Below are 144,179 nucleotides of genomic sequence, written 5' to 3' on the forward strand. Positions count from 1 at the left end.
CTTTTTGATGTGCTGCTGAATCCGGTTTGCCAGTATTTTATTGAGGATTTTTGCATCAATGTTCATCAGGGATATTGGAATATTTTTAAAGATGTGTGTCTTAGAAAGCTCCAAGAGCATTGTGGACAATGGTTCAAAAAAAAGACAGAGGAACCAACTGGAGTTTGCCTAAATTGTGAAGAACAAGTTATCTGGCCCTTTCCGTACTCAATAGTTCAAACAATTAAGATTTGCAAAATTCCCCACACTACAAAATCTGCACTAAGAATATATTTCCCATTCTGTGTGGTCTGTCTGTGCATACTACCTATTCAACAGATACCGTCTTCCGTGTGTTGAACACTGGGAATAAAATGATGAGCAACAACAGATATGGTCCTGCCTTCAAGGAGTTCATAGTTTGATATGGGAGATAACATTAGAAGGAATTTCAAGGAAGGGTGTTGAATAGGGTGTCTGGCAAGTCTCAGGTTAAGACTGCCCTGAAGAAGTAACAATTATCACAAAAATATGGAAAACCAAAAAGAGCATTAATCTATTTTTTACATCTGCCAAAGGAGAGGATTCACAAGTAGTAAAAAGAGTATGGACTTAAAGATCCTGGGTTCAGATTCCATTTGCAATGCCCATAAACTAAATAGTCTTGGGGAATGAATTTAATCTGTTTGACAGGATTCTATCTCCTCACACGGTTGTTGTGAGAACTGTGTGAAAGTACTTAGCATACAGTGCCTGACCAAGAGAAGGTATTCAAACAATGTACATTTAATTTCCCACATTCTTCACCCTTCAAAATATTTATTTTCATGAAAATAAATGATTTTTTCCAGTTGTCCTAAATCAAGTGCCAGGGATCTGGTAAAAGTCTTTGGCAGCTGAAAATCTGGCCTATTCTCACAGAATCCTGGACTAAAAACTTAAAAGTCTAATTTACAAGGGAGATTTTTGAGAACATTTTTCAGTCTTTCCAGAGTACTTCCAACTTCCATTAATTCTGCTGCCAAACAAAAAGGAAAGTATAAATACTTTAAAAAATAGAGAAAAATGCATAAAGCAGAAAATCTAGGTTTTAAAAGGCATCAAATAATATAGAACCATATAACTGGATGGTGTTTCCTTCTCCTAAAGTCCATTAATAGTATGAATTAAACCAGTATGATAGATGCTCTGGAGGACCAAGAATGGAAAATTAAATGGAATCTAAGTTTCATACACAGGCAAACTGATAAAGGGCAACTGGGGCAGGATACCTACTACCCAATAAATTTAGTAATTTTTAGTTATTTAAAATAGCATTAAAGTAGAAAATGTAGATTAGTTTCTGAGGAGGAAAGAAATTAGAATGAGACAAATAATATATGGAATGATACAATTTAATAAGGTTTTCATTCTGTACTCATTTTAATTTTTATTCTTATTTGTATTCTAACAAATGTACTTTTATTTATATATTCATCTGTCTACATTCAGAGCCTGAATATATTTACTTATTGACCAGTAGAATGCATACACTTAAAACTTTAATAATTTTGAAACAAGTCAAATTATATAACTGTAACATACAGATCACCAATTCACAACCATCTCTACCTTAGTTCATCTTTACATAAGTACTTGAATTCCTTTTAATGTCTCTTTAGGAGTTCATAAACTATATCTAGATCTCTGCTATAATTTTCACAATTAATTGAAGTTATACCAGATAGTAACTTAATACAGTATCTTCTCCCAATTTTCTAGAGTAGCTAATCTCCATGACCATTTCAAAACAGCTATTCATAATTCATAAACTATCTTTATTCTTTGGCCCTTCAACTAACTGATTTGTACACACATAATAAATCCAACAGGTAATATTGTAAAGTAATATTGTAAGAAAAAAGTTTTAAGACAATTAAGTAGTTGCTATCCACTGGAAATAAAAGTAGACTTCTAAGGTTTTATTTTTTAAATAAAACTTTATGTAACCTTAAGGTTATATTTTTTAAATAACCTTAAACGCTGACACCAACATTGAGAGGCAGTGTAAAATTCGTGGTTCAATACGAATCATCTTGCATTCTGGCTTGGCTCAGGTGCCTGCTATCCCTATGCCCCTGAGTCGTAGCCCATTTGTGTTGCTAAGGAATACCTGAGGCTGGTAATTTATTGGGGGCGGGGGGGCGGGGGGAAAGAAGTTTATTTGGCTCACAGTTGTGCAGGCTGTACTAGAAGCATGGTGCCAGCCTCTGCTTGGCTTCTGGTGAGGGCCTCAGACCACTCATGGCAGAAAGCAAAGGGGAGATGGTGTGTGCAGAGATCACACAGCAAGAGAGAGGAAGCAAAGAAGAAAGAGAGGGAGGATACCAGGCTCTTTTAAACCATCAGCTTCCAGAGGGGGACAAATAGAGCAAGAACTCATTACTGCAAGGACAACACCAAGACATTCATGAGAGATCCGCTCCATGACCCAAACACCTCCAGCAATGGGGATCAAATTTCAACATGAGATTTGCAGGGGTCAAACAAACCACATATAGCACCATTTCTAAGTCATTTAGGATTTTTAGAAACTCAGCATACTATATTTAATGAAAATCATCATATAATCAGAATATCGCTCCCTTGATGCACACACATCCACATCCAAAGCTATAGCTCTCCTGATACAATTATGTTCTCCATAACAATAGTGACTGTGTGCATCTAATGCATAAAATGAGTTTGTATGAGAAATAGCAACTCTAAAAATAAAAGGCCTAGCTTAACAAGTAGCAAAATTTCCAAACTTGGGTTCCAAGTGGAACGATTCCAATTCAATTAAACAGCTATTTTTATTTAGTGCCCCCAATGTCTATGTGAGTGGGAGCGTATCTCAGGCTGAGGAAAAGCTCAAGAAGGCTGGGAGATGAGAAGACTTTGTATATGCAAAGCACAGAAAACGCTAGTATTGTTACTTTTAAAATGTGTGGTGGGGGAGGTGGCAGTGGCTATAGTTGTGGTGCAGATGCCAGCCATAACTAGGAGCAAAATTACACAGGGCTTTGCAGGCCTTATTAGTAAATTTGGACCTCATTCCAAGAACACTAAAGAGTCATTAAAAGGTCTAAGCAATGGTGTGGCATGATTCATTTTCCGTTTTTTTTGTTTGTTTGTTTTCTGAGATGGAGTTTCACTCCTGTTGCCCAGCCTGGAGTGCAATGGCGCAATCTCTGCTCACTGCAACCTCCGCCTCCTGGGTTCAAGGAATTCTCCTACCTCAGACTCCTGAGTAGCTAGGATTACAGGCATGCACCACCATGCCTGGCTAATTTTGTATTTTTAGTAGAGACGGTGTTTCTCCACGTTGGTCAGGCTGGTCTCAAACTCCTGACCTCAGGTGATCCGCCCACCTCGGCCTCCCAAAGTGCTGGGATTACAGGCTTGAGCCACTGCGCCCGGCCCCTCATTTTCCATTTTTTAAAAACTCAGGCTGCAGCACACAGAACATATAGCAAGTGCACAAGGTGGGAGACAAAGAAACCAGTTAAGAGACAGCTTTGGTGATCTGAAATGATGGAGGCCAAAATTAGAAGGCAGTACAACAGAAATTAAGAGTAAATCCTCTGAAGTCATTTACTTACATTTAAATCCCTGTTTTCCACTTACCAGGTATACAACTTTAAACAAGTTGCTTCCTGCTATGGTTTGAATGCTACAAAAACATGTGTTGAAAACCTATGCTAAACTGTTGCATTGGAAGCTGGAACCTAATGGAGATGTTTAGGTCATGAGGGTGAAGCCCTCATGAATGGATTAATGCTCATTATAAAAGAGCTTGAGGTTGCAACTTCTATCTCTTGCTCATTCTTGCCCTCTCTTACCCTTCTGCCTTCTGGCATGGGATGACAAAGCACAAAGGCCCTCACCAGATGATAGCATCATGCCTTTGGATTTCCCAGCTTCTAGAACTGTGAGTCAAATAAATTTTTCTTCATCATGTTACCCAGTCTGTGGTATTATGTTATAGTAGCTCAAACGGACTTAAATACATATTCTCTCTACAACTCAGCTTTCTCTTCTATATGTCCAAAGATAAAAATCTTCACAGGATTCTTGCCAAAGTACAAATAAAATAATATATATACAGCAGTTAGCATGTTGCCTGGCGCAGAATAAGAATGCAAATGTTTATCATCATTATTAATGCGATGTGAATAGAGAAATGAGAATATAACTAGAAGATGTTTAGGAGACAAAAATTGATAGTTTGAATAAAGGGAAAAGAGATGAGTTTACAGCTTCTGGCTTAGAGAGTAACTATTTGATTAGATGAGAAACATAAATGGTTTGAATGTTCTGAAGGTTTGAAGCAAAGTATAGTATTCATTCTTGAATATATGGATTGTGAGAGACAGGCCAGTAGGCAGGCAAATATATAGCTCTAAAGTAAAGGAAACAGATCAAAGCTGGAGATCTGAGATTCAGAGAGACAGATGGTAAGTCCATTGGTGTTGAGAAGAATGCCTAGAGAAAGGATATGCAGAATGAAGAAATGATGATACTAGGTCAAACTTAAGGAACACCAACACTTAAAGGAGGTTAAGAGCAAGAGGCCAGAGAAATAAAAGAATAGTAGTGTGATATGTGAAAAGCCAAAAGAAAAAAAGCGTCTCAAAGAAAGAGTATTCAACAATGTCAATACTGCCAAGCAGTGAAACAAGAACTGAGAGTTTTCACTGGATTTGGCAACAAAGTATTTATTCACACAATATGCATCAAGCATTGTGCTAGACCCTTGAGATTCAGAGGTGAATAAGAAAAATAAGACCCTTGCACAAACAGACACTATGTTGTGAAAACAGTAAACTAGCAAACAAATCAAATACACATTGTGATAGGGATGGTGAGTAGAGAGTGACATGATAGAGAGTAAAAGGCAGAGGCCAGCTTTAGATGGGGAGTTTGGGAAGGCATCTTTCTGAGGAGGGAAAATTTAAGCTGAAATCTGAGGCAGGAAAGGGCATGGTCAGAGAACTGAAAGGAGTTCCATATGGCCACAGCACAATGATGGAGGGAAGATGGAGAGACAGAAGCTAGACCATGTTTGTAGATCATGCTCAGGACCTAGAAGAGTTTAGATGATGACCCATTGAGCAATTGTAAGCAAGGAAGCTAAGATCACTCTAGCTAATGGTACTTAATAGTTTGGCTTTCCTCATTTATACGTCTTAATAATCAAAATAGGACATTTTACTACTGTTTCAACCATTAACTGTTTATTATTATAATAATGAAAATAAGCTTTTGTGTCTAAAAGGATACTATATGGTTACAAACATGTTACCTATTGCATTAATTTTACTAATCCTCTTTTAACCTTCCTCCATATTTCTTTCAAAGGTATTTGTCATACTATCCGTTTGAGTCTATCAAATTTCTCTGAGGTACTCACTCATTTTCAAGCAATGTATATCAGAATTTGAACGTTTTGTAACAACATGACTAAGCAAGATGTTACTAAACTACATATGGGTAAGTAACATACAAAAAACCTGATGCAATTATTTTTAAAAAGATTATATTCTATAGAGTTTCAATTTCCTATTTCCTTAATCTATGCATTTATACACATACATACAATAAAGAAAAGCTGATGCAAAAAACATTGGCTTGAATCTGAGCAGCTGAATTACATGTTCACATTATTTTTAAATTTCCTTATCTGCAAGAGGAAAAACTTACGGTCCTTGCATATTTTAAAGACGTTAATAAGAACCAACGCCACTATTATCAGGTAGTGTGCTAGGCACATTACATTATTTTTAATTATCCTAATACCTTTCAAAAATAAACATAATTCTTCCCATTTTACAGGTGAAAAAATAATCTCAGTGAGTTTAGGTGACTTGCCCAAGACTACAGACCTGAAATTTAAGCCCAATACAGTAGGCTCAAAAACTCTGGTTACTATACCAAGATGTCCCAGACTGTTAACAGATTGAGTTAAAAAAAAAAAAATTGTCACATATGAGATATTAAATCATAAAAATAGATTTTCAAATGATAAAAATGTTTTGTTCAGTTTTTAATAAACTGTGTGCAACTTAGAAACATTAGCCAGACACACCATTCTTATACAGGTATATTTTTCCCTTCAGCATAACAACTTGATTTCCATTTTTTTTTTAATACTGGAGAAGAGAGATAAAAGGAGGCCATAACAGATAAGCACACTGTATTAAAGGTCCAAGAATTAGCACTGAGATACATTTTTTCCAGTTAATCCTTAATACAAATATTAAATCCAATTAACTACCAGCAACCCACATCCTATTCTCACAAAACTTGTTTCTCAAAGTTAAAAATTACAAATGCCTGGCCTAAGACGTTCCTGAATCAGAAAAACCTAACTTCTGATTAAAACCTCTAAATGTCACTATTTCTCTTAACTAGAAAGGAAACAAGTCTGAATAAAAGTATCATAATTTGCTCTAAGAAGAATCTACAGATTTATTGTATTGTTAGCTATTCCTCCTAAGATTTTTCAGGCAGCCAAGTCACCCACCAAGATACTGTTTGAAGAAGACTAGATATTTAGCAAAATGAAACTGATGCCAGATTATTTTTATTTTCCTTAATAAAATACAAACAAGAGGACAAAATTCACTTATATATCATCATTTTACATGTATAAATAATGTTCGGAATTCAAGTACAGTCAAGTGCAGAAATATTTCCTATATGCTAATGTGTAAATATAAACTAATTATATACATCATGTGCCTTTGGCCCAGTTGTAAAATAAAAGACATCAAAAAGAAACACTGCACTTCACTGTTTCATTGCATTCTCACTGAGAATTCGTACCAGTGCCTATGTAGTTATGGTTCTACCTAACTGTTCCATTGCATTCTTATTGAGAATTCGTACCAGTGCCTATGTAGTAACAATAACAAGTTTCATACCACTTAATGTAAACGCCTAAATAGACATTTCCCCCAGTTGTAAATATCTCAGGAGCTAAAATTCTATCAATTTTTAATAATGAAGTAGTCAAAATCTTAACCAAGTTTCATTCCTTAAAACAAACACAATTAGAGAACTTACTCTTAACCAAAGTTCTTCCTATGTCAAAATGAATATTTACAGGTTATACATACAGAAAACAAGAAGGCAATCATGTTTGTTTACTTTTAGAATGGATAAAAAATATCTAAAACCTGTCTCAATAGCACGGGTCTTTGTACATTCAAAAGGATCTTACTTCACTGATATCACTTGCTTTTAATTTTAATACCCAGTATATATAACTTTGAGATGTTCAAATAGCTAGGCAATCTGAATTCAAATGATACACAAGCATACCCTTAGAGGGGCAAAAAAAGAAAGTGCCACCGAAAAAGCAATAACTGACATCAACAAGACTATAAATATGCAGTTGAAGGCACGTGGAAGCATTTACTACTCTGCCGTCAAAGATTCTCCACTTAGTTCAGGATCAGGAATAGAATCAGCTCCGGGAACTGTGGAGTTGGCTTCAATCACTGAGGCTTCCTCATTCTCAGTCTCTTGTTTCTCCTCTGGTTCCTCTGAGTCAGATGCTTTTTCAGTCCCTTCGTGTGTCTGTTCTGTAGCTGGCATTTTGTCATCTGTCTGCTCTGTACTATTATCAAGAACATCTTGTTCTAAAGATTCTGAAAAGATAAAGATTCAAAACTTTAGGAATACCCGAATGTTAAAACTGCTAAATAAGGCAAGCAAAAAATAAATACACACACACACACACACACACACACTGTACACACACACACACACGCACAGAAACCATACAATTGTCTAACATTATCCTTAAAGTCTTTTAAAATAAGTATATAACTCCCTTTACAGTTAGTATGGTAGAAGAAAAAAAGTAATTCAGAGGAAATAAACCCATAATTATACTTTTTCTAATGTCCCATATTTTCATACAAAATAAGTTACTAAAGACACATCTGAAAGTTGAATGTCCAAAAATCATAGTCCCAACAGAATTATGTGCTATAATACAATAGTCCAGCAAACAATGCAAATGTATTAATGTCCAGATTACATTTCCTGAAGAAACTGTTTCCCTTGTGTCCAGGCAACCCTGTAAGCAATGTGTAAATGTATACTTTGTGGGTGGGTGGGTGTGGGTGGGTGTGGGTGGATGGTGCTTTCCTACACTGATATATATCTCTATTATCCAAAAACCGGGAAGTCAGGTTTCTATCTTTTCCAAAGGCATGGCTAGTCTCTCCTCATCCCTCTGCAAGATAAGTCCTCTGTATTTAACCTCTGGGTCAGAATGTACTATATACCTAGCATGTGAGGGAGAGAAAGAGAAGGGTCTTTTAATCCCATCTCCATAGCAGAAGTAAAGTAAGGGTACTAGTCCCTACTGAAAATGTACTCCTTTTAAACTCTCTTTTTAAGTATTACTTAATTCAAATCCCTTAATAATAATATAACAATTGTATTGAATAAACTGCCTTTAATTCTTTAAAATTTAAAGAACAGGATGGGGGAGGGAATGACTGAAGCAGACAATTATTGGGCTACCCAATTTCTATGTTAAAGATAAAAATTTAGCTTTAAGGTATTTATTTGTTTATGTAAAAAACAGCAATTAACATTTTTGCTAGGAGAAATATGGCTAAACCATATCAGTTCAGGAAAAAAGCAGATATTTCTACTCTTATAGATGATTCCTTAAGATATACTACAAATGTTACTAATTCAAAAACTCTGGAGGGAAGGCCAGCCTTAGCAAAAAGTTCTAATTAAGTTCCTTGTATAATAAAGGTCAGTTTTGCTAAATAAACAGAATTGTTTTGCAAAGAAATTATGTGTTATATGCACACATGTTAATATGGAAGTCTTAGAAATCCATGGTTTTACCATACCAGTTTTAACAAACACAAATTATCTGTAGCTCACATACTCTATGCCAAGACTTTTAAAATACTTAAAAATAATTATTTCTTTAAAGAGATATCTTGGACTCTGGCTTATATAATTAGTTATAACCACCTTCCTCCTTTTGATACGTAGAATAAAGGCCCAAATTCTATAGTTTTACTATATGAAAACTTCCTATGCTCACAAGAAGTAAGGAATGTCCATAAATTAATTTGTGCCAAATTTCATTTTTTAAAATCTTATTTGTATCTTAATATGGAACTTAAAATAGCATTGCTACACACTTGGAATCTTATAAAAATCCAAGTTAGAAAAGCAGTAAGTCACTCGAATTTTGTTATTTCAATGCTCCAGAGCAGAAAGGAAAAGCAGAAAGGGCAAATGAAACTCCAGGCATGTACAAATCATTTCTGCTACAAGGGCAAACAAGTTATCCGTGGAAAACTTCAGGAGTCACCAATCATTTGTAATTCTACCCTCACAGAATGTATCCAAGACAGAATTTTAAGCATCATGGTTTTCCACAACTCTCTAGCCATAGAGCAGTATTTACTTGGCAAGAACTTCACAATTTCTTATAGTTTAGTAAGCCTTCTGAAACAAACCAATAAAGCCACAAGAAATGAAAAAACAAAAAGCTCAGAATCCAGGATGTAACTCACCAATAAACATGTTTAAGTGGAAACAGGCCCACATAGTTTGTCATATTCTATCTGACAGACTGCCTCAATACTGTACTGAAATAGGAGAGGTATCAAAATTCAAGGCTTGTCATATTAAAGTTTTGTGATGTTACTATTTTCAAAAATAGACTTTACTTGTCAAAGCCAATTTAATGTACAAATTCTGGGGCCATAAAGAAGTGGTTAATACAAGGAGGAGAACTACAATACTGAAATTTTTAAATGTCTGCAATACAAGAATTCATAGAAATACCATGTGCTATCATAATCAGAAAACAACAAGATACACAAAGTTTTCCAGTCACTATTGTATTTCAGAGAATATGTGGAAGACTACAAAATTGGTGAAATGTGTGGAAGTTGAAAATAATCAAAGAGCCTATTAATGATTAAGTTTCTTCTCCTGGGTTAATTTGCAGAAAAGCAATTTTTTAACGGCAGTAACACTACAAAAAATTGGTATGTGATATGACACCTACGATGTAGACATCAGGTAGTCTAAATAAGATAGGTAATTGATGTTTGGATGCCAATGCCATTTTGTAAGAAGTCATCAAACAAGATCTAAATAATTAAGTGTAAATGATTAACAGAGAATTACATATAAATTTAATAACCACAGAGCTTTATAAGATTACTTAATGTGTTACAAACATACTTTTTTCATTTTTATGGAAGTTCATCATTTGCCCATTCTAACAAAAACAGCAAATTTCTTCTGTGAATTTGTAGTTTAAAAGAGCTTGGTGGAATAAAATATATTTCAGAAGATGTTAATATTTGGGCATAAAATACTATGAGAGAAACCAGGCTTTGTGTTCACACTAATTAAACAACCCTACTCTTCCCTTTATGGCCCACTCAGATATGAAACAATTACCTGAATGACCTAATTCCATCTGTAAGAAAAATTTTAAACTCAACTCTGGCATCTATAATGCCAAGAAAACAATATACCACAATGTGATAAAACAAAAAATGATCCATGCAATTTCTTTCCCCACTCCTGCCATCAACCCATCGCAACCTCAATGTTCTTGGGAGATTATTATTATTATTATTATTATTATTATTATTTTTACCAAATAGTAACAATTGGCTTCTGGTTGTTTGAACAAAGTCTCAACTCAGCTAGAAAACTGAAACTCATAAAACAGTGTAATTATATAATGAATATCACTGCTTCACCTATAAACTACACACATGCAAAAACATATAAAGAATATCATGTTTACGTTTTTACTCTAGTTCTTGAAAAAATAATTTTTTAAGAAAATTAAATAATAGTCTAGCAAAACAACTTCATATATTTTTGCCTTGCTAACACATCAGTGCCCACTATATATGTAAGCTACAAACTTACCTAAAGGAACTGTGTTAAATTAAAATTGACAACATGTCTTTGAACTCACAAGTTTTAAATAAGGCACTTTTTACAAGATTTTCCTGCCTTAAGGAAAATGGTTAACTTATATTTAAGAAACAAAGGTATAAATTTCACCCCAACTCAACTCAATAACTCAGTAAATAAAATTCAATTAAATTATAACCACTCATAATAGCTAGTATTCATCAACAACCAGAATACCATTTAATTATTTACCACTTCTGAACAAATCAATTAGACAAGTTAAGAGTTTAATTTTTTTTTTTTTTTTTTTTTTTTTTTTTTTTTTTTTTTTTTTTTTTTGAGACAGAGTCTCACTGTGTCGCCCAGGCTAGAGTGCAGTGGCGCAATCTCAGCTCACTGCAACCTCCGCCTCCCGGATTCAGGTGATTCTCCTGCCTCAGCCTCCCATGTAGCTGGGACTACAGGCACGCATCACCACGCCTGGATCATTTTTGTATTTTTCAGTAGAGACAAGGTCTCACAATATTGGCCAAGCTGGTCTCAAACTGACCTCGTGATCCACCCGCCTCGGCCTCCCAAAGTGCTGGGATTACAGGCGTGAGCCACCATGTCTGGCCAAGAGTTTAATTATTAAGCAATGATCTAAAACTAAACTATTAAGTGAAGGTGTTTTAGAAAAGGGAGTGAGAAGGCCAAAAGATCTCTATATCTAAAACAAACATGCAAAAACATACTGCAAGCAAGTTTACATCTTGAGAAGGCTGCACATAAGTATATATAAACAAAGGTATAAAAAGATTATTTAATGGATCTGGTAAATACATGGAATTCAACAAAATTTACATTATCAAATAGTTTAATTTCCTGGAGCATCATAACAAAAATACTAAACTTAGAATTTTCCCTCGTTCAGCGCAACCTAATGGTAACAGTATTTTGCATAAAAGAAAGGGAAGGACTTTTAAAATCGTATTATCAAGTTAAATTTTACCTTATATAAATTTCACTTGCTATTTTTGATAGTATTGATTAGATGCCATGAGTTTTATTATTAGGAAGTTATTTCCAATTGGACAAAAACTATATTCTACTAAAATAATTGCATGATACCTAGACAAACACAACTGGGCAATACAAACACAAATATTAACAGTAACATTTTTTAAACATGCTAGCCAAAAAAATCACTGCATTAGAATACCAACAATGTAGAAACCTAGTACTCTAATGATTATCACATACCATTAAAAGAATGCTTTTTAAAAAAAGGTAAAACTGATAAACCACTGTAATGTAACTTAGCAGAGATTCAAGTGTTACGGTACTATCCACTTAACCATAAAAGAAACTGAGGAGCCTAAAAGCAGTTCATTCCTTGGCATATTTAGTATGCCCTCAAATAAAAAGACAATCTATATCCATAATTTCTTGTATTTCTCTAATAATCTATTAGCAAAGCATCTGGATGTAAAATTCCAGAAAAAAAATACTCTAGGTATTCAGGTGAGAAAATAATGGGAGAAATTTCTTCTAGGTCTCCTCCTTTGTTGAAAACTTTCCAAGATTCTGTATGTTTTTCTAAAGAGTGGTCCAGAAATTTTAACAGCTTTGTGCCTCATCCTAAATGAGAAATCTTCCAAAATCAGAATCCAGGCAAAACTTAACTTCAAAATCCTTACATCACAGATTGAAAAAAATATATTTCTTCTATTAATTCTTGATTGCTCATAAAAATGATTACTGATATTTGTTTAAAGAAAAGTTCGGATGGAAGAAAGTTACCTTTTGGCTCCATCTGTAACTTCAATAACTTCATCTCTACAATTTCTGCTGCTAAGAATGAGCCACTTCAATACTTTTAATAATATAAGAATTAAAGCAGAAAAGTTTTTTTTCAGACCTCAAGTATCTATATCATTTAGAAATCAGAAGTCTAAAACATTGGCTGTTAGCAAAGGGTAGATGATTGAGATGATATGACCTTAATAGTTCAATATAATCATAAGCCACCGGTGTTCAAAACAAATGCAGCTTCATTTGTTCATCAGATATACTTCTAGTTGTTTACTAAAGGAAGCCAGCTGGGAATTGATAACTGTGTGCCACAGTGTTGAGTTAGAAGTCTTGAGAAAAGTTTCAATCTTCTGGAAAGCCAAAGAAAAAGATGCTCATGGTCACTTTGATGAATCCAAAGAGAAGTATGAAAGTTATTATTCTAGAAACTATCTTAACAAAATGGAATTCTTGCTTCAGTTTTTAGCATTATGGAGTTATCAAACTCTGCTTCCAGTTTTGTCTTCATGTAATAACATTACCTTATTGGGGTTGGGTTTGAGCAAGTAAGACTTCTTTCCAGGAATTTCAGACAGAAAATGAGACATCTGGGGTATTGCTCCTCCTAGATTAGATAAGAAGGAAAGGTATAGCTAGGTGTTGTTTGCTAACTATCTTGACTTTAGCAGAAGACAAAAAGCATGGGACTCATTATCAAGATTTTCACTGTGTTGGCTGTTTTTTCTTGTCTTGTCTTTTTTGTTTGTTTTTGTTCCAATAATTAGCTTACAGATATTCACTTTAGCTTCTATAAGCAGGGCTAGTCATGGAAAAGACTTCAATTTTTCCTCTAGGCATCTTCTGTATGCAATCCTTTAATTTTCAGTTCCAAGAGGCTGCAATGGCAAGGCAGATGGTTTGCATGTGACAGCATGCAGGTCAGAGCACAACTTAAGCAAAAGAAAAAAATGGACATTCTGTTTGGAGTTGATGCTGCAGACTTGGAGAAGATGAATGCATTGATTCAGTGTTGGAAGAAACAGGCCTCTATCATAGCTATCTGTATTCAAATTCACTTCCATATTTGTTAGTAAGCCAAAAGCCAAGCCCAATTCAACACACGCATTTTAGGTTCACTCTTCAAAGTTAAAAAAAATATATAGATACTCAAACCCCATACTAAATTTCTGATATCTGAAAATTCACTGCTTCATATAATATTCTCAATTAAAGCAATTTTTACAGTACTCAATGTTTTTATGAAGAAAATATCAAATACATGTAAATGGTAATTCCTAGAAATTAAAATAATTAATCCTGACTGGTAAATAAATGTGAACTAAACTTCTAATATGCATTTTTTCCATATCACACATAGCAACAAAATATTATGGCCTATTTCATAATTTTGGCAATCTTCATAATTCAGAGCTGATTAACAAAGAGCTCCTGGCCAAATATTAACACTGTAGCAAGAAACAGTTGGCAATAGTCTAATCTTCCACCTCATCTTTTCCATTTTTTTTCATGAAACTTCCTCAAGAATTCCTAAAACAGAATTGTAAGATAAATTCCAAAACCCAATAAATTCTGATAAATTCTCTAAAACAAGGTTGATTTTTACATCAAAGGCAATGTTTATCTTCTGAACCTTTATAAATTGTTTCAATGAAATACCAGTCCTATTGATACAGTAATCCAAAAAAAAGGCAAGGATAACTTTATAATTCCAAAGTTTCCTGCTTTCTGGTAATTTCTACCAATTCATGTGGTAGATACAAACCTATTCTATCAACGTTAATCACAAATTTTGTATTTTATCCTTTGAATAGTTGTTTCATAATTTCAATAATCTGTTTCACTCAGATAAATTGAAAAAAATAACCCATGAAAATATTACTAATCAAATCTTCCAACACTTTTTAGAAAAGGTCACTCCATAAACAGTATTTAACTAGCTGATGCTAGATGCTGCTTATCACAATACAATCTGCATGTTAAAAGTAAAACATATCACACTTATCACACAGAAGGCTACAGTAACAGAGCAATAGTTGACATATGCATGCAGCAAAATCTGATAAATTAATCCATCTTTATCTAAAAGCATTATGCTTTTATTATTGCTAAACAACACATGTTATTAAGGGGCAAAACTGTTTAACATATTCATACCTTCAGTAAACTGGTTGTCTGATGAAAGCACACTTCCTGATGGCAAGGGACCAACTGAACTTGAACCTTCCACCATCTGCCTCTTCTCAAAACTAAACTCAGGAAGTCTTGGAGCCTGAGGTCTGGTTTTTCTCGCAGGGTTCAAGAAAAAACAGTAGGCACATCGAAAAGCTGCAGAGAATTTTTTAAAAATAAGCAAAACCACAAACCAAACAAAGTTCAAGGACTAATTAGTTAACTCACTTAAGATTATTTTTGCAGATATTCAAAAGAACCTTTTAAAAGTTACTGTGCATGTTATTTAAATAATAATATGGTAGATGCTCTAAACAGAACTAAAGCATACTTCCCAATTATTAGAATTTTAATTTTTAAAATTAAAGGCAGAAAAGGCATAATAGGTTACATAGCAGGCTAACTATATAATAAGTTACACAGCAGATTGATAGCAGAATAATATTAATGACTTAAAAGAATTTGTGAGATTACATTTCTAGTCACCAGAATCATTAGGTATTTTAAAATCCAGAACCTTGCACATTTACCCATGAAAATGTAGTACATAATCTTTTAGAAGCATTTTCAATTTACCACAGTTTTTAACAGTGGCTACACATGAGAATCATTTGCAGAGCTTTAAAAAATATACTGATGCCTGGACGCCATACTCAGTCCATTAAATGAAACTCTTTGTAAATGGGTCCTGGGTATCATAATTATTTTAAGCTCTTCGGGTGATTGTGATGCACAGTGGGGTTTGAGAACAACTGGCCTAGAGGCTGTACATTACACAGGAAAAAACCTGAATTGTCTTCCCTGCTTTGCTCTATGTACTAAAATAAGGATAATATGCCTAACCCAATGTATACAAAGACAGTATATAAAATAAAATGACACTGCATAGAAAATGGCATAGAATAAAATATTTAAGCGTAAATTATTTAAATCTCATTGCCCAATAATTCTTACCAATGTATTCAAATTCTTCCTTCAAAGCCATGCCATTATGAGAAAAACATTGCTGGCATATAAGTGCATACCTACACCGTAAGGAAAAATGAACAGACCAATTACAAAAGCAGACAAAGCTCATGACAGAGACTAATTTAGCCATCATGACTAATTTATATTTTAACACAGCTAAATATGCCATAACAAATTATATGAGACTTAGTAAACCACAACCAATATTCATTAAACAAAAGTCAAAATTAACCAAAGCCCAAATTTCAAGCATTTAAAAATATAATTTATACATCAAATTTAAAATAAACTAAGCAACAGTTAAATGAATACGTCTTTACTAAGTTAGCAGAAACATATTTGACAACTGAACACTTAAATTTTGGTGTTTTCCAAAGTATAGTGCTGGGGATGAAAGCCTCCAAATCTGTGATAAGGCTGGAAAAGTTGGAACCCTCTTAGAGATTCACAATGAACATTATTAAAACCTGAGAAGTCTTGCAGCAAATAGACATATTTAATTTTGTTTAGTACAACCCAAAGATTAATTTCTATACATGATTCTCATACCTTTCCCAGTTACACTAAACATCTTCCTCATTTTCTATTTATATACTTTCTCAGTTCTCTGTGGATATACTCAACGAATACTTCACTATATCAAATGTCATTCTATTTTGAATAACATACAATTCATTACATAAACATTAAATTCTGATTCCTTTTTCAAAATAATATTAGGAGAGCTGTCAAACATCTACTACCCTATGAATTTTTAAAAAATCTATACTTTGACAATTGCTCTGTACATATCATACGATCTTCCTAGAGTTATTTTAAGAATTGGAAAAGCATTTTGAGAACTGCTAAGTACTAAATACATGCAAATTCCTCTTAACATTAAAAGTACTACTATCACCAAGTCCAGTACTGATACCTATAAAGCTCCATTTCTTAGAACCTATCAGAGTTGCATTATGTTTTTGCTCTTTAAGTTTAAAAGTTTCAATGAAATAATCTAGTTTCTCTAAAAGTTATAGCAGAGTTAATATTTTTTCAAAATGGATTTAACCCAGACTATGTTGTCAAAACTTCTACTGTCAAATAATTGAATATGTACTCTTTTGCAGGGCTATAAAATATTCCATTATGCTATGAAGTCAGAAAATAGGTGCCACAAAACTGTAGAACACCTAGTGTGTGCACACACACACATCCTGTTTTCACTTTCATTTATCTACCACCCCAGTAAATATTACCTGTTTTGTGGACCATCACCAACCAGATATTCAACAATTCTATCCAAAGCACCTCGTTCTCGGGGGAGAATAGGTCTTGCTAAAGGTGGACCTGGAGGATGAAGACCTATTAAATAAATAAATACATACAAAATTTATATACATGAAATATACATAAAGTTTAATTCCATTACCAAGAACTACCCATGCTTGTTAGAACTTTTAAAAGGTTTTAACAAAATAGCAAAATATTAATTCTTATAAATCTCTGAAGAACATTCAAGTTTTCATTAATAATACGGTACTACAAAAATAAATTTAAATATGTGCTATATTAGAACTACCTTTGCTAGTAGATTCTATAGTAGATTCCTACATAACTACTAGCAAATAAAATTATGCTTAGTTCTGTATAAACTGATTTTTTTAAGTGCTCCAACTCTTAAAAGCCTACGTAATAGTAAATCAGGGGACTTCCATTTCAGGCCATAATAGAGTAACAGGAGTCAGATTTAACATCCCACCTAAAACAACTAAAATACTGTGCAAAACATATGAAGTAACAGTTTTAAAGACACTGGATATCAAGCAATGTATGTTATTGTTCCCTGAGAAGAATAAAAACAAAACATGCCCTACAACTGCCCCAGCTTATTGCCTATAGTTTCCACTTGGCAGTGAAAGTAAACCCAGGTGAAGTGTAGCAGGCTCTCATAGTTGAGGAGACAAAGCCAGAATTCTGAGGAGGTCAAGGCATATCGAGTTCACAAGAAAGGGTACCAAGCAGGAGAGAAGGCACAGAGAAACAACAACAAAGATCTGCAGAGGGTCTACTGGAGAATTCAGCAGAGTACTGACTGGTGTATGCACGTGAGAAAACTATCTGAGGATGGAGGAAAAAGACTACTCAAAAAGGTGAAAAGAAACAGCGTTTATACAGGGCCAAGAATATTGCCCATTTCCAATCAGAGTGGACAAACCTCCTAACACACAGGCCATTAGGTAAAGTATTCAGAAGAGTACTGTATAGGAATTTTTAAAACCCAGCATTCAATAAGGTAAAATTCACAATCTCTGGCATCAGATTAAAAATTACTAGACATGCCAATAAGCAGGAAAATATCACCAATAAGAAAAATCAATCAAAATTGACCCAGAAATCATGAAAATGACTGAATTGGTAGACAAATATTAAGACAATTCTTATGACTATATTTCCTATGTTTGAGAATCTAAAGATTCAGTATGCTAAGTAGACATAAAAAAACTTGAAACAAAATTGAACTTCTACAGATAAAAACTACAATGCCTAGTATAAAAAAATCCACAGATTATGTGTACAACAGTTTAGACACTGTACACAAAAAACTTGTGAACTTTAAGACATAGCAATAGAAACCATACAAAATGATACCCAGGTGCAGTGGCTCATGCCTGTAATTCCAGCACTTTGAGAGGTCGAGGTAGACAGATCACTTGAGCTCAGGTGTTCAAGACCAGCCTTTGAGAGGTCGAGGTAGACAGATCACTTGAGCTCAGGTGTTCAAGACCAGTCTGGGCAATATGAGGAAGCCCCATTTCTACAAAAAAAATACAAAAATTAGCTAGGTGTGGTGGCATGCACCTGTAGTCCCAGCTACTCAGGAGGCAGAGGTAGAAGGACTGCTTGAACCCACGAGGTGGAGGCTGCAGTAAGCCATGATCGTACCACTGCACTCCAGCCTGGGTGACAGCAAGACCACAGAACAATCTCAAGCAGCCTAATAAATATATATATATATATAACTGGAGTCCATCAAGAAGAGGAGAGAAATGAAGAAAAAGACAAAACTATTTAAATAATGCATATTTTCCAAATTTGATTAAATCTATAAACCCACAGATGCAAAAATATCAACAAATCCCAAATACAAGAAACATAATTTTGCTCCAACACAGTGCATGAACAAATTGCTTAAAACCAATAATAAAGAGAAAAATCTCGACCGCATACGGTGGTTCATGCCTGTAATCCCAGCACTTTGGGAGGCCGAGGTGGGCAGATCACAAGGTCAAGAGACAGAAACCATCCTGGCCAACATGGTGAAACCCCATCTCTACTAATACAAAAATTAGCTGGGCGTGGTGACACGTGCCTGTAGTCCCAGCTACTCAAGAGGCTGAGGCAGGAGAATTGCTTAAACCTGGGAGGTGGAGGGTGCAGTGGGCTGAGATTGTGCCACTACACTCCAGTCTGGGCAACAGAGCGAGACTCTGTCTCAAAAAAAAAAAAAGAGAGAGAGAGAAAGAGAAAGAAATCTTAAAAACAACCAAAAAAAATACATTCTGTACAGAGAAAAAGATAACAATGACAGCAGACTTCTCATCAGAAAAGACTCAAGTCAGAAAACCTTGAAACAGTATGTGTAAAGTTCTGAAAGAAAAAAAACTGTCAAAAATTCTATATCCAGTATGAACATCTTTTTTAAATGAAGACTTTTTCAGATATACAAAGCTGAAAGAATTCATCACTAGAAGAACAACAATACAAGAAATGTTAAAAAGAAGTCCAGGCAGAAGGAAAGTGATAGCACATGGAAAGCAAGATCTACACAAAGGAATAAAGAATCTAAAACAGTTATCATGTGGGTAAATATATAAGACTTTTTATTATTTAAATCACCTTAAAAGATAACTGACTGCACTCTATTATGCATTATATGTAATCTAGAGATGATTTAAAGTATATGGAAGGTTATGTATAGATTATATGCAAATACCATGCCATTTCTTTTAAGAGATTTGAGCATCCGTGCATTACAGTATCCACTGGGTGATCCTGGGACCAATCGCCCACGAATATATGTTCTTTCAAGTAAATATAAAACATTTACCAATACATGGCATTCTCAGACATAAAACAAGTATCAACACACATAAGAAGATTCAAATAACACAATGTATGCTTTCTAACAATAGAATTAAATTAGAAATCAGCAGCAGATAAACATCTGAAAAATCTCCAAATATTTGGTGACTAAATAACATACATTTGAATAACCCAGGATTCAAAGAAAAAAGGAAAATTAGAAAGTATTTTGAACTGAATGAAAATGGAAAAAAAAATCAAAATTTATGATATGCAGCTAAAGCAATACTGAGAAGAAAATTTATAATATTAAACACCTATATTACAAAAGAAGATAGGACTAAAATCCATAATTTCAGCTTCCATATTAAGAAACTATAAAAGAAGAGCAAATGAAACCCAAAGTACAGAATAAAAGAAATAATAAAGATCAGAGAGGAAATTAATACAATAGAAAATACAAAAATAATAAAGAAAAGCTGGTTCTTTGGAAAGATCAATATAAATGTTAACCTCTAGCCAGACTAATCAGGGAAAAAAAGATACAAACTATTAACATCAGAAATGAGAAAAATAGCATAATTCTGGATTGTAAAAACATTAAAAGAATAATTAGGGAATATTATGAGCAACTTAATGCCAATAAATTCTACAGGTTAGATAAAATGGACAAATTCCTTGAAAGACTACCAAACTACTAAAGTTCACTCAAGAAGATAAAAATAATTATTTGTTAAAATTTTGTTAGGAATTTTTGCATCTATGTTCATGTGTGATATTTGTCATAGTTTTTCTTAAAGAAATTGAATTTTTAGTTTAAAAAAAAAGAAAAAAAACCTTTTTCTCTCAGGAAAAAAACAAAACAAAACAAAACAAAACCGGCCCAGATGCTTCAACTGGTCAAATCTTTAAAATTAAGGAAACATTTAAATTAAGGAAGAAATAATACCAATTCTACACAAATTGTCCAGAAAATTGAATAGGGAATACTTATTCATAATGTTATGAAATGAAACCGACATAACTCTGATACTAAAACCAGAAAAAGATATGACAAGGAAAAAATAAACAAAAAAAACCCACAGACCAATATTCCTAATGAGTACTAATATAAACATTTTTAACAAAATATTAGCAAATCAAAGCCAACAATATGCATATAAGATAATTCATCATGATCAAGTGAGATTTATTCCAGGAAAGCAAGTTAGTTTAACATTTAAAAATCAATGTAATTCACTATATGAACAGGCATTAAAACAAAGAAACAAAGTCCAATAAAAACATCTCAATAGCTGTAGAAACAGCATTTGAAAAAATCCACAATCTATTACTGATTTAAAAGAAAACCTTCAGCTAACTAAGAACAGATGGGCACTTCAAGCTGATAAGGAGTATTTATTAAAACAAAAAACCCTAGAGCTAACATCATGCTAAACTGTGAAAGAGTAATTGCTTTTCCCATAAGATCAACAAAAAGGCAAAGATGTCCACTCCTAGCACGTCTATTAACACTGTACTGAAGGTTATAGCTCATATAATAAGATAAGAAAAATAAATAAAAGAAAACCAGATTGGAAAGGAAGAAGTAGAATTTTCTTTATTCAGACAATGTGGCTATGTAGAAAATACTACATAATCTACAAAAACGTTATACTATCTAGAGCCAATAAATTAGTTTATCAAGGTTATAGGATACAAGAGCAATATACAAAAATCAATTGTATTTCTATATACTAGCAATAACCAATTGGAAATAGTTAATAAAACAATACCATTTACAAATGCATTAAAAATATGAAATAATTAGATGTGAATTTAACCAAAAAATGTGCAAAATCTATACACCAAACAGTACAAAACATTGCTGAAAGAAATTAATGACCTAAATAAGTGAAAAGAAATATACTGTGTTCATGTAATAAATTAGACAATATCATAAGAGACTAATAGTGAGTGGGGAGTGGAGGAATAACACATAAAATTTAGTTAATTTTTATTTTATATAAAAATAATAAAAATAAAGAGTTACACATTCAAACGTTATGAATTGTAACCCTATAACCTCTGAAAACTGAAAGAGAACTATTTGTAGGAGATACTCTGAATTGAAACAACACACAGAAGGCACTGAGAAGAAAGTGACAAAATAAAATGTGATGTTTGCCTTTGTAAAACAAGACGGAATGAACATAATAAGGTGGGCAGCAATGGAGGTTTACATGGAGACTTCATAGAAGACTCTGAAACAAAATGGAACCCTATTGGAAGACGCCCTGCAATATAGGGATACAAAGGTTTCAAAATGGCTGTGACAAAATCTTTCAAGTATTCAAGATGGCTTTAGGATAGCAATACATTATACTAAATTCCTATAATTTAAAGGAATAAAAAGGAAATTTGATTTGTAAATAATCACAAACTTAAAGGCTACTACCATCTATAAAAGGGCAACTGATGTCAAAATTATAGCTATTAGTAAATAAAAGTCAGGTTCCAGACCAAGTTCTTAGTATTAGAAATCAAGTACACTTTTTTTTTTTTTTTTTTTTTTTTTGAGACGGAGTTTCGCTCTGTCGCCCAGGCTGGAGTACAGTGGCATGATCTCAGCTCACTGCAACCTCCACCTCCTGGGTTCCAGCGAGTCTCCTGCCTCAGCCTCCCAAGTAGCTGGGATTACAGGCACCTGCCACAAGGCCTGGATAATTTTTGTATCTTTAGTAGAGATGAGGTTTCACTGTGTTAATCAGGCTGGTCTCGAACTCCTGACCTCAGGTGATCAGCCCGTCTCGGCCTCCCAAAGTGCTGGGATTACAGGCGTGAGCCACTGCACCCGGCTCTCAAATACACTTTCAAGATTCCATCACTGGCAGGGCGCAGTGGCTCACATCTGTAATCCCAGCACTTTGGGAGGCCAAAGTGGGCAGATCACCTGAGGTCAGGAGTTTGAGAACAGCCTGGCCAATACGGCGAAACTCCTACTAAAAATACAAAAATTAGCCAGGCCTGGTGGCGCCCGCCTGTAATCCCAGCTACTCAGCAGGCTGAGGCAGGAGAACTGCTTGAACCCATGAGGCAGAGGTTGCAGTGAGCCAAGATCCACGACACCGCACTCCAGTCTGGACGACAGAACAAGACTCCGTCTCAAAAAAAAAAAAAAAGATTCCATCAGCTAAGTTACTGGTTTACTTGTGCTAACAACATTCAATTATTATCATCAAAAAATAAACTTGAATCCAGACGTGGTCATCCCTCATTATCAAATTTTCAACTTGAATAAGCAAGCCAAATTAGATTTGGAAAGCATTTAAGCCAACTTAACTTTTGCTAGAGTATTTTACTTCTACATATTTAAAGTGAACATATCCACAAAAGAATCTGGATACATGAAATAACAGATTTCATAAAAATGTCTTAAACCTCTTGCACATGCATCTTTATATTCATGCTGTTACAGACAATGGTAATTAATACAAACATCAAAAGCAATCATTGTAGGAATACTGGTCATTTTTACACAGCTTGGCAAATTATCAAGTACCTGCTGGTTATTAATTTTCAAACATATGGGAGCTCTGTGGTAATACACATTAAATTGATTCACTTCCACAAAGATGGCATAAAGAAAAAATTAAATATTAATCTTCTTTATAATAAATTATTTAACTCATTCACATTTTTGGCAATGTACAATTTAAACACAGTCTTTCACACAGAAACTAATTAAAAACTTTAGTAAAACATGTTATATTTACATGATCATAAAATCTAGGCTATTATTCCTTCTATAGCCCTATTCTTACATGTGCAATACAGTTTTTATTACTATATATGTTGCTAAACTTTTTGCTTAAAATAAATTAGATATACAAAGGTATATAATCCATACATTGGCACCCAAAAATGTTATTTCATTAAACAACCAGGAATTTTAATTTACAAATCATGAGTATCTCAAATCAACCAGATAACAACAGAAACATTAATTTTCAATCAATTTAACTTTTCTCAATTGCATAAAATATACGGCTGCCTTAAGTATTGTCATTATATGTCAAATTTAAAAGTATTGTTTTACATAACTATTTTAAAAGTTTTAAGATTTGTATACATTTCATTTATAGTCAGTATTCTTAATTTGTTAATAAATGAAGAGGTTTTTTAGTCTTCTAAAATCTCATGCTGCATTTGTGAAGGAAAACAGGAAAAACATCTACTGTACTACGTAACATTTCCATTTTTTAATGATTTTACTACACAAATACTCTGATTACCTGATATCAGCTACTGCCTAGCCTCAAAATCATTATTAATTATATATTAGTAATTAGTCATGAAATAACAAATTAATCTACATTAGAATTAAATAATTTAAAACAAATAATTTACTATCATATACAACAATATGACATGGAAATCTATGTAAAACAACGTGATCTGTGCTAAAGCAGTGGACTTCCATGCCCCAATCACACTCCAAAAGAAACTGCAGGGTACTATAGTCTATTACACTTCAGAATGGGATCTTCCCCTAGAGATCCACCACAGTGAAAAGAGATAATCTATGAAATAAAATAAAGACAATATGTTCATTTTAGAGCTTTATAAAATATCTATCAGAAAATACTAAGGTTCTATGCCTTAAAAAAAATCTACTAGCCCACATTAACAAAAGTATACCATAATACAGGAGTATTATTCCTGAAATATGTTGTCTTGTTTAAAAATGTATGTATGGAGTTTAGCAAAAAACATCAATACATTCCAAAAGTGTTTTCTTCTATCCCCATTTTATATAAATCTGGAGGCATTCTAAAGTTGAATATAAAAAGATATGCTGTACTGTTGGCTACAGAATAATACAAAGTTTTTATTGCCATTTAAACAAAGAAGCCATAACAGTTAAATGAGCTCGAGAAATAGGTTTCAGTATCGCAAGGTGCCAGCTGTAAAGAGTTATGGCTAATTGAATATGGAACTCCTGCTTAATCAGATAACTGCTCTGCTATTTCCAAATGAAATGCCATTTCCATACCATCTGAAAATGGCCCATTTTATTGGTAACCAGAGAAAACAATATAAACTGTAAATAACATTAAGTGCTCTGTTTACCCATTCCAGGCACTGAAGTAGCAGGGGATCCAAGATGTCTTGGTAACACATTTGATGGGAGGGCTGGAGTAACAGTCCTTTCTGGGGGTCCACCAGGGGCAGAACTGTCCTTTGGTGGTCCAGGAGATACTGGAACTTGTGGAGGAGGGCCCTGGTTAGGGCTTGCTGGTGTTGGAGAAAGGTTTCTTTGAGCTGCAGTTCGCTGACGAATCTCTGAGAAGAGTAAGTACATACTAGACTTAATTTCCAATATACCATATTAGCCAATATCACAAACAATTTATATTTATTAAAATTTTACAGCCCCAAAAGGCATTGTAGTGTCAAAATTACTTATAATAAGAAATCTATAATATGTGACATTGAAAACAAAGTACTCTATTTCTGAACTTACAGTTCAACTGTATGTTTATACAACAAGCCGTGATCTAAGTGTAGCTACTGATACCACTTTTCAAAACAAATTCAGTAAAATAAAATAACCTAATTACGTGTCAAGTCTTTTTACAGTAATCTTCCTAATTATGATAAAGGAAAGAAAGTTTATCAGAATTAGTGAAAACTCCAAATTGCAGATTTGTTTTTCAAGATTTAAAAAACTAAAAACTAAGAGATAAGTGAATAAGTATATTCTGGAATTATCAAAGTAATTAATCTAAGTAGTCACAGAAATGCTGAAAAAGTATTTTTACTATTAGGAGGTACCATTTCCATTCTCCTTTATGGTATTGCTATCCTTTTGGCAAATTTGTTTTGGCCAAAACATTCAACAGATCTACTCCATATAAACAATGTTTCATCATTAATAAATCTTAAGCTTATAGTTACAGAAATTACAAGATTCTCTGTAACAGGGGTCAGCAAACATGCCAAATCCAGGCTGCCGCCTGCTTTTGTAGTTTTATTAGAACACAGGCCAGTTCTTTTGTTTACATACTGTCTATGACTGCTTTAGAAGAGTAGAGTCCTTGCAACAGAGACCACATGGCTCTCAAGGCCATTTAACTATATTTACTATCTGGCTCTTTACAAAAAAAGTTTCATGACTTGTACTCAGTAACATAAAATTAAATTCTACTATTCTCCATTCCCACCAATATTTTACTTGAATGTCAGTGGTAAGATTTCACATAAAGAAGCCTTTATACTTTTTCAATTCTACCTACCACATTAAATTATCACAAATCCTGAATTAGTGAGCTGAAACTAAATGAGTTATTTTTAATTGGTATAAATAGTAAAAATACATACGTCCAGAAGCAAAACACTTGGACTCTACTTGACAGTTAAAGATTTTCATGAAAGTTCATTGCAATTGAAAGTACAGGTCTAGCATCAGATCTTAGTTCATCCCAATCTAGTCTACTAGCTAAGAACCGGGGTCCTGAAGTCAAAAAGATTTGGCTGGAATCCTGCCGCTGGCTACATGACTTCAGATGGGTTACCTAACTTTGACAAACCTGTTATTTTATCTGTAAAATTAGGATAATATTATTAAGTAATATAATTGTTATGAGAATTAAATATGATAATGTATGTAAACTGATAGCTCACATTTAATGAATACTTACTTCAGATGACAGTTTTTGTGCACAACGAAGTATTTTCAAATGATTTTAGCTAAAATTACTGGGACCAACTAATTTTCCATTGGTTCACAATTTAGTCTTTAACCAAGCCATGGCAATAAAAATTATAAGCATAGTATCATTACAAAAATGGAAGCATCTTTATATTTTGCTACTTTCCATGCAAATTATGTAGAAAATTTCAGCTTTCACCTGAACAAATCATATCCTAACATCTGCAAATTAGCTGCTAACTTTATTTTTTACTCACAAGGAACACCTTAATAGGTGGTTGCACATTAGGAAAGCTGTTAAATGCTGCAAAATGTAGTGAGATCAATAAAATCATATTAGGATTTGATAATTTAAACTGCTCATTTGAAAATAAGGTATCAAATACTGTAAATCATTTTTCAGCCAACTTTCAGGTAAAGCATAACTCAAAAAGCGGCATTTTTCTTCCAGATAAATAAAAGTTTAGCATTTATTAGACTATATAAAAGCAGCTGTTATCCTTCCTCTTCATGAAGACTTGAGACTACTTCCTCTAAATGTACATTTACCCAGTGAAAATTACCTGAAATGCTTTTACTGTCACTAGTACACCACTGAAAGGTGACTAGCTAACAAAGGACACCATGTCAAGCATTCCATAAAAGAGACGTCCCTTAATAATTCTAAATCTAAACTTAGGCAAAGGGGGAAAATGTACAGCAGAGTCACAAAAGGGAGAAAATGTAGTTTCATAATTTTCAAAGGAAAAGCAAGTAACAAAAGTTACAATATCTTCAATAGTTTAAAATAACAACAAGGTACCAAATCTATATTTGGCAAAATATTATAAAATATTCTGGTAGTCTCAATTTAAAATACCTCAGATTTATCTCCTTTTAACTACTTGTGATTCACAAAGTTTTGTATTAATTACTCTAAAAAGTTTCCAGTACTCAACAAAATAGTCATATTAGATATATTCCACATTTCCTGCCTCAGTTGTAAGATACAAAGCCCCCAAAGCCCCCAAAAGAGCCACCAAGCATTCCACATGAATCTGGCAAAAAAATCATAAGCAGCATGCCATAAGGTTAATTCTCAACTGGAGTATGTTTTAACACCCTCATCAATGATCAATGACCCAACAAAAATCACACTCATTGAGGATGATGACATGCCTATATTAGGTTTAAATTCAAAATGAAGCAAACAGACCCATTACCAACCTCTTTTCAAAGAGGTTATTTATTAAGAGTTATGAATAAAGTTAGTTTGCTTAGTGGGTACAAAATATAGTTAGATAGGAGGAATAAGAACTAGTGTTTGATAGTACAGTAGGGTGACTACAATTAACAATAATGTGCCATTCAAAATAGCTAGAAGAGAAGAATTGGAATGTTCTCAACATAAGATAAATGCTTGAGGTGATGGATATCCCAATTACCTTGATTTAATCATTATAAATTGTATGCAAGTATGTAACCCCAAAAATATGTACAATTATATATCAATTAAAAATGAAGCAAACAGAATCCAAATGATATATTTTTTAAACTACTATATTAAACAGAAGCTTAAATTAATGATAAAACAGCATAGCTGTGCAAAGCAAAGACTCTGGGATCAAATGGTAGTAATTTTAGCTCCACCCTGTTTATTAGATGTGTATGCCACCTTTTCCAAGTTGATGACATCACTCAGTGCAGCTTTCTCATAATGTGAATACTTACCTCTTATGGTTGTTGTAAAGATTAAATGAGAAAATCAAGACAAAGAACTCAGCCAAAGCACATGCGAAGTACTTAACGGGCAATAACTATTAGCAGAAATAGTGCACATCTAAAGGTTCCAACGATTATAATAAATCAAAAACTAAACAACCTAGAATTTCTAAGGCAATTATTTAAAATATATAGATACTAATTTACACATTAAATGTTTCCCTAAAGTTATCTGTGAAGTCGTTTAAATGTATAAATTCACAATTTATATAAAAACTTAAATGTATAACTCTAGTTTGCTATTAAATAATATTGGGATGTTTTATAATACTCATCCCTTAATTATCAGATTTTTTTAAATACTTTTTTTATGCTGCTAGAAGGTTTTGTCTTTGTTCTATTATCAAGCTGTAGTAGGAAGAACACCATACAATAATTAGGAGGCCTGGATTTTCATCTAGCTAATAGTACCAGTTCCTTTATTATTATTATTTCCATAGGTTATTGAGGAACAGGTGGTTATATGAGTAAGTTCTTTAGTGGTGATTTGTAAGATTTTGGTGCACCCATCACCCAAACAGTATACACTACACCCTACTTGTAGTCTTTTATTCCCATCCCCTTCCCGTTCTTTCCCCTGAGTCCCCAAAGTCCACTGTGTCATTCTTATGCCTTTGCACCCTCATAGCTTAGCTCTCACTTATGAGTGAGAACATACGATGTTTGGTTTTCCATTCCTGAGTTACTTCACTTAGAATAATAGTCTCCAAATCTCATCCAGGTCACTGCGATTGCTGTTAATTCATTCCTTTTTATGGCTGAGTAGTATTCCATCATTCATTCATATATATATGAGAATACAAAAATAAAATATATATGAATACTATATATATACACATACATATATCACAGTTTCTTTACTCATTGGTTGACGGCATTTGGGTTGCTTCCACGTTTTTGTGATTGTAAATTGTGCTACTATAAACATGTGTGTGCTGTATCTTTTTCGTATAATGACTTGTTTTCCTCTGGGTAGAAACCCCGTAGTGGGATTGCTGGATCAAATGGTAGTTCTACTTTTATTTTTTAAGGAAATCTCCATACTGTTTTCCATAATGGTTGTACTAGTTTACATTCCCACCAGCAGTGTAAAAGTGTTCCCTGTTCACCACACCCACACCAACATCTACTATTTTTTAATTTTTTTTTATTATGGCCATTCTTGCAGGAGTGAGGTGGTATTGCATTTTGGTTTTGATTTGGATTTCCCTGATCATTAGTGACGTTGAGTATTTTTTCACGTTTGTTGGCCATTTGTATATTTTCTTTTGAGAATTGTCTATTCATGTTCTTAGCTCACTTTTTGACAGGATTGTTTGTTTTTTTCTGGCTCCTTACGTGAACTAAAACCCCACTATGTTCCAAATTTCCTTAACATGAGAGTGTTGGCAAAACTATAAAGGCAATATTCATATTTTCCCTAGCAGTGGTCAAAGGCTTTCTGAAGTACTGTGTCCAGTTCTAAGACTCACAAGAGAAAATTTCAGAAACTGGATTTTAGTAATGGGGGTGAGGGAATCTTTAAGCCTATTCACATATGCAGATGTGGAAACTCTTAGACTTACGGTGAATTCTGCTTTTTATACTTGTGAAAAAATTATACTATAGTATAATTTTATACTATAGTACTATAGTTAGGGCACAGGGATATACTTTCAGGTAAATTTCTATTGTTTTCAGTTCAGTATTTTTTAATTTATTTGAATGTAATTCCTTTAAATAGTCAAAATAACAAAGACATCTCTTCCTTCTACTTCCAAATTTTTCTGAAGTCCATATTCATTATATCTTCTCTTCACATTCACTCATACTAAGCTGCTCCAAATTCAGTTTCTACTCTATTTCGCTACCAAAATTGTACTCTCAATAGGTCAATGTCTTTTTATTGCTAAAAAATGACTTTATAACCTCTTCCTTCCTATAGAGGCAAAGCTTTTTGAAAAATAAAACAAAAAAAATTCTTCTCTGCATTTCACTTCTTAACCCAACTCAATCTGGTTTTTCTGCTCCTTTTTAGCTACCACAGTATTACCCACTACTGAAAGTATCATTGCTTTGGTCACCAACAATGTTATAATACCACTACTAATGTTGCGTTATCATAGCTACTCTTTATCAAATCCCTATTTTCTGCTAGGAACCATACTAGGCACTATATACGAATTTACTAATTTCATCTACTATTTACATCAATCCTTTGGGGTAACTCCTATCCCCAGTTTTCAAAAGGAGAAACCAAAGTTCAGTGGCTAAGTAACTTGCTAAAATTCTCACAGTAAAATAAGAGAGGGAGCCAGGATTCAAATTCTAGTTTTTATGACAAAAATGCCCATATTATCTTGTGTTATGCAACCTGTCAAATTCAAAGGCCTCATTTCAGTCTTCTGCTTACTACCAGTCTAGCTCTACTTTTGACTCTGATCATTCATTCTTTTTCCTAGGCTCCTTTTTCTTCATCTACCCTTAAATGTCAATGTTCCCTGTAGTTCTGCCTTGGGTGCTCTTACTCTATTTTCTCTCTCTGGGCAATTTCACTCAATCTCGTATTTCCAATAATAATCACCTATGCTTCCCAATTATTTCTAATCTGTATATCCATAATCTTAACCTTTCTCCTGAGCTCCATATGAAATAATCAACTACCTATGAACCTCAGCATCTTGCTATAACTCCATTCAACAGATCCAAAAGTAAATTTATTATCTTCTACAGAAACCAGTATTCCAATTATGTTCTTTATCTGGCATAACATACTAACATCTAAACAGTTGTCTAAACCAAAAACCTAGGTCACATCTTGATTCTTCCTCCCACCCCCAAACCCCGCCCCACTTTCCAAATCTAATTGCCTGTATCAATCTACTCCTGAATTATCTCTTAAATCTCTTCTTTTTCCTCAACACTACTGCTATAACCTTATCTAGTACAGGCCTTTATCTTGTAACTATATTAGATGATATTCCTAATTGATCTCTATGGCTCAGTCATATTCTCTCCAATCCAACCTCCATGTTACCAAAACAAAATGTATTCTTTGTAAAATGCTAACTTGACGTAAAATTTAAAGCCTCCATTTACTTTACATGTTGTGTATAAGATAAAGTCCTGAACTCCAAAACTATACTACATAATGATGCAGACAAAGCCCTTCATAATTTGATCTCACCTTCATATGAATCCTACCTTCCTTTTTCAGGGATATGGCAATATTTGTAGTGCCTCAAGGTGACAAGTTGTTTCTCTCTTCCAGTCCTTGCACATGGAGTAAATCCTTTACCTGAAGAGTACGTTTTCAATTCCATTCTCACAGCAAATTATTATTAAAAGTTATAATGCATTGTAATTCGTGCCTACCTTCATTTTGGTCCTTAGCATACTGTTTATTTACATGTGTATACCCCTTTTAATCAAAAGCTAATAAGCAGAAACTGCATCTCTGCAGACACATGATGTGGGAAAGGTAACTGGTACAGAGTATGAGCTTAATAAACACCTATGAAATGAATCTACTTTCCTCTTGCATTTCAGTGCTAAATTTCCAACTGCCTATAACCCAACTTATTTGCTGTGAAAAACAGGAAAATGGCCTCTCAAAAATGTCCCCATCTTCATGTCCATTCTGTAAATATGTTACATGCAAGGCAGATAAAGATTGCAGATAGAATTAAGATTGCTAGTCAGCCTGATGCATTTAGAATCTCAGCTTAACTTCAAGAGTCCACACAAAAGAGCTATCTTTAAGCAGAAAGCTTGCTATCAATAATAATACATAACACTTGCCAGCCTTTAGATGAGTTTATTCTTTTGTTCTACTTTTCAAATTAAAAATACATTTTGCTTTATAGTTCTTTGTCTTAACATTTACTTTCTTTTATCACCTTAATGATTTATTTTTGATCTGGTCTAACTTCTGGCAATCTGAACATTAAACCACATGAAACTTGCAGTTCACCAACGTCCTATTTGGTAAATTACTATTTTATAATATTTAAACAAAATACAGGAATGCCGCCGGGCGCGGTGGCTCACGTCTGTAATCCCAGTACTTTGGGAGGCCAAGGCAGGTGGATCATGAGGTCAGGAGATCAAGACCATCCTGGCTAACACAGTGAAACCCCATCTCTAGTAAAAACACAAAAAATTAGCTGGGCGTGGTGGCAGGTGCCTGTAGTCCCAGCTACTTGGGAGGCTGAGGCAGGAGAACAGGAGAACGGCGTGAACCCAGGAGGCGGAGCTTGCAGTGAGCCGAGGTCGCACCATTGCACTCCAGCCTGGGTGACAGAGCGAGACTCCATCTCAAAAAAAAAAAAAAAAAATACAGGAATGCCAAAATAAATGTTTACTTTTATTTTCTTCAACTCATTTATTAAGCAACCACTAAGCACAATGAAGCACATTGAAGGGGATGCAGAGTTGCATATAGAGGTAGCAAGCTATCTTTAAGACAAGAAAAACAAACTCACTAAATATTCTAATACAAGCTAAATGCCATATAATGGGAGCCAACAAAGTACTATAGAGTGAAGTGGGGACTTCACAAGAAGTGAGGACTGACAAATTAGTCATCTAGATGGGATGAAGAAAGGGTTTACAGTGATGGTGGCATTTGAGATAAACAATGAAAACTGGATTGGGATAGATATGCCTTTGTTATCCATATTAAAGCACATGTGGCAGTTTTAAAATAAGACTCCAAAATCCTCTGATTCTCCTTTCAACAAACGGGAGCGGAGGGTGTCTGTGTACCCTCTCCTTGAAACTGTACTCTGACTTTGATAAAGAGAACAAAGTTGTGCCGGAATCCAGGACTTTCTGTCTCCTGTGCTCCTTGGTCTTGGAACCTGCCACCAGGGAAGAGTAAGCTCAAGTGACCCCAGAGAGAAGTCCATCTGAAGAGGAACCAACAGCCAGCACCAACTTCCAGCTGCATAAACCACCTTGATAGTAGATCCTCTAGCTCAGTAAAGTACCTCTAACTAATGTGAGACACAGATAAGCTGTCTCCACCAAACCCTAGCCAAATTGCAAATTTCATGAGCGAAAAAAGAATGCTATTTTAAGTCACTAAATTTTAGGATGGTTTGTTATATACTAAATAATTGTAACAGTATAAATTTGATACTTACGTAAAGAACACTCAAATTTCTTATAAGGCAAATTTATTCAGGTGAATTTATTATTTTATAAGGCATTTTCAGATTCTCTTAATCAAACACATCCCCAAAAAACAGCAAAATACAAAGTATTGCTCCATTTGGTATAAAGATTAAAAAAATCTATAATTTCTACTTTAATTTTCAATACATGCTATGGAACACAAGTGAGTAAACTCTAAAACCTACTGAAATAAGAAGTTGTAGTCTATTTCCAAAAACCATTAAATGTCTCTGCAAAAATAATTGATTCTGAATCTAGCTGTGGCAACATACAATTGACTTTTCTTTTGTTACATTTCATTAGTAAAGGTGCAGGGTTGAGGACAAAAGGCAAAAGAAAATGTGTAGGTGGTTTCCCCCTAGAAAACAATAGGAGGGTCAGTTAGGGATTTGTTTTTAGGCTGGGTGTGGTGATTGAGGCCTGTAATCCTAGCACTTTGGGAGGCCGGGGCTGGCGGATCGCTTAAGCCCAGGAGTTCGAGACCAGCCTGGGCAACACAGTGAAACCCCATCTCTACAAAAAGTTAAAAAATTAGCTGGATACAGTGGTACATACTTGTAGTCCCAGCTACTTAGGAGGCTGAGGTGGGAGGAAGGCTGGAGCCCAGGATGAGGTCACAGTAAGCCATGAAGACACCCCTGCACTCCAGCCTGGGTGATAGAGTGAGACCATGTCTTCAAAACAAAAAGACTCATTTTTTAGGGTATACTCCAAAAATGTGATCATTCTCCCTATTTCAATCATTCATTCCTATGGTGATACCTATTCCTGTAACTTTGCAACCAGAAATAACTGATCCCCTCTCAGGTTTAAGCATCCTGTTCTCCAACCACACTAACCTCTCAGTTTACCTCCTCCAACTCCGAGATCTATAACCCATTAATTATTAATTATTAATTATTAACAGGTCAGTGAACATTTTTGGAAAGAGCCACCTAGTAAACATTTTAGGCTTTGCAGATCACACAAGGTCCTGTTACATATTCTTATTCTCTATTTTTTAGAATGCTTTGAAAATGTGAAAACATTCTACGCCAAAGAGCCATAAAACACAGGTCTTGGCCCACATTTGCAGGCTGCAGTTTGTGGATTCCTGTATTAATACTATCAACACCTTTTGACTGTCCATCACTACCACTCATGCCTTTATTTCCCTTACAATCATCTTAAATTCCATAATCCATTGTTATAATGACTCACCTACAAACAACTTCAGCTCCTGGCCCCCTTATCAAATTATCTAACACATTAGGCAAAACCCCAACCCTGGTTAAAACCAACCATTTGCCTACTCCATGCTGGCACCTACACAGGTGACCGTAACTGGAAAAGCATACAGAATCCTCCATTAAATGTATGACTACTCATTTTAAGTAGCCTTTAGAGTCCCCTGGCATTATTCCATATCTTTTCTTCAAGCCTCCAACATTATCTCCCCCAACCTCATCCTCACTAAGAAAATAGAGATACAATCAGAAAATTGGCTGGGCACAGTAGCTCACGCCTGTAATCCCAGAACTTTGGGAGGCTGAGGTGGGCAGATTACTTGAGGTCAAGAGTTTGAGACCAGCCTGGCTGACATGGTGAAACCCCATATCTACTAAAAATACAAAAATTAGCTGAGTGGCATGGCAGGCACCTATAATCCCAGCTACTCAGGAAGCTGAGGCAGGAGAATCACTAGAACCTAGGAGGTGGAGGTTGCAGTGAGCTGAGATCACGCCACTGCACTCCAGCCTGGGTGACACAGTGAGACTTCATCTCAGAAAAAGAAAACAGATAGAACCTGACCACCCACCTATATCTGCCCATGTTCTCAGACTTTCCTCATTGCTAAAGATGAGTTATTACACACTTGTCAAAAGCCAACTTCTCCACTTGTATACTAGATCACATCCCCTCTTGCCTACTCATGGACAGTTCCAAATCAATTCTCCCTACTCTCTCCTCCATCATTAATTATTCCACATCCATACTACTGCAAATCATTCCAAGATGGTCAAATAGGAACAGCTCCAGTCTGCAGCTCCCAGCATGATCAACACAGAGGATGGGTGATTTCTGGATTTCCAACTGAGGTACCTGGTTCATCTGACTGGGACTGGTTGGAAAGTGGGTGCAGCCCACAGAGGATGAGCCGAAGCAGGGTGGGGCATCGCCTCACCTGGGAAGCGCAAGGGGTGGGGAGATTTCCCTTTCCAAGCCAAGGGAAGCCATCATAGACGCTACCTGGAAAATCGGTACACTCTCACCCTAATACTGCGCTTTTCCAACTGTCTTAGCAAACCACACACCAGGAGATTATATCCCGCGCCTGGTTCGGCGGGTTCTAAGCCCACAGACCCTTGCTCATAGCTAGCACAGCAGTCCAAGATCGAACTGCGAGGCAGCAGCCTGGAGTAGGGGAGGGGCGTCCGCCATTGCTGAGGCTTGAGTAGGAAAACGAAGCGGCCAGGAAGCTCCAACTGGGAGGAGCCCACTGCAGCTCAAGGAGGCCTGCCTGCCTCTGTAGACTCCACCTCTGGGGGCGGGGCATAGCTGAACAAAAGGCAACAGAAGCTTCTGCAGACTTAGACATCCCTGTCTGACAACTCTGAAGAGAGCAGTGGTTCTCCCAGCATGGATTTTGAGCTCTGAGAACAGACAGACTGCCTCCTCAAGTGGGTACCTGACCACCGTGAAGCCTAACTGGGAGACACCTGCCAGTAGGGGCCGACTGACACCTCGTACAGCCAGGTGCCCCTCTGAGACGAAGCATCCAGAGAAAGGATCAGGCAGCAATATTTGCTGTTCTGCAGCCTCCACTGGTGATACCCAGGCAAACAGGGTCTGGAGTGGACCTCCAACAAACTGCAGCAGACCTGCAGCTGAAGGTCCTGACCGTTAGAAGGAAAACTAACAAACAGAAAGGAATAGCATCAATACCAACAAAAAGGAAATCCACACCAAAACCCCATTTGTAGGTCACCATCATCAAAGACCAAAGGTAGATAAAACCACAAAGATGGGAAGAAACCAGAGCAGAAAAGCTGAAAATTCTAAAAAGCAGAGCACCTCTTCTCCTCCAAAGGATTGCAGCTCCTCGTCAGCAATGGAACAGAGCTGGATGGAGAATGACTTTGATGAGTTGACAGAAGTAGACTTCAGAAGGTCGTTAATAACAAACTTCTCCAAGCTAAAGGAGGATGTTCGAATCCATTGCAAGGAAGCTGAAAACCTTGAAAAAAGATTAGACAAATGGCTAACTAGAATAAACAGCATAGAGAAGACCTTAAATGACGTGATGGAACTGAAAACCATGGCACAAGAACTACGTGACGCACGCACAAGCTTCAGTAGCTGATTTGATCAAGTAGAAGAAAGGGTATCATTGAAGATCAAATGAATGAAATGAAGCAAGAAGAGAAGTTTAGAGAAAAAAGAGCAAAAAGAAATGGACAAAGCCTCCAAGAAATATGGGACTATGTGAAAAGACCAAATCTACATTTGATTGGTGTACCTGAAAGTGACGGGGAGAATGGAACCAAGTTGGAAAACACTCTTCCGGATATTATCCAGCAGAACTTCCCCAACCTAGCAAGCAGGCCAACATTCAAATTCAGGAAATACAGAGAACATCACAAAGATACTCCTCGACAAAAGGAACCCCAAGACACATAATTGTCAGATTCACCAAGGTTGAAATGAAGGAAAAAATGTTAAGGGCAGCCAGAGAGAAAGGTCGGGTTACCCACAGAGGGAAGCCCATCAGACTAACAGCAGATCTCTCAGCAGAAACTCTGCAAGCCAGAAGAGAGTGGGGGCCAATATTCAACATTCTTAAAGAAAAGAATTTTCAACCCAGAATTTCATATCCAGGGAAACTAAGCTTCATAAGTGAAGGAGAAATAAAATCCTTTACGGACAAGCAAATGCTGAGAGATTTTGTCACCACCAGGCCTGCCTTACAAGAGCTCCTGAAGGAAGCACTAAACATGGAAAGGAACAAACAGTACCAGCCACTGCAAAAACATGCCAAATCGTAAAGACCATTGATGCTAGGAAGAAACTGCATCAACTAACGAGCAAAATAACCAACTAACATCATAATGACAGGATCAAATTCACACATAACAATATTAACCTTAAGTGTAAATGGGTTAAATGTGCCAATTAAAAGATACAGACAGGCAAATTGGATAGAGTCAACACCCATCAGTGTGCTGTATTCAGGAGACCCATCTCACGTGCAGAGGCACTTAGAGGCTCAAAATAAAAGAATGGAGGAAGATCTACCAAGCAAATGGAAAATAAAACAAAACAAAAAAACACCAGGGGTTGCAATTCTAGTCTCTGATAAAACAGACTTTAAACCAACAAAGATCAAAAGAGACAAAGAAGGCCATTACCTAATGGTAAAGGGGTCAATTCAACAAGAAGAGCTAACTATCCTAAATACACATGCACACAATACAGGAGCACCCAGACTCATAAGGCAAGTCCTTGGCGACCTACAAAGAGACTTAGACTCCCACACAATAATGGGAGGCTTTAACACCCCACTGTCAATATTAGATCAACGAGACAGAAGGTTAACAAGGATATCCAGGACTTGAACTCAGCTCTGCACCAAGAGGCCCTAACAGACATCTACAGAACTCTCCACCACAAATCAACAGAATGTACATTCTTCTCAGCACCACATTGCACTTATTCCAAAATGGACCATATAGTTGAAAGTAAAGCACTCCTCATCAAATGTAAAAGAACAGAAATCACAATAAACTGTCTCTCAGACCACAGTGCAATCAAATTAGAACTCAGGATTAAGAAACTCACTCAAAACCACACAACTACATGGAAACTGAACAACCTGCTCCTGAATGACTACTAGGTAAATAACAAAATGAAGGCAGAAATGAAGATGTTCTTTGCAACCACTGAGAACAAAGACACAACATATCAGAATCTCTGGGACACATTTAAAGCAGTGTGTAGAGGAAATTTATAGCATTAAATGCCCACAAGAGACAGCAGGAAAGATCTAAAATCGACACCCTAACATCACAATTAAAAGAACTAGAGAAGCAAGAGTAAACACATTCAAAAGCTAGCAGAAGGCAAGAAATAACTAAGATCAGAGCAGAACTGAAGGAGATAGAGACACAAAAAACCCTTCAAAAATTGATGAATCCAGGAACTAGTTTTTGAAAAGACCAACAAAATAGACAGACCGCTACCAAGACTAATAAAGAAGAAGAGAGAGAAGAATCAAATAAACACAATAAAAAATGATAAAGGGGATATCACCACCGATCCCATAGAAATACAAACCACCATCAGAGAATACTATAAACACCTCTATGCAAATAAACTAGAAAATCTAAAAAAAATGGATAAATTCCTGGACACATACACCCTCCCAGGACTAAACCAGGAAGAAGCTGAGTCCCTAAATAGACCAATAACAGGCTCTGAAATTGAGGCAATAATAGCCTACCAACCAAAAAATGCCCAGGACTAGACGAATTCACAGGCGAATTCTACCAGAGGTACAAAGAGGAGCTGGTACTATTCCTTCTGAAACTATTCCAATCAACAGAAAAAGAGGGAATCCTCCCTAACTCATTTTATGAAGCCAACATCATCCTGATACCAAAGCCTGACAGAGACACAACAAAAAAAGAGAATTTTAGACCAATATCCCTGATGAACATTGATGCAAAAGTCTTCAATAAAATACTGGCAAACCAAATCCAGCAGCACATCAAAAAGCTTATCCACCATGATCAGGTTGGCTTCACCCCTGGGATGCAAGGCTCGTTCAACATACGCAAATCAATAAATGTAATCCATCACATAAGCAGAACCAAAGACAAAAACCACATGATTGTCTCAATAGATGCACAAAAGGCCTTCGACAAAATTCAACAGCCCTTCATGCTAAAAACTCTCAATAAACTAGGTATTGATGGGACATGTCTCAAAATAATAAGAGCTATTTATAACAAACCCACAGCCAATATCATACTGAATGGGCAAAAACTGGAAGCATTCCCTTTGAAAACTAGCACAAGACAGGGATGTCCTCTCTCACCACTCCTATTCGACATAGTGTTGGAAGTTCTGGCCAGGGCAATCAGGCAGGAGAAAGAAATAAAGGGTATTCAATTAGGAAAAGAGGAAGTCAAATTGTCCGTTTGCAGATGACATGATTGTGTATTTCAAAAACCCCATCATCTCAGCCCAAAATCTCCTTAAACTGATAAGCAACTTCAGCAAAGTCTCAGGATACAAAATCAATGTGCAAAAATCACAAGCATTCCTATACAGCATTAACAGACAGAGAGCCAAGTCATGAGTGAACTCCCATTACAATTGCTTCAAAGAGAATAAAATAGGAATCCAACCTACAAGGGATGTGAAGGACCTCTTCAAGGAGAACTACAAACCACTACTCAACGAAATAAAAGAGGGCACAAACAAATAGAACATTCCATGCTCATGAATAGGAAGAATCAATATTGTGAAAATGGCCATACTGCCCAAGGTAATTTATAGATTCAATGCCATCCCCATCAAGCAACCAATGACTTTCTTCACAGAATTGGAAAAAACTATTTTAAAGTTTATATGGAACCAAAAAAGAGCCCGCATTGCCAAGACAATCCTAAGCAAAAAGAACAAAGCTGGAGGCATCATGCTTCCTGACTTCAAACTATACTACAAGGCTACAGTAACCAAAACAGCATGGTACTGGTACCATAACAGATATATAGACCAATGGAACAGAACACAGGCCTCAGAAATAACACCACACATCTACAACCATCTGATCTTTGACAAACCTGACAAGAACAAGAAATGGGGAAAAGATTCCCTATTTAATAAACGGTGCTGGGAAAACTGGCTAGCCATACGAAGGAAGCTGAAACTGCATCCCTTCCTTACACCTTATACAAAAATTAAATCAAGATGGATTAAAGATTTAAATGTTAGACCTAAAACCATAAAAACCCTAGAAGAAAACCTAGGCAATACCATTCAGGACATAGGCATGGGCAAGGACTTCATGACTAAAACACCAAAAACAATGGCAACAAAAGCCACAATAGACAAATGGGATCTAATTAAACTAAAGAGCTGCTGCACAGCAAAAGAAACTACCATCAGAGTGAATAGGCAACCTACAGAATGGGCGAAAATTTTTGCAATCTACCCATCTGACATAGGGCTAATATCCAGAACCTACAAAGAACTTAAACAAATTTACAAGAAAAAAACCAAACAACCCCATCAAAAAGTGGGCAAAGGATATAAACAGATACTTCTCAAAAGAAGACATTTATGCAGCCAACAGACACATGAAAAAATGCTCATCATCACTGACCATCAGAGAAATGCAAATCAAAATCACAATGAGATACCATCTCACACCAGTTAGAATGGTAATCATTAAAACGTCAGGAAACAACAGGTGCTGGAGAGGATGTGGAGAAATAGGAACACTTATACACTGTTGGTGGGACTGTAAAATAGTTCAACCATTGTGGAAGACAGTGTGGCGATTCCTCAAGGATCTAGAACTAGAAATACCATTTGACCCAGCCATCCCATTACTGGGTATATACCCAAAGGACTATAAATCATGCTACTATAAAGACACATGCACATGTATGTTTATTGCGGCACTATTCACAATAGCAAAGACTTGGAACCAACCCAAATGTCCATCAATGACAGACTGGATTAAGAAAATGTGGCACACATACACCATGGAATACTATGCAGCCGTAAAAAAGGATGAGTTCATGTCCTTTGTAGGAACATGAATAAAGCTAGAAACCATCATTCTGAGCAAACTATCACAAGGACAGAAAACCAAACATTGCATGTTCTCACTCATAGGTGGGAATTGAACAATGAGAACACCTGGACACAGGGTGGGGAACATCACACACTGGGGCCTATTGTGGGGTCTGGGGAGAGGGGAAGGATGGCATTAAGAGAAATACCCAATGTAAATGATGAGTTAATGGGTGCAGCACACCAACACAGTACATGTATACATATGCAACAAACCTGCACATTGTGCACATGTACCCTAGAACTTAAAGTATAATAAAATAAATAAAAATTGAATTATAGCAAAAAAAATACTATTGCAGACTAAAGTGATGCACGTCTTCTATTTAATAACTTTACTAAAATCCCAAGAAAATAGAAATTACTTACGCCTGCCCGATGCATTTTCCAATATACATACCATCCCTGCTACAATGGTCAATCAAGCCAGATAGACAAAATGAAACATAAACCCTGATATGGCTTGGCTCTGTGTCCCCACCCAAATCTCAAGTCGAATTGTAATTCCCAATGTTTGGGGAGGGACCTGGTGGGAGGTGACTGGATCATGGGGATGGATTTCCTCCTTGCTGTTCTCATGATGGTGAGTGAGTTCTCATGAGAACTGTTGGTTTAGAAGTGTGTAGCACTTCCCCTTTCGTGCTGTCTCTCCTACTCCTCCATGTAGAACATACTTGCTTCCCCTTCACCCTTACACCATGATTGTAGGTTTCCTGAGGCTTCCCAGCCATGCTCCCTGTACACCCTGCAGAACTGTGAGTCAATTAAACCTCTTTTCTTCATTAAAAAAAAAAAAAATTATTTCACATCTTCCAAAAAGTGTTTCTCTTGCAGTTTCCACCATTTCAGTAAATGGCAACTCCATCTTTCCAGTTACTCAGGCCAAAATCTTTAAGGTCATCCTTGACTACTCCTTCTTTGACTCCATATCCAATGCATCAATAAATCTTTTGGATTCTGTTTTAAAAATATATACAGAATCTGACTATTTCATAAATCACTTTAACCTGGGGTGAAGAGAAAGTAAAAGGAAATTAAGTTTTAAAAAATATAAACAAATCATTTGTTTTTGAGACAGAGTCTTGCTCTGTTGCCCAGGATGGAGTGCAGTGGCACAATCTCGGTTCACTACAAACTCCACCTCCCGGGTTCGAGCGATTCTCCTGCCTCAGCCTCCTGAGTAGCTGGGATTACAAGTAGCCACCACCACGCTTGGCTAATTTTTATATTTTTAGTAGAGACGGGGTTTCACCATGTTGGCCAGGCTGGTCTTGAACTCCTGACCTCAAGTCATACACCCACCGTGGCCTCCCAAAGTGCTGGGATTACAGGCATGAGCCACCATGCCTGGCCTAGTTAATTATTTTTAAAAACCACTTCCAATATTACTATCCAAGGTCTAAACCAAGCTTGTCCAACCCATGGCCCACAGGCTGCTTGTGGCCCAGGATGGCTTTGAATGTAATCAAACACAAATTTGCAAATTTTCTGAAAACACTATGAGATTTATTTTTTTTTAGCATCAGCTATCATTAGTGTTAGTGTATTTTATATGTAGCCCAAGACAATTCTTCCAGTGTAGCCTAGGGATTGGATATCCCTGGTCTAAGCCATCATCAAATGCTTTCCGACATTACTGCGGTAGCTTCCTAATTAATCTTCCTGCTTTCACTTTTGCTCCCTCTGTAGCCTCTTCTCAATACAGTAGACTTCTTTTTAAGACATAATTAAGACCATGTCAATACTCTGCTCAAAACAAAACAAAATTTCTTAGAAAAAAAAAAAAAAAAACCTAATTGAGAACTGAAGTTTTTGCAATGGTCCACATTCTACAAGGCCCTACATGAGATGTTACTTTTACTTGTTACTTTTCTCACTGCCACTCTTCCTAATCTCCCCCTTGCTCAGTCTAGTCCAGTCATACAGGCCTCCCTGCTATTCTACAGCACTCCAGACATGCTCTTCACTCAGGGTCTTTGCACTTACTGATTCCTCTATCTGGAATGTGCTTCCCTCAGATATCTAAAAGGTTCATACTCTCATTTCTTTCATCAAATGTCACCTTATCAATGAGGTGTTCCCTGACAATCCTATTTTAAATTTCAACCTGCCCTCACTCAAGGTACTCCCTATTCACCATCCTTTATTTCCTCCGAACAGTAATTTACTGGCTATCTCCTCACTCCCAACAAAGGGAGAGAAATGTTTTTATCTGTTTTGTTCACTACTGTATCACCAGGGCCTAAAATGTACCTGGCAGATAGCAGACACTCAGTAAACATGCATTGAAAAAAAAAAAAGAAGAAGAATAAATCAGACACTAGTGCATAAAAATGAAATTTAGTTCTGTATACCAACCAAAATCTTAAAGACAAGTTTAATTTTCACCAGCTCCAAATATCTAGATTTCTTTAGAAATCTATAGAAACTATTCAGGAATTCATACTGTGGCAAATTCTATTTTTCATTTACATCCAAACTATTACATTTTAATCTACTAAAGACATTAAGTCTTCCCATCTCCCAGTCTATAATTTCTACAGAACTAAAATACTAAGCATCTAAGCAGAAAATAATGCCATTTAATGTGAATATATACATATATTTACTTTTATGTTTGGTTATTCCTTCATATCAAGTGATGGCCCTGATTTTCTAAGATTAAGCACCCATAGATAAAAATTCCTTATAGAAAAGAGTTGGGGCAAAACTGTCAAAGTCATTAAAAACAAGGAAAGTCTGAGAAATGTCAGAGCCAAAAGAAGCCTAAGAAGACAAGACAACAGAAGGCAATGCTGTATCTGGATGGGATCCTAGAACTAAAAAGACATCAGATAAAAACTAAGGAAATATGAATAAACTATGGACTTTAGTTAACAATAAAGCATCAAACTGTAACAAATGTACCACATGTTAATATAAGAGAAACTCAGCACAAGAGTATGTGGGAGTATTTATATTATCTTTGCTATTTTTGTATACATCTAAAATTATTCTAAAAAATAAAGTCTATTAAGGGGTGAGAGTGGAGGGACTAGGTTAGTTTAGAGCAATTGGTAAACATGATACTCCTTTTAGTGTTAAACCTTAGCAAATCAAAGAATACTATCCTCAAAATTTATAATCAATAATATCCATCATGAACAACTTAATAACAAAAAATAAAAAGAAAGATGCCTAGTACACATGACTCAAAGTTCTGGTTCAGTAATCATGCAGGAGAGTTACTAAGATAAGGATATCACAATCAGATTCATTTTGGAAAGATCTTTTCAAGGGCACATAGGTACATACATGTATCTTTTAGTATTTGTTTTCCACTTTCTATTGTTTAAGTTTAGAAACACGCTAAATTCTAAAAACAATAAGAAAAAGAGAGAACAGTGGTTTGGCAAAAAAAATAAAGACCTGACTTCAAACTCACAGAAATACGGAAATTAAACAAAATTAATGACTAAGTCACCTATAGAAATGATAGGAACTAAGAGATATTCAAAACAAGTAAATTAAACACAAAACTAAAGTACAATTTTCAAAAAGTAGAATAAAGCTGGGATATAATTTAGAATTTTTTTTAAATTAAGAAAAAATTCCAAACAGCAATTAATTACTACATACTTGGAAGAACAATGAACACTACAACAGTGTACACCAGAAGAAGTATTTTTTAAAATAAAATAATTAGGCCATAAGCTTAAGGTCAAAAACCATGTTATTTATTTCTTTATTCCCATATTGTCTGCACATCACAGTTATTCAATATTATACCTAAATGTTAATTCTTCCTAAAAGAATATCGAAAAGCAAAGTCACAGGAATCCAAAGCATGGATTATAGAAAAATGATTGCTAGAGAGATCAGCAATCATTTTTCTATAATTTCAATATGACATCAGAAGGAAAAAAATTATTTGGGTTTCAAACTTTACTAAGAAAAGATAAATACAGATTTTTAAAATAATTATGTTGCCTAAATATAATAAATACTGAAGAATGTTAGTAAAGGGTATCATAATTTTGTTCTTTAATAAGACAGAACATATATTAGTAAAAAGTAATAACAACAGCTTTCTACAAAATATCACATTTTAAAAATACATTCACTAAGGTCATTTTTAAAGTATTTTATACATTGGGAAAAGATTACTATAGTCAAGCTAATTAACAAATCCAAAAACTCAGTTACCTTTATGTGTGTGTGTGTGTGTGTGTGTGTGTGTATGTGTGCTGAGAACACAAGATCTACTTTCTTAGCAAATTTCAAGTATATAACACAGTATTAGTATTCTCACCATGCTGTACTTAAATCTCCTGAACTTATTCACCTAAATAACTGAAATTTTATATCCTTTGACTAACATTTCCCCCATTTCTCCCATCCCTGCTCTCCATCCCTAGAAATAATATTTCTACTCTCTGCTTCTACGAGTTTAACTAAAAAATATTCTTGACTGGACATGGTGGCTCATGCCTGTAATCCCAACACTTTGGGAGGCCAAGGTGGGCAGATCACTTGAAGTCAGGAGTTCAAGACCAACTGAGCCAACGTGGTGAAACCCCATCTCTACTAAAAATACAAACATTAGCTAGGTGTGGTGATGCATGCTTGTAATCCCAGCTACTTGGGAGGCTGAGGTGGAAGGACCGCTTAAACCAGGGAAGCCAAGGTTGCAGTGAACTGACATTGTGCCACTGCACTCCAGCCTAGGGGGCAGAGCGAGACTTTGTCTCTTGATTGATTGATAGATAGATAGATAGATAGATAGATAGATAGATAGATAGATATAGATATTCTTGAAAAATTAGTTCCAGGTATACAAAATGCTTTAGAAATTGTAGAAATCTGCCTTATAGGCCAAAAAATGTTTTTGTATTTACTAGAAAGTATATACATTGTAGAAAACTTTAAACTGGTTATGAAAGTAGGAGTTTCATTGCAAGTATATATGCCTAATTCATTTTAATCATATGTGAACTTCTACTTTTTGCAAAAGTGAAGGCTTCACAACAAAAAAAAATGTTAATATTTCTATGAACCAAAATCCTACTTATGGAAAACGTGGAGGTGGAGGGAATTCTTCCCATATAGCCCTGCCAACTGGAAAACCTAAAATTATTATGACTTATTTAATATCCATGATATTTGTGAATACTTATAAAAAGATTTCCATTCAAAGGTCTAAATGTCATCCTACCTTTACAAAGTAGGTTATAATTCTGGGGGACTGCAAAAATTGAAGTTAAATTTTTAAAAGTAACATTCTATATTGCAACAAAACCCTTACAAACTATATTATTAAAGAAAAGAACAAAGACAAAAGTCATTGCAAACTCAGAATATCTTTTCCCATGCCAGTCTTGGGAATATTTTATGTAACCACTTAATAGAATGACTGTTAAAATTTTATATAACATTTAATGATGTAATAGCAATGACTTCATTAATAATATGGTAATACAACCTCAAAAATAAAGAGTTATAATATAGCGATAATTCAATTTTCATTTTTCTTATTTCTAAATTATTTTATTCTATTCTTAAGTGTTATTTTAGAAGAAACTTAAAATTTCACAGAAATCGTAACATTTTTCAAAAATAAAACATAAAATGTAAGGATTTTCATAACAGATATTCCAAGAGATTATTATTTGAAAGTGGGAAATATTTACGAAATATTGATGAAATTACTTAAATTTTAAAAGATTAAAACCAATCATATATTTAATCTCAACACATATTTGATATCCTAACAACATATTCCCATAAAATCAAAATGAAATAAAATTATTGCTATCCACCCTGAGTCATATCCCAAATTACCAAATATAAATCTACATAGAAGCATTCTACATAAGTTTTTGCACACCTCCAACACACTTTTGAACTCACTTGGGTAAATATGGATCTTTCCAACAGCAGCAGCAGTTTCTACAAAGCTATTTACCTTGTCCAGGTCTTGCAGTTACAGCTGCTCCAGCAGATGGCGGCTCACACTCCTGTCAATTATAATAATGTTATTACAGTGACCTATTACAATATGTAATTTATAATAAAATAGTAGTTATATCACAGTCTTACCTTTGCTTTCTTTGAGTCTGGATCAAACCTTTCAAGTATTAATTTAGCCGTCTTATAAGTTTCTTTTTCCATGACTTCTTCAAGCTACGAACAAAAATTTCCATAAATTGTCACATTTCAAAACACACACTACATATTTTTATAAGTCCTATTCAAAAAGGTTTAAATATCCTTAACATATCCAAATAGAATGAAAGACTTCCTACATTCGAATAATTAAAATCCAGATTTTAAAATGGCTTCTAACCTCTAATGTTACTTGTACTTAACAGCTTTACTGTGAGGAAATACCAAATATTGCTAATTGTTTACATATAATGAGGAGAATAATTACATGCACCAACTTCAATAATGGAATGTGCAAAAATCTATCAGCCATCATTATTGGAAGTTATTAGACATGACAAGCAAATGACAGGCAATTCCTTAGATTTATTTCCTCATAGCACTTAATGCTATTAATTTAAAGAAGGTCGTTAGCCAAGAGCTTTACAAAATAAAATCTCTGTGCCAATTAACTGCTGTCAGCATCGATTTTAGATTATTTATTAGCAGAAGCAATTAGCTTGCTGCAAATGCAGTGAAAACTCACTAACTGGGAGAACAGCCATGGAATTTGTTCAAATGACTTTAAAAGATAACCCTCACCTCTTTTTTACTTAGACTCAAACAACTTTAGAGAAACAACTGAGCACAGAATTTAAGTAAAAATTTTACTGAGTTCTATGTTCACACTAGGGACTATAATTAAATCACTTCATTATTGTAGCATTTTATTTACCATGCACTCAAGTCACTTTATAACTTAATACACAGGTTTAACTTAAAATATAATCGCTAGTAAAGTATCATGAGCAGTTACGGCTAGTTCAACATCAGAAAAAGGTTGAACTTTAGTACAAGACAGTCATAGTTATGACAAATTACCTAATGTGTAGGATAAAATGCTTTTGCAAAAATTGGAAAAGAACCTTTTCTTTCTCAGTGACCACTGATAACCACTTAGATTAAATGTCATATTCATTCCAAAGGACATTTATTTTAAAATGCAACCCAGAGCACATTTACTGAGTTAAAAATATGCTGCCACAATAGCAGTTAACAGATTCCTCATTAAACACTCGATTCAGCATTTAAGAAGTAGGTACTTAGATGAATGATTTATTAGCCTTACCTTGGTTTAATGAAACTAAAATATTTTCCTATTGCAAAATTATGATAAATTCTCAAAATAAGCAAGTTGATTTTTCTGATGTAAAGGAGATGTTTATAGTATCACTTTAGGGTTAGAAAAAAAAGAGAAACTAGGAACGGGGGTAGAAAGAGGGCATAATAAAATACATCCCCAAACCAACATAATCTACATGGAATATCAAAGAAACAAATCCCTGATCACTACACAGTAGACTTTTGATGTTCTAGCAGTGTTGTGCAGTAAAACTTTAGGCAATGACAAAAATGGTCTATGTCAGCATAATAGTAGCCACTAAGCCCTATGTGATAAATGAGCACTTAAAATGTTGCTTGTGCAACAGGGGAACTGAATTTGTACTTTTGTTTTGTTTCGCTTCGTTTTGTCTTAGATGGAGTCTCACTCTGTCACCCAGGCTGGAGTGTAGTGATATGGTTTCGGCTCACTGCAGCCTCCACCTCGCAGGTTCAAGTGATTCTCTGCCTCAGCCTCCCAAGTAGCTAGGATTACAGATGCGTGCCACCACACCTGGCTAATTTTTGTATTTTTAGTAGAGATGAGGTTTCGCCATATTGGCCAGGCTGGTCTCGAACTCTTGGCCTCAAGTGATCCACCTGCCTCAGTCTCCCAAAGTGCTGGGATCACAGGTGTGAGCCACTGCACCCAGCCTGTAGTTTTATTTCATTTTAAATAATGTAAATGTAAACAGCCATACTGATTTGGACAGATAACTCTAAAACTACTACTAGGTTTAAAAAGATTAAACTGTGATCTTTAAAACAACAAACAAAACTCCAAATCAAAATGCTACTTTATCGAATGACTGCATTCCTGGTAGATTATTCAGCAAGTATTCAAGTGTGTCTATGTTTTTATTTATCTTAAATAAAATAATTTTTAAGTACTAAAAGATGCAAATCTATCTCCCATTTTTTACATTTATTTCTAACAAAATATTTTCACATAATAGCTTAATTAACACACATCCATACAACATTTAAGTAATAATATGTTTTAAATACACTGTTCAGTGGAAAGAACATGAACTTGAAACTTCAAAGTGAGAAAAGATCTGGGTTCAATGCACATTTCCATTCTTAGGAAGACTGTTAGCACATCTGTCAGCCTCAGTTTCTCCTCTGCATAGATATTTTAATACTTCATAGCACTACTGTGCAATTTTAAAAATATATAATATAGGAGAAAGAGTCCACAACAGTGCCTAAAATATTAACATAATTTTCAGTGACACCTCAGTTACTCAGAATGGGCCTGAAACAAACTATTTCCAAAAACTCAACATATGAACCTCAAGATTCAGGAAAAAGAAACTAGAATTCTTGAGAATTCTCTAAATCAAGCTTCTCCAACCTTTAGCCACCAGCCACATGTGGCCCAAGACAGCTTTGAACGCAGCCCAACACAAATTCGTAAACTTTAAAACACTATAACATTTTTTTGCAATTTTTTATTTTTGAGCTTATCGGCTATCGTTAGTGTTAGTGTAAAGAATGAATCATTTTTCTGTAATACGGTTGTACTAAAAGTTTTAGGGGCTTTTTTATTTTAAAAGATAGAATAATAAATACATGATTATATTAAGAGTCAACATTGTGATGAGACTGTATATTTCTATGACATGTAAAAATTATTTCTACGGCCGGGCGCGGTGGCTCAAGCCTGTAATCCCAGCACTTTGGGAGGCCGAGACGGGCGGATCACGAGGTCAGGAGTTCGAGACCATCCTGGCTAACACGGTGAAACCCCGTCTCTACTAAAAAATACGAAAAACTAGCCGGGCGAGGTGGCAGGCGCCTGTAGTCCCGGCTACTCGGGAGGCTGAGGCAGGAGAATGGCGTAAAAACCCGGGAGGCGGAGCTTGCAGTGAGCTGAGATCCGGCCACTGCACTCCAGCCTGGGCGACACAGCGAGACTCCGTCTCAAAAAAAAAAAAAAAAAAAAAAAAAAAAAAAAAAAATTATTTCTACTTGATACAACCATTACATTATAGAAAACATTAAAAGATAAAAGGCAACAAGAGCAAAAAAGTGCACAAAACTTATTTTGTGCATACTAGCACAAAAATAAATGTCAAAAAAAATTTTTTAAGTTTTGAAAGATAATTCTACAAATATTTCATACTAAAATTATTCTCGAAACAGAATTTTAAAACACACAAATCATTAATTTCCCTAACCAACATTTATTTGTGAAAAATATTCCAGATGTAAGAAAACTTTCTTTCATTTCTTTCATTTTGCATTGATTTTGCAATTCACAGTATTAAGGAGCATGTTACACCATATAAACTCATCATTTTATCATGCTGAAAATACTGTCTGGTATCCCTGATTTGGGGTTTGCTGTTGAAATTGATGATGTTTTTACTAATTCAGATGTTATATCATTTTCTGCTTTCATATAAGAGTATTCCACAATAATAGTCACATCTTTCTTCTTTGCATTTTTTCTGTTACTGTGTAGCCTAAAGTGAATATTCAAACACTGGGGAAAGCCAGAAAATATTACTGAGTAATATAAAAATGTAACATTTGAAGCCACAATAAGGTTAACAACTCTATAGAGAATAAAAGCTAAATTTGCCAATTTAAGGACTTCTTTTGCTTCCAAAACTTATTTCATGGAATATCATGCATAGGATTTGTACAAAGTATACTTTATATATTTATATAAATTATAGTAGGTATATAAACATTTTTATTTGCAAGAATGACTCACCATTAATAAGAGAGTGCCATAAATGCCCACAAGACTAAATGATTACATTGTACCACTTCTGTATGATTCTGTACTGCTCCCAGAAATGTCAACATTAACCTGTAACTCAGCATGTCAGAATTTCTTGCTCTTGCCTTCAGCTGACATTAGTGAATTCCTTTGAACTAGTAACATCTGTAGTTGATTGTTAAGCTTTAATTCTCAGGGAAGTATAACACTTTTCCTCATGTTCCCAATTTCTCAAGTGATTTTTCTCAGGATTCAGAAAAACACAGATTTCCCAAGGAACGCTAGAAATTACCACATAGGACTACTATTCTGAAAAAAGCACAAAATTTTCATGAAGTCATTTAAAGAGGTAATCTTGACTCATGTATTTTGGTAGAGCTTGATTTCTGAACTGTTTTGAAGGAATGCTCATGGATGCAGAGGGATTATCTGCTTGCACAGATTACTCAGTGATTATTAAAAACTCAAGTTTTGTTAAAGGACCACAAAATACGTGAGTGGTAAAATGCACGCAGATCTAGACTTGGGAATTTTTTAGATAACTAAAGATTACTTCCTAACTTTATATTAATAAGTAAATACATTAAGCTCTTAAAATCTTGTTAAGATGCTTTTTCCTAATTTAACTTTTTAATCAATTGATAATTCATATCTGTCATTACAAATTACAATTTTACAAATTTCAAATTACATTACAAATCTATTCAGATTAAAGGGATGCATCCCCAAGGAAACCACTTTTAATAAAATATCAAGTAGTGACCAGCCTGGCCAACATAGTGAAGCCCTGTCTCTACTAAAAATACAAAATTAGTCAGGTGTGGTGGCGCATGCCTGTAATCCCAGCTACCTGGGAAGCTGAGGCAGGAGAATCACTTGAACCTGGGAGGCAGAGGTTGCAGTGAGCCAAGATTGCACCACTGCACTCCAGCCTGGGCAACAAGAGCAAAATTCTGTCTCAAAAAAAAAAAACCAAAGTGTAAAACTACTCAAACAAAGCAGCTCTGTTAAAGGCTTGAACAGTCAAGACCACAGACTAGTTCCAGTAGCAAACAGTATTATAACCAACAATAATAATCAAGTAAATGCAAATTGTGTTTAATTAATAAAGTGAATTAGAGCCAACTTATTTTTCTTTAGTCATACTGCAAGAGAAACGCCATACTGCATTATTAATACTGATGCCTAATGAACCATTTAAACATACAGAGCTATTGAACTCTGAACTTTTTTAACTGTTGTCAGACTTAAAATGGAACATCTTTTATGTTGTGATTCCTTTAAAGGCTATTTAAAAGTAAATAGTTTGACTTATCCTTTCAAACAATTTTCCAAGTCGGCTCTGTTACTCTACTGAGAGATTTCCCAAATCATATATTCTTCAAGATCCTGTTTTCTGGCCATGTGATGCCAGTGACATTGGGCTGCTTCTCATCACTTAGGATTTTTTTCTTTTCTGCTTTCCTTTGTCTTCCTCTTCATCTTTTCTACTTTAACTAATATTTCTCCATTTTGTTATAAGCAGGACTTGTCTCTGATCACCAGTACCAGCTTTTCTTTTTATCTCATCAGCAAGTCAAACCAATCATATCACAACTTCTAAATCACTGATGCTATCAGTATTTTCTCACTTTGAATTTCTGGCTGTTCCATAATGTTCAGACTAGCAGAAATATAATAATAAGATAATTCTGTGTTTGGCAATTTAGAACCACCAAAATTGTCAATGCAATTTTGATAAATACTTTATAGGACACCTAATAAGAAGCAAACAAATAAAGCGAAGGAATCCTTTCAAAATTAAAGTCCTCTTACTTTTCAGGTACTTAAAGCCCTTAAAACCAGTATCTAATATCATGAATTCACAGGATAATTTTTAACGTTAGTCTTAACCTTCACAATATTGGTTTCTTAATTATTACTTGTTACACACTAGACTAAAATGTATCAAATTGATCATTTGCACCTGATTACATTTTATTAAATACATTTCTATACAACATAATACTATCAGCAGTTACATTTTCACACTTCAAAAATAAACATTAAAAAATTAGTAGCTCTATGTCAAACACCAACTTCAATTCACTTATTACAGACTACTATATTATCAACATTTAGAGCTCCTTCTGTCTTACTCATGGTCCTCTTTCCAACACATCTGAAGGGATGCATCAACTAGCCCCACAATAGATATCATGTGATCAGAGTTACTGACAGAAAGTGGAAAACTCTGAAGAAAACAATTATATATCTCTCTCTCTCCCATCTCTTCTTCAGTACTTTCATGTTGAATTTCTCTTACAACTAATCTTCTTGATTCCCTCTCTTTCTTGGTGTCAAGAAAACCTAGAACTGACATGTGGAGATATTTTGTCCTTTTGTATTTAGCTCTAATAAACAATCTGGGTACCCACCTTTTTACCCTCTCTGCCTCATTTAGGCCTCGAATATGACTCATTTACTTACTTCTCAGCTTCCAACTGATATAGACTCTCAGAATCTCAAAAGTCCTTCTAAACTACTTTTTCCTATCAATCATTTTTAACTAGCAAAAATATTCACAATTTCACTTCATCATTAAAATGCTATCTAAAAGCATATTTCTTCCTTGGAGAGTTATTAACTTCCAACACACAAACATTATTTATTCAAGTTCTTATTAGTTTAATATAAATTAATTTTAAATAAAAGTTAACTTACTATTTTTTTCCTCTGGGATTTTAAATCATCCAATGCTTCATCTAGAAAACAAGATTTCAATAAAAGCTAAATCAAATATTAAGATATTTAGATACAAGAAAACATCATGCCAAATGACACACGGTAGCAAACACAAGAAAACTTTCTCATTTTAGGATGTCTCAAAATTTAACTGATGTGTAGAGACAAAAATTATCTCCATCTTCACCTACATATAGTTCATATTTTTGCCTGTGTTATATATTACAAGCCATTTAGGGGAGAAACTGACTTTACATAGTATAAAGCACCTTTCTAAATTGAAATATATACACACATTTTTTAATGTGTTCAGAAACATTACTTTCTACTATTTCTTTTTCCTTTCAACACCTCACCCACATTAATTTACAAAATTAGTATCAAATCTCTTTTTATACACTGGTAATAAAAATGTTCTCTTTGTTTATAAGGAAATAAGTACATATTTTACTTAGTCAAGCCTGAAGATAGTAAGCATGACTTTTTTTTTTTTTTTTTTTTTTTTTGAGACGGAGTCTCACTCTGTTGCCCAGGCTGGAGTGCTGTGGCCGGATCTCAGCTCACTGCAAGCTCCGCCTCCCGGGTTCCCGCCATTCTCCTGTCTCAGCCTCCCGAGTAGCTGGGACTACAGACGCCCGCCACCTCGCCCGGCTAGTTTTTTGTATTTTTTAGTAGAGACGGGGTTTCACCGTGTTAGCCAGGGTGGTCTCGATCTCCTGACCTCGTGATCCGCCCATCTCGGCCTCCCAAAGTGCTGGGATTACAGGCTTGAGCCACCGCGCCCGGCCGTAAGCATGACTTTTTTAAAAAACCTTGAAAATCTATCTTATTGCATCTGAGAAGGGACATGGAAAAAATGAATAACTTTTCAAAATTAAGCATTTCTAAGATTTGCCTGCTTATATAGGTTGGCATGGTGGAACAGAAAGAATCATCTCAAAGGATACCTTTTATGAATGTCAATGTTGGATTTACAAATGTATTTAAGTTTCTAGTTTTTCTCTAGAAATATTTAATACAGATTGACACACTATTCCATATGGAAAGAAGAACTTATGGCTTAAATGTTATCGAATGAAACGTAAATAACTGTTCTTAATACTTAATTAAATTTATAAATAAAATTATTACTTCTTCACTGAAATTCTAGGTAACAAATACCTGAATACCCAACTCAAAGTACACCATTTATGTAAAGATTCAAAGAAACACAAACATATAAAAAGATGATTTTACTATAAAAAATTTTTTCAAAATAGATTAAGCAGTCTTTAATGTGCTAGCTAACTTATTACTAAAAGGGGGAGAAATCTGCTAACATCTTCAAAGAGAATAGTAATTTTTTGTTAGATAAGACCAAGCCAAACATCTGTACTTTAATCCAAGGGTCAGTAAACTTATTCTGTAAAGGAAAAACTAAGTATTTTGGGCTTTATGGACCAAAAAGCAAAATCAAGTACGTACTTTTTGATTTTTGAGACAGGGTATTGCTCTGTCACCCAGGCTGGAGTGCAGTGGCATGATCTCAGCTCACTGCAGCCTTTGCCTCCAGAGTCCAAGCAATTCTCATGCCTCAGCCTCCCAAGCTGGAATTACAGGTGTGTACCACCACACCAAGCTAATTTTTGTATTTTTAGTACAGACAGGGTTTCTCCATGTTGGCCAGGCTGGTCTTGAATTCCTGAACTCAGGTGATCCACCTGCCTTGGCCTCCCAAAGTGCTGGATTACAGCATGAGCCACTGCACCCAGCCTAAGAAATACGAAAGAAATACAAAATTTCCACAAACTTTATTGACTAAATTCAAATACAGGTTGAGTATCTCTTATCTGAAATGCTTGGTGCTAGATGTGTTTCAGATTTCAATTTTTTTTTTTAGTTTTGGAATATCTGCAGAATACACCCCCGCTGAGCATCCCAAATCCAAAAATCCAAAATCCAAAATGCTCCAAGGACCATTTCGAGTATAATGTTGGCATTCAAAAAATTTTGGATTTAGGAGCATTTCAGATTTTGAATTTTCAGATTTGGGATATTCAACCTATATAATAATTGAGTTCAATTTTTTGTAATATAAGTCTACCAGTGAAAAGAATGGAATACTTTTGGGGGTGGATAACATTTCACTTAATTGAGGTTCAAAGCTAAGTGTTCTCTATCATCAAAACTGATTGCAAATGATAATCCATTAATGCTGATCTGTAATGAGATTTTACATATCTGATTTTTAAAAATATCTTTTCACACAGGTAGTTACTGCCAAATATTGATACCAATCCACAAGCATATGATTTTAATTGAGCATATTCACTAGTTTGGAAGGCATTTACAAAATTCTATTAGATTCTTCTTTTGGCATTTGCCTTTTAGACTATTATTACATTGGAAGTTAATCACCTCCAAAGACTGAAGCTCTTCAATTATACAGTGAAATGGATTTAGAAACATGGAAATTTCCTTTGCACTTGCCTTGAGGTCTGAAAAATTCTACTGGAACTATAATTTCAGCTTGGATAATGCATCTGCTGCAAATTTGTGTGGGAATGGCAATTCTGTTTCTTGTTTTCATTTTTATAGCATCTTTTTAAAAATTACTTGTCATTACAATGTTGTTTTCTAAATGACTTTACCACATTATAGGTTTTGCATATATACATTGTTTTGCTTTGCAATCTTAGGTTGCAATAATTAAGAACCATTATCAAGGCTGTAGCAAAAGCTAATTTCCAAAGCCAGTCAGTATTCAAACACAGTGGCTGAAGTTGGTTCTTCTCATTTGGAAGTATTTCAATCTAGGTTTTGAGCTCAAAATATGACAATAAAACTTTACCACTGCTAAGCCATCAAACTGCTGTGAGGCAAGTCAAGATAGCTTCTATTCATAATTAAAATTCACATAACTAACAATGGTTAAGTCCTTGAGAGCAATGATGTTCCCTTTGGCACTACACAATAACAAATTCAAATATGTTCTGCAAAGTACCTGTTGTTGAATAATACAATGAATAATCATAGAATTTAAACACCTTACAGTTTCAAAAGTTTTGTACAATTTGTACAACTAAGTCTTTTCCTGCTACATACATATTTTTACCACGAGTAGTTACAGTACATCTTAGCAGATTCCACTTCAGGTTGTAGTAAATTGCTGTTTTCTAAACTTCATTGAAAATATTCTCACCTAAAGTTGTTCTGCAAAGACTTTTTATAGAGACTAATTCTTCAGTCACTTCAAGCTCAGCGTTGACAACTCAAACTACAATTGAGTGGTATTGATAGCATCTGTCAACTCAACCACAGCCAAGGAAGATCACCTGAAATAATTTGCCTTGTTCTTTAATTGACTACTCATGTTTGTTTTTCTGAATTTTCTCAATTCTTTAGGCAACTGTTCTTGCTGAAACGTTACTAGTCTTAAGTATATTTTCCCTGAACACATTTTTTCTGCTGCAGCAATCAAACACAATTTAATTAACTCATCATTGGTAAATAGCCTCCCTTTCTTCACAAACAAGCCACTCAGAAACTTTCTTTGGCTGAAGCTCCATTTTTCCCTTTCAGTTTCATGAAGCAATTCTGCAATAATATATTCCATTTTAAATTTTCTAATTTTTATGACCATTGCTTTCTGTGAGTTGGGAATATGATGATGAGTAGTTACTATAATAATGTCAAATACATATTGTACTCTTTTAGCACAGCTATAACATCATTGCATAAAAAATACAATGCTTTGCATTTCGATAACAAAATAGTCCACATTCCATTATGTACTAAAAGTGCAACATTCAAAGTCCACTTTTCTTTTCTGGTTTTTACATGATGGGTATGCATAGGTAATAAAAATAAAATAAAGTTGTCACAGTACAACAACATGACACTTAAAAACTGCCGTCAAGTTATAAATGCATCGGTTGAAAAACAATGTGAAATGATGAAATGATTACTCCTACAACTGCCTGAAGTGATGAGAGCACCACATACAGTCAGTCACAGGTACTCAATTCTGCCATTGTAGGATGAACGCAGTTAAAGACAGCATGACTCTGTTCCAATAAAAACTGAAATTTGAATTTCATATACATTTTACATGTCAAAATATTCATTTTAATATTGTAATAATTTAAAAATATAAAAGCCAATCATGAGCTGTACAAAGCAGTGGGCAGGACTTGGCCTACAGGCTGCAGCCACCAATCCCTGCTTTAATTTATATAGGGTCCAACTTGTAAAACAAAACAACTAAAAATAATCGAGAATAAAAAACAAGGACAGGATCAATAGCTTCAGGCTTAAAAAAATACTATGTGACTGCAAGACAATCTTTTACAAAGTCGATTTTAAACATACATGTAATACCTATTCAAATGAATTAGTATACTTAAAAACAGAAAGAACCTCTGAAATATATTTTAAAGCAAAAAGAAAATCCTTTTAATAATCAAGTCCAGATTTGCCTATTTATTACATAAATTAAAAATATTCATACATTTGATTTCCTTAAAGAAGTGTTCCAAAGGACTCTTGAAAAGGGTTTCTTATATTTCTTTTGCTATCTTGCTATTCCTTGCAGTCAGAAAGCATATTTGCTTTAAACTTCTTCCTATTCTTCCACCATCTGCTATATTACTAAATATCACCAAAAACAATATCAGAAGCTTAAATTTCCTTAATCTGATAAAAAGCATCAACATTTTTAAAACTACAGCAAACATCATACTTAATGGCAAAATATTAAAAGCTTTTCTATTAAAATCAGGAACTAGACAAGGACTCCTGCTATTCCCACTTCAAATGAATACTGTACTGAGTCCTAACTCATTTAAGAAAAATAAAATAAGAATCAGAAAAGAAGAATCAGTGCCATCAGCTCATGTTTACACAACACTTTGCAATTTTTATATGCTTTCATATGTAGTAACATTTACTACTTTTAACTGTCCTATCAAAACAAATACTTCTGTTTTCATTTTATTTTTTTCTGGGTACATAGTTGCCGTATATATTTATGGGGTGCATGAGATGTTTTGATATAGGCATACAATGTGGAATAAGCACATCATGAAGAATGCGGTATCCTTCCCCTCAAGCAGTTATCCACTGAATTGTAAACAATCCAATATACTCTTTATTTTAAAATGTACAGTTATTATTGACTATAGTCACCCTATTGTGCTATTAAATACTAGGTCTTACTCATTTTTTCTGTTCTCATTTTATAAATTAAGAAACTGTAAGGTTCAGCTGGGCACAGTAGCTCATGCCTGTAATCCCAGCACTTTGGGAGGCTGAGGCAGGTGGATCACTTGAGGCCAGAAGTTCGAGACCAACTTGGCCAAAATGGTGAAACCCTGTCTCTACTAAAAATACAAAAAAATTAGCTGGGCATGGTGGCGGGTGCCTGTAATCCCAGCTACTTGGGAGACTAAGGCAGGAGAATTGCTTTAACCCAAGAGATGGAGATTGCAGTGAGCTGAGATCATGCCACTGCACTCCAGCCTGGGAAACGGAGTGAGACTCCGTCTCAAAAAAAAAAAAAAAAAAAGAAAGAAAGAAAGAAACTGTAAGGTTCAGGGAACTTGTTTGTAGTACAAAAAGACGGCCAGTGTGGCTGGAGCAAAAGTGAACAAAGGAGAGTGAAAGATGAGGTTGGAGAAATAGGAATAAGCTAGAAAGTCAGGATATGGATTCAGATTTCATTCTGGTTGCAATGGGAAGCTATTAGAGAATTTTAAGCAAAAGACACACAAGATCTGATTTATACCTTAAAAACAGACTAGTGAAGAAGCAATTGTGCAAGCAAGAGATGATAATGAATTAAAACTGTAGTAGTAAAGAAGGTGAGAACTGGTCAGATTCAAGATCATTTTGGAGGTAACGATTATATGACTTGCTGGTAATGTGAATGAATATGAAAGAAGAATCAAAAATAGCTCCCAGGTTTTTGGTCTCGTGATGGTTAATTCTATCTGTTAACTTGATTAGGTCACACAAGGTATCCAGATAATTGGTCAAATATTATTCTGGGTGTCTGTGAGGTTGCTTTGGGGTAAGATTAGCATTTCAATCAGTAGACTGAGTAAAGCAGATTGCTCTCCCTAATGAAGTGGCCCTCAGCCAATCAGCTGAAGGCCTGAATAAAACAAAAAGTTTACTCCTCCCTCCAGAGAGTGAGAACACCCCATGCCTGACTCCCTGGAGCTAGGACCTCTATCTTTTCCTGCCTTCAGACTCAAACTGAAACATCAGCTCCTTCTGGGTCTTGAACCTGCTAGCTTTCAAACAAGAACTTACACTTACTGGCTCTCTTGGTTCTCAGGCCTTCGGACATAGATTGGAACTAAACCATTAGCCCTCCTGGGTCTCCAGCTTGCTAACTGCAGATCTTGGGACTTCTCAGTCTCCATAATTGCTTGAGCCAATTCCTCATAATATTTCCTATTGGTTCTATTTCTCTGGAGAACCCTAACTAATACAAGTTTTAACTAGTAGTCATATAGGGTAGGCATTTCTGAGATGGAGAAGACAAAGGGAAGAGCAGATATGAACAAGTGGGAATAAAGGGGAGGAGCAATATTAATTCTCTTTTGGCCATGTTACTTATGAGATGCCTACTAAACTCCTAAGTGGAAATATCAATTACACAGTTAAATATACAAGTCTATAGCTGAAGGGAAGAGTATGGACTAAGGACTTAGATTTGGGAATTATTAACAAATAGGCAATATTTAAATCTGTGGAAGTGAATAAAATCACCTAGAGATGTACTGTCCAATGTATAAATAATAGCCAGGAGCCACATGGGGCTATTTAAATTTAAGCTATTTAAAATCCAGTACTTCATTTACACTAGCCTCATTTCAAGTGCTCAACAGTCACAAATGGCTAGCAGTTACCATATAGAACAGTAAATACAGATTATTCTCATCATCATAGAAGGTTCTATCAGACAGCGCAGACTCAAACAAGTTACCGAAAAAAAAGAAAGCCAAAGACAGAATTCTAGTAGAAGAAGTAAGGCAAATAAAACTAAAAAGAAACCACCAGTGAAGTGTTGTCAATGAAGCTTAAAGATAAAAAGTTTTCAGAAAAAGGGTGAATAACTTAATTAATTCAAATACTATTAAGAGATCAAGCTGGATAAGAAAAGGGAGCTGATTACTGGCTTTGACAAGACATAGATAATGAGTGACCTTGAAATGAGCCACTGCAGTAAAAATGGTGGAAACAAAACCTAAACAAATTATGCTGAGAAGGAGTAGGTGGGGGAAAAGAAGAGATACCAACTATAAACAATTTTTTAAAAAATTTTTGTTTTGAACAAGAAAGAGAAATGGGTGGTAGCTTAAAGGAAATGTAGGGTCAGGAGAGGTTTTCCTCCCCCCGAAATAGTCATACTGAGGCAGAATTATATGCCAATAGGAATAATAAAATAGAAAATGATGCAAAAGAGATGATAACTACAGGAGATAACTATAAGAGCAAAGCTCTAGAGATGGCCAGAGTATTTAAAATCCAGAGCTTAAATGACGGTTGGCCATAGATGAGATCAAGGCCAGTCTTACAAAATATAATGAAGGTTGAGACCCTACTGAGTATAGACAGAGCTAACTTTACATACATTCAGCCCTCCATATGGATGAGTTCAGCACTCATGGAATTAAATCAACCATGGATCAAAAATATTCAGAAAAAAATTAAAAATAACAATACAATAAAAATTACAAATTTAAAATACAATATAGCAACTATTTATACAGCATTTACATTGTATTAGAGATTACAAGTAATCTACAAATGATTTAAAGTATGCAGGAGGGCGTGTAAGTTACATCCAAATTCTACACCATTTTTATTCTTGGGGGTATTGGCACCAATCCCTCACAGATACTGAAGGACAACTTCACTTGGTGGTATAGGTAGCTCTCATCTGTTTACATCTATTTTCTGTATAAAGTAAGACTATAGGTTAAGAGTGACCAGGTAGATGTTGCAGGGTTTGTGTGTTTGTGACTTTTGGCTTTTTTATTTGGTCAGTTGGTTGGCTGGTTTCAGTTTGGTTAGATTTGATTGTTGGTTTTTGGTAGGAGGCAGGTATTAGTGATTTGAGGAGAAATACAGTAATAAACATCACGCTGACAGAGAAAAAGGTGAATTTACTGGGGAACTATAATAGGAACATAAGGCAGTTTTAAGTACATATTTGATACCTGCAATCATAGATTTAAAATAAGTTTGGTCAGGTGAGTATGTTGTATGATTTTCCTCTAATAAGTTTAGCTACTTCGATGAGATTAAACCTGTAAATGTATTTAATCAGAATACTGTTTTGCCAGTCATTGATTAGGCATATAATTGTATTTAAAGAGGGTAGGTTTTGACAGATAAGTAGGATGAGAAGGAGGAGCAAAAGGGTCAAGAGCGTCAGCAAGGAAATAGTCATTGGGGTAGATTATAGGACCTAATGTGAGCAGAAGAGAAGAGAGGTTGTGAGTGAGGAGGGCAATTTGAAATTCATACATTAATATTTGTACAAACTTTATTTGGATCCTTAGTCAAACAAAAATTTGTTAAAAGCAAATGATACTTATGAGATAACTGAAAAGTTAATATTTTTATATTTAATATTTTATGATATTAAGAATTCTTTTCTAGGTATGAAAATGGAGAGATACATTTGGGATATACTTCAAAATAATATATGGGGTGAAAAAATGGGTTGAGGTAAAAATGAAACAAGACTCTGTAACAAACTAAGTTTTCCATAAACATTAATTTAACAAATATAAATTCTCTTTATTTAAAAATGTTTGTTTTGGTTGGGCACCGTTGCTCCAGCCTGTAATCCTAGCACTTTGGGAGGCCGAGGCAGGTGGATTGCCTGAGCTCAGGAGTTCGAGACCAGCCTGGGCAACATGGCAAAACCCTGTCTCTATAAAAATACAAAACACTAGCTGGAAGTGGTGGCATACACCTACTCTGGAGGCTGAGGCATGAGAATCGCTTGACCCGGGAGGTGGAGATTGCAATGAGCCGAGATCATGCCATTGCACTCCAGCTTGGGCGACAGGCTCTTCCTATCCCCTTGACTCTGTCTCAAAAAAAAAAAAAAAAAAGTTTGTTTTGTGTAAAAAAAATCTAAATGAACAAGACAGAAATAACACGAATTAAAAACAGAACCATCTTGATCATTTATAACCTTCGTCATGCTTTATAATAAACAACTCTTCAATACTTACCACATTATCATTCCAAGATCATATTTTACAACCTCTCTTACCAGCACACTCTAAGATAGGTATTTTTAAAACATTTATTAAAAATTGGAATTAAACTTACTATTTCTTTCTGTTCTCTTGGAAAAGAAGAAAATAAGTACTGTTCTTATGCTCCAGATGCTAAAGGGGAAGCAAAATTCCAAAACAAAAAACATCATTAGAAAAAGCAAATTAGAAGCCATGTAAAATGAAAACATATATTTCCAATTAGAGTTAGGTACATTGTTTCCCTTTATATATAGAAAACTAAAAAGCATTTAATTTCTGCCAGAGAACATCAGAACCTGTGCTTTCAAAGGAAGAGTTCTCAACCTAAAGTCCACAGACCTTCTGATGATCCCCTCAAATTGCAAAATTACCTCTGTGTGCATAAGTGCATTTCTCTGGAAAGATCATTGCTTTCATCAGTCTGAAAGGAATCTATGCACCCCTCAAAAGATTGAGAATATTAGAATCCCTTACTAAATAAGCATCAATTCCAAAAACTTAATTTGTCTATTCCCACACATTAAGGAAAAATGCTTTTACAAATGTAAGAGCATTACACACATATAAGTTGCTACTCCTTCCCTATTATTTAACAACAGAGGGACAGTCTCTACTCTAAGAGATTAAGCTAGCTGGGGGAAAAATAAACAAAAACCTTACCTTCAAATAAATACTTCATAAGTAAAATTAGCTAAATATCTCCTTCCAAAGATTTTATAAGGATAATTCTTTAGGCCTTGCATTAGTAAGACATCAAATGAATTGAAAGAATTAAAAGAAACTAAATGAATAATCCTCATCACAAACTTGTCAGGGTCATCTCCTAAATTCAATGTAAACGTAGCAAATACCTCTTCTCCATAGAACCTGGCAGAAATAAGTACATAAGGCTGGGCACAGTGGCTCATGCCTATAATCCCAGCACTTTGGGAGGCTGAGGCAGGTGGATCTCCTGAGGTCAGGAGTTTGAGACCAGCCTGGCCAAATGGTGAAAACCCATCTCTACTGAACATACAAAAACTAGCCAGGCGTGATGGCACATGCCTGTAGTTCCAGTTACTTGGGAGGCTGAGGCAGGAGAATCACTTGAACCCAGGAAGCAGAGGTTGCAGTGAGCCAAGATCATGCCACTGCACTCCAGCCTGGGCGGCAGAGCAAGACTGCCTCAAAAAAAAAAGGAAAAAAAAGAAAGAAGTATATAAACATTATTCATCATCTTAAAACATACATTGTATCTCTTGTAAAAAAAAAAAATCGATTGTTTTTAAAAAAAAAATTGTTTTTTAAAAAAAATCGATTTACTGGAAATACCTTCAGAATATAAGTACGAAAATTAGTTCTTCACTCTGAAATACAGATTGCTATTTTGGGGAGTCAACCTGCAAGTAGTCACCAGTGATCCCTGTCCTTTGGTATTCACACCATTATGTAGTCCTCTCTCACCAATGTTGGTCTGTGCGACCAACAGCATGGCAGAAGTGATAGTGTATCACTTCAAGATTAAGTTATAAAGGACTGCAGCTTCCATTTTGGGCCTACTCTTTCACTTGTCTTTCTCTCTCCTGGATTACTTGCTCTGTGAGAAGACAGCTGTCATGATATGAGAACAGTCAAAGAAGTCAAGGAAAAGGTCCATGCAGTGAGGAAGAAAGAGCTGTGGTAAACACTCAGCAAAGAACTGATACCTGCTAATAGCTGCCTGTGTGAATTCAGAAGTAGATTAGGGAAAAATCAGCCAACGTGAGTAAGACCACACCAGATATCTTGGGATTTGAATTCAGAACCCATTTTGGTGATGGCAAGACAATTAGCTTTGGCATGATTTATAAATTCCTGGATTATACAAAGAAAAAGGAAACTAAACATAAGCTTGCCAAAAAATAGCCTATATGGAAAGAAAAAGACCTCAAGGGAAAAGCAAAAGGAACACAAGAACAGAATGAAGAAAGTCAGGGGGATTGAAAATGCCATTGCTGATGATAGCAAAAAGAAATAGCAGTCTATTTCTATGTCTAGCAGTGAGCTGGAGATCTGATAACAGCAGAGGGAGTAAAGATCTGCAATGACTTTATCTACAGTGATTGGGTGGATTTAGTTAAGCCTTGAGATGACTGTGGCCCCTACCAACAGCTTAACTGCAATTTACCTAAGAACAAAAAATCCTGAGACAGAACTACCCAGCTAAACTGCTTTTAACATTCCTGATCCTCAAGAGCTGAGACATAATAAACATTTGTTGTTTTAAGCTACTAAGTTTTCGGGCAATTTGTTACACAGGAATAGATAATACACTTTTTAAAATATTGTGATGACTTATTTTTGTGACATGAAGACACCAAATAACTAGCACCAGATTAATTACCTAAAAGTACAAAAAACACCAGGCTTTGTCCTTACCAAGAGAAGAGAGATAAGAGAATATAGGTTAAGCATAATGCCCATAACCCTCAAGGATCCCACAATAATAGAAAAGTCTCATATCACTTCTCCAGTGCAAACCCACTGAAATAGTAGCAGGCTGGAAGAGAAGACTTTTAAAAAGCATTCAGAGAAAGAAAACAGGTGGAAAAAAGGATGGAATTGCAGAGATAGTGGCTAGAATTCTGTAGGAAATTTTCTTAAATGAGTAGATACTTTTCAAAAAGCATATATAATTGTCAGTGTGAATACTACAAAAATTGAAATATACTGTCTTCAAAATAAAACTCACTAAATCCTCTCTGTGGACAATAAACTCTTCCTCTGGTTTTTATCAGAATTCTTCCTGGATAACATGAGCTATCAAACAACAGACATTTCCATATGTCAAGTCTTCAAGACTTGAAAAGGTAAAACACATAGAATTTATTATTCTTTAGGGCTAAATTAAATGAAGTTCTTCGGTATTTTTTGTTATTTTTGTAGAGACAGGATCTCACCATGTTGCCCAGACTGGTCTTGAACTCCTGGCCTCAAGTGATCCTCCTGCCTCAGCCTCCCAAAGTGCTGGGATTATAGGCATAAAACATCATGCCTAGCCCTTTTCTATTTTTAAATAAAATTTAGAAAAAGAACTAAAGTACTTCAGGACTCTGTTTTAGTTATCCCAACAAAGGTTTTGCTCTCCGAATAATTAAAAATAACTTACTAAAATATAGCAACATACTTTGTGAAGATATTGAAGATATTAAGGATACTATTACTAACCTCTAGTTAGAGAATAGTGGCATAAGCTCCACTTCCCCCTTTTCTTCTTAAAAATAATCCAAACAAGGAGAACAAAAATAAAAATGCAAACTCCTTCTCTGGTAAAACAGAAATATAACTAAAACTCAACCATCAGATTATGTGGAGGCACTCTCAAAAGCAATGGAGATTATTACACAGGGGCTCCAAAAAGTGGAAGCAAAACAAGAAAACTGCCTATTTCACAAAGAGGTAACAAGGTAAACTTTTCCAAGTGTAAAACTTAAAACCCACGTTTGTAACAATGAGAACAAGATGCACAGCTACAGGCAGAAGCTCCTCAGTTTGGTTCCAATAAAAAAAGAGAGAAGGCAGAAATTAAAAAGAAATTATTCAGAAGTGCACTATTTACAAAGAATGTTCTGTTCCTATGGCAAGGGGGTTGGGGGGAAGTTTTGTATTGTGAAAGAAATACAATTGCCTAGCCCCACTGGCTGGGAAAAGATAACAGCTAAACAAATTCACACACAAAATCCTGAATCATAAGGAAAATTCTAGTTAGCCTGGAACACAGGAAGATATGCCTTCATACCAACACAACCTATAAATAACTGACCCAAAGTAAATGTATCACATAGTGAAAGGTTTTAATTAATTATAAAAACCAAAAGCCAAAAAAAAAATAGTTTCAAAACAGACCAACTTCTTTCATATCAACAAATATTAAGTGGGCTAAACTCACTAAGGTAAAAGAAAAACACCTCCACACTGTATCACCAGACAAAACCCAACTCTATAATGTAAATGGATGCATCTAAAACTAAGAGTCTTTTAAGGTTGAAAATAAAACCATAGACAAAGGTATAGCAGGCAAATGCAAACAAAACAAGGGTTGTGATCTTAAAACCCCAATGGTCAAATTTTTTTAAAAAACCTTTAAACTAAAAAAAGGTCACATTATAAAGTTAAAAAAAAAAAAAACATCATTCCTTTCCAAAAAACGTTGCTAGAGCAACTGAGCATATCCACAGGCAAAAACAAAAAACAAAAATTAAACCACCTCGACCTGAACCTTGATTAACTCAAAATGGATTCTGAACTTAAATGTAAAAAAAAAAAAACAAAAAAAACTAAGGCATAGAAAAAAACGTAAGAGAAAACCTTCACAACCTGTAGCAAGGTAAAGTGGTCTCAGAATTGACAAGAAAAACACAATTAACAAAGGGAAAAACTGATAACTTGAACCTCATCAAAATTAAAAACTTTTGCTCTGCAGAAGACCCTGTTGGGAGAATGAGAAGACAATCTAAAGACTAGGGGAAAAAAAGCTGTAAACCATACATATCCAACAAAGAACTCTTTTTTGTTTTTTTGTTTTCTTTTTTTTGTTTTGTTTGAGACGGAGTGTAGCTCTGTTGCCCAGACTGGAGTGCAGTGGTGTGCGATCTCGATTCACTGAAACCTCCGCCTCCTGGGTTCAAGTGATTCTCCTGCCTCAGCCTCCTGAGTGGCTGGGATTACAGGCACGCGCCACTATGCCTGGCTAATTTTTGTATTTTTTGTAGAGATGAGGTTTCATATGTTGGTCAGGCTGGTCTTGAACTCCTGACTTCGTGATCCACCGGCCTCAGCCTCCCAAAGTGCTGGGATGACAGGCGTGAGCCACTGCGCCCAGACAGAACTTTTATCTATAATATATAAAGAATTCTCAAAATTCAAGAGTAACAAAAACGAATAATCCAATTAGAAAATTGGACAAGTCATGAATAAACATTTTGCTGAAAAAGATACATATTAATGGCAAATAAGCACATGAAACATCCTCAGCCATTAGGAAAATAAAAATTAAAACCACAATGAGATATTGCTACATACCTATCAAAACAGTCAAAACAGAAAATAGTGATTAACACCAAATGCTGGCAAGGATGTAGAGAAACTAGATCACTCATACCCACCTAGTGGCAATGTAAAATGGTATATTTACTCTGAAAAAAAGTTTAGCAATTTCTTATAGAACTAACATGTACTCACTATATACTCCAGCATTTGCACCCTTGGGCATACACCCCAGAGAAATGACTTATGTTCACATAAAAACCTGTACAAAATATTCATTGCAGGCTTATTTGTAATAGCAAGAACTGGAAACAATGCAAATGGTCTTCAGCAGGTGAATGGTTAAACCATGGTCCATTAACACCACGGAATACTACTCAGAGAAAGAAAGGAACTATTGATACATTGAACAACTTGGATAAATCTCAATAATATACTGAGCAAAAAACGCCAATTTCAAAAGGTTACATACTATGTGGTTCCATTTTGTAACATTCTTGAAATAACAAATTTGTGGAGATAGAAAACAGATTAATGGATGGCAGGGGCTAGGAATGGGGAAAGTGGAGGAAGACATGTATGGCTATAAAGGAGTAGCAAAAAGGAGCCTTGTGGTGATGGAACAGTTCTGGATCTGAATTGTGGGGTGGTTACACAAAGCTACAGGCGATAAAATTGCATAGAAATATAAAACCCACTCAAAGGAATTCATATAAAACTGATGAAATCTGAATAGGCTCCGTGGATTGAAGCAATGTCAATTTCCTGGGTGTGAAAGTTTACTACAGTAGTTCTCCCTTAATCTCAGTGATATGTTCCAAGATCCCCAGTGGATGCCTGAAACCATGAACAGTACCAAACCCAACATATACGAAGTTTTTTTCTATACACACATATCATGTAGGTATAGGGATTTAATTTATAAATTAGGCAAAGTAAGAGATTAACAAAAATAACCAATAATAAAATAGAACAAGTATAACTATACTGCAATAAAAGTTATATGAATGTAGTCTCTCTTGAAAAACTAATATTTTCAGACTGCAACTGACCACAGTTAACTGAAACTGCAAAGGGCAAAACTGTGGATGAAGGAAAAACTACTGTATAGATGTTACCATTGGGGTAAGCTAGGTGAGGTACCTGCAACCTGCCTGTACATTTTTTTCTGCAACTTCCTGTAAACCTATAATTTTTTCAAAATTAAAAATTATTTTTAAAGGATGTGTTTACAATGAAGATATAACAGAAATACTCATGCAAAAAGCAAAGCATCAACATTCATAAAACAAAACTAAAAGAAATACAGGGAAAAGTAGAAATACATTTTTATTAGGATATAGAAGATCTATACAGCATAAGGTAGTTCTCATTGCTAATATTAAACTCTGTGTAACTGAAAAAAGAGAATATATCTTCAAATGTTCATGAAACACTTAAAAAATTGACCAAATAACATTCCACCAAAAAACTCAATAAATTTAAATCAGAAATATTTAAAATTCTCTGAAAGCAATACAATAAAACTAGAAATTGTAACTAAGACAATAAATAAAAATATAAATATATATTTGCCATCCATCACAGATTATAACTCCCTCTTAAAAAATCCCATCTTGTAAATAACCAAAATAAATCACTATATATCAAGACCCATGGCATAAAACTAAAGCAGTGGTCAGAAAGTATCATAGTTTCAAACACATGTACAGTGCTATTATTTCAACAAATAAAGAATGAAAATAAAGAAAAGTTTTTGGATGCTTTTATAAAATGATCACAATACTGAAAGCAGAAATTTTTCCAGAATTCAAGAATGATTCAATGTTTAATATAATCCCTTCGTATCAAGAGAAGATGAAAAGTCATATGGAATCTCCATAATGAATTGTATTTAACAACATTCAACAACCTTTCTTGATTTAAAAAAAAAAAAACTAAATACAGTAAGAATAGGTAGAAAATTCCTTAACATGATCAAATGTATCTGTCTCAATCCAAAAGTCAGAATAATGCCCAATGGTGAAACATCAGAAGAATTCCCAAAAAAACACATCAAGTATGTCCACTATTTTCTCTACAACACTGTCCTGTTAAGCTAACATAATTAGCCAGGAGAAAAAAAAAATCAAAAATATCTAACAAGAAAAAATATCAAATGAAAGAAACAAAAGGAGGTGGTAAAATTATTGCTATTTACAGTTTATATGACTACATACTTGGAAACTCTCAAAGAATCAACCAAAAAAATTATTAGAAACAATAAGACTATTATTGCAGTTGAATATAAAATTGGTATAGAAAATCACTACATTTATATATACAATCAGTTGAGAAATAAAAATTCTTTGACTCACATTCATCGAAGCATTTGTTCTTTTCTGAATGAAATTAATGCTACTTGGAACATTACTACAGCATGTATTTTTGTTCAATAATATCTAATAACTTGAACTAAAAAAATATGTGTCCTAGCAGCAAATACTTGGAACTTCAATATAATAGAATCACACAGAGGACAGCTTCAACATTTTAAAACCTCAATATTCAGTGTTTCACTGTACTCAAACTAAAAATGCTAAAAGTTGAAATATAGCAGAATATCTCAATTCAATCAATATAACTAAACCTTCCTTACTTTGGGTAAAGAATTAACATTCTATAAACCTGGTGGTTTTTCACCAACCTTCATATTATACAACATTATTTTGTTACCTCTTTCGCCCTTTCTGCCGAACTTGTGTTCTTTTTCAAACAACCGTATCATAAGCCCTATCCAATTTATAAAAATGTTTTTAGATGAGATTTAGCAATATATAAATCTAACAATGAGCCGGGCATGGTGGCTCATGCCTGTAATACCAACACTTTGTGAGGCCGAGATGGGCAGATCACTTGAGGCTAAGAGTTGAAGACCAACCTGGTCAACATGCTGACACCCCATCTCTACTAAATCAAACAAACAAAAAAACACACAAAAATTAGACAGGAATGTAGTGAATGCCTATAATTCCCACTACTTAGGAGGCTGAGGCACGAGAGCTTGAGCCTGGAAGGCAGAGGATGTAGTGAGTCAAGATTTCGCCATTTCACTCCAGCCTGGGCAACAGAGTAAAAACTCTGTCTCAAAACAAAACAAAACAAAAAAAAACAAAAGCTAAAGTTGAATTGATATACAGGTCTTAATATTTATAACTATGTCGACTTCTTTGTCAGCTTATTTAACCACCAAAGACTTCAGCAAAAATTACCTTCATGTTTAGGCAAAATAGTAACAATGATTTATTTTGATGTAAAAAATAAGAATTGAGTACTTCTTGCTTTTTTTTTTGGGGGGGGGGGGCATATAACTCAACACCATTTTTCCTTACAAATGTCTTCTTTATTATATATAAAAGCCTTATCTAAAAATTCCTTTTGAGGTTATTTCTGGGCCTGTCGCCCAGGTTGGAGTGCAGTGGCTTGACCTCGGCTCACTGTAAGCTCTCCCTCCGGAGGTTCATGCCATTCTCCTGCCTCAGCCTCCTGAGTAGCTGGGACTAAGGAGCCCACCACCATGCTGGGCTAATTTTTTGTATTTTTAGCAGAGACAGGGTTTTACCGTGTTAGCCAGGATGGTCCTGATCTCCTAACCTCGTGATCCACCCACCCTGGCCTCCCAAAGTGCTGAGATTATAGGCGTGAGCCACCCCGCCTGGCTAAAATACACTTGTATTCTTATTAGTGTATCATGAAACAAACATTTAACTTTCTTCAAAAGGTTACAAATTATGTTTGTCAACCTAGCTGGATTGAGGAAATACCTAACATGTGCTACTTGTGGGGAGAGACAGGAGGCATGAAAATTATATAAGAACAAATCCCTATCCTTAAATGGCTTTCAATTTAAGTGTAGATACAAGAAGAGAAATAGGAATATGATCACCTTCCTCAATTCCCTTGCTCAAATTTCTTCCCCAACAACCCCATTTTGAGAGGCAAAAACAAACCAAATAAGAAAATTATGGCTAACTCCTTTGGGAAGGTCAATACCTCAGGATGATGATCAGTCTCTAAAATTACAGAGAATGACATGTCTAGAAAGTTAAAATTTATAAAAGTAAGGTATCCAGAAGTAAAAGTCTACAAGATTGCTTGTAGCATTAGTTAACACAGAAACAAAACTTAATGGTTGCTGACATAGAAAATGAACCAACTCCCAAGGTAATGCATATTTGCCAGAATAATGCAGAAATACAAAATTGTAACTTTACGTAACTCAAACCTTCCCTCAATATGGTGTGTAGTCCTAATGACTCCTACAAAATAAATTCAGCACTTATATTATGATTTAAGTTTCAGTAATACTTGAAAAGATCAGAGGGAGATAAATATACTGTTGAATCTGAAAGGCAGAAAAACAACAAGTGGAATTATACTAAACTCCTCCATATTACATTCTGAAGTAAAAATATAATAAATTTCAAAGGATGTTATATAGAGTATTGATATTCTACCATAAAGAATAATTTTGGAATAGTTATACAATATATGCTCAGTCCTGATCCATGACCTTTCCAGTAAAAGCATTTGGGAAACTGGGAATGTGTAGACAGCAGTCACTTTTTACAGATATCAGGTAGATTTCTAAACTATATAATCAATGTAGACAGTGTTGAGCAAAACAACATACTTTATTGTCCCTTTTGCCTCTAAGTCTTTAAGTAAATCTGAGTCCAGACCTCAAAACTGTTTGCTATAATTTACATATTTGATCCTCCAAACCTCATATTGAAATTTGTCCCCCAGTGGAGGTGGGGCCTAATGGGAGATGTTTGGGTCACGGGGGCGGATCTCATGAACAGATGAATGTCCTCCCTAGGGCATTGTGAGAGTTTGCCCTCTATTAGTTCCTGAGAGAGCTGGTTGTTAAAAAGAAACTGGCACCTCCCCTATCTCTTGCTTTCTCTCTCACCAAGTGATCTCTGCATATGCTGTCCCCCCGTCACCTTCCGCCAGGAGTGAAGCAGCCTGAGGCCCTCACCAGATGCAGATGCTGGTGCCATACTTCTTGCACAGTCTACAGAACCATGAGCCAAATAAACCTCATTTCTTCATAAACTACCCAGCCTCAGGTATTCCTTTATAGCAACACTAACAAACTAAGACACTGTTTCCCAAAGAAAAAAGTCCAGGGATAAGCTCACATTGCACACAAAAGGCAACAATTCATGTTACACACATAAGAAAATGTCCTGTATTAAGTCTTCTTTCTTTTTACCACATCCACTTTCAAATTGTGCTTTATTTCATGCTTTTTTGATTGTCATCGATCAGAAGGACAATGTTATTCTTTGTTGGATAACCAGTCTTTGCTTCAAAAAGTGAAAAGCTCACTAAAATAGAAGCTACTACAGTTGAGAACGAGGTCACAAATATCAATGAGACAAAGTGAAAAATGGCTATGAAGCTAAACAAGCCAAGATATACTGGATGCAGGTGATGCAGAAAAATCAGAGCGACACAGTAAGGATTAGAAAGCTTCATACCCAAAATATCAGAAAGATTGAATTGAAGAAATTACATTTTTTAAAGAAATAAAGTTTTCCTGCTTCTAAAGAACAATTAGTATATAATTTATTTGCCCCGCCAAAAAACTTTTATGAATCATAATAGCAAATCTAAATCATAGTTTTTAGATAGCCATTATAATTAACACAGTAGAGTTCCCTATCAGACATTCCGTTACAACTAGATACAAGTCTTTTATGATCAAAAAAATTAATCTTTATATGGAAATAGATGTAAAGTGCATTTCTGAGTGTTTAAAAGTACTTAAATCAACTAAACATCTCATTCTACTTTGTAAATTGCTTTTCTCTCCTCTTATGAAAAAAGTATAAGGGAAACAAGGAAAAGGGGCTCACAATTATAAAATCCACTACTACTGGGATAAAAGCATTCCAAAAGATTTCAAAACGTGAAAACAAAGAAATTAGCAGAGACAATTATTTTGCAATATTATGAAAGCACTCAATTTCAGCTCTTGTAGCTACATACAAACTTATAATTTTACAAGCTTCAGGAATTCCAATTTGAAAATATGCCCTGCACTAAAGACTAAACAAACACATTTTTTATAGTAGTACCCAGACTGAGGCAATGCCCCTATTAAATGCTCCCATAGCATTTTACACTTCTCTTTTATAACATTCATCATACTCATTACTTAATGTTTGCAGTCTAAGATATACAGTCAGAGAGTTTTGTATTTTTATGTACCATACACCATTATAATCCAATGTCTAAACAATTGGTACCCATAAATACTTGACTGAATAAACAAACTTTTTATCAAATTGTCGCCCAAAATTCTCAGTCATGATATACCTCCTATACAGGGCTATATTATAAAATATTTCTAAAATAAGGGTCCATTGCTTTATAGCAGTGACTATACAGCAGTAAAAAGAAGGAAAGAGAGTTGGGGTGAATGGAATACATTCAGAATAATTTGAGCAGTTATTCTTTTGGTTTTACAAACCCTGCCCCACTTGCCATTACCCCCTACTCCACGCCCAATGCCCCTAGGGGAGCATGGTCATCTACTAGAAAATCATAAAACATTGCCATATAGAGCAATTATTACTCATATTACTAGGTAATACTCCTCAGGTATATTGGATTACAAATGAAGGTTTAAAACAATTGTTCTACTATTTTTAAAAAATCTTTTCAAATTGTGAAAGAAATTCAAACTCAATCAGATATTACCATTTAATAATAAAGAGACTGAATATATATACTAGATATACATTAAGACTCTCTAGTCAGAAAAGGAAAAGATCAACAAAAAGAATAATTTACTTACATCAATGGAAAAGCAAAAAATGGGAGTGTCATGGCAAGTCTTGCTGTAAATTCATCAGGAAGATACCACAAATATACAATTAAGCATGTAAACAGATAGAGAACTGAGGAATACAGAATTAATCTTCCAACCCATAATTTTTGTAATCTCTGATTTTTTTCCCTAAATTCTTCCAATGCTTGAATTTCCTGTTAAGAGAAAATTATTCCCTGTTAGTAAATTTCAAACTTCATAAAGAAATTAAAATGTTAAAAAATGTTAACAGGAAAGATATTTAAGAAAAAACTCTTATTTAAAGTTCAATAAAGCATAATACCCTAACTGTTTAAAACAGAACATAATATGGAAAAGAAAACTAAAACTGAAGTTAAAAATTTATAATGCTTATTCTAACAAAGCAATTTTACAATGCAAAATTAATTACTATTTTTAAACTATCAAATTGGCAAAGATTCAGGGAATGAAATTGGTATCAGCAATAATATTTGTTGAGTCAAATAAGTAATAATTCCTCCTATAAAAGGCATTTTAAAAATCTGGCAATAAGAAAAAGAATAAAAATTAAAATAGTAACCCATCTATTTATCACTCTCCATATTCCCAGAAAATCATTTTTTATACTATATAAAAAGCTGTGAAAATTTTCTAGACTGATAAAAACTATTATACAGTATCTCTCATCTATTTTGTCCTACCTGTAACATTTATTTACACCACACTACAGATCTAATTTCATTCTAACTGGCTCTATTACTTGAAACAGACTTCTTAAGTCACTGATAGACTTTAGATTTTTTTGAGGTCACATAAGATTAAAGTTCTCAGACTCACTCTATATCATTTCTCAATTCCCATACCAGATTTGGTCTCCAAAATAATATATACTACAATAATATTTATTTAATACCTAAAATGAATTAAAATACCTTACAGCCAAAGAACATACCTTATCTATACTTTCTAGAACTTCTACAGTTGAAGGTTTTGTCTGTTATAGAAACAGAAACAAGAGACAGCATTAAAACGTATCACAAACTTTTACGTTTTGATATAATCATTAAAGAACATTTATTTCAAAATTGAATTTTCTCAAATGTTATCAGGCAAATATGTATTCTTGTTTATAACTAAGATTTACTTAAATAAAAATTATAATTGCAAACAGAACTACATAAGAGTAAAGAAATAAGCATTTCCCTACTTAACTTTTTTTAATCCTAGAAAGACTTTGAAATCTGATGGCTCAATTTTTACCATTCTTAACCTCAATAAAACACACTGTTATAGAAAGAAACAAATTTTGGCCAGGTACGGTGGCTCGCGCCTGCACTTTGGGAGGCCAAGGTGAGCAGATCACTTAGGGTCAGGAGTTTGAGACCAACCTGGTCAACATGGTGAAACGCCATCTCTACTAAAAATCCAAAAATTAGCTGGGCGTGGTGGCATGCGCTTGTAATCCCAGCTACTCAGGAGGCTCAGGCACGAGATTTGCTTGAACCCGGGAGCCAGACATTGCAGTGAGCTGAGATCGCACCACTGCACTCTAGCCTGGGTGACAGAGAAAGACTGCATCTCAAAAAAATTTTTTAATTAAATTAAAAAATTAAAAAACCGCACATTTTCCTCCAAAATAATTTCTTAGGAATGATTACTCAAAAGAAATAACACATTAAAAAAATTTACAGACTAAAAATAGTCTGATTGGCTATTGCTAAAAGTTCACTTAAGACTCTGGAGGTCAAAATCAACAGGCTATCTTCATTCTAAATTCCTAAAGTACTTTTTGAAGATCAGATTTTAAAAGGACATCTAAGAATACTTCATTATAGCAAAGCTTGTTTGCCAAAGGTATTTTTTATACATCTAGAATAAAAATCAGCCAAAATCACTCATAAAACACTTGAAAAAATATTTACCAATTACATACTCAACAATCCAAGAGGGTAATGAATATCAGGTCATTTTAGTTCCCATAAGAGTTGTTAACATTAGAGTTAACCATATGAAATTGACATTTTGCTAAGCCCAAGCAGTTGAATACTGGCAATTTCATATGGTTCAACCTAATATGAAAGACAAAGCAAGAAGAGATAAATTTGATCCTTGGGCAGATTATTAAAAGGTCATAACAGGGTCAATATAATGCTGATCCAAAACAAGGCTGTTCCAGCAACAGCCCAAAACCTAAGTTATGTACCAAGTATAGTTAGACTCTATTATTATGGTAGTAAGGAGAAAAAAAAAATAAGTAGTTTATCCTAGACTACCTTATCTCCTCTTACATTTGAAAAAAGCATTTATATAATTTTATTTTCTTTTATTTGAGACAGAGTCTAGCTCTGTCGCCCAGGCTGGAGTGCAGTCGCAAAATCTCGGCTCACTGCAACCTTCATCTTCTGGGTTCAAGCGATCCTGCCTCAGCCTCCCAAGTAGCTGGGATTACAGGCGCCCACCACCACGCCCAGCTAATTTCTGTATTTTTAGTAGAGATGGGGTTATATAATTTATACAATTCATATTTTCGAGCTGTAACTTTGAGATACTTCCTCTAAAAGCTTATCCAATAAAATCAAACTGAATTTCTAATTTTGTTTAACCTATAAATTCTAAAAGCACATGCAGTGTGACTTTAGTCAATATTTATGATAAGCTTCAAGTAAAAAGATACAGTGTGTAAGAAACAAATATTGTATAGAATACTTTTTTTTCTTTTTTTTGAGACAGAGTCTTGCTCTGTCACCCAGGCTGGAGTGTAGTGGCACGATCTCGGCTCACTGCAACCTCTGCCTCCTGGGTTCATTCTCCTGCCTCAGCCTCCCGAGTAGCTGAGATTATAGGTTCACACCACTACGCCGAGCTAATTTTTGCATTTTTAGTGGAGACAGGGTTTCACCATGTTGGCCAGGCTGGTCTCGAACTCCTGAACTCATGATCTGCCCACCTCGGCCTCCCAAAGTGTTGGGATTACAGGCGTGAGCCACCGCACCCGGCCTAGAGTACTTATTTTCAACTACCTTTCAAATAAGCTTGAAACTTAGGAAGTATAAGAAAACAAGATAGCCATTTGCACACAAATACAGAAATACAGAAATAAAAATAATTCATACATCCAAATGAAATAATTCTGTTACACAGAGGCATTGGACACCTACAGAACAAGTGGAAGTATCAAAATAAAAAATAGAAAAGTAATTCAAAAGAGAAGAAAAAAAGTTAAGGAAAACAGCAAACTACTATTCAGGGCTATAATGAAAGGAGACTTTCACAAATAGCTTTATGTGACACTTTTATATTAGATTCAAGAACTAGCTGTAAAGAAAAGTACCTTACCCTCCATCGAGAAAATAATCCACCCATCTTTTATTTGTAGAAACTGGGCACAATGATAAATATCATCAATTGTCCAAAGGAATTCACAGCTAGAAATAAAGCAAATATTTAAAATGTTAAGTTAAACACACAGCATACCCACTATAGATGTTGCAATACTGCCTAAAAAATGTTATGAAATATTAATTTCTTTGGACTCCACGTATATGGAATTTGATATCAGACAGTTATTGGGATAGAGTCTATCTTTTTTTATTATTATTATTTTTTGAGATGGAGTCTCTCTGTGTTGCCCATGCTAGAGTGCAGAGGCGAGATCTCACCTCATTGCAACTTCCGCCTCCCAGGTTAAGCGATTCTTGTGCCTCACCCTCCTGAGTAGCTGGGACTACAGGTGTGCACCACTACGCCTGGCTAATTTTATATTCTTGATAGAGACAGAGTTTTGCTATGTTGGCCAGGCTGGTCTTGAACTCCTGGCCTCAAGTGATCTGCCCACCTCGGCCTCCCAAAGTGCTGGGATTACAGGCGTGAGTCATCGCACACTGCCAAGTCCACCTTTTAAAAATCCATTCTTCAAAACCAGAACAGATTTAAAAGTGAAAATAAAGTTTGAAAAGCTTTTCAAATGACAATGAAGTTTAGAAATGTATATTCTTACCACTTTGCTATTTTCTATTCTTTAAAATATGTTCTCTATGTTGTTCTGGGAACAAAGTTTTACCATACTACTTTCATACTATATACTGGAGTAGGAGTGTTTTACAATGTTTAGAATATAACCTTACAAGTAATAAGAGAAAGCCGCAACCAAGTTATTAATAAGAAAATAAGGATTACAAGGCTATCTGTGACCTTTAGCAAATCACTTAATGATTCTGAGCCTTAATTTTCTTTTCTCTAAATTACAGTTAATAATACCACCACTTTCGGCCGGGCGCGGTGGCTCAAGCCTGTAATCCCAGCACTTTGGGAGGCCGAGACGGGCGGATCATGAGGTCAGGAGATCGAGACCATCCTGGTTAACACGGTGAAACCCCGTCTCTACTAAAAAATACAAAAAAAACCTAGCCGGGTGAGGTGGCAGGCGCCTGTAGTCCCAGCTGCTCGGGAGGCTGAGGCAGGAGAATGGCGTAAACCCGGCAGGCGGAGCTTGCAGTGAGCTGAGATCTGGCCATTGCACTCCAGCCTGGGTGACAGAGCGAGACTCCGCCTCAAAAAAAAAAAAAAAAAAAAAAACCACCACTTTCTCATAGGATAGTCTTTAGTATTACCATCTCACAGATAAGAAAACTAAGTGAAAAGAGGTTTAGTGATTTGTCCAATAGCTCAGAAGAAATATGGCCTAGAGTCCCTTTATCTTCAGATTTCTAGCCTCTATTACTAAACACTACTGTTCAATGCCCAAATAAACATTTCTCCCTAACATTGTGTACAAGTCCCTGAAGCTAGTTGACCTTCAATTCAGCTAGCTCTATAACCACTTCTTTTAGTTGTTTTTCTATGACTCTCAAATGTTTTATAACAGACTCAACAATATTATATTCTAAATCAACTTACTGGACAACGATTATGTAAATTTTTATTCTTTTAAGTTGAATTGTTAAAAGTATAATTTCAAACTGACATATTTTAACCAGGTTACAGTTAGATACTTGCCAGTGTATAAAACTACTTCTTTTCCACCCCCAAAAAGGTTACCTATGTCATATTTCTCACATTTTTTAACTGTAAATGTAAACACAAAATAATACCAGTATCAAGTGAAAACACTCACTCCGCAAAATTATTTATATACCATAACTAGCATAAGGCATAGCTATCTTGGAGTTTCTTAGAAAAGTAACAAAGAGCTTAACTGTAAAATACTTTTACTCACAAAGTAATTTTTAAGGACAGAAACACCTATAATCTGTCCTGAAAAACTCTAAAGTTTATAACTATAATGAATGTTTCAAGTCATATTTAAGTTGCAAGCTAAATGTTATTAATCATTTAGTATTTTCTAAAATGTGGTTGTAGAAAATCCAGGAACTTTCATGAATTAAACTATAAATTTCTATCTGAATCATGACAGTAAGTAAATCTAAAAACCCTCTTGAGATGCTAAAAATAATTACCAAAAAGGTGGGTGGAGGGAGTAAATTCATATGAATCACTTGTTATTCTCAAAATACACATCATTCCACTATTCTGGAACTAGTGTATGGTGTCTAGCAGTGTTCTGTACACAACCAACCTACATATTTTGAAGTAGAATTACATCCTTCAATGTCAAGTTTGTAACCATCACACACTGAGACTATGATCAGAATTTTTAATATTTGAAACTAATGACAACAACAATATCAAACAACAGTATCAGTTAAACACTTAGTAAGTACTTCATTTCTAGCGGCCCTAAAACAAATGCTGTGTGTGTGTGTATGTGTGTGTGTGTGTGTGTGTGTATACATTTTTTTTTTGAGACAGAGTCTCACTGACACCCAGGCTGGAGTGCAGTGGTGAGATCTTGGCTCACCACAACCTCCATCTCCAGGGTTAAAGCAATTCTCCCACCTCAGTCTCCAAAGGCGTAGCTGGGACTACAGGCACGCGCCACCACACCCAGCTAATTTTTTTTTTTTTTTTTTGGTAGAGACAGGGATTTCACCTTGTTGGCCAGGTTGGTCTCGAACTCCTGGCCTCAAGTGATCTGCCCACCTTGGTCTCTCAAAGTGCTGGGGATTATAGGCGTGAGCCACCACGCCCAGCCCAAATGCTTTATATTAATTTTAGCATTTAGATACTACTATCCCTCCATTTTAAAAATGAGAAATCTAAGAGAAGTGAAGTAGTGTGCTAAGTAATATCCCAAAGACAGTAAGCAGCAGAGCCAAACACAGTATTTTAGTTTTGATTTTTTAAGCACCCAGCTATTACCAATAACACAAAATCAGAAATAAAGTCTGCTTTGTATAGATTAGATTGGAATATTTATATGTAAAATATATGAAAGCACCTCTGACATTATCAAATAGTTGGTAAACAAATCTACTGATTTGAAAAGTGAGTAATAAGCACACGAAACAGTATTAGTACAATGTATCGTGTAACCCAATTCCTTTATTTGATTACATTTGAGTGTTTAAATCTGCATTAAAGAGAAGTTAAATGATTTGCAAAATCATGTAGCTCCAGCTAGGGACAGAACTGGTACTAGAAGTCTGCAAGCACAGCCTTTACTTGTTTACTGCATATCAATTTTAAAGTAAGTACAATATGAAATACATGCATAATATCACTATACCAATTTTGACAATTATTTGCTTAAAGAATTGTTTTGGTATTAATGAAACAATCTACATCTTAGCCTCTAAGACCCCAGAAGCAAGGGATTATGCTGTTAAATTTGTACTCTAAAACAATATTAGAGTGACAGTCATTAAATGCCATATCCAGGCTTTCAGGTTCATAATCAAAGAAACGGTCAACCTGCACTAGCAATTTTTCTATCAAATTCCAATATTAAAGGAACTGATTTACTGTAATGCACATGTAATAAGTGGTACTTTCTAACAGACGTGAAAACATAACAAAATTAAACAATTAAATCAAATATTGCTCCATAGCTTTAATTTCAGACCTCTTCTGTATTCAACCACTGGTTCTCTCCTTTCCACGCAAATATCTTAACTCCAAGTCCTGTGGCCCACCACTTACTGTGCAATTTTGGACATATCAGTTACTTAACCTATCTGCTACTCAATTTCCTCATCAGTAAAAGAAGGATAGTTAAGGACCCTCTTAAATGTTGAAAGACTTAAATGACATAATGTATTCTAAACTATTTACAACAGTGCTTGGCACACAGTGATTGCTCAATACAAACTGCTTTTACTGCTGTGGTTGTTGCTATTTTCTAATCCATCTCTCCTTTCTTTCAAATACATGGAAAATATATGGGAACCGAATAACCCTTGCATTTCCTTCTGAGGCATAAATCAGTTCACTTGTCCTGGATTGGACAGATGGTTCAACCTCAACTGACTTTTCTCCAAGAACTCTCCCATGAACATGTACAGAGCGTTTCTTTCCACTCTGGTCTGATACCACAACAGGACCTGTCATGACCTTAAGAGATGGGCGCATCTAAGTGTGTTTTTCTTTTTGTTGAGACTGAGTCTCACTCTGTCTGTTGCCCAGGCTGGAGTGCAGCGGCCTAATCTCAGCTCACTGCAACCACTGCCACCTGGGTTCAAGTGATTCTCCTGCCTCAGCCTCCCATGTAGCTGGGATTACAGGTGTGTGCCACCATTCCCGGCTAATTTTTGTGTTTTTAGTAGAGACAGGGTTTCACCATGTTGCCCTGGCTGGTCTCGAACTCATGACCTCAAGTGATCCGCCTGCCTTGGCCTCGCAAAGTGCTGAGATTACAGGCGTGAGCAACCCCATCCGACCTAAATGTGTTTTTCAATGAACAATAATGTCGACCACCTTATTTGAATGTTTTCTACTAATGGCTATTTACACTCAGGTTTGGGTGTCAGAATTTTAAATCTTGGGAAATGTTTTTCTTAAATTTTCACCTCACTCCAAGACACATTAAAATAATGTAATAAAATAGATCTGGATTCAAAATATGGCTCAATCACTTACTAGCTATGCAGTCTTGGGCAGATTACTTAAACTCTCCAAGCCTCAGTTATTGCATCTGCAAAATGGTAAAAATATCTACACTTCACAGAATTGTTCTATAAATTAAATGAAATTATGTATCATTTGGCACAGTGTACAACACATAGTAACTGCTTAATAAATTGTAGCCATTATTATTACCAGAAAACACACCTAGTATTTATATGGAACACATTTCTTTCCAACTTCTTATAAAGAAAGCACTTATTTCATAATTCTAAAATTGGAAAATTATATCACAGTTTGTATTTTTACTAAAATAGATTGCTCTCATTTTCTCCAGTATAAGAAATAGAGCAAAAAATTCTGTAGACTCTGCCATTAAATAATCTTGTAGGCCTTTGAAGAAAACAGCAAAGGAAGTTTTAAGTTTATCAAATTCCAAAGTTAAATATAAGCTATTTAATCACCATCAACAGTACCTCCATAACATACTGTACTATACAATTGAAGAGTAAAGGTGATTTGTTCTAGAACTCTAACTTCCAAATGTCCTAACTGAAAAGACAATTCTGAAATAGCCCAAGCCACATTTATTGCTCCTCAAAAAAAAATTAATGAAAAGAAGTACATCTCTATTATATATTAAACCCTCTTAATATATAATGATTAAGTGCTTGCTTTCATGGTAAGTCAATTTTCATCTGAACTAAATACCACCAAAAAATTACTATTTGATTATAAATATTTCTATATGAAATCATATCTTTTTAATAGCCATATAACTCCTCCTTTTCTTGTATTTTCTTGTTTATATGTTATAATATATAAACACTATATAGGTTTATCAACAGCATTACTGAGCTGATCTCAATAGATAACAGAAAACCTTAAAATTCTAATTTTAAACGCACCACTCCTGTTTAAGAAAATGTGTTAAAAGTCAACTTGGTCTTCTGGGGGCTGCTGAGGAAAAGAGATTAGCATTCCCTGCCAGTTTGAACATATTCCTGAAACCAAGCTTACTCACACCCACCAAACCGTTGTTGAATAGAGTCCATTTTGTCAATGCTGACACCCAAGAAAACAGTAGACACCAAGCAACACACACTGGAGGCCAAGTGGGAAAAGCAGAACATGGAAAACTCAGTGACTCACGGGTCTTACTTAGCACTGTGAGAGCACCATCAGCAAAGCTGAGTTGACCAATTCCAACTCTTTCTCAATCCGCAACTATGAACTGATGGAATTTAGATTTGTTTTTCTCCTCCTGCCACGCCTCTGATACTATGCATCTTCGCCCTTCCCGTCCGCCCCACAGCCCACCATCCCTGGAATAAGGACAATGGTTGGAGAGCCTCTTCTCTAAGTAGCACGTACTCCACGCCCACACGCTAGAGCCCGGCAGCATGACACTGACAGTTTTCAGTCCCTTCTGGTCTTTCCAACTCTTGGAGCCTCCACACAACTCAGAAAAAGACGACGCGGACAAAACGCTCAAAGCGGATAGCTGAGCGTAGGAAATGCTAGTTTGGGACCTTCTGACCTCTTTGCCCCCCCTGTGTCGAGGTAAGCTCGACACAGGTGGGCCAAAGAGCTGGGGCTCAAGCCAGTCACTACCTGGAATCTCCCAGAATCAAGCTGGAGAAACTACCAGCCCTAGAGGGGAAAAAAGGCTTTCGAGACTCCAGCACCACCACTGCCAGTGTGCTGGGAAATCCAGGGAACAAGGCGGCGAGCCTGGGTCAGCGCGCACCACCGCGCAGCCTGACCAGCAGCCGCCGCAGAGCTCTAGGCCACTTGGCAGGAGGCGGGGGCACCAAGGAGAGGCAAGCGGGGAACCCGCAGTTTATTTCCCAGGGGCACAGCTCAGCATGCCTCCCCACTGCAGAGCCCCCCCCAACTGCCCTCGCCTTGAGCGTTTTACCTGCAAGAAGCGGGCGCAGCCCGGCCCGGGCGTCCACCCCCGCCAGTCTCGGCCGCCACCGCGCAGCCTGCCTCCAGAACAAGCAGCAGCCGCCACTGACAGAGAGACAGGCCCAGCCAACTCCTTCCCATCAAACCCCGCGCTCCCGCCGCTCGCCAATTGGCGCCGCGGCCGGCGCGCGCCGCTCCCCTGTCACGTGACCCTACCCGGGGCTGGCAGTTGTTGGGGCGGGTCGGGCGGGAGGTTAGGAGCTTGTGTCTGTGGCCTCCGCAGCCAGCGTAGGCTGCCCGTTGTCGTGTGGCAGTCATGTACTGCAATTTATTATTACTCTTAGAATATAGTTATTTCTTACTCTTCTGCTGCCTGCTTTCCTTTTAAAGCCTGTTCTGCCGTCTCGCTGAAGAAGGAAACCACTGAAACTGGTCCTGGTGGTCTCAGACCGCCGCGCGAGCGAAGAGTGGGGAGGACAAAGGTTGGGAAGTTGAGGATGGAGATGGGTGCATCTGGAAGGGAGTCCGTCCTGAGGAGTCCCCCATCAGCTGTCAGCCAGCCGGCGGCAGAGCAAGTTAAGAGTACACAGCTCCGAAGAAGCCAGTTCCCAACCAAGCCAGTGGAGAAAAGTCAGCCTGGCCCCCAGGAGTGCTTGAGTCTCTGTCAGTCATGGACGTCAAAAAGGGTCATTTGATGACTGGATGCTTACCTCACCGGTGTGAGGTAAGCTTCAAACGCCATATCATGTTGCTTTAAAATCTGCGGGTAACAGCATAAGCTGAGTTTTCTATCTGAGAACTCTTAACCCCAAGAACACTCTTGACAGGTCCTGATAAGTGGACCCACAAAAAACCACCCAGGCTGTATTTGACTCGGATTTGAAACGCTGCCTAAACGGTATTAAGTTTCCTCCTCAACTGGAAAAGACAAATAACATGATACCCGAATGAGAAAAATACTAGACGTGCACACAGTAATGTGTGAGCAGGGAAACTTCAGCGAAGGTTTTTATCATGCTTTACCCCATTTATGTGCTTTACCCCATGTGCAAACATTTTTCATGATTTTTTTGTATTTACATACACAAAAAAAGTTTCGATGATTTTTAAAGAGTATAATAATTTTAATATGTTACATTTAAACTTTGACAATGCAAACAAGTTGTCAAGAGAAGAAGCTGAACATTGTCTGGTTGGTAAGAAAATTTATACTAGAGGCTACCACGTAATTCACTGTGGAATTTGCTTGCCCTAATTGCCTAAATATTTAGTTACAGTTCTGTACACTTGAAAGGCTGAGGGGAAGGGATCTACAGCTTAGTGTGTTACTGTGGATCAGGCACTTTCCAAATGTAGAAGAAAATGAACAGAAACATTTCACCTGTTTTGATATGGAAATTTAGCCATTTTGTTTTTCAGTCTTTGCTGTTGCAAAGTATTAAAGTCCTGTGCAGTTTTACAAATACGTCTCACCTCAGAAAGATTTCCTTTCCTAAGAAGACTGGGAAGAATGGCTTTCCACTTGCCAATAATGTGTCCTCTGGTTTCAACTGAGCCATCAATGTCTGTACTCCAGCCTGGGCTACCAAGCGATACCCCACCTCTAAAAAAAAAAAAAAAAAAGGTAGCGAGGGGACAGAGAAGAGCCGGTTGGATGCACGAGATTCCAAACACCTAATCCTGAGATAAAATTCCCTAGGCAATTGCTCTACCAAGAATAGAGATCTGACCTGGCAAAAGAATGGAGATAAGTATTTAACCATTAACTCTTTTAATCCTCCCAACAACCTTTGAAGTATAGTATCATTTTTGAAATGAGGAAACAAATGTAGAAAGATTATGTACACTGTTGAAGGTAACACTAAACCATTGCCTCCTTTATATCCTTTATAGAAGAGTTCATCAAGCAAATAAAGTGAGGGAAAGACATTACAAGCAGAGAAATCAACATACACGCTATTGTGGCTGGACTTCAGGCTACAGCGTGGTTCCAAATATTTATTGACAAGGCCCCATGTTAAGTGCTGAGGATACAAATAAACCATTTGTCCTAAAGCAGCTGACACTAGTGAGAGAAACCTTAAAAAAAAAAAAATACAATGCAGACTAAGACTATATAAGTGCTGTGATAGAGGCTAATGTTCACGGTATTGGAAAATGATAAGAAAACAGCAGCCGGAGAGGATGTGGGAAAGCCAGTGAAGATGCTGCTTTAGCAGAGTCCAAATGTCAAGAGTTACCCCCTGCTAACCCTGAAATTGTTCTGGGATATGGTTTAAAGAAGTGAAATCCAAAGAACAACAGAGAAGAACAGCAGAGAATACTTGGAGAGAGGAAACAAATTGCTCTAACCAATGGAGTTTTAAATGGTCTAGTTTAACAAATAGGTTGAATTTATCTAGGTGCTATGAGAACTTACATAAGTGGCATTCATTGGTCTGGTCAGAGAGGTTAGGTAAGGCTTCTTTGAGGAAGTCACACTAGCATGAAAGATGAGAAACTGAAAAAGGGAGAGTGGGACACAGAGGGAATATCATGTGTAAAGCCTTTTTGTCAGGAGGGAACACTGCAAGCCTGAGGGACTGAAAGGAGGCTATTGTGGCTAGAGCCTAGGTTGCAGGGAGAAAGTGCACCAGTTTGAAGCTGGAGACCAGACCAAGCAGAGTCTTATTGGCCATATTAAGAACTGTAATCTTAAAAAGAGAGGGGGAGGGTATTTGACATGATCAGATCTGTGTTTTGAAAAGGTCATTCCAGCTGCAGTGTGGGAACACAAGCAGAGTCAACACTGGATTAATTAAGTCTATGAGTGGTGTTAGTGTTGGTAGGCATCTAAGTGGATTGGGGTAGGATAACAAGGAGATGGACAGAAGTCGGGGAAATGGAACAATAGGAAGTAAAGTGGGAGGTCTTGGTGATGGATTCAAATATCATGGGATGGGATGGGGACTGAGGGAGAGGGAGGAGTCAGATGACTCAGAATTTCTAGCAGACCCAGTGGGTGGATAATAATGCCATCATTGAGATATGGAGGACACTGGAAGAGAGCCAGGTTTGGGGGAAGAGGGTAATTTCAATTTGAACGCGTTGCGTTTAACATATTTTTGTGACTTCCAGGGAAGATGTAAACATTGGATCTTTAGGTCTGCAGCACTGGGCTGGAGAAAAAATATATATATTATCGTTTGCAATTTGTTATTTTCTGCAGCGTACTTATTTTTTCAAAATACAGATATCTTTATTGTAAATAAGATGTTTTGTTTTTAAACATATTTAGAAGCACTTGAACCCAGGAGGCAGAGGGTTGCAGTGAGCCGAGATGGCACCATTGCACTCCAGCCTGGGCAACAAGAGCAAAACTCAGTCTCAAAAATAAATAAATAAATAAATATAAATATATTGAGAACAGAATTTTAAAAGTGAGTCTCTAGAGCAGTTTCCCAGACTTCTCTGAGAGTCACCAGGGTCCCTTATCAAAAACTCAAATTCTCAGGCCCATCCCCTAGAGGTTCTGATTTCACTTGTCTGGTATAGGGGACCTGGAAATGTGAATTTTTAACAAATGCCACTGGAGATTCTTCTTATTGCTGAGTTTCTCTGGGAAGTGGTATGCCAGTGCCAGAGGCTACCTGCATAAGAGTCACCACAGTGCTTATTGAAATATAGATTCTCGGGCCCTGCAGACTAAATCTCTAGGGATAGAAGGGTTGTGAGGAGTGGAAAAAGGAATATGGTACCATGTCAAGTGGTCCAAAACCTCACCCTTCATCTTTGACAGAGGTGTTCTGAGCTTCCCACTGGGCAGCCCAGAAGAAAGTGGATGTCTCTTGCTGGGTGATGCATATTTAGACAGCAGGCAGCCCTCACAAGCTGCAATAATAACAGCTAATAGGCCTCCTGCCCTGTCCACTGAAACGGGACTCAACCCACTTAGATATTCTCTTTTTCCACCTTTCCTATCAAGGCCCATTGTTCCCTCCTGGCCCCCAAATCTTTTTCAATGTTATTTCCAGCACCCTGTCTTTCTGCTCTTGGTTCAGGTGTTTTTCAGCCAATCTCTGTGGCCAGAGCTGGGAGAGGAATTGGGTCAAATGCTATGTTTCAGTCTTGACAAGGCTTTTTTGTTCCTGAGAACCGACTTTGGAAGTGTTTTTAAAGACTGAGCTGTGTCAGGGAGGAAAAACTTTTCCTCTGCTCTCTTATGTTTCCTCTTTGGGGGCCTACAAATTAAAACAACAAAGATAGCGAGAGGAAAAAAAAGCATTTAATTACATATGTAAACACACATAGACCAAGCAAGAAAGAGAAATTCACAAATAACTGTGACCCTAGATGGTTAGAATTTGGAGCTTATATATCATCTTAATAGGGGACGAAGAAGGGCAGAGAGGCCTTTCTAGGAGAGTAAATGACTTCTTCAAAGGAAGTGAGGGAGAGACAAAGCATTGAGAGAAAACAAAACACTTCTTGGAAGGACAAACGGACTTTTAGGAGAATAGATGGAAGATACAGTTTTGTAGCAATGTCTGGGTGTAGTGCAGATGTCTCCTCTCTGAGAAGAAAATATTAAGAGTTGCTCCCCAGGAGGGGATTTATAACAATTGAGTTATTTGGGGAGACTTTGCTTTTAGGCATATAAGGGATTTCGGGAACTCAAGTGCCTTCAGCTCAAAATAACTTTCATGCCATGGTAGCTTATTCTGAATCCCTTTAATTATTTGTTCTCCTTGTAGTCTTGCTGTAGCAATTACAAGTCTCTGTGAGACACTGTAGATGTTTTGGAATAGAGGAAGAATCAGAATGTATGAAGAAAAAAATGATTAGAATGACTTGTTGGTGATGGCAAGCATACAGAAAAGTTTCTAAAACTAAAGTATACTATTTAGCACAATAACACAAACACTCATGTAAATCCATATGGGCCAAAGTAGAACATTCAACACTCCAAAAGGCCCCAATGTGCTCCTTCCCTTACAACCTTCAAGTGCCTAGAGATGGCCACATCGTGATTATTACCGTATTTACTTTCTTGTTTTTCTTTCTAGTTTTACTGCCTAATTACTTATCCTTAAACAATATTATTTTTTATCTCTGTGTAAATGGAATCACAGAGTAAGTTTTTCATTTACATGTCTTGAACTTTTTTGATCAATCTATGTCTTTAAGATTTCCCATGTTGATATGGCTGTAGATTATTCATTTTCATTGCTGTAGGTTACTATATTGCATTGGTATATCATAATTTATTCTACTGCTGATGGACATATAGGCTACTTCTAGCTTTAGGCTCTTATAAGCAATGCTGCTGTGAAAGTTTGTGTAAACACACACACACGTACTCTTTAAGTACTCTTTAAGTACGTGTGTGTGTGTGTGTGTAAATATATATATATTTATATATATTCTGGAGCATATAAACACAGATTTCCCTGGAGCCTTTACCTTGGTATATAATTCATGGTTTGTAGAGAATGTATATATTAATATATTCAGTTTTACAAGATTCGTACCAAAATTTTCCACAATGATTGTACCAATTTATATAACCAACAACAATATACAACAGTTTCTGTTGCACTACATCCTCACCAACACTTGATATTGTCAGACATTTTAATTTTTATTACTCTAATGAATGTGTAATGCCGTTTTATTGTGACTCTATTTTGCATTTCCCTGATTTTTAATGAAGAATAGCCCCTTTTTATATGAGCATTGTATAATTGTTTAGGTCTTTCCCCATTTTTCTATTGGGTTGTTTGTATTTTTCTTATTTTTTTATTAATCCATTATATAATGTTGAAACAAGTTTTATTGATTATATGTGCTACAAATGTTGTTCCCACTTTGTGGCTTGTACTTTCACTGTCTTAATGTCTTTTGATGAAACCAAGTTGTCAATGGAGTAAAATTCATCACTCTTCCCTTATGATTAATGATATCTGTATCCTATTTAAGAAATCTTTTCCAACCCTAAGGTCATTAAGACTTTTATATTGTCTTCTAAAATTTTATTGCTTTGCTTTTTAAATTTTGGTTTAGGCAGACCTGAAATTAATGTTCTTACATATGGAGAAAGGGAGGCATATATAGATCCCTAACCCCCTCCATGTGGAAAATTAGACTAGTACCATTTGTTGAAAGATGGTCCTCTCTGCCCTACCCTGCAGTGCCATCTTGATCATGAAGCAAGTAGTCATATATGTATGGAGTTGTTTCTGACCTTGGTATTCTTTTCATTGATCTATTATCTTTTTTGTGTATTGCTGGATTCAGTATGCTAACATTTTGTTTAATATTTCAGGGGATCTCACAAATAAGACTGACTTGTAATTTTTCTTTTTGGTAATGTCTCTGAATTTGGTATCAAATTTTGCTAGCTACCTTCATAAAATGAGTTGGGGAATACACTTTCTTTTTCCTATTCAATTGTCTTTTTTACCCATTCTTCTTGTTTTTGGAATCAAGTTGTCAAGAACCCCCAAAACTCTATGTGGATTTTTATTAAAATTTCTGTTTGTATATGAATTTGAGGGAAAACAGTATTCTTCTATATGAGCCTTTCCTTTTTGTAGTCTGCATTTGTTCAAGTGTCCTCATATATGTTTTCCAAAAATTCTATCATTTTCATTATATAGGTTGTGTATCTTATAGGAGGCAGAATTCTAAAGTCCCTCTAAGTTTTCCACCCCTAGTCAGTAAAACACTAATCTAGGCACTGCTAAGAATGTACAGATGTGATTAAGTTATAGATCTTAAAGTAGAGAAATTATTGTGGATATCTGGTTGGCCCAATCTAACCAGTTGAGCCCTCATAAAAAGAGAAATTTCTTCAACTGGAGTCAGTCAGATGTGACAAAAAAGAAAAGCTGAGAAAAGATAAAGCAGAAAGATCAATCATAGACATTCAAATCATAAAAAAGTCTCGATGCCACCGCGTGGTGGCTCACACCTGTAATCTCAGCACTTTGGGAAGCTGAGGCGGGCAGATGGCTTGAGCTCAGGAGTTCGAGACCAGCAACATGCTGAAACCCTGTCTCCACTGGGTAACACGGTGAAACCCTGTCTCCACCAAAAATACAAAAATCAGCCGGGCGTAGTGGCACATGCCTGTGGTCTCAACTTCAGAAGTTGAGGCAGGAGGATCTCTTGAACCCAGGAGGCAGAGGTTGCAGTGAGCTGAGATTGCACCACTGCACTCCAGCCTGGGTGACAGAGCGAGACTCCATCTCAAAAAAAAAAAAAAAAAAAGGAAAAGAAAAGAAAGGCTTAGTGCATCATTGCTGACTTTGAAAAAAAAGGCCAAGGAATGCAGGTAGCTTCTAGAAGCTGAGAATGGCTCCTGGCTCCTGGCTGACAGATAGCAAGCAATGGAGAGCTCAGTCCTACAAGTGCATGGAACTAAATTCTGTCAACCACCTAATGAGCAGGAAACAGATTCTCCCTTAGAGCCTCCAAAAAGGAACCCAGTAATACCTTGATTGCAGCCTTGTGAAACCTAGCACAGAGAGCTAGCTGAGTCACTCTGTGCCTGGATTTCTGACCTACAGAACTGTGAGATAATAAATGAGTGTGATTTTAAGCTGGTAAATTATGGTAATATGTTATGGGAGGAAAAGAAAATGAATATATATCTTATTAGGCGAAAATATTTTGGGTAGCTCATCAGGTAGGCCTTTAAGTAGAATGAGTCCATGAAGGTCACACTACTCAAATCCTGTGGCTGACGTTGTTTCACCTTTTAGAATTTTGACTTAAAATGCATATGCTGTATATATAAGGCAGATGGCACTTGGAGCTGCTATCAGCTACCTCCTGAAAGTGGGCTTGGTAGACAAGATAGATAGTACTTGGGAAAATAAGGAAGTAAATAGAGGAAAAACATAACACCAAAAACCAAGAGCATGGGGTAAGAGCAGAATGAGCAGCATGGCTTCTCAGCCTCTGTTTGCTCACTTCTGATTTGGACTCATCCATCACACTCTCCTGAAATAAATGTGTGCTAAATGTGGTTCACATATTCCACTTAAAAAGTGAGAAAATAAAGTCTAGATCTCTGTGAAGTAACTGCAAATATTGAATGTATTTTGATACTGACATTTTTCAAGTCTAACTTTAAAGGTTTCTATTGTCATAAATAATGCATAATTCCAGAGACTGTTTGTGTCTGAAAGGCATGATTTAAAATTAGAACACAAGGTATCCTGGCATGTATACCTGTCTCAGCACCCCATGTGGGCTCAATCTAGTTATCAAAAAAGAGAGGAATATTTCCTTCTTACAATTAAAAAAAGTTCTCATTCTGGAAATATATAAATATTAGCTAAGTAGGTTAAAAATATACATTCTTGGCTTGGTGCTCAGTAACTCCAAAAGGTGACATCCTAATGCTTCCTAAAAAATAAATGATACACATGACAAATCAGGTAGCAGGTGAAACTTGAGTCTTCCCTAGTATGCATGTAAAGTTTACATATAAAATAAGGAAGATACAGCTTTAGCTAATTCAAACTGAGATTTATTGTTAATAGGAGTCATAAGAGTGCATGGTATTTCACAAAGCATAAAATATGGAAGACAGATTTCCTGCCCTGAGGAGCTTAGTAAAACATGTGCAGACAGTAGGTAACAGGAAAAATATTAAGTCATGGTGATTTACAAAGTGGTCACCAGTGGAAGACCGAGTACAAGAAGATGCCTTATACAAACAATAGGAATGTCTGGTTTTTGGAAAAAGATCTTGCAAAAGCTTGAAGAAAGAATGAAAAAGAGATGAGCGAAATGAGAGTTCTAAGAATGATGAAAGAGGAAAAACTGAAGGGAGAGGTGGAGAAAAAGGCTCAGGCTACTGTGAGACATGAACCAATATATGAATTATAGAATGTAGGACTGATTTGACAAACCTCTGAAAACAGACAACTGGAAATTCTAACTATACATCTCATTTCTTATAAAACTTAAGAGACAGTTTTCTCAAATAATAGACACTAGACCAAACTTCTTGTTCAAGCCGTATTATATTCTGTCTATAACATATGTACATACAAATAAAATCACATGTAGATCTGTATACTGCTGAATTGTGAATAACTTTAAAAGTTTGATGTTTTTGAGTTATAGTGTGAAAGTAACTTCCCCTTAGAAGATATATGCAAAAGCACTAGTTTTCTTTATACATACATATGTTACAGAAAATGCCCAATGCTGTAGCAAAACTGAAATCAGAACCAATATTTCCCTACAAGATAAAGATCAAATTCCTGTACAGTGTATTCAAGGCCTATATCATCTCCAGACTCCACCTTTGTGGACCAGACTTCTCTTTATTCCTCCAATAGGCTGTATTCATAAAATTGTCTGTCCCAGTAATTTGCCTATTTTTAATTGGATCTTTTGGCTAGGCACAGTGGTGCATGCTTGTACTCCTAACATTTTGGGAGGCCAAGGTGGGAGGACTGCTGGAGCCCAAGAGGCTGAGGCTGCAGTGAGCCGTGATCACTACTGTGGTCTAGCCTGGGCAACAGAACAAGACACTGTCTCTAAAAAATAAGTTAAAAAAAGAAAATTGGATCATTTGTCTTAATTAAAGGGTTTTGAACATTCTTTATATATTCTGAATACTAACTAATTTTTAGATATGTAATTTTCAGATATTTCTCCAGGTCTGTGGTTTGTCTATTTGTTCATTTAACATTGTCTTTGAACAGTAAAAATTTTTAATTTTCATGAGGCAAATTTATAATTTTGGTGTCATATCTAAGAGATATTTACCTAACCCAAGATCACAAATATTTTATCCTATGTTTTAATCTACAGGTTTTATACCTTAATATTTTGCTTTTACAGGCACCCGCCACCACACCCCGCTAGTTTTTTGTATTTTTTAGTAGAGACGGGGTTTCACCGTGTTAACCAGGATGCTCTCGATCTCCTGACCTCGTGATCCGCCCATCTCGGCCTCCCAAAGTGCTGGGATTACAGGCGTGAGCCACCGCACCCGGCCCCTTATTAGCTTTTTAATGTCTGTCGTGTCAGTAGGATCAGTGATGATGTTTCTACTTTCTTTTTTTGTTTTTGTTTTTGTTTTTGTTTTTGTTTTTGTTTTTGAGAAAGAGTCTCCTCCTTTTGCCCAGGCTGGAGGGCAGTGGTGCAATCTTGCAATCTCAGCTCACTGCAACCTCCGCCTCCTGGGTTCAAACGATTCTCCTGCCTCAGCTCCCCGAGTAGCTGTGACTACAGGCATGTGCCACCATACCCAGCTAATTTTTGTATTTTTAGTAGAAATGGGATTTCACCATTTTGGCCAGGCTGCTCTCCAGCTCCTGACCTCAGGTGATCTGCCTGCCCCGGCCTCCCAAAATGCTGGGATTACAGGCATGAGCCTCCACTCCCAGTCCTGCTACTTTCATGTTTGATATTGCTGATTTATATCTTCTCTCTCTCTTTTTCTCAGTCTGGCTAAAGGTGTATCTTTTTTTAAAAAAACAAGCTTTTTATTTCATTGATTTTTCTCTATTATTTTTCTACTTGTAATTTTTTTTTTTTTTTTTTTTTTTTTTTTTAGGTGGAGTCTCTGTCACCCAGGCTGGAGTGCAATGGCCGGATCTCAGCTCACTGCAAGCTCCGCCTCCTGGGTTTACGCCATTCTCCTGCCTCAGCCTCCCAAGTAGCTGGGACTACAGGTGCCCGCCACCACGCCCGGCTAGTTTTTTGTATTTTTTAGTAGAGGCGGGGTTTCACCGTGTTAGCCAGGATGGTCTCGATCTCCTGACCTCGTGATCCGCCCGTCTCGGCTTCCCAAAGTGCTGGGATTACAGGCTTGAGCCACCGCGCCCGGCTTTCTACTTGTAATTTCATTGACTTTTGCTTTTCATCATTTCCTTCTATCTGTTTGCTTTGGGTTTAACCTGCTCTTCTCTCATTTTTTAAGTGGAAATTTTGATCACTGATGTGAGACATTCTTATTCTCTAATCTTAGCAATTAATGCTACAGATTTCTTACTAATCACTGTTTTAGCTCCATCCCCATATTTTGATGTTATATTTTTATTTTCCTTCAATCAAAATGTTTTCTAATTTTCCTTGTGACTTTCTCTTTTACCCTTGCTGTATTTAGAAATTGTGTTGTGTGTGTTTTATCCAAATATATGGTGATTTTCCAAATATCTTTTTGTGATTTGTTTCTAATTTAATTATTTTATGATCTGACGTCACGTTTTATATTATTTTATTTTTTAAAAATTTGTTGTGGCCTGGTGTGGTGGCGCATGCCTGTAATCCCAGCACTTTGGGAAGCCGAGGTGCAGACCATCTGAGGTCAGGAGTTTGAGACCAGTCTGGCCAACATGGCCAAACCCCGTCTCTATTAAAAACACAAAAATTAGCTGGGTGTGGTGGCACACACCTGTAATCCCAGCTACTCAGGAGGTTGAGGCAGGAAAATCACTTGAACCCGGGAGGCAGAGGTTGCAGTGAGCCGAGATCATGCCACTGTACTCCAGCCTAGGCGACAGGGTAAGCCTCCGTGTCAACAAAAAAAAAAAAAATTTATAGTTTGTTTTATTGGCCATAATATTGTCTTTCTAGATAAATGTTCCATATACAACATTTGAAAAGAATGTGTATACTAATGTTGTTGGATGGAGTACTCTATAAATGTCAATTAAGTATAGTTGATTTCAAAAGTATTGTTCCAGTCTTTCATATCCTTGTAACATTCTGTCAACTTCTATCAGTTACTAGGAGGGGGATGTTAAAGTCTTCATGTGTAATTGTAAATTTATTGGTAACATGTTTTGCTTTATGTATTTTGAAGCTCTGTTGTTAGGTATAAACACATTTAATATTGTTATATCTTCTTGGTGAATTCACTCTTTATCATCATGTGACGTTTCTTTATATTCCTGATAGTATTCTTTATTCTAAAGACTTTTGCCTAACATTAATATAGCTACTCCAGCTTTGTTTTGATTAGTGATTGCGTGGTATATCTTTATTCATACTTTTACTTTAAACCTATCCTGTATCTTTATACTTGAAGTGGGTTTCTTGTAAACAGTATCTAGTTCGTCCTTTTTTATACAGTCTTATAATATCTACTTTTTTACTGTTGTTTTGTTTTTGTTTTTGTTTTTTGTTTTTGTTTTTTGAGATGGAGTCTTGCTTTGTTGCCCAGGCTGGAGTGCAGTGGCACAATCTTGGCTCACTGCAAGCTGCGCCTCCCAGGTTCGCGCCATTCTCCTGCCTCAGCCTCCCAAGTAGCTGTGACTACAGGCGCCCGCCACCATGCCTGGCTAATTTTTTGTATTTGTAGTAGAGATGGGGTTTCACCGTGTTAGCCAGGATGGTCTCGAACTCCTGACCTCATGATCCAACCGCCTTGGCCTCCCAAAGTGCTGGGATTACAGGCGTGAGCCACCACACCTGGCCCTTTTTTACAGTTTTATTGAGGTATAGTTTATATATGCCTTTTGATATTGTCCCACAGGTTCCTGAGGATTTGCTTATTGATTTTTCAATCTATAATGTGTTTCTCACATTAGATGCTATTATCTATCTTCGAGGTCACCAACTCTTCCTCTGTCATCTGCAATTTGCTATTGAGCCCATCCAGTGAATTTTTGAGTATGCTATTTTTTAGGTCTAAAATTTTCATTCAGGTTTTTTTTTTTTTTTTTTTTTTTTTTTTTTAGACGGAGTCTCACTCTGTCGCCCGGGCTGGAGTGCAGTGGCCGGATCTCAGCTCACTGCAAGCTCCGCCTCCCGGGTTCCCGCCATTCTCCTGTCTCAGCCTCCCGAGTAGCTGGGACTACAGGCGCCCACAACCGCGCCCGGCTAATTTTTTGTATTTCTTAGTAGAGACGGGGTTTCACCGTGTTAGCCAGGATGGTCTCGATCTCCTGATCTCGTGATCCACCCGTCTCGGCCTCCCAAAGTGCTGGGATTACAGGCTTGAGCCACCGCGCCCGGCCTCATTCAGGTTTTTTAAAAATAATTTCTAGCTAGGTGGTGGTCACTGCACAAACTAGATTCTGCTCACTCTGGGCCTCACTCCACTTCCTCCATGACAGATCATATGACACATAGTATGTCAGACATATCATGTCTGACAAACCTGACATGGCTGAGATCAAGAAATTTTATGTCAAAATAGAAGAAGACAGAATTGTAAGAGAAAAATCCACTGCCTTCCAAAGAAATGATAGAACAGAAGAAGCAGGCAGACAAATCTTGTGGAGGCATGTGCCACCAATATGCACTGTACATTCAATGAGAATTGCCTTCTTATTTTATTTATTTTAGCTGTTTAATTTTGTAAGATGCAAAGAGGTTGGATCAACCTTTAAAGTACTATGCTGCCCTTTTCACATCAAACAATAGAAAACTGCTGACAATGAAGGCCACACCTGCCTCTCCCATCTGCTTGTCTGGCTGGCAAGGAAGGAAGATAACTTGCATGATGGTGAAGGAAGAAGAAGAGTAGGAAGACAGGTAAATCTAGAGTTAAACCAAGCTGCCCCAAAGTGTCTTGCAGGCTCTCAAATGCAGCTTAAATGAAGTTTAATTAGAGTGCCATTTTTCTTGTTCAAATGATTTTATTTATTAGAATAAACAAATTTTATTTAAAAATAATAAACAGTTTTAGGCTGGACGTGGTGGTTCATGCCTGTAATCCTAACACTTTGGGAGGCTGAAACGGGTGGATCACTTGAGGTCAGGAGTTCGAGACCAGCCTGGCCATCATGGTGAAACACCGCCTCCACTAAAAATATAAAAATTAGCTGGGCGTGGTGGCTCGCACCTGTAATCCCAGCTACTCAGGAGGCTGAGGAGGAGAATCACTTGAACCCGGGAGGCAGAGGTTGCAGTGAGCTGAGATGACACTACTGCATGCCAGCCTGGGCAACAGAGTGAGACTCCATCTCAATAAAAACAAACAAAAAAATTTAAAATAAGAAAACAGTTTTAAATCCTTTAAACATTTTTCTATTTTTCTGTTGAGAACTTTTCATTCACTTCAAGGTTGTTTACCTTTATTTCATGGAGCACAGTTATACCAGCTGCTTTAACGTTGTTGATAATTCCATCATCTGGGGCATCTCAAGGTTAGCACATGTTGATTATCTTTTCCATTGAAAAATGGTCACATTTTTCTAATTCATTATTTGTCAATTTTAGATTTATCCTGGGCATGTTGACTTTTATTTTTAATTTTTAGTTTTATTATTTTTTATTTCTTTGAGACAGAGTATTACTGTGTCACCCAGGCTGGAGTACAGTGGCACGATCTCGGCTCACTGCAACTTCCACCTCCCAGGAGTTCAAGAATTCTCCTGCTTCAGCCTACCAGGTAGCTGGGATTACAGGCGCCTACCACCATGCCCGGCTAATTTTTTTATTTTTAGTAGAGACGGGGTTTGGCCATGTTGGTCAGGCTGGTCTTGAACTCCTGACCTCAAGTGACCTGCCCACCTCGGCCTCCCAAAGTGCTGGGATTACAGGCATGAGTCACTGGATCCAGCCCAAAATAATACTTTTTAAAGTAGTTTTTTCCTCTTCTATCCTTCTGGGTGACAGGGTACAGGGTTTCTGGCTTCAGGGACCTCATACTGTAAAGGTGAAGGAGAAAATAATGTAATTTACAATATTTCTGTAGGGCAATATTTTAATGTTTTGAAGTGTGTTTTCTTACTTTAAATAATTATAACTCACAATAAACTCACATGGAAAGTATGAACAGAGTCTAAAATTTCAGAATTGTCTTAATTCTATACTTTGAAATTGAAGATAATTTTATATTAAATGTAAATAATCCTCAAAGGAGAGTAAATTAGTTGTTATTCAATTGACAATATTTCCCTTCTTTAATTGGCTTTTTTCTGAACGGGTAATATACGCATGACACAAAATTCAAAAGTTGCAAAAGGGTACAGAATGAAAATTAAGTTTTTATCCCACCTCATCCTCAAGACTCATGATTCCCTTCCCTGGAGGCAACCAGTGTTACCAGTTCTTGAGTAGCCTTTCAGATATATTTTTTGCATACATGTATATATTTCTTTGTTTGTTAACACAGAGAGTAGCTCATTCTATACACTATTCTCCATATATCTTAATAATTATTTTCATTCACTTTAATGGCTTCATTATATTCAATTGAAAGGATGTAGCATTCTTTAACTGTTCTTCTGTTGATAGACATTTAGGTTGTTTCTGGTCTTTTGCTATTACAAACAATGCAGCAGTATATAACCTGTGCACATGCCATTTCTTTGCGTGTCAATGTACATCTGTAGCAAAGAATTTCTAGAAGGAAGATTTCTGGGTTAAAGGATGTATGCAATTAAAATTTTAGTAGATCTCACCAAATTGCCCTCCATAGAGGTTGTACTAAATTACATTCCCACCAGGAATGTACGTCTTTTCCTATCATGGACAACACAGTATATGATTAAAATTTTTATTTTTAACAATTGATAGATTTAAAAAATAGTGTCTCGTTATAGTTTTAACTTGTACTTTTCTAATTATGAATGAGGCTGATCATCACTTTATATGTTTTAGAGCAATATTTACCATCAAGATTCATTACTTAAAGAGTAGTCAGTGATTTCTTTCTAAGTCTGACTAGATTATTCTCCCTCAATAAAAAAGAAAACCGCCTACTGAGTTGTAATTTTTAGAATCTATCATTAATAAATAGATAAACAAAACACTGTACCATCTTAGAATATAAAAGCAGAGTTTTTTTCATCTTTTCTGGAAGAATTCAAAAATTTAACTTTGGTCTGGTAACAAACATGTAAAGCATCACTAAAGTTATTTATTAATAAAGTTGACAAAGCGGGCAGATCATTTGAGGCCAAGAGGTTGAGACCAGCCTGGCCAGCATGGCAAAACCCCGTCTGTACTAAAATTGTATAAAAATTAGCCGAGCATGGTGGCACATGCCTATAATCCCAGCTACTTGGGAGGCTGGGGCAGGAGAATCTCTTGAACCCAGGTGGCAGAGGTTCAGTGAGCCAAGATTGTGCCACTGCACTCCAACCTAAGTGACATAACAAGACTCTGTCTCAAAATAAATAAATAAATAAATAAATAATAAAATAAAGTTGGAATTCCCCAAAATATGTAAATCCATAATTGTTTTTCACAACATGTCAAAATGCAATACATATATATAGTTATATACCAATCAAAAAATGTTGACCTTTAAAACAATAGCTGTGATAGTATTTAGTAATAAAAAAATAAATTTCTAAGACTTAGGAAATCATTCATCTAATAAAAGGTTGTCTTTAGGGATATTTGGACATGATTATTTTTGAGTAATATAGTAATAGTATAAATTTTAATACAGTATTCATAAATAGCATTATTACATTGCTACTAGTATTGCAACACCAATGTAAATAAATACTATAAATGAATATCAATGCTAATTTTTTTTGTTCTGTGGAATTTCACTGTTGACATTAAATTACTGTCTTTTCATCATTGCTATAGCAGTTAATCTTACTAAATAAAACATAGCAATTGAAATGCACTAAAGTCTTAAGACTTTTCCAGTTAATGTGTGTTGAGTGTGTAGAAATTACATAGTATCTTAGAGTTCTAGGTGCAAAATATACTTTTTAGTATCATTATTTTGGGAGGTTAGTCCTACTCCCTACTCTCCTCTCTACCAGCCTCATCCAGAGAAATAACTCTCTCAAGGTACTGATAAGAGATGCCACAGTCAGGCTAGTTAATGGAGTGAAAGATGTCACTGCCAGATCCCCTGTATAGTGGCACAGACTCCTGGAATTGAAAGGGAGCTAGCTTAAGGAGTCATTTAATCCAGACCTCTTTCTTCCTGCAAGGGGTCTGCCTGAAATGTCTAAGACAGATGGTTTGTCCTTAAAATTCACCAGGGACGGAGATTCTACAATATTACTCTGGAGCCTTTTCTAATGTTTAATCACTATTACTGTCAGGTCGGTTTAAGCTCTTTCCTGCTAGTTTTTCCTCTGCAGACATGGAAAATGGTTGAACAGCAACCTCTTTATAATCACCTTGCCAATACACAAAAACAGTTACCATGGTGCCCTTTGGCCTTGTTTTTTCAAGAGTATATAATTTATCTCCTCTCCATTTTTAACACATCAGTATATTGTCTCCTTAATCGTTTGGGTTAATTTTAATTAAACTCTTTCCATTTGTTATATATCACTTCTAATGTGGCATTATAGTAACTTCTTAAATTGTAATGTGTTTTATTTTTAATTATTATAGGATTAGGTAGAACAATACAAGTACTTATTGAGTATGTTGAAAAGGATAGGCAAATCTCTTGCTCCCACATAGTATGTATGCTAGTAGGAGAAATAAACAATAAAAACTATAAAATTTGATCTACAATACCATATAATGTTCTGATAAGAATAAAATATCTTGTATTAACTAGAAAAATGCTAGGCTGCTATGATAGAGACCCAAAAATAATGCAGTTGTTTGAAAAAGAAGTTTGTTTTTCTTACTTAACAGTCCAAGGTAAATGTTCTGGATCATCAAAAAACTGCTCTATGGAGTCATTTGTGGACTCCAGTCCTTCTATTATGCTGCATTACCATTCCTAAGATCATTATCATAAGCTCTATACTATAAGCTGATTCACCCCGAGTTTTAGCCAGCAGGGAGGAGAAAGAATGGATGAGGCTACCCTAGAATCAGAGGTGGCACACATCACTACCACCCCATTCCACTAGAGAGAACACAATTTCATGGCCACACTTGGCAAGGAGGCTGGGAAATGCATGTAATCTAACCACATGCCCAGGAAGTAGAGAATGTATTTAGGGGGAACAGACAGAGGGTTGCAAACACTGTCAATATTTCTCCCCAGTATCTTAAGATCCCTTTTTACCTATTTGTATGTTTCTGCGTCCAACAGCAAACCCCAGACTGTTTTACAGAAGACACTGGATCCCACTTGGCCAACACCAGATCATGCCTGGGAATTTACTTTCCCCCATGCCACATTGCCCCCAAGTGGACTGGTTGGCACAGAACTATGAAAGACCAGATCCCTTGCCCTCCAGTCAGGACAATATAGGCATAACTTACCTTTCGGAGCTCCCCTTCAGACACAGGCTGAAGCAGCCCTCTAGGGGGTTAGCCTGAGACCTATCCTTGCTTGACTGTTTTCTCTGTCCTGTCCTGCTTTCCACATTCCCTTATTGGTTTCTCCCAGGAGTACTTTCCTGATAAATCACACATGAATCCTCATCTAAGGGTCTGCTTCTAGGAAACCCAATCTAAGGCACAGGATAAAGGGTTAAAGTGTGATAGAAGGTGCTGGATCATTTTTAGTGGCTTCCCACATATTATCAAAAGGAGTATTTGGACAAGTATGAATAACTTATAAGGAAGGAGGCCATTTCTCTTACTGTCTCCTGTCTCCAAAGGAAAGGAGGAAATAGAAACTGAAAAATAACAGACTGATTGGCACCACTGGCCAGGCCTGTAGGCTAAAGATTAACCCCCACCCGGTGGGCACCTATAGTCCCAGCTACTTGGGAGGCTGAGGCAGGAGAATGGTGTGAACCTGGGAGGAGGAGCTTGCAGTGAGCCAAGATGGTGCACACTGCACTCCAGCCTGGGTGACAGAGTGAGACTCCATCTAAACAAAAAAAGATAAACCCGTACCCTAATCGCTTGTGCTATCTATAGATCATAGACAATGGTATGGAGAAATACTTGCCTTGCTCACCACCCTCACCTAGTCACGTACCCCATGGTTGCTCAATCTATCATGACCCTGTCATGTGGACTTGTAAGCCCTTAAAAAGGCCAGGAACTCTTTCTTTGGAGAGCTTGGTTCTTGAAACACAAGTCTGCCAAAGCTCCCGGCCAAATAAAACCACTTCCTTCTTAACCTAGTGTCTGAGGGGTTTTGTCTACAGCTCATCCTGCCACAACTTAGCTCATATATGTTGCCACTACTATGGAAAAAAGAAAACTCTAAAATATGTGTTTTAATTGTTTTGCAAGGGTCAATTCACATACACGAACTTACCTTTTGCAATGTGGTTATCTACAACCTGCTCAAAAAGTGGATCTGCAGCTGTGGAGAGTGAGCACCACCGCAACAATGGGCCATGAGTTTGGAAATCTGAGGCAGATGCAAGATGCAGTTACCTACAGCTCGTGGCCCTCAGGCACCAGCCTCCCCGCACTACTTCAGCAAGGGCATCCCCAACAGGCTGCGCATTAATACTCAGGTGCCTTTCCTTTGCGTGAAGCCACGATTTGCAGTGTTTTATCTCATCTACACACAAGAGAACTGGAAGCCTGAGAAATTCGAGAATAACCCAGCTGCCTAGGAAAATGGCAAATGAGCAACTCATCTGGACGACTCATTTGGTTCCCGGTCTCTGAAAGACCCTTCTCTGGGATAGGAGTTTTCATTGTAGTGTCTTGAAGACACGATAAATTTATGGTTTGTACTGTTGTGTTTTTTTTTTTTTAAGTGAATGTGACTGCTTTTCATGTTATCAAATTAGGCTTCATAAATGTAGTATCTTCCAATTGGATATTTGACAATGATGAGAATGAAGTTAAGTGAATGGAGTAGATGGGCAACAAAAGTCCTCAGTAATATTCTGCATGGTATAACCCAGCATGGACTCAGAGCACTACAGAACACAGAACATCAGGTTTGATGGCTCATGCCTGTAATCCCAGCACTTTGGGAGGCTGAGGCAGGCAGACTGCTTGAGTCCAGGAGTTCAAGACCAGCCTGCACAGCATGGTGAAGCCCCTTCTCTACTAAAAATACAAAAAAATAGCTGGGCATGGTAGTGCATGCCTGTAGTCCCAGCTACTTGGGAGGCTGAGGTGGGAGGACTGCTTGAGCCTGGAAGATGGAGGTTGCAGTGAGCTGAGATGGAGCCACTGCATTCCAGCCTGGAATGTTTTAAGAGGCCCTCTCTTAAAACACACACACACAGACACACGACATTATGGATTCTGAAAACTAGAACACTGAAGGATGCAAATATATCCCACGTAACTGTTTTGCACAAGGGTATTGGCAGCATAACCATAATGAAGTCTGGGAGTGGAGTAATTGGCAAAAGATTAGCTGATTTAATTTTGACTTTACTAATTTTAACCAACTGTGATTCCCTTCTATGAGCCTAACTAATAAATTAATATAGAGTTTTATGTTACATATTTTTTACAGTAGGATTGAAATATGTAAATATTAGACTCATTTTTGTGCTGCAGAATCATTTGGTTTATATGAGTAATTGATTCAGTAAGAGATTTTTTTAAAATAGGTTTCCAATTTAAAGTCTCACCTTTGATGAACACACACATCAGGAAATATGTATGCTACTTAAAGTAAAATTAACTTGCATTGAGATTGCCTTTTTCAAATTTTACTCTCTCAGAGCTCTGGAGACTTTTTTGTGGCTCCAATCACAGTTAAAATTGCGCATTTATTTTTATGATCATTTATTAGTGTCTGTCTCCCTCACTAAACTGTAGATCTATGAGGGCTATTTTTGATCACCAGCAGCACATACAGTGCCTGACACATAGTAGGTATTCAGAAAGAATTTGTTGGCTGAGAAAAATTAATGAATATCTAAACATAAAAAACATATATTAATTCTCAAAATAATCTTTACCAAGTATGTGTTATAAGTATTATTACTTACTACTCTGTAAATTATAGAAAATGGATAATACAAATGACTCTTGTCCATAGAAATGCAAATGATTTTATCCAGTATAATGCAATTGATTATTGCTATCTGGATAGATCAATTTTGCATCAATTTTCAGCATTCCTTATTGCCCCTATGTATGTGGTTCTTTGAATTCTTTTTTTAATTACTTATAACATCTTACTGGTTCCCTCATTAATTATGCATTAAAAAGGATTTTTGATATGTGCTAGTTTTATATTTGTGTGACAGTCATGTTACCTTCTTTTAGAAAATAACATTTAACAGTTTAACAATACCTTAATACCATCTTAAATAGTGCTAATAGGTTACCCTATGTAACCTATTACCCTATGTACACAAAAATATACTGAGAATGAACTACATGAAGAGTACTATGCTATGCCTGAACCATAATGAACAATGATATAGTGATGGAGTCTGGTATATAAACCAATGGCAGGAACTGAATATCTTTATCACTCTTCTTACTAGAATTTAGGCCAGGTTTGGTGGTTCATACCTATAACCCCAGCACTTTGGGAGGCTAAGGTGGGAGGATGGGAGGATCACTTGAGCCCAAGAGTTTGAGACCAGCCTGGGCAACAAAGTAAGATCCTGTCTCTACAAAAAAATCAAAATACAAAAAATTAAAAAATTAGCCAAGCATGGTGCACATGCCTGTGGTTCCAGCTAACAAGAGGCTAAGGCAGGAGGATTGCTTGAGCCCTGGAGGTTGAGGCTACAGTGAGCCATGTTTGTGCCCCTGCACTCTAGCCTGGGAGACAGAACAAGACACTGTATCAAAAAAAAAAAAAAATTGTAAAGCTGCAAAGAGATTAGTAAAAGAATTATGCATACATATTTTGCTTTTCATCAGTATTGTTACTTCATACAACCACAAATTACTAGCACTGCACTGTATCGGTGGTACCCTGTCCCAGTTCTCTGGGATTTGCACGTCAGAGAAATATTTTATCTAAACCATCCATGTGAATATTTCGAAATATTCCAGTTTGCAGTGAAATTCATTCTTTTATTTCATTTTTTTCTTTTTCTTTTTGTTGTTTTTTGTTCCATTTTTTGTACTTTATAAATGAAGAATTACTTAAAATTGGAAAAAGAGATAGCTCAAGCATTGAAATTTCAACTCCATACACATTTCAAGGAGTGCAAAAGGTTATACGTCAGGGGGTACTAAAATTACTTAAGATTTTTTTTCAAATGAATGCCAAAAACTGTATCTGCTAATAAGTTTTACCCAGCTTGGAAACCAAACTCACCCACAAAGTATGAGAACTCCAGATATACGACAATAAATATTTTTGGCCTAGTTTCAAAGCTACATAATGCCAGACATAGACATGTAAAAGTAATGGCAAGAACTACAAAGATTATAAAAGAAATAAAGTCACAGTTCGTAATTCATATGATTATGTTCAATAGCAGGCTTAGACGGCTATTCACATAATAAGATCCACATGTAAAAGCATCAGCTTATTTTACTTGGTAAAAGATAACAAATATTAAAATGGCTTTTAAAAGTAAAATTTTGTTGAGAGCTTGTAAATGCATTTTTGCAAGCTCAAGGAGAATAGCTGAAATTGTTTTTTTGTTTCTATTTAGATTTCCAACTTCTGCTTCCCTTTTCGTCACACTCAGAAAAGTTAAGTAAAAAATGAAAGAAAATACAATCTCAAAGATCAAAACAGCTTTTAAATATTGTCACTATAATCTGTGTATTAAAACTGGAGTGTAGGGGGAAACACCATTCCCCTAAAATTAAATTAATTCTGCATTGCATTTAGAGAAAGGATGAGGGAAATACAGCTGTCAGATGTTCAAACCTTGATTTGACTACTGGGCACAGATTATGGGGCTCAAAGCCAAAGTGAATAAAGCCAAAGCAATTCCCTTGTATCCTCCACTGCAAGGTGAGTATATAAAGCTGGTTTTTAAGAGCAGGGATTCTAGCAATATTTTTTGCTCGTTGGAATATTTTATTTTAGACCCAAGAAAATCAAATTAAATTTTGTGATGGGTTTGATTTTCAAAGATAAAAGAAGCACACCTTTGTGTGCTTTCTGTCTGCTTAATTTATGGATTAGAAGTGGTCAACCATCAGGGTGGGCTAATGAAAAGCGAGACTGAGGGGAAAAGCTAGTGGAAGAAGAATGGAAGAAACTGTAGAATCTGAGATAAACTGTCAGTGCCTTAGGCAAGATAAACCAGAACACCACAGTGCCAAGAACAGCTAGCCTGGGGTTCAGTTCTTAGTCGCAAGCAATACTGTGAATTGCAGTTCATTTTTTAAAAGAAATTTGACTAACATAGAAAATAATAATTCAGTAGGTGAACTGAAAATAATCACATTGTAAGATGTTATGTTAAATACAATGAAATGTTTTTGTCAGTACTATAGGTCTATATTGTATTGAATTTTTATTCCGCTGTGTAAAATATAACAAAAGCTTTTGTTCCTTTTCAACCCAATGAAAATTTATAATGTAGGATAATTACATTGCATCTCTTATCTATCAACTGTTATAAAATAAAACAATAATGTTTTGCAAACACATTTTTTTCTTAGTTCAAAGTTTGCATGAAATTTTTAAATAGCCCTCTAGCAAAGCACTGTTTGTGTTGAATACATTTGTAATGCATTGATGATGACATACACTTTTCTTAGATGTTAGTGAAAATTTTTTGTTACAAAAAGACACTTTTCAATTGGGTTCTGTCCCTATTTACACATGGATCCTTTTAATTGATGTTGAGAGTCTTGATTTAGAACTTTTAATAGGCTCGTTTACATTTTGCAAATCTCTACCTTTGAAATAAAAATGCAGTGATCCACCCATCTGCAGACAATTAAGACCAGCAGCCAAGTATAAAAGGGTGGAGAACTTTTAATGGGTGTTTATAGATTGGAAGCACTGACCCCCTTTTAAATGAAAGAGGCCTAAGAAGAAATAGTAAGTGTTAAGGATAACCATGAAATTCATTTAACCCCCCAAGCAGAAGATCTGTTATCAAAGAATTTGCAGGATTCTACACCTTCCAACTTAAGGTTCTCAGGTTAAGTACTTAGCAAAAGTACTTTAAAAAGAAATATCTTATTAGAAGTGTTTTGATTATAATTTCTTAGCTGCCTGAAGGTCAAAACACAAGCCAGCAGGAAGACCAACAGTAAGGTATGTGATATAAAAACAAATATTTCCATAAAATCTTTGCCCTAGCAAAAAGAGAAATTCTTAGTAGGTTCAAGGTGGGAATTTAGGGAATAGTATTTTTTTTACAGGAAATACTGGTTAGGCGTTTTATATAGGGGGTTCTGCATTTGTGAAGGGATAATTTGCTCTAAAATATGTGGGCAACCAGCCTAAATTCTCTAATTGAGTAGTTTGCTCATAACCCGAGGCCATTAGGTGAATGTAAACTGTTACAGGCTTAGTAAGAAAATAGTCCCATTAGGATTTTTTCTATTTGTATGTGGTTGCGGGTTAAAGTAACTGTTTCCAAAATCATGGATTAATGAAAAGCTCTTTTTTTCTGAGTTTGCAAATACCAGCTTTGAAATGCTCAAACTTAAATTAAGCCAAGGATTCTTTTTTTTTTAACAGTTAAAAAAAGTTTTACAAGATCAAGTCTCAACTATAAGTTCCATTGTAAGTTATCTAAAAATAAAAATTAGAGATATTTAATTGAATGGTTGTTAATAATAAAGGAAAAACAGCCATATTTTCTCTGAATCTGTCATTCACGTATTTTGCTCATGTCCTAAAATGTCCAGTAATGGCAAATGCCAAAGACTTTGATGCACAGAAAATGAGTGTAACTTCTAGAAAATAAAAACTCATGCAGAGATTCAAGAAATGTTGTGTCCATGTATTTCATTCGGTAATGCTCAGATGCCACACGTGCTGCATATATGCTCGTATATCTGTAAAGGAGAAGACAACTTTATATGCTGCTGCTTGAACTAAATTCTGAACTTCTCTTTCATAATGGATCTCTTCAGTTAAACAGTCTACCTCCTTTCCTGTTTCCCAATTCCTGTTAACTCATCACGTTGTTCTTTTTACTAAGTATGGTATACTTGTATAGCCCAGAGTAGGACAAGGGAGGAAAACAAAACAGACTGTGTAATATTTCTTAAAATTAGTAGTAACTGTACGTGCAGAAGAAATTCAGTCAAGGGAGGAAAAATCTGACCAAATATGTCAGGTAAATTTAATAGACATACTCAAAATTAAAGTAATTCATGTGTCTTTTTCGTGTCTCTATTTCTCCTTTGAAATTGGCTCCAGTACTAGTAAGGTTATGGATGCTAGTATTACATCAAATCTTATTTTAAAAATTGAATTACACAAAAACATTTTTTAGCGACTTAATTTTCTAAATACACACTTAGAACTGGACACGAGTCTCTCACTCACCTGAGAGTGCTCGGTGTTTTCTTCCGCTCTTTAACGTTTTACTCTGTGAGGTTTTCTTTTTTCATTTTAAAATGTCTCATCTCAAAACATTATAAGATTACAGAAATACCCTAAGTATATATTTATACAACAATTTAGCTGAAAAAAAAAATCAGAGTAATATGTGAGAAACTCCTTAAAAAGAGAACATTTTTTTAAAAAAATGTTAAAGCAGAATTGTTCTGAAATGACTTACAAGAACTGGAGAGAGAAACTCATATACACATTGGAGTACATGAAGAGAGAAGGGATTTTCAAAGAGGCTTGCTCTACAATGAAAGTATGTCTAAATTCTACACCTTGAAAGAAGGTAGAACAGATTTCCAGAACAGCCTGATAATGTTTAACAGCTTTTTAAAAACTTTCTAAAAGATAATCATAAAGATAATCTATTCACTATCTTCTTTCAGTTGAGATTGAAGATGGTATTCCTGAATAGTGAATTTTGGAAGAATTGAAGGATGAGATTTGCTAAAAGAACTGATGATAAAGGAAATATAAATTGATTCTGGTAGAAACCAAATGGAGAAAAAGTATTTGTCATCAAAATTGTTCCCTTAATTCCTTATTTTCAAAACAATTAAATAATACTATAAAGAGGAAAAGTAGAGATTCATTAGATTCTTTCACATACCACCTTACCAATATTTGTAATATCAGATATAACTAGGAATTGTATGACAAGCAAAATGAAAATGGGTATTTCTATAGAGAATAATTATGCTTGAAATGACCAAAGACACAATAAAATTATAATGATAGAAGTTTTTAAATCCATTCATGTAAACATACTATTAGAAGCTCTCTGCACATAAAGAGGCTTCAAAAGGATCCTAGATGGTTTCTCAGAAGGGATACAGGTGAAACTTTAAAAAAATAAAGGACCCATCCCTCTTATATTCCATCTTGCATGTACAGTAACTTTAATACATTTTTTTAGATGAATGAGAAAGAAGAAAAGCAAACTGGTCATGATACAATATCTATCTTGTGAAAATATTACAAGTCTAAATATTTGTTCTTACTAAAATATGAGTTAAAATAGGTTTTCCTGGTAGGTAACTGCTGAAGTGAGGTGAAAGTGTTTCACTATAGCATTCTGTTTTGCATATGTTTAAAATTTTCCATAATAAAAAGTTTTTTTTTTTTTTTTTTTTGAGACGGAGTCTCGCTCTGTCGCCCCGGCTGGAGTGCAGTGGCCGGATCTCAGCTCACTGCAAGCTCTGCCTCCCGGGTTTATGCCATTCTCCTGCCTCAGCCTCCCGAGTAGCTGGGACTACAGGCGCCCGCCACCTCGCCCGGCTAGTTTTTTGTATTTTTAGTAGAGACGGGGTTTCACCATGTTAGCCAGGATGGTCTCGATCTCCTGACCTTGTGATCCGCCCGTCTCGGCCTCCCAAAGTGCTGGGATTACAGGCTTGAGCCACCGCGCCCGGCCAATAAAAAGTTTAAAAGATAAAAAAGCAGATTCCTCAAGATTTGGAGAGTAGATAAATTGGCATTTGCAAAGTTCGTTTCTATTTAGGAATAAAAACTTGGAGAATCATTGCAGAATTTCTTCTCTGGGAAGGATTTACTGAGGGAAGGGATACTAAAGTGGCATCTGCTCTGTCTAGTGATAATAAAACAGGAAGGTAGAATGAGGCAGAAAGGGAAGCCAGAAGGGAGGGGCAGGATAGCAGTTTTAAGCCTGGTGGCTATTTTAATAGTACAAGACTTTGTTCTTCTGATGCTTCACCACCTCATTAACCTGTGTGTCATTCTGAAGTATTTTGCCATGCTCTGATGATTAGAGACTCGCTCACTAACAACACATTTTAAATGCAAGTTCTTCCCTGGAGTCATGGTGAATTAATTTTCAATTAGTTTTCATTAATGAACTTCATTTTTATGGTCCTAATTGCTATCCCAGCTTCAGGAAACTCAGCAAGTACTTTGGTGGGGTATGGGGTGGGAGGCCACTCTAAGAGCCAAGAATATTCTGGGCCCTTTTCAGAAGACTATACTTCAGTCATCCTCCAAAACAGAAAATTACATCTAAATTATAAATCAAACACCCACCAATAGAACCCATGCATCTTTTCTGTGGTCTTGAGAAGTATGTTATTGCTAGCTTCATCTGGAATTTATCTTGCATCCCAAAACCAAGATCAGGGAGGAAAACAGTGAGATTTAAGCAGAGAAAAAGAGCTACTGGAAGTTCTAGAGAGATTGTCTAAGGTAAGGAATCATTTTTTCTCTTCCAGGAAAGAAAGGAGACCAAGGATGTTTATGATGATCTTATTATCATAATTATGTCCATATTTTCAATGAGCAAGTAAAATTCCTGCAACCAGGTTACTTTGTCTTCTTTCTTTAGTGAAAAAAATGAATACCAACCTATTCAGAATCTTCTTTCCTCTATAGAGAAATTCATCACCACTTCCTTTTGTAAGCTTCACTGTTAAAATCAGAGTAGGCTATATCTGTACTTTAGGAAATATTGAGTAACCATTATATATTGTTTACAATAATTCCCTTTAGTTGTTAATGTTTTTAAAATCTGTCTGCCATGTGGAAATTCTATCCTGAATTGTTTCTATCTAGTACTAATGCCAAATTTCTTCCTACTTGGAAAATTTTTTTTTTTAAATTATGTTTTAGAGATGGGGATCTCACTATATTGCCTAGGCTGACCTTGAACTCCTCAGCTTAAGCAATCCTCTGGCCTCAGCCTCTTGAGTAGCTGGGACTACAGGCATGCACCACCACACTTGGCTTACTTGGATAATTTTCAGTCATTGTAAATTAATATTAGAAGATGTTTTACAAGCATAATGCATATAAATAATAAAAGAATAAGAGATACATAAGCTTGTACCTGATAGAGTTCTGCTCCCAGTTCTACGATTTAGGCAAGTCACCCACTCTTCCTTTTCTTTTAGACAGGGTCTCGTCCTGTTGTCCAGGCTGGAGTGTAGTGGCACAATCTCGGCTCACTGCAACCTCCACCTCCCAGGCTCAAGTAATCCTCTCACCTTGGTCTCCGAAGTAGCTGGGACTACAGAGGCAAGCTACCATGCTTGGCTAATTTTTGTACTTTTAGTAGAGACGGGGTTTTGTCATGTTGGTCAGGCTGGTCTCTAACTCCTGGGTTCAAGTGATCCACCCGCCTCGGCCTCCCAAAGTGCTGGAATTACAGGCGTGAGCCACCGCACCAGGCCCTACTCACTCTTTCAATGACTTAGTTTCCTCTCAAGTAAAAAAGTTTAGCCCGGATTTTTCAGTCAAATAATGATTCAAAAATAGTTTGTAAATAATCACAAATAAGTCTAATACGTACAGACAAACTGCATAGTAAAATCAGTGTTCTTGGGTTGCTAATGAAGGACTAATAGCCTGAGTAACACACCCACAAACCAACACTCTAACAACTCAGGAAGCCACTGTGATGCTCTGTGCCACAGGATGAAGACAATAAGATGTCTGTACTCTTCATTTCCACTCTAAAAACGAATCTGACGCTCATGAAATACTTATTACCCACAGCCTGAGACTTTATATTTACAAAATTTAATAAATATTTTTATTTCTTATTATTTTATTCATGAAAAACTGAGTTTGTTGATAGCTTAATTATTTTGGTTTTTTTTTTCTCTTGAGGAGGGACACATTTTAAAGCACATCATGGTTTTAGAATTTAAAAAGTATTTTATCTTGTTACTTTGACTTAAAAACGTGTTATTTTTGAGAGTTCCGCTCCCCGCCAGCCCTTCCGCCAGGGCCGCCACGGGAGAGCAGTAGCCATGGCTCTACGCTACCCTATGGCCGTGGGCCTCAACAAGGGCCACAAGGTGACCAAGAACGTGAGCAAACCCAGGCACAGCCGCCGCCGCGGGCGTCTGACGAAACACACCAAGTTCGTGCGGGACATGATTCGGGAGGTGTGTGGCTTTGCCCCGTACGAGCGGCGTGCCATGGAGTTACTGAAGGTCTCCAAGGACAAACGGGCCCTCAAATTTATCAAGAAAAGGGTGGGGACGCACATCCGCGCCAAGAGGAAGCGGGAGGAGCTGAGCAACGTATTGGCCGCTATGAGGAAAGCTGCTGCCAAGAAAGACTGAGCCGCCTCCCCCGGCTTCTCCGTGAAATAAAGAACAGCTTGACCGAAAAAAAATATATATATATATGTTATTTTTTAATTAGTTGTGTTAATTCTTCTCTTTGCACAGGAATGATTATTTCAATATTCTTTCAGTTAGCATTAATAGAGTGCTGATTTCCTCATAATACTGAAATCTTCAGGATCATATTTAAACAAAACAAAACTTGAAGATGGCGTCCTGCTCTGGAAGGATTATAAAACAGTTGAGATGACAAAAAGGAATACATGAAACTACACAGCAGTGACAAAGCAACAGATGAATAAGTAGAAAATAAAGCAGCAGAAAATGTAAATGGAAGTGTCCAGGGCATGTAGAATAGAGTAAATTATGATGGCCATAAACCTTAGCTAGTGTTTGACTGTCTTCATTTACTTCCTCCAGCAGAAGCAGTTTCTCTACATTGCTGATCACTTTATTGTGAAAACAAACTCAGACTTTAATTCTTCTCAAATGAGAAGTATCTTATAGACAGAAGCATTTCCTGGCATTCCATTCCCCCCGTCCCCACAGAAAGACATAAAGATGAAATTGGGGGCCTGGCCCAGTGGCTCACAACTGTAATCCCAGCACTTCGGGAGGCCAGGTGGGTGGATCACTTGAGGTCAAGAGTTCCAGGCGAGCCTGGGCAACATAGCACAAACCCTGTCTCCACTAAAAATACAAAAATTACCCGGGCGTGGGGTCGCACACCTGTAATCCCAGCTAATCCGGAGGCTGAGGCAGGAGAATCGCTTGAACCTGGGAGGTGGAGATTGCAGTGAGCCAAGATTGCACCACTGCACTCCAGCCTGGGTGACAGAGTGAGACCCTGTCTCCAAACAAAAAAAAAAGATATAAAGACAATGGCTCTCACAAAATGCAGCAAGAAACTACAAATGAGACACGCTTTATCATGTAAGTCATTTTTAAAGATCTGGAATATCACTATATATAGTTTAGGTACAGATTACAGTCCAATCTATAAAAATAGAAAAAGAACTATAGATAATAAAACTATAAAAATATAAAAAGAGGCCAGGTGCAGTGGCTCACGCCTGTAATCCTAGCACTTTGGGAGGCTGAGGCAGGTGGGTCACCTGAGGTCAGGAGTTCAAGACCAGCCTGATCAACATAGTGAAACCCCATCTCAACTAAAAATATAAAAATTAGCCAGGCGTGGTGGCAGATGCCTGTAATCCTAGCTACTCAGGAGGCTGAGGCAGGAGAATTGCTTGAACCCGGGAGGCAGAGGCTGCAGTGAGCCGAGATCACGCCACTGCACTCCAGCCTAGGTGACAGTAAGACTCCATCTCAAAAAATAAATACATAAATAAATAAAATAAAAACTATAGATAATAAAACTTAATTAATAATGAGCAGGAACAACACTAACCTCCAGAAGTGATCTATTAGGTAATGCTACGAATTAAGGGTGATATGTTAAAGCCTTTAGAGGTGCTTAATTTGTAATAAATTATTGTTTTGTTTTGTTTTGTTTTTTTGAGACAGAGTCTGGCTCTGTCGCCCAGGCTGAAGTGCAGTGGCGTGATCTCCACTCACTGCAAGCTCCGCCTCTCGGGTTTACGCCATTCTCCTGCCTCAGCCTCCCGTGTAGCTGGGACTACAGGCGCCCGCCACCACACCCAGCTAATTTTTGTATTTTTAGTAGAGATGAGGTTTCACCGTGTTAGCCAGGGTGGTCTCGATCTCCTGACCTAGTGATCCGCCCATCTCGGCCTCCCAAAGTGCTGGGATTACAGGCGTGAGCCACCGTGCCCGGCCTATTGTATTTTTAACAAAATATTGTCTGACTAATCAATTATAAAAGTAAGATCCGCAGTCTGACAATGGCATGGTAAAAACAGATCAAATTTTCGAGTCAGACAGACCTGAATCAATCCCACTTCTGACATTTATGAACAGGTCCTTGGGCAAGTTTCTTCACTTCTCTGAGTCTCAGTTTTCTTACCAGTAAAATACAAATAATATTAATACCTACATTATAAGGATTTTTTAAGGATTGAACGACATAACTCATGTAAAATGTTTTGCACATGGTAAGCATTAAATAAAAATAAACCATTGCTATGATATACTCGGCTAAACATTCAGACCCAAACAAGATTCTCTAAGGAGGATGAGGGAAGTTATCTTACAAAATCATCTCATCAGTGAAGTCAATAAAACATTTTCATTAAAAACCACTAATAAATTTGAAGACATAGCCAAATAAGAATTATGTGACTGACATTACTAAGGCTGCCTGGCAGCCACTTCAAAAAATTGAGATGTCACCAGTTTACAAATCTCAACTTCTGGCACAAAAATCAAGTAGCTAATATCATTCTGCCTTTATAATTCCACTGAAACACAGGATAATTGGTTCTATATTTTGTCTTAAACTATCCTGAGTTAAAATAAACAATAATATACATTTCCAGTGTTTTCTCATGAATAAAACATAAGTGGATATATGTGGTTTTATTAGGTTGGATGGGAAAATAAACTTCCCTGCAGCCATGCACCTGTTTTCTACACATTCCAATATGGGAAATGTCAACTTCTTTAAGAGGACCACTGTGAAACTGGCCCCTAAGTACATTTTCTTAAGTCCCACATAATAAGGATTTTTCTAACATGTTATGTGTTTTCCCAAAGCATTAAAGAATGTGTTTCAGGATTCCCTAACCTTAATCATAATGTTCTTATAAGATGGGTGATTTGTTATATTTATAACAAATAGTCAAGTTATAGTAGCTGAAAGTCAAATAGCATTACCAGAAAAAGGCAATGAGAGAGAGTTGGGTAATATTACAATTCTGACTCTTCAAGATACATTTTAAAATAAGGCATCTTACCGTATGTGGTAAAACTAACAGAATATTATTGCCCCCATTCTAGCTTAGTAAGATGTTAGTTATTTTGTTTTCTTTTTTGGAACAGTAATACAGGTACATAGTTTCAAAAATTGAAAAGTTTAAAAGGATGTATGCCCCTCATTGATCTTCCAAGTAAACTTGGTTTCTAACACTGAAGCACTATTCAGTCATGTATCTTATAAATGTAATCTCACATTGATTTACCTGATACCAAGACAGACAGATAGATACATGGATAGATACACAGAAACTTTTACTTCTGATTTAATGTATATAGTATTAGTTAATAACATATTAAATAAGTAAATTAACAAATATCACGTTACCAAGATTTTTAGTTCTGAAGAAAATATCTAACACAGGGAGTGTCTACTGTACTACAAAAGACCATCAAGAGAAGTTCTGAAAATCATACCACTGAAAGTACCACATACATGGAGTCAAAAGGAGAACTGAAGCAAATACATAAGCTCCTGTCTACCAGACCCAAATAACAGAATGTTTTGTAGTCATAGACAAGGATAATTTATGTTCCTATTGATAGTCCTAAGAACCTGCAAGCTGAAAGTGCCCTCTGAACCACAAAGCAGTCCAATTGTCTGATTTAGTCTTAAAGCCATCTTGTTACATTGTATTTCCTTGAAATTTTTGATCCAGCTCTAAAAGTTTCTTATGTGTGACAATTTTTTCATTACCCAGAATGTTAAAGTAATCATAATATTTTATTATCCTTAATTATTTAGAAAGAGGGGTTTCCTTTAAGTATAAAACGGACTATGGGAAAATGAAAGACAATCTTTCCCTGTATGGCTTTATAGGAAGACTTCTGTTTGTCCTCATTGTTGAGTGAATTAGTATTAATATTGGCTTAATGTGGACTAAATAATTTTATCATTTTTTCAATTTTTCTAATAAACAAATTATATATAATCAATATTTAGACATTTAATTGATTTTGATTCTGTGAACATAGTATCTTAAATGCATATAAATGTATTTCAAATGATTAAAGGGTAGTTATTTAGATATTTCATACAAGGAAAAATACTCTAGTAAATACAAGTAATTATGCTAAGATATGATAAATGTATAACGAACATTTACGGTACTCAGTTTTCTGAGTTAACAATACTAATTTTACTAATTTCTTCAGAACTACTGCTCTCTATTTTTTACATTTACTTATTTAAATAAATGATGTATACTATTTGAACAGCCACGTTAAAACCTCTCTCCCTAAATGTAATTTAGAACATAAATTATTACATAGAAAACTGCTTTTAGAACTTCTAATTGATAGTTGTAAAAATATTTTAAGGATGCTTTGCTTTGAGTTTTAATAATATTTCAAGCATATTAAATTTTTCTATTATTAACTATTAATGTATTTATATTTTTATGCAACAACATTAGAATATTTTTGTTTTGACAGAAACCAAAGGAAGCAAAAAAAAAAAAAATGCACAGTTAAACCAAAAAGATACTGTGTCATTCACACTCAAACACCACAGGACATGTTAAGACAGACATTAAAATAGCATTCTATTGTGTTATTATGACACATGGTAAGTTTCCAAAATTAACAGAGAGGGTATTTTACTGCCTGTTGGCATGCATCACAGTCTTAATATGGCTTTTTTAAGGGTAGGAGAAGAGTTAACAATTTCTTATGTGTTTTGATAAGTACGTCTCTTTTTTTTTTTTTTGAGACAGGGTCTTGCTCTGTTGCCCAAGCTGGAGTGCAGTGGTGTGATCATGGCTCACTGCAGCCTCAGCCTCCCCAGACTCAGGTGATCCTCCCACCTCAGCCTCCTGAGTAGCTGGGACTACAGGCATGCACTATCACAGTTGACTGATTTTTTTTTTTTTTTTTTTTGGTAGAGATGGGGTCTCCTTATGTTGCCTAGGCTGGTCTCGAATTCCTGAGCTCAAGCAATTCTCCCACTTTGGCCTCCCAAAGTGCTGGGATTATAGGCATAAGCCACTATGCCAGGCCCTGACAAGTACTTTTGAGAGCTTATTAGGCATTAATCACTTTTAGATACATTGTTTTGGGTGAGAAAACACTCAGCAATCACATTTCCTCTGTCTATCCCAGCCACCTTCCAGGGTTGCTTCTCTGTTCTCCTCCTCTTGTCCCAACTGCATTTAAAAAGGATATTTGAAAAACAAATTGGTGAAGGTATAAACTTGTTCAGTTATGTTATCTGTTCATGCCTGACCTTATAGGTTGGGCACTCCCCTTGGCCTTTCACAAGTGCAGTAGCATCTCCAATTTTGTTCAAGATTCACAAGGTTAGCTCTGTCTCTGCATACCCTTGACACTCACAATGTAACTAGAGTCGCTCTCAGTTAGCTTCAGCTTTCTGAAATATTCAGTTTATGCCCTAAAATGTGCTCACTACATAAATCACATTTCAATATGATTCCAAAATATGGAATGTATTTCTAAACCATAAGGAAGAACGTAGAATCTCATCTCAAACTCCACACAGCTAGGTCACTATGTGGCATTGAGTGTTTTCAAGACGAAATGAAGGTTTCAGAGTTATATGAACTCAGCCTCACTGCCCAGGCATACACTTTCCAAATATTAATTAGGATACCGTCTGTGGCTTCAATAAACTATACTGGGGCCTCCTCCTTCAAACCTCCAACCACTGCCATTTGAGTATGAAGCATCCATTGGCCATTTGTTTCACCAGGTGTTATTTCTCTTTAAGCATGTTATATTTAGATTTCTGAGTAAGATGACAGTAATAGTTCAATGCCCCTCATTTACCCCCACAGAGGTCAAAGGGCAGGACATATTTTGAAGCCAATTACTCTGTCTCTTTGGTTTAGAAGGACATTAGTTATGTACTCTTCAAAACACGAAAGGTAAAGTAGTTTTCCTGCATCCAAAATTACCAACAGTGCATAGAAAGAGATTCCAGCCCCGCTGAGTTACTTTTTCACATGGTGTGACATGACAAAACACAGACACAAATTCACCGGGCAAAAGATAGCTGGAGTGCTGATAGTTGCCTTTAGCTGACTTTCTCTTCCTGGAGCCAGAGGGAGGACTTAGACATAGCATGCATAAGAAGACTGGCACTGGATTTAGGCAGTCTGGGTTCAAAATTCACACACTGCTGGCTGGTGACTTTGGGAATGTTAATTTAAGCTCAGCTTTCTCCTCTATCAATTAGAGTTAATAACAGCATCTGCTTCATAAGGCTTAAATGAGATAATACATGCAAAGTGCCCAGTATGTGATTAGCACTTAGTAAATGTTGCTTATTATTATTTCATTCATTCATTCAACAAGCATTGAACACCTACTAGAAAGCATCTTATGGATGAAGAAACTGAGGCACAGAAATGTTGGACAGTCATCCAAAGTTACTATTAAGGTAGGACTGGAACACAGATGTCCTAATGTCAGTTTATCTCACTAGGGTAAGTTGGTTCTCTTAATGGGTTATTAAAAATTCACCTTAGGTTTGAGAAACAGTCAGGGAACTTCAGTTTTCAGAAACAGCCAGTTTTTGCTTTGGTTTTGTGAAGGGGGTAATGGTTTCAAACATATCTGCAATGAGAAACATATTTTTGCAAACATATCTTCCATGAGCAAAGCAAAATAAGGGGCCTATCATGGGGGGGGAGGGATTGCATTGGGAGTTAAACCTGATGTAAATGACGAGTTGATGGGTGCTGACAAGTTGATGGGTGCAGCACACCAACATGGCACAAGTATACATATGTAACAAACCTGCACGTTATGCACATATACCCTAGAACTTAAAGTATAATAATAATAATAAATAATAAATAAATAAAATAAAATAAAATAAAATTCAAATTTGAAAAAAAAAAAAGACTGAGATGTAAATGTGACTCACCAAAAGAAAGACCAACAAATCCTTAAGTCACCCAAAAATTCATCTCACTGCTTTACCTGTGTCTTGCTTAATCTGAAAAAAAAAATGTCTTGTTGTCAAGTAGGGCCCAAGACTTTTATTTCTTTAATTGTATATATTGTCTTTATGTCTTCATATAATAGGATTTATATAATTTTCTTTTTTTATTATTATTATTATACTTTAAGTTCTAGGGTACATGTGCATAACGTGCAGGTTTGTTACATATGTATACTTGTGCCATGTTGCTGTGCTGCACCCATCAACTCGTCAGCACCCATCAACTCGTCATTTACATCAGGTATAACTCCCAATGCAATCCCTCCCCCGTTCCCCCTCCCCATGATAGGCCCCGATGTGTGATGTTCCCCTTCCCGAGTCCAAGTGATCTCATTGTTCAGGTCCCACCTATGAGTGAGAACATGCGGTGTTTGGTTTTCTGTTCTTGTGATAGTTTGCTAAGAATGATGGTTTCCAGCTGTATTCATGTCCCTACAAAGGACACAAACTCATCTTTTTTTATGGCTGCATAGTATTCCATGGTGTATATGTGCCACCAACAGACACATGAAAAAATGCTCATCATCACTGGCCATCAGAGAAATGCAAATCAAAACCACAATGAGATACCATCTCACACCAGTTAGAATGGTGATCATTAAAAAGTCAGGAAACAACAGGTGCTGGAGAGGATGTGGAGAAATAGGAACACTTTTACACTGTTGGTGGGATTGTAAACTAGTTCAACCATTATGGAAAACAGTATGGCGATTCCTCAAGGATCTAGAACTAGATGTACCATATGACCCAGCCATCCCATTACTGGGTATACCCAAAGGATTATAAATCATGCTGCTATAAAGACACATGCACACGTATGTTTATTGCGGCACTATTCACAATAGCAAAGACTTGAAATCAACCCAAATGTCCATCAGTGACAGACTGGATTTATATAATTTTCAATCAATACTAAGGACAAAAAAATGGGTGAGGATCAGGAGGAGAAAGGGTCCCTGTGGATTGATTATTTTCTCTAATGAGTGGCTATACCCAAAGACTGACTAACAGAGAAGCTATATTAAACAGATTAGCCCACATTTACCATGCCAAAGCTGATAATGGATTCCCTATGGAACAAATATCATATCACTCCGATCTTTATACATCACTACTACTGAATTGAAAATTTCAGTCTCTGTAAACACAAAATAATATAAGAACACATAAAAGACTATAAGATGATGTCAAACTAAATATAAATTTCTTCACTTTTGTTTTTTTTTTTTTTTTTAAGACAGGGTCTCACTCTATTGCCCAGGATGGAGTGTAGTGGTGCAATCTTGGCTCACGGTAACCAACACCTCCCAGGTTCAAGCGATTCGCCTGCCTCGGTCCTCCAAGTTGCTGGAATTACAGGCATGTGCTACCACACCTGGCTAATTTTGTATTTTTAGTACAGATGGAGTTTCACCATGTTGGCCAGGCTGGTCCTGAACTCCTGACCTCAGGTGATCCAGGTGGCCTACCAAAGTGCTGGGATTATGGGTATGAGCCACTGTGCCTGGCCTTCTTCACATATTTCAATTGAAATCTAAACATATGATAATATGGTTGTTTCTGCACAATAGCACAAAAATATGCTTTTATGAAAAAGTGACAAAATCAGTAATTAGTGGTCACAAAAACACTTCATTGTTTATTCACAACCAATCAAAAAATGAGACTTTTTTCCACTGAAAGAATACAAAGTAATTACAGTACAGATATTCAAATAATTTGATGAAATTTAATTGATGCTCTATAAGTGGAATTACCAAACATCTTTGACCAGAATGCTAAGATTTGGTGGGAGGGAGTAAATCTACATTTGATGATGTAAATATTTCAGAATGTTGAAACTTGATTTTTCCTAGACTCTATTTGAAAGCTACCAAAAATTAATATGAAAATAAAATTTAAAACAGCAGGAGTCAAAATGCGTATTTTGAATGACAGCAGTTCCACTGGCTTATAATCATTTCTTTAGCCCAGATAAAAACCTCTTTATAGCCTTGGTTCCGAGATTGTACATTTCTGATGCAGTTTATTATAAGAAAAGTAAAACAGTCCTGACTATGTAAGTGCATTTAAGATTTGCACTGCTAAGAAACATAACCTTGATAACAAAAGAGAGTGGGAATGAATATTATTACAAATGACAAGATTTTTGAATGCAGAACTGGCATTTGACAGTGTCACTTACAATAACTGAGTTTTTTAATCTATGTAATTCCTGGAGTATCTTTCTGTTGTGCATAATATTTAGTTTTTGGTCACATTGCAATATAGCTTTGTGCTTAGTATTCACTTTTATATTCTTCCTCCCCGGTACCATGCCAGTTTTGAAGCTGATCAAATAAGATTTTTCATCATTGAAGAGAAGTTGACACTAATTTTTTCATTCATTTCACACACAAAAATTTTTTCTTTTTTGAAGAAAAAAGTCTCACTGGGCAGCAGCCCGGGAGGAGTACAATGGTGCAATCATGGCTCATTGCAGCCTCAACCTTCCTAGGCTCAGGTGATCCTCCCACCCCTCCCTCACAAGTACCTGGGACCACAGGCATGCACCACCACCTCTGGCTAATTTTTTTTTTTTTTTTTTTTGAAAGACTGAGTTTCACCATTTTGCCCAGGTTGGTCTTGAACTCCTGGGCTCAATCAATGCACCCACCTAGACCTCCCAAAGTACTGGAATTACAGGCATGAGCACCGCACCCAGCCCATTTTTATAGAGTGTCTTTTATGTACCAGTTAGGGATCTGTGCTGAGAAAAAGTCATGGTCCCTGCTTTCATGTAGCTTAAAGTCTAGTGAAGGAGCCAGACTTTTAACAAATAATCACACAAATAAGTGTATACAGTAGTCCTCTTGATCCCTGGTTTCACTTTCTTTTCCACAGTTTCTGTTACCCATGGTAAGACGTGGTCTGAAAATAGATGAGTACAGGATAATAAAATATTTTGAGAGAGAGAGAAAAAAAGATTCATATAACTTTTATTACAGTATATGGTTATAATTGCTTTATTTTATTGTTAATTATTGTTAATCTCTTCCTGTGCCTAATTTACAAGTTAAACTTTATCACAGGTATGCACCTATAGGAAAAAACAGTACATATAGGGTTCAGTACTATCCCCTGGTTCAGGCATCCACTGAGGGTCTTGAAAAACATCTCCCTGGAATAAGGGGAAACTACCCTAGTTTAAAGGCAGTAAGTATTATGAAGGAAGACTATAGTGTGCCAAGAGCTAGAACAGGAAGATTCTGACTCAGTTTGGGATATCAGGGAAATCCATTCTGCATATCTGATCTCTAAGGTGAAAACTAAAGAAAGAATGAGTTGACTAGGCACGCAAGTGGATCAACAGAGTAGACTGGGATTGCTTCCCTCCCTATCCCTCACCACAGACTTTCCTTACATAGGTAGGTTTGTGCTGGTATAGATCTGCCCTCATTCAAGCACTGGGCCCTGACTGGTCCAATTTAATCTCCTTGCCATGGTGATTGGTTCAAAGATGAACTGGCCAGAACCAATCAGCACATGACAGTCTTCACAAGTCACAGTAGTTGGTTCTTGGGGGGAAGAAGGGGAGTGTGACCCAAATTTGGATAATCAAACTGAGACTCAGGACTTTTGTCTGAAGATGGGGGAAAAGTTTCCTCCCCTTCTTGAATGTGAGCTAGGACATGCAGCCCAGGAGCCAGCAGCAGCTCTCTCTCTATCCGAAGAAAGGCCAGCTTGAAAGTAAAGCCAGCAGGGAGGAGAGGGCAGAATCAGGATCACCACAGTGAACCAGAATCCTGATGGCATTATGAACAGAAGCCTGAACCATCCGTGATCTTTCCAGCTTGCTTTTCTGTTAATAGCAACGAAAGTATTTTAACTGTTACTGGCAAAGGGGATTCTAGGCAGAGGAAATACTATGTGAAACATTATGGGTTATGTGAAAACCCCAGACAGGAAAGAATATAACACAATGTTGGATACCACTCACTTATCCTCCATATGAATTCACTCCTTTGATCCCCGAAGAATACTGTGCTCCGTGTTGGTCTCTCTGCCTCTGGTATTTTTTTTCTACCTCCAACCTGCCTATCAAATCCTACTCATCCTTCAAAATCCTATTTAAGTACTTCCTCCTTTTCTACAAGCCCTTCCCCAAATAGCCTTTACCCTATAAGATGCCCACTTCTCCTTACTGACTCTAGCCAGTTTTTTTCCAATTTCAATTTCAGCATCGGCTGTATGCTGACTGAACATGCCCCCTACCTGTTCTCCAATGCACTTCCGCACTCCCACGCCTTTGCCCAGCACATTTTCTCAGCCTGGAATGAACTTCCTTCTAGGGCATCTATTGACATACCCTTCAAACATCTATAATGCCACATCTCCTAGAAAGCCTTCGCTAAACCCCCAGTAGGATGTGAACATTATCTATTTCTCCACTAGATTTTTCCTTTATTGAGGACAGGAACCATTTTTTTATTCAACTTGAGTTCCCACAGCATTACTACAACAGAGTAAACATTAGAGACAAATGTTTACGGAACAAATAAATGGTTTAATTGTTAGATGAATAAACAGATTCCTCTAAATAGATAGGTGAACAGATAGCTATACATAGATATATAGATATGTATATACAAATTCAGTATCCCTCATCTAAAATACTTGGGACCAGAAGTGTTTTGGATTTCAATTTTTGTGGGGGTTTTGGCATATTTGCATATACATAAAGAGATATCTTGGGGATGGGACCCAAGTCTAAACACAAAATGTATTTATGTTTCATATGAACCCTGTACACATAGCCTAAAGGTAATTTTATTTTTCCCTTGAGGACCTGGAATAAATTGTGTGTTGTGTGCCTGTGTTTTGACTGCAACCCCTCAGATAAGGTCAGATGTAGAATTTTCCTCTTGTGGTGTCATGTTGGTGCTCACAAAGTTTCAGGTTTTGGAGCATTTTGGATTTCAGATTTTCAAATTAGGAACGCTCAACTTGCATGTAGTTAAGTTCTATGGAAAAGGATCCATGTGTACTTTTTAAAATCTGTAGTAAATAGCAGCATACATGCGTATGTTGTAGGAACTAAATATAAGTATATATTGAATGAAAAAATACTTATGAGATGCTAGAATTTACAATAATCAGAAGAATGAGGACTTAAGCAAATGTGTTTGATGTTTTTCTGGTTTTTTTCTTTTAACTTGGAAGCTATAGATTGTCATTCAGCAACTTTTTATTTAATGCCTAAGGCACTCATTGCTTGTGACACCAGTCATCAGAGCCATTACTAAAGTCACTGATGTACAAGAATATACAGCTAATAGAAACCAGAAATGTTGTTCACGTGGTTAAGCCCTAAATATTGATGAATTGCACTTGAGAGCAAATAGCTTCAGCTATAAATATGGGACTGAAAGAACCAAAAACTAATGTTTACTTCCTTCTATGAAATGCTTTTTTGAAATGGCAAATAGACTTTTGTAATGAGAATATCTTTCAGTGAATCAAACTGGAAACCTAACTACTTTATCGTTTTTCTTTAGAGTTGGCAGCTTCAGCTTTTTAGGTTACATTAAGACTTTTGGTGCCATTCATACAATGTTAGTGGGAATATACTTGGTAAAGACTTTTGGAAGGACAATTTGATATTATCTATCAAAATGTAAAATATATATAACCCATTAAGTCCACTTCTAGTAACCCATCCAGAATAAAAACTCACACTAGAGCACAAGGAAATATGTACAAAAAATGTTTGGTACAATATTATTATTGGTTGAAGACAACCTAAATAGCCATTAGTATGGGAATGGTTATATAAGCTGAAGTATTTTGAGACTGTACAATACTATACCTCTGCTAAAAAGAATGAAGTGGATCTGTATGTATTGGTATGAAAGAATGTCAATAATAAATTCTTGCAGAAGCTGCGTGGTGAGTACTTACTTTTCTCTCTACTTTTTTGAAAGTTTGAAAATTTCTGTAATAAAAAAGTTTTTAAAATATCATCTGGAGCTCCACTTCTATTTAGGATCTAGAAAGTTTCAAGATAACATCGCTCCCATCCTAACAACAAGAAAAAAAATGGATAATTTACAAAATCATAGTTTTTCTTTAACCCATTAGAGACCCTGAGGATAAAGGCAACTGTATGAACTAAATTCCGAAGACTGACAAACTTCTTCGAGGAAAAAAAGGAACACTTAAATTTTTACCTTTGTCACAGCACAGAAGGAAGAGGTAACTACCATTTAAGGTAGATTAGAAAAAAAGGAGCAACATTTTTAACAAATTCCTAAAGACTAGATGTGGGCTAGTGTATCAATTTAGAATAAATGGGAACCCTGGGCCTCTACAAGGAACTTTGCATTTATTCCCAAGCTCTTATGTACCCAGTGACCACAAAATAGATTGGGAGGAAAAGTTGGAGATAGGGCAGAGCCCCCTTTGGAGACTCAGTCATACAGGTAAGACCAGCTGCAGGGCGGAGTGGTATGAAACAGAGTCCACCTCCCCAGAACCTTCTCTCTTAACAACATAAAAGCTGTAAGCAGCTTAAGGGGAGGAGAGCAGTAGCAGAGCTTGTCATACCAAGAATCCAGGCAAAGATCCACTGCTTCTAGCCAGGTGTCATAGCTCACGCCTGTAATCCCAGTACTTTGGGAGGCCAAGGTTGCAGATTGCTTGATCCCAGGGTTTCAAGACCAGCCTGGGCAATATGGCAAAACCGTGTCTCTATAAAAAATGCAAAAATTAGCCGGGCATGAAGGTACATGCCTGTAGCCCCAGCTACTCAGGAGGCTGAGGTGGGAGTATCACCTGAGCCCGGGGAGGTAAAGGCTTCATTGAGCTGTGAGCATGCCACTGCACTCCAGCCTGGTGGACAGAGTGACACCCTGTCTCAAAGAAGAAAAGAAAAATCAACTACTTCTGGGGAAAGAATAGAAACAAAAGCCCCTTGGCCCTGGGAGAGGTATAAAAACCTCTTGGGCCTGGGATACTGCAGTAATACAAAGCAAGGGTCTGCTCCAAATAGGGAGAAGCTGGAAACTCTCCCCTGCCCAAGACTCAGCACAGATGTCTGACTTCTTTGAGAGGGGCATCCATCAGGAGGAACACTGAAGAGGCTCCATCCCTCAGGCCCAGGCACACAGGCCCTGCTGAAGACTGCAGATGGATCATGAAAACCAAGATCTCCCTGGTCCTACAATGAACCTAGCACTAAATTGGTGTAAATGGCTGTCTACTAGCAGGGGAGGGACAAGACCGTAGAGGGAGCCCTCCCCTCCGTGGTACAGATATTCAGGAACAGTTGATAACTGAAAGTGAACCACAAACATGAGCATCTCTCCAGCACCCCAGGCCTAACATCAAACACAAGGAAATAGCCATCCCCTGCCAGAGGCATTTGAATCTGTTGTGCACTGAAGACAGAGATAGCAGCAACATGGCAAAACCAGCTCAATGGCTGACTTAATTGACTAATTCTACCACACTAACATGCTGACAAAAAGAAGAGGTGTGCTCATCGCTGGACTTACATACTCTTTGCCTCAGTCTCTATTGTTCTACACATATCTGCCATTAAATAAAAAATTAAATGATATGGTTTGGCTCTGTGTCCCCACCCAAATCTCATCTTGTAGCTCCCATAATTCCGGTGTGTTGTGGGAGGGACCCAGTAGGAGATAATTGAATCATGGGGGTGGGTCTTTCCCAGGCTGTTCTTGTGATAGTGAATAAGTCTCACAAGATCTGATGGTTTTAAAAAAGAGTTTCACTGCACAAGCTCTCTTCTCTTGTCTGCTGCCATGTGAGGTGTGCCTTTCACCTTCTGCCATGATTGTGAGGTCTCCCCAGCTACCTGAAACCATAAGTCCATTAAACCCCTTTCTTTGGTAAATTGCCTAGTCTCAGGTATGTGTTTAGCAGCAGCATGAAAACAGACCAATACATTAAACAACAAAGAAAGCAAGAAAAAAGACATATTGTCAAGTGATAAAGCAATAATTAATTAAAATTTAAATTCAGAGATGACTCAGGTGTTAGAATTATTAGGCTGGTACTTTAAAATAACTATGTATAATATTTTATTTTTTTGAGACAGAGTCTGGCTCTGTCACCCAGGCTGGAGTGCAGTGGAGCGATCTTGGCTCACTGCAGCCTCCACCTCCTGGATTCAAGCAATTCTCCTGCCTTGGCCTCCCTGAGTAGCTGGGACTACAGGCATGCACCACCATGCCCGGCTAATTTTTTTTTATTTTTAATAGAGACAGGGTTTTACCCAGCAGCTTGGACCAGGAGCTCCTGGTCTCAGGAGCTTGAGACTAGCCTGGCCGACATGGTGAAACCCTGTCTCTACTAAAAAATACAAAAATTAGCCAGGTGTGGTGGCACGCATCTGTAATCCCCGCTGCTCAAGAGGCTGAGGCATGAGCATTGTTTGAATCCAGAAGGCAGAGGTTGCAGTGAGCCAAGATTGTGCCATTGCACTCCAGCCTGGGTGACAGAGTGAGACTCCATTTAAAAAATAATCATCATCATCATGAAAGAAAACAAGAAAACAAACCACACATCCAAAAAAACTCTAAGTGCCCCAAAGAGGAAAATAAATCAAATAAATATCAATGACATGAAAGTCAAACTACTGAAAAGGTAAGATAAAGAGAAAATTTTGAAGGCAAAGGAAAAAGCAATGCAGACAGAAAAACAAAGACGACATATTACTTACAACATACTTCTCATTGGAAACTACATTAGCCAAAACAATGAAGCAACATCTTAAAGTACTGAAAGAAAAATACCTGTCATCCTAGAATTCCATACCCTGCAAAAGATCTTGCAAAACTAAAGATGAAATAATAGACTTTTGGGGGAAAAAAAAAGGCTGAGAGAATTTTCCAACAGATCTGCACTAAAAGAAACGTTAAAAGAATTTCTATAGGCAGGAGTATGATATTAGATAGAGATCTGCATACATGAAGAAATAAAGAGCTCCAGAAATTATAAAAATAAAGCTAATTTTTAAAATTTTACTTTTTTTCTTTTGTTTTTTTGAGACAGCATCTCACCCTGTTGCCCAGGCTGGAGTGCAGTGGCACAATCACAGTTCCCTGAGGCTTCAGCCTCTCAGCCTCAGATGATCCTCCCACCTCAGCCCCTCAAGTAGCTGGGACGACAGGCGTGTGCCACCACATGCAGCTAATTTTCATATAGATATGTATTTTTTGGTAGAGGTAGGGTTTCACCATGTTGCCCAGGCTGGTCTCAAACTCCTGGGCTCAAGCAATCCACCTGCCTCGGCCTCCAAAAGTGCTAGAATTACAGGTGTGAACCCCTGTGCCTGGCCTTAATTTACTTTTAATCACTTTAAAACATAATCAACTGCCTGAGGGAAAAATAGTACTATCTGACTATCTGAAGAAAAAAACAGTACTTTAAGGGTCAAAACATATGTAGAAATAAATTGTATGACAACAATAAGGCAAGATTGAGATAATTAATGTTTCAGAAGGATCCTTCTCAAACACTATTCTCCCATATATATGATTTCTTGGCTTATTGAAGCCTGCTTGTGTAGAAAAAAGCATGAGCGTTGATGTCTCCCCAGCCTTTAGCTGTGGGACCATGAGTAGAATGTTGAGCATCAGTTTCCTCATCTTTAAAATGAGAAGGAAGGGCCAGCCACGGTGGCTCACGCCTGTAATCCCAACACTTTGGGAGGCCGAGGCAGGAGGGTCACTTGAGGTCAGGAGATCGAGACCAGGCTGGCCAACATGGTGAGACACCGTCTCTACTAAATATATAAAAGATTAGCTGAGCATGGTGGTGTACACCTGTAATCTCAGCTACTCGGGAGGCTGATTCAGAAGAAGAGCTTGAACCTAGAAGCTTGGCTGCAGTGAGTCGAGATTGCACCACTGCACTCCAGCCTGGGCAACTGAGCGAGACTGTGTCTCAAAAAAAAAAATATATGAGACAGAAGAAAAAAGTAATACCTAGTGTGTGGCTCCCTGTGAGAAGCAAATGAGTTCACTATGAAAAACAATTGGCCCTGTGCTTGGTATATGACAGGCACACAATGCCGATGTTAGGAGTTGTCTCTCCTCACCACCATCACCACCACTCCCCTCACTGCACTATCCTCATTGCTGCATATTTTGTTTATGGTTTTAGACTCTGTTTACAGATCTCGTTGATATACACCACTCTTAGAAGAAGACATTTATTCAGCCAGAAACCATATTTTTTGTTCTTTTGCACCTGGGAAACCTGTAAACTGCTCTATTTCTCACCTTCTTGCCCTTCTGTGTCAATGTTCCTTAAGACATTTCTTCAGAACTCCTTTAGCTCCCATAATAACTGTGTGTTTGCTGATCCTATTATTCAATCCCATTATAATAATTGTCATTAAACTGAAGTTATTTCTCTGGCCCAGTAAATAAATGACACATGGGAATATTTCTAGGTAACAAATCACTCTGTACTCAGACATTTTTATAACATCCTAATGCTTGATCAAATTCATCTTCTTTTTGTACAGTTTCAGAGCTGAAAGAGAAGTTAGAGGATATCTAGCCCATTCTCAAAGAGAAGCCACTCAGCCAGTTAATGGCAGAGCCAAGACTGAAACTCCCTTTCAGCCGGAACCACTCTTCCAGTAATTCACCAAAATGATGAACACAAAGGGAAAAAGGAGAGGCACCCGATATATGTTCTCTAGGCCTTTTAGAAAACATGGAGTTGTTCCTTTGGCCACGTATATGCGAATCTATAAGAAAGGTGATATCGTAGACATCAAGGGAATGGGTACTGTTCAAAAAGGAATGCCCCACAAGTGTTACCATGGCAAAACTGGAAGAGTCTACAATGTTACCCAGCATGCTGTTGGCATTGTTGTAAACAAAAAAGTTAAGGGCAAGATTCTTGCCAAGAGAATTAATGTGCGTATTGAGCACATAAAGCACTCTAAGAGCCGAGATAGCTTCCTGAAACGCGTGAAGGAAAATGATCAGAAAAAGAAAGAAGCCAAAGAGAAAGTTACCTGGGTTCAACTGAAGCGCCAGCCTGCTCCACCCAGAGAAACACACTTTGTGAGAACCAATGGGAAGGAGCCTGAGCTGCTGGAACCTATTCCCTATGACTTCATGGCATAATAGGTGTTAAAAATAATAATAATAATAAAAGACCTCTGGGCTAAAAAAAAAAAAAAAAAAAAAAAAGAGATTGAAACTCAGGGTTCCTGCTTCAACCCATCATTATAAAGTGGACTGGCTAAGTGATTTTTAAAAATCAAGTAATCATCTCTATATCATAGTTAGAGATCTTGAGCTAGACATGGTGGCATGCACCTGTAGTCCAGCCACTTGGGAGGCCAAGGTAAGAGTATCACTAGAGCTCAGTAGTTCAAGCCTGCAGTGGGCTATGACTGTGCTACTGCACTCCAGCCTGGGAGACAGAGCAAGACTCCATCTCTAAAAATAGAAAAAGGAAAAAGAAAGAAAAACATAACTAGGCCGAGCGCAGTGGCTCATGCCTGTAATCCCAGCACTTTGGGGGGCCGAGGCAGGTGGATCACCTGAGTTCAGGAGTTCAAGACCAGCCTGACCAACATGGTGAAACCCTATCTCTACTAAAAATACAAAAAATTAGCCAGGCATGGTGGTGGGCACCTGTAATTCCAGCTACTCAGAAGGCTGAGGCAGGAGAGTTGCTTGAACCCAGGAGACGAAGATTGCAGTGAGCCAAGATTGCGCCATTGAACTCCAGCCTGGGCAACAAGAGTTTGAAAACTCTGTCTCAAAAGAAAAGAAAAGAAAAGAAAAGAAAAGAAAGAGAGAGAGAGAAAAAGAGAAAGAAAGAAAGAAGAAAGAAAGAAAGAAAGAAAGAAAGAAAGAAAGAAAGAAAGAAAGAAAGAAAGAAAGAAAGAAAGAGAAAGAAAGAAAGAAAGACGGACGGAAGGAAGGAAGGAAGGAAGGAAGGAAGGAAGGAAGGAAGGAAGGAAGGAAAGAGAGAGAAAGAAAGAAGCAAGGAAGGAAGGAAGGAGAGAAGGAAGGAAGGAAAGAAGGAAGGAAGGAAAGAAAGAAGGAAGGAAGGAGAGAATTAAAGATCTCTAAAATGTGCAAAAATGCCATAGTGAAGACTTTTATAGATGAAAATACTTTAATACCACAGGAGAAAAGAAGCCGTATTAATCCAAAGTTGTAGCAGCATTAATTATTGTTGTCACTGCTATTCAAACAATTGAGTTTTTTTTCTTTTCTTTTTTTTTTTTTTTTTTTTGAGCCCAGGCTGGAGTGTAATGGCATGATCTCAGCTCACCACAGCCTCCACCTCTTGGGTTCAAGCAATTCTCCTGCCTCAACCTCCCGAGTAGCTGGGATTACAGGCAAGTGCCACCACGCCTGGCTAATTTTGTATTTTTAGTAGAGACAGGGTTGCTCCATTTTTTTCTTTTCTTTTTTTTTTTTTGAGCCCAGGCTGGAGTGCAATGGCATGATCTCAGCTCACCACAGCCTCCACCTCTTGGGTTCAAGCAATTCTCCTGCCTCAACCTCCCGAGTAGCTGGGATTACAGGCAAGTGCCACCACGCCTGGCTAATTTTGTATTTTTAGTAGAGACAGGGTTGCTCCATTTTTTTCTTTTCTTTTTTTTTTTTTTGAGCCCAGGCTGGAGTGCAATGGCATGATCTCAGCTCACCACAGCCTCCACCTCTTGGGTTCAAGCAATTCTCCTGCCTCAACCTCCCGAGTAGCTGGGATTACAGGCAAGTGCCACCACGCCCGGCTAATTTTGTATTTTTAGTAGAGACAGGGTTGCTTCATTTTGGTCAGGCTGGTCTCACACTTCCAACCTAGGATTGTCTTGATCTCCTGACCTTGGGAGCCACCCGCCTCAGCCTCCCAAAGTGCTGGGATTACAGGCTTGAGTCACCGTGCCTGGCTCAATTGACTTTGTAAAGTTAATTTTAATATCATACTTTGGTAGACTAAAGATGGCCACAAATTTTCACTACCCTTTTCCTGGAATCTAGGCTGATCTCAGTGACCTGCATGACTTATAGAACTGGGCAGAAGTGAGGTCCTGGGACTTTTTTTTGTTAGAGACGGGTCTTGCTATGTTGCCCAGGCTGGAGTGCAGTGGCTCTTCATGGATCTGATCATTGCTTCAAACTCCTGGGCTCAAGCAATCCTACTGCCTCAGCCTTCTGCGTATCTAGAACTATAGCCACGTGCCACACTGCACCCAGCCTTGAGATCCTGGGACTTCTGATGCTTAGTCATAAGAAGTCTTGCAGCTTCTATCCAGGTCTTTTGGAATCCTCTCTCTGAACACCCTGAACTGTCACAAAAGTCTGACACAACCTAACAACTACAAGGAAAAAACAAATGTAATGGCCCAACGCATCAATAACTTCCCCAAAGAAGATATACAGATGGCCAGTAAACACATGAAAAGATGCTCAGCCTCAGTAATCAGTAGGAAAATGCAAATAAATACCACAATGAGCTGAGCGAGGTGGCTCACACCTGTAATCCCAGCACGTTGGGAAGCCAAGGAGGGCAGATTACTTGAGCCCAGGAGTTGGAGATCAGCCTGGGCAACATAGCAAAACTCTGTCTCTACAAAAAATACAAAAATCAGCCAGGACTGGTGGCACATGTGTGTAGTCCTAGCCACTTGGGGGGCTAAGGTGGGAGGATCACTTGAGCCTGAGAGGTCCAGGCTGCAGTGAGCCATGATCACACCACTGGCTTCCAGCCTGGGTGACAAAGTAAGACCCTGTCTCAAAAACAAAACAAAACAAAACAAAACACACCAAAACACAATGAGATACCACTTCATACCCATTATGATATTCTGACTGTAATAGAAAATTTAAAATATTGTCAAGGATAATTAGAAATTGAAACATTTGTGCATTGCTGGTGGGACCATAAATTGGTTTAGCCAATATGGAAAAAACAGTTGGGTGGTTCCTCAAAAAGCTAAACATAGAATCATCATATAATCCAACAATTCCACTTCTAGGTATACACCCAAAGTAATTAAAAGCAGAGACTTAGCAGATGTTTGTATAACCATCTTCTTGGCAGCATTATTCACCACAACAAAAAGGTGGAAACTGCTCATCAAGTGTCCATCAGTGGATGAATGGCTAAACAAAATATGGTACATATATAAAATGGAACATTGTTTATCCATAAAAAGGAATGAAATTCAGATATATGCTACAATAGGGATGAACCTTAAAGACATTATGCTAAGTCGAATCAACCAGACTCAAAAGGATGAATATTTAAAACTGCACTTATATAAAATACCTAGAATCTAGAATAGGCAAATTCATAGAGGCAGAAAGTAAATAGAGGTGATATGGTTTTGCTCTGTAACCTCACCCAAATCTTATCTCGAATTGCAATCCCCATGTGTTGAGGAAGGGAGGTGATTGGATCATGGGGGCAGTTTCCCCCATGCTGTTCTCGGGGTAGTGAGTGAGTTCTCATGAGATCTGATGGTTTCGTCTTCTTTTCTTTTTTTTGAGACGGAGTTTCGCCCCTGTTGCCCAGGCTGGAATGCAATGGCGTGATCTTGGCTCACCGCAACCTCCGCCTTCCAGGTTCAAGCCATTCTCTTTCCTCAGCCTCCCGAGTAGCTGGGATTGCAGCCATGAGCCACCACTCCCGGGTAATTTTGTATTTTTAGTAGAGACAGAGTTTCTCCATTTTGGTCAGGCTGGTCTCCAACTCCCAACCTCAGGTGATCCGCCCACCTCGACCTCCCAAAGTGCTGAGATTAGAGGCATGAGCCACTGCGCCCAGCAAGATCTGATGGTTTTACAAGTGTTTGACAGTTCCTCCTACACATGCTCTTCTCTCACCGGCTGCCATGTAAGATGTGTCTGCTTCTTCTTCCGCCATGATTGTAAGTTTCCTGAGGCCTCCCCAGCCATGCAAAACTGTGAGCCAATCAAACCTCTTTTGTTTGTAAGTTACCCAGTCCCAGATAGTGTCTTTATATCAATGTGAAAATGGACTAATACAATAGGTTACCAGGGGCTTAGGGGAAGGGAAATAGGAAGTTATTGCTTACTGGTTGTAGGTTTTCTGTGATTAAAAAGGTAAATTTTATGTAATGAATATTTTACCAAACAATAAATAAAAATACAAGAAAAAGTTGGCAAGTTATGTAATTTTTTTTTAAACAACTCCTCATACTCTGAGACCAACATGCTGGAGAGGAAACATGTAGGTGCTCTGGTTGACAGTCCTAGCTGATCTTGACCTTCCAGCCATCTCTGCACAGGTGCCAGACATCTGAGCCCTGCCCTGTCTCTCAAAACCATGAGACATAATAAAATAGTTGTTGTTTTAAGCTGCTAGGTTTCAGGATAATCTGTCATACAGCAATAAATAACCAGAACATGCTCTCTCTACTTTCTGTAAATGGATTGACCTAGTGGCTCCTAAATATCTAGAAGAGTGGTATGGTTAAGAAGGAGTGCTCGGACAAGCTTTGGAAAATTTTGAGAAATATTTGGATGGTGGGCAGCACCCGTCTGTCTTACCTAAGGCAGAGGCAACAACAAACTGGCTTAAACATTGTATCCTAGGTTGCTGGTAAACATACTTGACACACAAAAGCCAATTCAGTCATCAATTACAATGTTTACAAATGGCATTTTGTTTTTATTCAAAATGAAATTACTTTTACAAAGTCCCACAGGAAAAATGGAATGTTGTAAAAAGTAAGATTATTCCCTTCACTAAAATGACAAGGAAGAAAGTGATACTGTTTTCCTATCCCCCACCCCCAACACTATTTGGTGATATTTTAGAAGGAGAAGTATGATAGCTGCTTTCTAATCTTTTCTCCTAAAATTGGAAGGCAAGCAGGCTCCAGGGTGCCTGTGAACTGAGGGCTGCCCCAGTGGAGAGTACTGTTCACCTCAAGCCAAGATGAATAGCACCATAGAAAGTGTGTTAGAAGAGGTGTTAGGATGCCTCAGTTCTTTGTTCATTTCCACCCACCACCTAACATGGGCAGAACACACAAGCTCTCTGGAAGTCAGCTTCCCCATCCACAAAAAGGGAATAAAGCAGTTTTTCTACTTTGGTTACACACTGGAATCAGCAACCTAAGATACAATGCTTAAAATCTTGAAGCCCAGTTCTGCACACACAGAACAGTTATGTCAGAATTTTGTAAAACAAGGGCCTCAGGATTTTTTTAAATTCCCCAATACCTTCCAATATAAAGTCAAAGTTGAGAACCACTGAAATGGAAGAATGAGGTACAGAAAAATATTTACAGTTCCCATTCAGCTCTAAAAATTATATAATCCAATACTCTCAAAAATTACACTTATTCAGTAAATATTTATCACATACTATGTTCCAGGCACTCTGTTTGGAACTAGAAATACCAAGAGAAGGTCAGTATTCTAGATGCGGGCAGTGGGATAGACCACATAGAAATACAGGCAGTATTCAATCTCAATTCAAGGGAAGAAATGGAGTAGTCAGTTCTCCTGGGAGGAGGGAGGAAACAAAGAGGAGGTAAACTGAGTTAAGTCCTCAAGGATGATTTGGCACTTGGCAACAGTAAGGCTCTCCATCTTAGCGCCATCTTCTTGGAAACCTCTCCACTGTGAGAGCCAAGAAGCGAATGCGCAGGCTGAAGTGCAAAAGAAGAAAGATGAGACAGAGGTCCAACTAAACTCCCAATTTGTGCACCCGTGGAGGTGCATTTCACAGAAACAGAAACATGGGACGCCAGAGGCTGGGGATGCTGGTACAAGTTGTTGGACTACATGCTACTCTTTAGAGATTGTCTCTCAACTGACCTAGAACTTCCATAGCCATCTGATCACCAAGACCGCCTCTGAGAGAGAAGTTCTGAGAGTCTCACCTTGCTCACATCAAAACATTTCCTGTTTATCCTTTTTCCTGGATCTGTGACATTCTGGACTATTTCTGTGTTCAGTTGTGGCCAAGTGTAACAGGTATACAATAAATCACCTCTTCTGTTGTCTTAGGTGGAAAACAAAAACAAAACAAAAAACAATGGTAAGACAGAGGTAGTGGAGGGTAAAGGAATAACACTTCCTGTTAGCCAGTATCCTGGTGTCTAGCATTTACACACGAAGTTGTTGATGTAGGCCAGGCATGGTGGTTTATGCCTGTAATCCCAGAACTTGGGGAGGCTGAGGCAAAAGGATCACTTGAGCCCAGGAGTTAGAGGCTACAGTGAGCTATGATTGAACCACTACACTCCAGCCTGGGCAACATAGCAAGACCCTTTCTCTAAAAAAAACTATATTAAATAAAAAACTGATGTATTAGGTGGGAACGTCCTAATACATGTATTAAGTGGGAACCTCCATTTCTTTGACACCAGCAAACCTCTTTCCTAAAAGAGCTTAACTTATGAAGAAATGGCACAAAGGCAGTGTGATAATGCAACTAATAATAACTTGACCTTTTTTTTTGTTGTTTGAGACAGTGTCTCACTCTGTTACCAAGGCTGGAGTGCAGTGGTGCAGTCTCAGCTCACTGCAACCTCTGTCTCCCAGGTTCAGGCAATTCTCCCACCTCAGTCTCCCAGGTAGCTGGGACTACAGGTGCTCACTACCACGCCCAGCTAATTTTTGTATTTTTTGTAGAGATTGGATTTTGCCATGTTGCCCAAGCTGGTCTTGAATTCCTAGGCTCAAGTAATCTGCCCGCCTTGGCCTCCCAAAATCCTGGGATTACAGACATGAGCCACTGTGCCCAGCCAACTCGATCATTTATAAGGATGCTACCATGAGCCTGCATTGTACTAAGCACATGATATTTGAGTTCAGTAATTTCTGATCACACAAATAAGCTGCCTTGAAATATTCAGGGAAAGTTATGTGGCAGACCTGTTGAACTTGTTCTATGTGGTCCTGGGTTAGAACTAGGATCGATGAGCCACAGAAAGGCAGATTTCAACTCAACTAAGGGAATAGCTACCAAACTGGCTATACTGTGATGGACTGAATTACCTCTGGACAAAGTAAGTTGCCCACTTCTTTTTTTTTTTTTTTTTTTTTTTTTTTAAATTTGAGACTGAGTTTCACTCTTGTTGCCCACGCTGGAGTGCAATGGCATAATCTCGGCTCACTGCAAGCTCCACCTCCTGGATTCAAGTGAGTCTCCTGCCTCAGCCTCTTGAGTAGCTGGAATTACAGGAGCCTGCTGCCACACCTGGCTAATTTTTTTGTATTTTTAGTAGAGACAGGGTTTCAGCATGTTGGCCAGGGTATTCTCAAACTCTTGACCTCAGGTGATCTGCCTGCCTCAGCCTCCCAAAGTGCTGGGATTACAGGCATGAGCCACCACGCCTGGCCAGTTTCCTTCTTAATACTTTACTATGTAAAAAACAATTTTGACCCCACACTGCTTAGAGACCAAGTACAAGAGGCAAAGGCAAAATTTAAAGAATACCAATGCTTCAAGAGTTTGTTATTATTTTCACCCGCAGATATACCTCTATTTTTCCACAAGAATAGCAAGCAAAAGAGAAGACAGGGAGGCACTCAGAGGATAGGGATTCTCCAAAGGTGAAGTGCAAGCTTAAGCAGTTTAAATGTGTTGATTTCGATTGGGATATGAGCAGCAAGTAAGTAAGGTGTTGCTCAGAAAACTCTAAGACTAACATGGCACTTGAGGCTGCTCTGATGGGGTATGTTTTATGCAAGGCTCACAGTCCCCTCTTCTGGCTGTAGAGCTAGACTGGTATTCAGACTGCTGGTTCCAGCTGGCAGGTTCTTGCCAGGGTGGGGTCTTGTCTCCAGCCATCCACCTGTGGAGTCTACCAATCCATTTGCTTTTTACTCTTAGCCCCTTGCTTTGACAGATGGGTTTAACTTCAAGTTACAAATAATTTTCTCTCTGGTTACTGTCTCAGTCTCCAACTTACACTTAACATCTTAGGTAATAGCTTGCAGTTTATCATCTTAAGCAACTTCACACAGTGTGTTTGTGTGTGCATCTGTATGGAAACACATATGTGTTCTAATACAAATAACTTCCTGCTTCATCATTTTCACACATGACATCCTGAACCCGAGAAAAGCAGAAAAGAGAAAGCCTCTGGTAAACTGAAGCCTCTCCTTATTCTATCAGTATTACAGCATACTTGGAGAATTACATAACCCTACAGCTTGTAAAAATGTTGAAGGACCTCCAAATGTTTGGTGGGTTGTTGCATTAGATTACTTGTAATTGTTATCCTAAATCTAAGAATCTGTGACTCTCTGACATTTAACCTGAATTGAAATCAGCCTTGAAATGGGATGCTTTCCCATCTCTGTCTTTTAGCTGCAAATTATAAATCATCCTGGTTAGCCTACTGAGATCAGTGAGGAGGAGAGAATGGGAGGATCAGAACACAAATGAAGTCATTGATTACTTGGTTGCAGCCAAGATGCAAAAAGGAATAAGATGTGCTTCTCTGCTCAGAAAATTTGTAGTCCATTGGGAGAATGGGGCCATCCTGGATCATTTCAGAACAATGTAGAAAACAATGTGATTAAACAATGTGTGTACATAGTTTCATAGAACCACAGACAAGGGTACTCCACCTATCTGGGGTGGGTGCAGAATACAGAATTTGAAAATTATCCAGAGGAAGTGATTACTAAGATGACTCTTAAAAACAGGACTGACACAGGCATAAAATTCTACTTTGGAACACAGATGTCAAGGCCAGTTGGGTGAGAGATGGGGTTGGGGCAGTCATCAAGAGCCAAACCACACAAGGATGCCTTGTTAAGGCATCCAGCCTTTACCTTGTTGGCAGGAGGAAGCATTGCTGAGGAAAATGACATGGTCAGGTATGCCTTTCAGATAACTCTCTGACATGGCCTTGTAGAAAATTGATTTGAGGAGACAAGACAGATGACAGGAGGGAATGAGCCATAGAAACGCAGATTTCTTTGAAAGAAAGAAATCTTCTTCAAAGAAGACTTCCATAGGGTATTGTTATAGTAATCCAGACAGGAGATGTTAAGGTCTGAACCTGGGTATTAGTAGCTAGGGAGGAAATAAAATTGAGAAATATTACATTATGTAATTAGAGGGCACACCAAATAGTTGAGTTGGAAGTGTCAAAGAAAAGTGGATCAGAGTTGTCTTAGTTCAGCTGCTATAACAAATTTCCAAAGACTGGATGGCTTAAACAATAATTTATATCTCACAATTCTGGAGGCCAGGAAGTCCAAGGTCAAGGCTCCAGCAGATGTGGTCTCCTGTGAGGGCCTGCTTCCTGGTTTGCAGATTGTTTTGTGGCCATCTTCTCATTGTACCTTCACATAGTGGAGGGCAGACAGAGAGATCTCCTGCCTCCTCTTTTTAAAGGGTACTAATCCCATTATGAGGTCCCCACTGTCATGACCATGTCTAACCCTAATTGCCTATCAAAGGCCCTACCTTCAAACACCATTATATTGGGGGTTAGGATTTCAACATATCAGTTTGGAGAAGACACAAATATTTAGTGAATAACAAGGGACAATTTTCATGTATGTACATAGGGTGTCACTTCCTCAGTAAGACCTTTCCTGACCACCCCACTAAAACTACAAATCATCCTTGACAGCATCCCCTACCCCTTCCCTTCCATCTTTCTCTAGCTCTTACATAATTTCATTATTAGCTATTTGTCTCCACTACAATATATGAGATTCTTTATGGCAGGGATTTTGTCTCTTTTGTTCACTGCTGCATCACAATACCTGCAGCAGTGCCTGGCACCTACTATGTGCTCAATAAGTATCTGCTGAGTGAATGAATGCATGATGGTGGCGCTGAGAAAAACTGAGGAAAATAATGCAGAAAGAAGAGCAGGTTTAGAGAAAATGATGCTGGGTTCAGTTTTGCACTTTCTTTAGCACTTCAGGGAAAAATAAAGCTGTGCAGAGACTGAGAATGTTAGATATGACACAGGCCATACAGACCATTTGTTTTAGTCCATTTATGTTGCTATAAAGGAATACCTGAGGCTGGGTAATTTATAAAGCAAAGAGATTTCTTTGGTTCACAGTTCTGCAGGCTGTACAGGAAGCACGGCTCCAGCATCTGCTTCTTATGAGGGTCTCGGGCTACTTTCACTCATGGCAGAAGGCAAAGGGAAGACAGTGTGTGCAGAGCTCACAAGGCAAGAGGAAGCAAGAGAGAAAGAGGGAGGGAAGGTGTCAAGCTCTTTTTAACAACCAGCTCTCATGGAAATGAATAGAGCAAGAACTGACTCATTCCCACCAGGACAGCACCAAGTAATTCATGAGAGATCCCCCGCTGACCCAAACACCTCCCTTTAGGTCTTACCTTCAACATTAGGGAACACATTTCAATATGAGATTTGGAGGGGTCAAATATCCAAACCATTGCACCATTCTATACAGTTCCTCCATTTGGGAAAAAAAGAAATTGAGGTCCAGAAAACTGAAGTGTCATGCCCATGGCAAGGCAAACACAACTGAGCCTAGCATCCCAGCCTCCTGTTCCCAGCTTCAGTTTAGTGTTTATGCCTAGCGTTTAGTAGAGACATGGCGAAACCCTGTCTCTACTAAAAATACAAAAAATAAGTAAATAAAAATAAAATTAAAATATGCAAAGGATTTGTACAGACATTTCTCCAAAGAAGACCTATAAATGACCAAAAAGTATATGAAAATATGTTCAACATCATTAATTATCAAAAAATGCAAATCAAGATTACAGTGAGGCCTGCTGTGGTGGCTCACACCTGTAATCCCAACACTTCAGGAAGCTGAGGGAGCTGAGGATCACTTGAGGTCAGGAATTCAAGACCACCCTGGCCAACGTGGTGAAGCCCCATCTCTACTAAAAATACAAAAAATTAGCTGGGTGTGGTGGCGCATGCCTGTAATCTCAGCTACTTGGGAGGCTGAGGCAGGAGAATCACTTGAACCCAGGAGGCAGAGGCTGCAGTGAACCAAGATCCTGCCACTGCACTCCAACAGTTCAGCGTAAAGGAGATTACAACAAGATAACTCCTTGCACCTGTTAGTGTGGCTATTATTAAAAAAATAGTAACAATAAAATAAGTGTTGGTGAGGTTGTAGAGAAACTGAAACCCTTGCACATTGCTGGTGGGAATGTAAAATGGTTCAGCAGCTATGAAAAGCAGTATGGAGATTTTTCAAAAAATTAAAATTAGAACTACTATGTGATGCAGCAATCCCACTTCTGGGCATATATTCAAGAGAATGGACATCAGAATCTCAAAAATATATCTATACTCCCATGTTCATTTTATGGGAAGTTGTATGGGAGTTCACAACAGCCAAGATGTCTATTAACAGATGAATCAATGAAGAAAATGTGATATATACATACAATGGAATATTATTCAGCCTTAAAAAAGATCCTGCTTCTTGCAACAACATGGAAGAAACTGGAGGACATTATACTAAGTCAAATAAGCCAGTCACAGGACAAACGCAGCAAGATTCCACTTATATGGGGTAGCTATAATTGTCAAATTCATAGAAACAGAAAATACAATAGTGGTTACCAGGGGCTGGAGGGTGGAGGAAATGGGAAGTTGTTATTCAATGGGCATGATAAAATTTCGGTTTTGCTAGAGGAATACGTTCTAGAAATCTGCTGAGCAACATAGTGCCTATAGTTAACAATACAGTATATGTACTTTAAAATTTGTTTAGAGGGCAAATTTCCTATTAAGTGTTCTTATCACAAAACAAACAAAGGGACACAAGGAAACTTTGGGAAGTTTTAGATATATCTATTAGCTGGATTGTGGTGATAGTATCACAGCTATTTGCATATGATCAAACTCATCAAATTGTACACATTAAATATGTGCGGTGGCTCACACCTGTAACCTCAGCACTTTG

General features: G+C 36.8%; 2 protein-coding genes and 1 pseudogene across 7 annotated transcripts; 2 read left to right on the forward strand and 1 right to left on the reverse strand.

Moving 5' to 3' along the window:
* Positions 1–5,218: 5,218 nt before the first annotated feature.
* LNPK (lunapark, ER junction formation factor) lies at positions 5,219–85,311 on the reverse strand. Of its 5 annotated transcripts, XM_025405217.1 has the most exons (15): positions 85,126–85,311; positions 78,582–78,670; positions 76,198–76,239; positions 75,252–75,439; positions 63,471–63,529; positions 54,111–54,151; positions 47,468–47,551; positions 47,334–47,385; positions 25,045–25,257; positions 18,586–18,664; positions 18,519–18,532; positions 17,106–17,211; positions 15,853–15,923; positions 14,884–15,054; positions 5,220–7,655 (listed from the first exon to the last, which is right to left on the reverse strand). In XM_025405217.1, the coding sequence occupies exons 2-15, from the start codon at positions 78,606–78,608 to the stop codon at positions 7,423–7,425; spliced, it is 1,380 nt and encodes a 459-aa protein (XP_025261002.1). In that variant the 5' UTR covers positions 78,609–78,670; positions 85,126–85,311; the 3' UTR covers positions 5,220–7,422. The 5 variants fall into 5 exon arrangements, with proteins under 5 accessions (XP_025261004.1, XP_025261001.1, XP_025261002.1 ...); XM_025405219.1 differs by lacking the exons at positions 18,519–18,532; positions 18,586–18,664 and having other exon boundaries at positions 5,219–7,655; XM_025405216.1 differs by lacking the exons at positions 18,519–18,532; positions 18,586–18,664 and having other exon boundaries at positions 5,219–7,655; positions 78,577–78,670; positions 85,126–85,256.
* Positions 85,312–114,046: 28,735 nt separating this feature from the next.
* Positions 114,047–114,466, forward strand: LOC112636526 (60S ribosomal protein L36). The gene has a single exon (XM_025405252.1). It carries the CDS (start codon positions 114,096–114,098, stop codon positions 114,411–114,413), a length of 318 nt encoding a protein of 105 aa, XP_025261037.1. The 5' UTR covers positions 114,047–114,095; the 3' UTR covers positions 114,414–114,466.
* A 17,444-nt stretch (positions 114,467–131,910) lies between these two features.
* LOC112636323 lies at positions 131,911–132,438 on the forward strand (annotated as a pseudogene). Its single transcript, XR_003122168.1, has one exon. The product of XR_003122168.1 is annotated as a 60S ribosomal protein L21 pseudogene (transcript).
* Positions 132,439–144,179: the final 11,741 nt, after the last annotated feature.

Source organism: Theropithecus gelada, chromosome 12 (assembly GCF_003255815.1).
Source record: "Theropithecus gelada isolate Dixy chromosome 12, Tgel_1.0, whole genome shotgun sequence".
Taxonomy (NCBI): domain Eukaryota; kingdom Metazoa; phylum Chordata; class Mammalia; order Primates; family Cercopithecidae; genus Theropithecus; species Theropithecus gelada.

Bases quoted from the DNA above. Each gene is read 5' to 3' on its own strand.
- LOC112636526 (XM_025405252.1), top strand. From the start codon at position 114,096: ATGGCTCTACGCTACCCTATGGCCGTGGGCCTCAACAAGGGCCACAAG.
- LNPK (XM_025405216.1), bottom strand. From the start codon at position 85,256: ATGGGAAGGAGTTGGCTGGGCCTGTCTCTCTGTCAGTGGCGGCTGCTG. The intron at 76,240-78,576 runs GTACTTTTCTTT...TTTCTATAACAG, and splicing joins TTTTCTCGATGGAGGGTAAG to ACAAAACCTTCAACTGTAGA. The intron at 47,552-54,110 runs GTAAGTTAACTT...TTTTGTTCGTAG, and splicing joins AATCCCAGAGGAAAAAAATA to CTTGAAGAAGTCATGGAAAA.